This window comes from Saccopteryx bilineata, chromosome 9 (assembly GCF_036850765.1).
Source record: "Saccopteryx bilineata isolate mSacBil1 chromosome 9, mSacBil1_pri_phased_curated, whole genome shotgun sequence".
NCBI classification, from domain to species: domain Eukaryota; kingdom Metazoa; phylum Chordata; class Mammalia; order Chiroptera; family Emballonuridae; genus Saccopteryx; species Saccopteryx bilineata.
Genome location: NC_089498.1, coordinates 36806387 through 36950565, shown reverse-complemented (window position 1 = coordinate 36950565; position 144179 = coordinate 36806387). Strand labels below are relative to the sequence as shown.

Below are 144179 nucleotides of genomic sequence, written 5' to 3'. Positions count from 1 at the left end.
CAGGAGGAGCAGGCTGGGGCTGCTCGCCAGGCCCGCATGCAGCAAAAGGTGACACTCCAAACCCAGGCTCTTGTGGCAGCCCTGAGGCCAGCAGATCAACAGGGGCAAGGCTTGGGAGGTACCTGACCCAGGTCCAGGCAACAAGGAGGAACCCCACCAGAGGCTTTCTTTAGATGTGGCAGGAAGGACCACTGGTCCCGGCACTGCCCTGCCTGAAATCACCCACTGAGCCCTGCCCTGACTGCAAGCAGCCCGGTCACACACACTGGCGGAGCAATTGCCCCCTTTGGGCAATGAGCTCTTCCTCGGTGCCTCTGCATGAAGGACAACCCACCCAAATGGGAGGCCAAGCCCGCCAGGTGGGCTCATCGCTCGAACTCCTAGGCCTTATGGACAACTGACGCAGCCCGGACTCGAAGACCCCCATCACCCTCGCTGAGCCCAAGGTAAGGCTACAGGAGCGGGTAAGTCCATCTCATTTCTTGTGGACACAGGGGCTACCTTCTATGTTTTGCCACTGCGCTCTGTGCCTCTAGTTCCATCACAGGTCTCGGTTGTGGGAGTGGATGAGGCCCCTTCATTTCTCCTTCGCGCACCACTCCTGACATGCAGTTTGGGCGGAGTCTCCTTTTTCATACTCCTTCAGATTCTTTCTTTACTCATTCTAATATGCTTCTTTAGACACTGAATTCCCAATTTTGCTCTCTTGGCCAAGTCCCCCTCCTCTTGCCGCCTACCTCCCCTTTCTGTCTTTGCTCCACCATCTTCTCAGGGAACATGTGGACTGGACTCTTCCTCCCATAGGGGGTCCAGATGAAGCACACCCAGCGGTCCCCCTCCAGCCAGGAGACAGGGTTCTTCTGAGGGATCTCTAGCCTGGCTGTCTGCGGCCCAGGTGGACGGGACCACATACGGACTGCTGGCAATTGGAACCACTGGGCCCTACCCATCTCCAGCTCACTAAAAGGTTGGGCCCTGCAGATCCTCCTGTTGCTCCTACCCCTCCCACCAGAAACCTGCATCCAGAGTGAGTTAAAGCAAGAAGCACTGCTGTTCAATGAGGCTGGCCCAATGGAAGAAAGCATTGGGGTCCTCAACCGTCTACAAGAAAAACTGCACAAGGACCTCTCCTCCTACAACCTGCTTAACTCCTGGTGGCAGCTATCCATCCTCACCTGGGCTGTCCCTATCCTAGGTCCTCTTCTAATTATCAACATATTACTCATATTTACTCCTCTTTTTTAAATCCTTACAGGACCACATCTGCGAAGTTTCTCTAGTCACAAACAGATGCTCCTACACCCATATATGCAACTCCCCTCAGAGCCACCACCTTCTGACCTCCCCTCCCACGAGGACCCTAACCAGCAGGAAATAGCCAGATGAATAGCCGCGCCCCTATCTAACATAAAAGGTCAGAATGTGAGGTCGGTTGGCAATGGGGGAAGGTCCCATAAGGAACCAGGCCTGGGAACTTAGGCTGGAACCGCCCACATCCATGCATGCCAAAAGAAACTTCCCAGGAGCCCTTTGAAAAAGAACAACTGTCTGTCAGCCAATGAAATTTTGCCACGTCATATCAACCTGACCACCCTACGGACGCTATAAATTACCCCCAAACAAGGGAGGCGGCGCGACTTCTCTGGCCCCCATCTCCCTGTCCAGAGAACCTTGTCGGGGAAGCATTCTACTAAATAAAGCTTTTGCTTATCCACACTTGGTGGCTACACCCTTCTTTCTTTTTTGGCGGGGAAAATACCTTACAGTCATGTTACATTTACATGAATTTATAAAAAGAGAGAAAGTTTGGTAAACCAGAAAGTATGAAGTGGTGACAAACAGAAAAGACTGCTAAGTACCCCGCCTCCCCAGGCGGCAGGGAAGTGTAAACACACAGAACCTGCCAAGTCAGCAGGTTCTGGTTTCCCTCCGCTACCAATCGCAAATGACAATGAGATTCCTATGAAGGCCTGAATAAGTTACTAAAACGTTCAACTCTCTCTTAGCAATTTTATTCTGTTATTTCCTGTCAAAGAAACAGGTTTTCTTTCATATGCCAAGCAAATATTGATTAACCTGCAATTTACAGTGCGTTTATATAATAATCACAAACACAACATACATTTGGGTAAATGGGTATTTGCAAGCCGTATTTTTTCATGTCAAAGGGTTTTTCTAACCCAGAACGAATTAAAAAGAGCTCAGCTGTGTAACACAACACACGTGTAGATATGATGTTCCTAAAAGCTTAAAAATTATTAAAATATTGATAAGCGGTCTGTAAGGCCAGTGGCCACTGCCCGGGCCATGCAGGTTCCCATTGGATTATTTTATTAAGTGAGAAGCAGGGAGGCAGAAACAGACTCCCGCATGCGCCCCAACTGGGATCCATCCAGCAAGCCCCTACCAGGCGATACTCTGCCCAGCTGGGCCACAGCTCCGTTGCTCAGCAACCGAGCCATTTTGGCACCTGAGGCAGAGGCCATGGAGCCATTTTCAGCGCCCAGGGCCAAGTTTGCTCAAACCATTCGAGCCATGGCTTCAGGAGGAGAAGAGAGAGAGAGAGAGATGGAGGGGTAGAAGCAGATGGTCATTTCTCCTGTGTGCCCTGACTGGAAATTGAACCCAGAATTTCCACATGCTGGGCCAACGCTCTACTGCTGAGCCAATAGGCCAGGGCCCAATAATCCAATTTTTGGCTCATGAGCTTTATTTCTAGCATTTTATAGACATGGGGGAATAGTTATACAAAGACTCTGATAGTTTACCTGTTGCTGAGTGCTACTAAAGTGCTGAAGAAAGAAAATTCAGGGTCAGGTTAGCCAATTACCAACTCAAAGCATGGTGTGAAAGTCGGGCGGCATTTGTGACAGCAGGTCAAATAGCCATTTAAGCCTTCATTTGATTGGAGTTACACAGTATATATTTTTTCATCATTTTACTTTTAACCTATTTATATCTGTATATTTTAAAATGTGTTTTCTGTAAGCAGTATTTAGTTGAGTCTTACTTTTCATTTAATCTGACAATCACTACCTTTTAACTGGTATGTGTATAGCATTTACATTAAATCTGATTATTGAAAAAGAGACAATCATTTTACACTTCCCACAAAGGAGAAACCAAGATTCATTGGCTTCACTGATGAATACTTCCCAACATCTAAAGAAGAATTAATATCAATTCTTCAAAAATCTTCCAAAAATAGCTGAGAAAAAAATCCTTCCCAACTAATTCTATGGACCCAGTATTACACTTATACCAAAACTAGGCAAAGGCATCACAAGAAAATTTATATCAAATACTAACAAACAAAATCCAGCAACTTATACAACTAATTATATACCATGACCAAGTAGGATGTACATCCCATGTATGCAAAGTTGGCTTAATATCCAAAAATAAACCAGTGCAGTACACTTTTTCAGTAGAATAAAGGACAAACATGTGATCATCTTGATAAGTGTATAATACAATACCCTTTCATGATTAAACACTAGGATAGAAAGTAACTTCCTCATTCTGATAAAGGGCATCTATGAAAAACCCATAGCAAACACTATAATTAATGGTAAAAAGTTGAATGCTTTCTCCCCATAATCAAGACCAAGACAAGGATATTTGTTCATACCACTACTATTCAATATTGTACTAGAGGGTCTAGCCAGGACAATTAGACAAGAAAAAGAAATAAAAGGTAAGCACATTAGAAGAAGTAAAACTATCTCTATTTGCAGATACCATGACATCATATATAGAAAATCCTTTTAAATCTGCTAAAATGCCTGACCTGTGGTGGCACAGTAGATAAAGCTTCAACTTAGAATGCTGAGATCACCAGTTTGAAATCCTGGGCTTGCCCAGTCAAGGCACATATGAGAAACAATTATGAGCTGATGCTTCCTGCTCCTCCCACCTGCCTTTCTCTCTCTCTCTTTCTTCTTTCTCTAAAATCAATAAATAGACCTGAAACACTGAGGTTGCCAGTTCAAAACCCTGAACTTGCCTCATCAAGGCACATATGGGTGTTGATGCTTCCTCCTCCTTCCCCCTTTTCTTTCTATTTTCTATCTAAAATGAATAAATAAAGTATTTTTTTAAATGTTAAATAAATAAATAAATAAAATACTTTTAAAAAACTGCCCCAAACTACAAGAATAGATGAAGTAAGCAAGGTTGCAGGATATAAGATCAATATAGAAAATCAATTACATTTCTCTACACTATCAATCAGTAATCCAAAATTGAAATTAAGAAAACAGTTACATTCATAATTTCACCAAAAATTTTAAAATACTTAAGAATAAACTTAACAGAAAAGATTTAATTTTATTTTTGTATTTTTCTGAAGTGAGAAGTGGGGAGGCAGAGAGACAGACTCCTGCATGCACCAAACCAGATCCACCCAGCATGCCCAATAGGGAGTGATGCTCTGCCCATCTGGGGCATTCCTCCATTGCAATCAAAGCCATTCTAGCACCTGAGGTGGAAGCCATGGAGCCATTCTCAGAACCCGGGCCAACTTTGCTCCAATGGAGCCTTGGCTGCAAGAGAGGAAGAGAGAGTTAGAGAGAAAGTAGAGGGGGAAGGGTAGAGAAGCAGATGGGTGCTTCTCTTGTGTGCCCTGGCAGGGAATCCAACTCAGGACTTCCACATGCTGGGCCGATGCTCTACTGCTGAGCCAGTTGACCAGGGCCTAATTTTTTTTTTTTATTCAGTGAGAGGAGTGGAGGCAGAGAGACAGATTTACATAGCACCCCAACCACTAGGGATCCAGCTAACCCACTAGGGGGTGCTGCTCTGCCAACCTGGGGCTGCTGCTTTGTTGCTCAGCAACCAAGCTTCTCTTAGTGCCTGAGGCAGAGGCCATGGAGCCATCCTAAGAGCCCAGGGCCAACTTGCTCCAATTGAGCCATGGCTGCGGGAGGAGAAAGAAAGAGAGAGAGAGAAGAAAGAGAGGGAGGGGTGGAGAAACAGATGGGTACTTATCCTGTGTACCCTGACAGAGATTTAACCCAGGACATCCACACACCAGGCCAACGCTCTACCACTGAGCCAACCTGCCAGGGTCAAGTATAATATTCTTAATCTGCAAATATAAATACAAAAATATATACAAAACATGTTGAAAGAAATTAAAGAAGACCTAAGCAAATGGAAAGACATCCCATGTTCATGGGCCAGAAAACAACATTATTAAGATACAATACCCCAAATTGGTCTATATATTCAACTAAATCCCCATCAAAATTCCAGCTGTGATCTTTTAGCATTAATTGACCAGCTATCCTAAAGTACATATGGAAGCGGAACTACCCAGAATACCTAAACAATTTTGAAAAAGGACAAATTGGAGGACTCCCACTGCCACATTTCAGAATTTACTACAAGGCTACCCTAATCAGGACAGTGTTGCATTGGCATAAGGGCAGACATGTAGATCTATTGAGAGTCCAGAAATACAATTGAGAGTCCAGAAATAAACCTTTACTACTTATAGTGAACTGACATTTGACAAAAGTGCCAAGATGGCTAAAAAAGAGAAAGAATAGTATTTTCAACAAATAGTGCTAAATCAACTGAATACACACACACAAAAATTAATAAATGAGCCCCTTCCTTATATCATACACAAAAATTAACTCAAAATGCATCAAAACCCTAAATATAAAAGGTAGAATTATAAAACTCTCAAAAGAAAATATAAACATAGATCTTCATGATTTTGGATTAAGAAAAGCCTACTTGGCCCTGACCGGTTGGCTCAGCGGTAGAGCGTCGGCCTAGCGTGCGGAGGACCCGGGTTCGATTCCCGGCCAGGGCACACAGGAGAAGCGCACATTTGCTTCTCCACCCCCCCCTCTCCTTCCTCTCTGTCTCTCTCTTTCCCTCCCGCAGCCAAGGCTCCATTGGAGCAAAGATGGCCCGGGCGCTGGGGATGGCTCTGTGGCCTCTGCCTCAGGCGCTAGAGTGACTCTGGTCGCAACATGGTGACACCCAGGATGGGCAGAGCATCGCCCCCTGGTGGGCAGAGCGTCGCCCCATGGTGGGCGTGCCAGGTGGATCCCGGTTGGGCGCATGCGGGAGTCTGTCTGACTGTCTCTCCCTGTTTCCAGCTTCAGAAAAATGAAAAAAAAAAAAAAAGAAAGAAAAGCCTACTTAGCATAACACTAAAAGTACAAGCAACCAAGAGGAAAAAATAAATTGGATTTTATAAGTAAATTGGATTTTAAAAATTTTGTGCTTCCAAGGACACTATTAGGGAAGTAAAAAAACACAATCCACAAAATGAGGGATCATTTTGCTAATCTGACATTGGACTTGTATCCAAAATATATTTTAAAAACTTGTAGCTCAATAATAAGAAGATAACCCAATTTATAAATAGGCAAAGAACTTCAATCAATAAGCACATTTCAAGATGCTCAGCATCATTAGAAATCAGGAAAATGCAAATAAAAACCACAGTGAGACCTGACCTGTGGTGGCGCAGTGGATAAAGCATCGACCTGGAATGCTGAGGTCACCAGTTCAAAACCCTGCACTTGTCTGGTCAAGGCACATATGGGAGTTGATGCTTCCTGCTCCTCCCCTCCCTTTCTCTCTCTCTTTCTCTCTCTCTCTCTCTCTCTCTCTTTCACTCTCTCTCCTCTCTAAAATAAATTTTTAAAAAGCCACAGTGAGACACCACTTGACATCCACTAGAATGGCTATAATAAAAAAGGACACAATAGTAAGCATTTAAGAGAATGTGGGAAAAATTGGAACACCCATACACTGCTGGTGGGAATGTAAAATGATGCTGCCACCTTGAAAAACCATTTGGTAGTTTCTCAAAATGTTTAATGTAGACCATTCACCCACCACATGACCTAGCAATTCCTAAGCATATACTCAAGAGAAATAAAAATTATATTCACAAAAACTTATACATGAGTGCTTGGCATTATTCATAATAGCCAAAAAGTAGAAAGAACCCAAATTTCCATTAACTGATAAATGGATAAACAAAATGTAGTATAGTTAGACAGTGAAATATTATTTGACCATAAAAGGGATAGAGAACTGGCCTGACCAGTGGTAGCAGGGTGGATAGAGTCTCTCGGGTTTGAAACCCTGAGGTCGCCGGCTTGAGTGCAGGCTCATCTGGCTTGGGTGTGGGATAATCAACATGATCTCATGGTTGCTGGCTTGAGCCTAAAGGTTGCTGGCTTGAAGCCCAAGGTCGCTAGCTTGAGCAAGAGTTCACGGGCTTGGCTAAAGCCCACTGATCAAGGCACATATGAGAAGCAATTAATGAACAACTAAAGTGACACAACTACATGTTTATGCTTCTTATGTCTCTGTCTCTCTAAAAAAGGCATGAAGAACTGATATATACTAACTGCAACATGAATAAACCTTGAAAACATTATAATAAGTGAAAGAAGCCTGTCATAATAGACTACGTATTATATGATGCCGTTCATATAAAATGTCCAGAGCAGGAAAGTCTATCCTAATCACATGTTTGGAGGTTGGGGTATTTTTTTTTTAATTTATTGATTTGAGAGAGAGAGAAACATTGATTTGTTGTTCCACCTATTTTTGCATTCATTAGTTGATTCTTGTACGTTCCTGACTGGGGATTGAACCCACAACTGTGGTGTACTGGGACAACGCTCTAACCAAGTGAGCTACCTGGCCAGTGCATATTTGGGGTTTTTTAAGATTAAGTTCAAAGGTGATTACTAGAACAACAATACCAATCTTCTCAAATAGCAAATAAATTTAAACAAAGAAAATATCAATGATAGAAACAAATCTAGCAAATATAATACACATAAAATTATAAAATTATATTTTATAATATAATTATAATTGAGACCATTAATTAATGTTAGTGGGCTTAAGTCCATTGAGAGGACTAATCAACTTATTAAAAGAAGAAGATTCAACTGTATGCTGTACACAACTGATACACATGAACCAAGCCATTGAGAAAGGCTAAAAATAAAAGGGTGTGCAAAGGTGTAACAGGCAAATGGAAACAATAAAAAAGCAGTGGAGTAACAAGCCCTGGTCTGCACTTATAAATCTCCACACAGGTTTCTGTGTGGAGAGCAGATTGTATATGAGAAAGGGGTGGGCAAAAGTAGGCCTACAGTCATTCTTATGAAAAAAGACATGCAGGTTATGATTAATAAGTAATACAGGAACAAACAGATAGCTGTAAACTACTTTTTACTCACTCCTGTAAATGAGCCAAAGAGGGCTGTGTACAGTGGCCTTAAGGTTGTTTGTTTCATCACTGTAGACTCAAAAGTGCACTGGCACCAACCTCAAATTTTTTGCACATCCAATCGCTTAAAAATAACCCAAGCAAACAGATTTTTTAGACGTTTAGGACCTTCCTGCCTTGTGCAGTCCACAAAACTACACCCAGCTTCTGCAGGCCATCGAGAAGACAGAGCCTTGTGGTTACAAGACTTCAAGCTGCCCTGACCTAGACGCCAGCCACACTGTGCTGCTGAAGGTTACCACCTAGACATACAACGCCCCTCTCCCCTGAGAGTCCCTCTGCACCCCCTCCTCTTCTGAACAGCAATCCCCGTGTTCTGGCCTCTGAGCGGACCAGGCCTAGAGGAACTGCCCAAGCCTCTCCCAATAGGGCTTCTGCTTGCCATTGCCACGTTGTGGTCAATATCACCTTCCTTGCTCAGCTCACAAACCCCACCAGCCCTCTACAGAAGGTAGTCTTCCAGATGGCAGATGACAATGACTGGACTAGAGAGACTGGATATGAACATGGAGGAAAGATGGTCATGTGAGCACAGGAAACTAGGAAAAAATAGTATCCTTCAAAAAGCACAATGCGCCTGACCAGGCGGTGGCGCAGTGGATGGAGCGTCGGACTGGGATGTGGAGGACCCAGGTTTGAGACCCCGAGATCGCCAGCTTGAGCGCAGGCTCATCTGGCTTGAGCAAAAAGCTTGCCAGCTTAGACCCAAGGTCGCTGGCTCGAGCAAGGGGTTACTCAGTCTGCTGAAGGCCCGCGGTCAAGGCACATATGAGAAAGCAATCAATGAACAACTAAAGTGTCGCAACAAAAAACTGATGATTGATGCTTCTCATCTCTCTCCATTCCTGTCTGTCTGTCCCTATCTATCCCTCTCTCTGACTCTCTCTCTGCCCCTGTAAAACAAACAAACAAAAAAACACCACAATGCAATAGGACCTGCAGAGCACAGGTTTCCGTGGTAAAGGCGAAAGTCCGACCAGAGGGAAGGGCTTGGCACCCAGGAGAAGCTCTGTACCCTGAAGCCAGTCTGCGCCTCAAACTTCTTTCACTTCAACTCCTGGTAAGAAATCATTTATGTCATGTTCGTGTGTGTGTACACACATACAGACACATTATGTAAAGATTCATGAAGTAATACTTACCTTCACTGTGCCGCATGCTTGGACTTTCTGTTCACTTCTCTTGTTTTAATGCAGGTCACGAGCCTTAATTTTAAATTGATTTCATGGTCCACCAATGGTAACAGCCTGCTGTTCGAGACATACTGCATTCAGTGATGATTGTTTATTTTTCTGCCCCTTGACTATTTCCTCAGATTTAGGATGAAAATTGGGGGTGGGGGTTCAGAGGTTTCCCTTCTTTTAACTGTGTTACTGGTTGGCTACAGATTTTCTAGGAAGCTCACACTTGGTTTGGGGCTTCCAAAGGCAGAATTAAAGGAGTGGCTGGAATATTCTGAGCCAGCAGATACGAAAGGCCTGAGCAGGTGTTTCCTGGTAACCAGGAATGGTCACAGCACCACACTGACTCCTCAGGCCTGGGGAGGATGACTGACTTCTCAGAATACATCCACACTTTCTGGAGATTCTATTGTAAGTAAAATTTAAAAATAAAAGAAACTGCCCTGGCCGGTTGGCTCAGTGATAGAGCATCTGCCTGGCGTGCGGGGGACCCGGGTTTGATTCCCGGCCAGGGCACATAGGAGAAGCGCCCATTTGCTTCTCCACCCCCCCCCCTCCTTCCTCTCTGTCTCTCTCTTCCCCTCCCGCAGCCAAGGCTCCATTGGAGCAAAGATGGCCAGGGCGCTGGGGATGGCTCCTTGGCCTCTGCCCCAGGCGCTAGAGTGGCTCTAGTCGCAGCAGAGCGACGCCCGGGAGGGGCAGAGCATCGCCCCCTGGTGGGCAGAGCGTCGCCCATGGTGGGCGTGCCGGGTGGATCCCAGTCGGGCGCATGCGGGAGTCTGTCTGACTGTCTCTCCCCGTTTCCAACTTCAGAAAAATACAAAAAAAGTAAATAAATAAATAAAAAATAAAGAAACTGCTAAAAAAAAAAGAGAGAGAGAAGTTTAGGATAGGATACATTCATATATTCTTTTGTATGTATAAAATAGCACATAAAAGAAATATATGTAAGAACTCTCTAAAAGTTCTTTAGTTAATAAAGATGTAAATCTCAATATTAAATTAAATAATGTTACCGAGAAAAAAATAAACAAAAATCCAGATGCTTAAAATTTTTCCTTTACTTTTATTTAGGAAAAAAAACATTGCACAGAAAAAGAATATTCTATAAATAAATTCAACAAAACAAGTGACCTACAGTTTGACTCCTCTATAGCCTGGAGTATCCAGCGTCATTTTTTGAACACAATGTATTTTATGAATAAACGTCTATACTTTTAAAATTGAGTTTTCTCTTTTTGAAGTACAGCTTCAAGCAACTACAAGTTTCTATCCTGCTAACCCCAGGCGGCAGTTGCTTTTAACTTCTATCCTTTATTTAAAAAATTTAATTGGAAGTTTTTGTAGCCAGGAGGAGAACTTCAAAGGGGGGGGAGGAAATGCCAAAAATTAATACTTTATGTCAGAGGTTAGTAGGGAAAGAAACAAAAAATACAGAAATGAGGGGTTAATGGTATATAAAAAAGTGGCAGAAGAAGGGAAGAAGGCAGGAAATTGACCGAAGAAAGAATTAAAAGGGAAACTCATAACAATGAGGACAAGATGTGGGATCCATTGTCCTCCGTCTGAGCTGGGTGAGATGACACAAGGCCTAGGGCAGCATTAATAATATAATCTCTTGCACCGCCAAAGGCCCTGTGCGTGGATCCTACCCCCATTCAAGTCATTCACCTCTGTTTACAATTACACACCAAGGGACCACAGCTCTCGTAAGCTTTAATTTCTAGACATTCCGGTCACTGCAAATTCTAAATCAACTCTGACAAAACAATACTGAGATTTCAAGCATGAGTAAGTGCTTTTCCTTTCAAAGTATAAAAGGAAGGTGCCCAGACGAGGAGGTTTAAGGGAGCAGGGTCGTTCTCCCATCCCTGCCCTGAGCCAATGTGAGACTTTGGGCTAGCCCCTTCCCCTCTCTGGACCTCAGTTATGTTATGGTAAAGCAAGACAGCTGGAGGGCATTCCTGCGATTCCTTCCAGCTCCAATAACCTATCACTCTGTGATTTAAGGTTGGTGAATCTCTTGCATCACTGACCAAGGATGCTGATAAACAGGTACATGAGATGAATATACAAGAGTTGCTCCCAAAGTTTCTCAAATTTGAAGTGAATAATAAATCCTACTATTTCAAATGGGGAGATTTTTCCCACACTTGGACAGGTTCTCAAGATCAGAATAGCTATGAAATAAGACTGCAGACCTGATCCCAGACAGGCAAGATTTCCCTTCCATAAAATATCATAAGAGTCTGTTTCCCATGCTCTGCATTTTTTCTTTCAATTTCAGAACCATTTTCCAGCATAACTTAATAGACTCCATGTGCGATAAACTTTGAGACAAATGACTGGAGTGGTGGTGGAGAAGGCCTGATAATGAATTCTGAGCTGGCTTGAGAGGCAAAGGCACCAACTAGAACTCCCTAAATGTAAACTTCAAGCCTTCCTCAGAGCCTAGCTAAAGATCCTGACTTCCAAGTGGGGCTCTGCAAATGCAGTGAGGCACCATGTTGTACTGCAATGAGGCAGCAGATTCTGAACTGAGAGCTCTTTGCTACAGAAGCTAAGGCCGACAACCAAACAAGGGCCAGTTTACTAACAGCTATAGACAAAAGGGCCAAACTGGCCATTTGTCGTTCCATAGCCCTCTGAACCTGAAACTGCCCAGCACACAGACCTAGCTAGATTAGGGATGAGCACCCATCCCAAGGGCAGTTAACGCATAGGTAGGCCAGGTCTCCTAAAGTAGATCTGGAGCAAAATGATTACAGGGTCCCTTGCTAGGGAATGTGAATGGAAATTTGAAAACAAAAGCGGTTAGTAATGAAAGAGAAAGGTTAAAGGCCATGCTGGAAGGAGGCTAGAGAGGCCTTCATAGAATGTGGGGCCAGAGTAAACAGACTTCACACAGTCGGCCTCAGCAACTGCCACCACACACACACACACACACACACACACACACACACGCATACACACACATGCATACACACACGCATACACACACACACGCACACACACGCATACACACACGCACGCACACACACACACACACTAACATGTAGGACAAAAATAGGAGAGGGGAGTTTAATCTATAATTCAAGGGGGGGGGAGAAATTCCTAAAAACCAAAGACAAAAAGGAAACCAGAGTGAAGAGCATAAACTAAAGTTTAATAACCTTGAAGGCAAGAAACACAGATAAAGCAGGTCACCACACAACAATAAAGGTGTAATTTTAAACTTATACACACTTAATAATGTAGCTTACAATATATAAGCAAAAATTAAAGAATTACAAAAAGGAACTGGTGAATCCACAATTCTAGTAGGAGAGCACGCATCTCTCAGCAATTTATAATCAGGAGGACAAAAGTTAATAGATTTAGAAAGAAGAGTGAACAACAGCTTGATCCAATGAACCAATAACTAAAGAATACACACTCTTTTCATTCACATGCAACATTTATAAAAACTGATCCATTCAAAAATATAAGGCGAATCATAACAAGTATTAAACACTCCAAAGCACACCTGCCTTAATTGCATCAAAAGGTAAATAAGTTAAGGATCAATAATAAAAATAATGTTTTTAATCTGTATATTTTGAAATTTTAAAATATCAGAAATATGCATGTGTCATTGAAAAAAATCAAGGAAATTAGAAAGTGTTTAAAATGAAAAAAAAATTAATTTAAATGTTGCATGTCAAAACCTGGAGAATACTTCTACTTAGGATGTAGAAAGTTGTAAGAGAATGTTGCTCCTATCCTAACAACAAGAAAAAAGCGGTTAACCACAAAATCATAGTCTCCTCAAGTACATCACAGAGCAGAGGGTGCAATTAAACCTAACAAAATGAAATCCAAAAGCAGACACACATGGTCGCCTTCATTCTTGGCACAGCAGAGGGAGGGAGAGGAGGCCATCACAAACAGGTAAGAAAAGCATTTAACTGCTTAGAAATGGTTGGAAATTAAGGAATAAAGGAGAAGTAGAAAAGAAACTCCCATTTCTTTAAGGCATCAAGAAAAATTATTTTTTAAAAAGATAGAAAAAGCACTCAACTCTAGTGAATTTCTAGAGATTAGACAAAAGTTAGCACAATGGTTTAGATCCCTAACAGCTCCCAGACACGAAGAGCCTATACCTATGGCCAACTCTACTCCATGGCCTTTCCTGCATATGTGTGAGAAAAACTGGAGACAGGACAGGAGAATTACCAGACATCTTCTCTGAGGCACATGTGGGTAGCCTTAGACCTGTGGAACAATTCAAAAATGTCTAGCATACCAGAGACAAGGGGAATGAGAAAGATCAAAATCAGTATTTGAAGAAATAATAGTTGAAATGTTCCCAAGTTTTGGAAAAAGAAATAAATTCACATATTCAAGCAGGCCAGCAAAGCACAGTAGAATAAAAATAAAGCAAAACAAAAACATCCTTACCCATATCATGGTCAAACTGGTAAAACCAATAATAAAGAGAAAATCTTGAAAGCAGCCAAAGAAAAAGTGGAACAATAACCTGAATTACCACTCACATCACATCAGAAACTATAGAGGTCAGAAGACAGGAAGATAAAATGTTAAAAGAGGGAAAAAACCTGCCAGCCCAGAATTTAATGTCCAGAGAAAATGTCCTTAAAGAATGAAGTTGAAATAAAGATGTTTTCAGATAAAATAGGTTGATTATAGAACAAAATGTAAAAGTTATAGTTACCAACAAATCTTCTAAGAGAAATTTTGGTAACTTGAAGGCAAACTTGGGGTAGGCAAAAGTTTCTTAAAAGGACGCAGAAAACACTAAAAATAAAATAACTGATAAACTGGATATCATCAAAATTAATCATATCTGTTCCTCAAAATACATCATTAAAAGAAAGAAAAAGCAAGCCACAGACTGGGAGAAAAAATTCATAACATATATTTGACAAAGGACTTGTATCCAAAAGATTGATAAGCCAAACTCCTATGTTTCAATAATAAAAAGACAACACAACTGGGGGGTAAATAAGCAAAAGACTTAATTAGTAGGCTATTCCATATTGGTCAGTAGCAGATCTAATATTTAAACATTAATTGTCCCACATGCCCCGTGGCCCCACACATTGCCTCAGAGAGCACGTCTGGCAGGGCTTCAGTTCTGCCTCCAACTCTCCTCACACATACATAGGGAACTTCAGAGGCTCACCTTGGGCACTGAAAGACAAGCAGATCTCCACACCCATTTCGGAATCTTATAAGTTTATATAGAGGCCTTAACTGTATTCAGTCACATATCTGTCCAGATGGTCTCAACAACTCTCTCAAGGCTGTGCCCTTGAATGGGCTACGGCTGTAAGAATGGATTACAGAGCATATGTTCCAAGGACAAGAGAGGAGGTGAAGAGCCTCCAGTTATCCAGGTCCGGTTCACAGGTCAACTGCAAACCCCATCTTCCTGAGGAAACCCTCCAAAATAGACACTTTACATCCTGACCTGTGGTGGCGCGGTGGATATGCTGAAGTTGCTGGTTCAAAACCCTGGGCTTGCCTGGTCAAGGAACATATGGGAGTTGATGCTTCCTGCTCCCCCACTTTCTCTCTCCCCTCTTTAAAAATGAATAAATAGTCTTCAAGAAAAAAAGAGACATTACAAAAGAACATATGAATAGCCAATGAGCACATGAAAAGGTGCTTAACATTATTATCCATTAAGGAAATGCAACTCAAAATCACAATGAGATACCACTATTCCTGCCATTAGAACGGTAAAAAAAAAAAATTTTTTTTTGTATTTTTCTGAAGTTGGAAACGGGAAGGCAGTCAGACTCCCGCATGCGCCCGACCGGGATCCACCCGGCATGCCCACCAGGGGATGATGCTCTGCCCATCTGGGGTGTTGCTCTGTTGCAACCAGAGCCATTCTAGCACCTGAGGCAGAGGCCATGGAGCCATCCTCAGCGCCCAGGCTAACTTTTGCTCCAATGGAGCCTTGGCTGCGGGAGAGGAAGAGAGAGACAGACAGGAAGGAGAGGGGGAGGGGTGGAGAAGCAGATGGGCGCTTCTCCTGTGTACCCTGGCCAGGAATCGAACCCGGGACTCTGCACGCCAGGCCGACGCTCTACCACTGAGCCAACCGGCCAGGGCCTAGAATGGTAAAATTTTTAAATGTCAGGACATGAAACAGAACTCAAATACATTGCTAAAAAAGAGTGTAAAATGCAAATACCATTTTGAAAGACCGCTTAGCTGCTTCTTCAAAAGTTAAGCATACAGCCCGCGTAGCTGTATGAAAGGAGAGAAATAAGTCATCTCTAGAGAAGCATATAGAAAGAAGCTTTTTTTAAAGACTGAAAATGGGTAATATTCTAGCCAATATATATGCTGACAGGAGTGATCCAGACAATAGGGAAAACCTGATGACACAGAAGAGGGAAACACTGTTGGAGCGAGGGACTTGAGAAGGCAGAGGAAGACGGCATCCCCAGTAACAGGACAGAAAGGCAAAGCACACCCGGGGGACGCAGTCCCTGTGTAGATCTGCTGATGGGAAGTACACAGGCGCCCTTCGATGGTTGAAAATCAGAATGAGAAAAAAGGTATATGAAGTTTCAGGGGAAAGGAGAAGGTACTCAAGAGTCACATAGGAGAAATCCATTGCCCTCTTCCCTCAACTTCGACGCTGCTCTCAGTATACTCCCTAATAAAAGGTTTCTTAGGTGTTTATACATTTTACTTAATGTAGATACTTACTCCTTACTATAAGATAACAGAAGTGATGAACATTCCTTACATAAAGTAATTATACGTTGCTCCCCACCTGCTCTATTCTCAACTGCAGAGTTTAGGACCTCCTTACACTAAAATTATTCTTGTACACATCAAACCCATTACTTTAAGAAGCTAGTCTCTTTTAAGCAGATGATCTAATAATCTATATAAAGGGAATCATGTCACAACTTCTCTATATAGTATGTTAAGAGCAGAACTATGATTTAATGTCAACTGTGTCTTAACTGTTACATTTTAAAATGTGTCATGTTCACATAAACAACTAGATAATGGCCTGGAACTACAGGAACAGATAATGCAGCTTTCAGCATCAATCATGAAGGTTTATTGCTTCACACCAGCCCTGTGTCTGCAGCCCATTCATACATTATGTATGTGAACAGCTTCCATAAATATGAGGCTTCTGAGTAGATTTTCCTCACCCTGGATGGTATTTGGATTAGTGGACCAAGACACTAAGAATCAAGGAACTATGTGTATTCAGCTCTCCCGCCCACCACCATATACACACTCTGATAGTAAGTAAATATATCTGCAGACAGAAACTTCACTAGACCAAGAACCAAGACCCCAGAACTCTGAGGATCCTATCAGTAGCATAGCGGGGGTGGGGGGGGGGGAGGGAGGGAGTCTATCATGCCCTGGGCGCCACTCGCAGAGGAGCGCCAAATGGTCTCCAAGACAAACAAGAAAAGCGTAGTAGAAGGGGAGGGGGCGCCAATAAAGTGTCGTGCCCGGGCGCCAGTTATGTTCACTACGCCACTGGATCCTGTCCTCCACCCCACTACATACACACACTAAGATTATGTTAAATATACCTGAAGATGTTGTGGTTCAAGAGCAACTATATTGGACCAAGAGCCAGCACCCCTGAGTGCTCATCCCAGTCTTGCTATTAAGGAGCAGTGGACCTGATAAGCTACAACAAGAATCTGGTCTTGACCAGACTGTGATGTGAACTTCAGCTCTGTTTCTAACCAGCTCACTCGGTCAGTTTAATGACATCTTTGGGGGAGGGGGGGGGAGTTTTTTGTTTTTGTTTGTTTGTTTGCTTGCTTATTTGTTTGTTTTTAATTCAGTGAAAGGAAGGGAGGCAGAGACAGACTTCCTCATGTGCCTAGACTGGGATCCACCCAGAAAGCCCACTAGGTGGTGATGCTCTGCCCATCTAGGACATTACTTTATTGCTCAGCAACCAAGTTGTTCTTAGCGCCTGAAATGGAAGCCATGTAGCCATCCTCAGCCCTCAGGGCCAACTCCAATCAAGCCATGGCTGTGGGAGGGGGAAAGAGAGAGTGAGAGAGAGAAGGGAGAGGAGTAGAGAAGCAGATAGGCTTCTCTTATGTGCCCTGACTGGTAATTGAACTTGACATCCACATGCTAGGCCAACGCTATACCACTGAGCCAACTGGCCAGGGCCTCATGGCATCTTTGGACCTAAGAATATTAATTTCCACTCTGGAGAGGTGCTGGGGCACAATAGAGATTCAATTAATGCAATTATTATAATAATTTTGTCTCCCTACACCTATTTCCTCACCTTTGCAAATGCAGCAGCTCCTAATACCAGCTTCCCTTACTCTGGAGGGCTGCTGACAGGATCCCATGCAATCACGTATGTGAAGTCTGGTCATTCTACAGGGTGGTCACCAACACAACAGACTCACTGTCACTGAGACTGAAAGAAAAAGGACATGGTGGGAGCCAATTTACTTGACGCAATTAAATGTTTCTATTTTGGAGAAGTACAATTTGTCAAAAAAGAGCCTAGATTTACAAAAAATTAAAAAGAGGACTAACTAAAAGGTGGACCATTGTGAGAGGAAAGCTAGAGAAAGCTTGCCTTAGCACCTGGTGAAAAAAAGGCAGAAGTTCACAAGTACAGTTTGTTTATCCTACAGCTTCCAAAGAATAATCTATGAAGGTTATTTACAGCCAAGAGTGGTGTTTCTCAAACTATGGCCCCAAGAACCACCTTCTTTTGACACCCCGATGAGATTTTTTTTTTTTTTAAATACAGATGTCCTGAGACCCTTCCCCAGGGATTCTGATCTTTTGATCTGGATTTAAAACCAGAAATCTGCATTTTAATACTTCCCAGATGATTCTGACACCACCAAATATTGAGGGCCATCAAAACAGCCAGCCTGTCCCAATGGGCAGCCCTCCCCAGGCTCCTGCTTACTCTGCAGACTCCTAATGCTACCTCCAGCCTGGGCGGAGCCTCCCACTCACCTCCAGCACTCCACAGGCTGGTGTCTGCAGTGGCCCGTGTCTCCACTCAGTCATTGGCTCTGAAAAAGGAGAGCTGGCTTATGGGAATATAATTATTATTAAATGATTACACCTTGAGCAGGAATGTTGAATATCCTGATATAAAAAAAACACAGCTAGAAATTGTAGAAATGAAAGAATGCCACACATCTGCATTCTTGGTCAAAAAGAAGTTTACAATGTGTATAAATATTTTAAAAATGTGCAAAACTTTGAGCCAGCAATATGACTTCAAGAAAATTATCCTTATGAAATACAGAGATATGTACAATGATGTATGTACAAAGATATTCATCGCACCCTATATACATATAATAGAAAATAATTTAAACCAATCATCCAAAAATTATAAACGGGCTAGAAAAATAATAGAACCCTAAAACAAAGCACTATCTAACTACTACTTAACTACTACTAACTACTTTTAAAACATATATTCTAAAAAATACTTATTGATTTTAAAAAATGCAATGCATTGCTAAGTAAATAGCGAGTTATTGCCTGACTGATGGTGGTGCAGTGGATAGAGCATTGACCCAGGACACTGAGGTCCCCGTTCAAAACCCAGAGGTTGCCAACTTAAGCACAGGCTTATCAGCTTTAGTGCAGGGTCACCGGCTTAAGCACGATTCCCAAGGCCTCTGGCTTAAGCAAGGGGTCACTGGTTTGGCTGGAGTCCCCAGTCAAAGCACATATAAAAAACTATCAACGAATAAGTAAAGTGAATCAACTACAAGTTGATGCTTCTCATCTCTCTCCTTCCTCTCTCTCCTTTTCTACCCCCCTCTCTCTCTCTCTAATCAATTAAAAAATAGCTAGTTACGACCTGTGGTAGCACAGTGGATAAAGTGTCGACCTGGAATGCTGAGGTCGCTGGTTCAAAACCCTGGGCTTGCTTAATCAAGGCACATATGGGAGTTGATGCTTTCTGTTTCTCCCCCTTTCTCTCTCTCTCTCTCTCTCTCTCTCTCTCTCTCTCTCTCTCTCTTGTCTCCTCTCTAAAATGAATAAATAAAATCTGAAAAAAAAGAATTCAAAAAAAGACATTAAAATAACAAAACATAAAAATGGCTAGTTACAAAATAGCATTATATGTAACAAATATACCCTATTTATTATCTATAATATAACAAATTTTATAAATATATAAAATACAAATACATATTCACTAATCATGGGAGGGAGATAATCAAACTATTGAGTCCTCCCAACCCCCCATTGCACTTCTAGCAAAATCCACCAATGGATGCTAAAACCAGTTGGTAAAATTTAAAGAGAAACAACATTTGCATAGTCTCAAAGATATTTATTAATACAAAAGGAAAGGTAGCAACTTTACAGTAGAGAACCCCAGCAGAAACCACCATAACCAAGTAAGTCAAGGTTAATAGACCTAGTATTAAGACATATTGAGATCATGAACCCTTGGATATAATATACTGAGAATAGGACATTTCTGTGGTATTCATACAAACAGTATGTAAGACCGCTGAAATCATGTAGGAACAGCCAACAAACTCAAATCATTATATTCTACAAAATAACTAGTCAGTATTTATCGTAAGTGTCAAGATCATGAAAGACTGGGGAACTGTCTCAGATGGGAAGAGATTAATGAGACATGATAATTAAACACACTGTTCAATTCTAGATTAAACAAGAACAGTAAACAGGAACACTGCCCACCTGCACCTGCCCAAACTCTACTTTCTTTCTCAGGCAAACACTGCTTAGAATTCAAACAAAATTCTAAAATTAGCATTTCCTGTCAAATGAGTCACTTTATTATAAGGGCTTACCTGTCACAGAGATTCCCCTAAATATATATTTCTCAAGATAACTTGTCATTTGAAAAGTTGAAGGCATTTGAATTGTTTTTAGTAATAAGTCAAAATGTTTGAAGTTGTTATAACCAGGCCTAGAAATGTCATTTTCACTGAGCATTGGATCAATTTAGATGTTGTTATTCATTGAATAATAACAGCATCACGCTGTCTTTCTAAAACTCCAACATAGAGTAATGAGACCAATTACTGGGTAAACTCAGCCCTCGAGAGGCCAAGAGGGCAAATATTCTTGGCAGCTGCCCAACTTGGAGAGTCTGGAAAACCTGCAGATGTTGTACAGAGGCTGCTGACGAAAAAGGGCTCTGCCAGGAGGCTCAAAGTACGGGGTGGGATGAGGGTGGTAGGAAGAAGATAAGGTGTTCGCTTAAAAAAAGAAAGAAAGGAAAGTGAGGGAGGATGGATTTAAAGTATTTGCCAAATACAAAACAATTTCAAACCCTTCAATAATTCTGCAAGGCATTAACTCATAGCATTTAATAAATATTTATTGAGCATGTTTCAGAGCTGGAGATACAGTAGGATAGAGTTTGAAGCCTAGTGGGAGAAATACTCATTAAGCTAATAACCCCTCAAATAATTACAAAACCATGACAAATGTTCCAAAGGAAAAGTTCAGGGTTCCACAATAATATTAGTCTGGAGGATTAGAAAAAAGGTTGCTCTGAAGATGTGAAGTTTTTCTTTTTAATTAAATATTTTATTTTGAGATAATTGTAGATTTCATGCAGTTACAAAAAAAAAATGATAAGAGATTTCATTGCTTAACATTCAGTTAATACTAAGTGTTTTCTTGGATATGTGGTTTGCAAATATATATTTTCTCCCAGTCTGAAACTTGTCTTTTCATCCTCTTTGCATGGACTTTAGCAGAGCAAATGTTTTTCATTTTCATGAAGTCCAATTTATTATTTTTTCCTTCTATGGATCACGCTTTTGATATCAAGTCTACAAACTCTGCCTAGTTCTGGATCCTCAATAGTCTTTCCTAAATGCTTTATAGTTTTTCATTTTACATTGTGGATGATAGGTCAAGATTCATTTTCTGCTTGGTTTCCCAACTGCCCCAACTCTGTTTGTTGAAAAGCCATGCTTCCTCCATTGAACTGTTTTTGCACGCTTGTCAGAAGTAAATTGGGTATATATTTGTGTGGTTCTATTTCAAAGTTATCTTTTCGGTTTCGTTCACCTGTGTGTCCATACCTCCTCTGATATCCCACTGTCTTGAATACTGTAGATGTATAGTAGGCCCTAATATTGGGTTAGGGTAATTCTTTCATTATTTTTTTAAATTGTGTAGCAATTGTAGGTCCTGTGCCTTTCCACATAAATCTTAGAATAAGATTAACTGTATCAGCCTGACCAGGTGGTGGTGCAGTGGATTGAGTGTTGAACTGGGATGCGGAGGACCCAGGTTCGAGACCCCGAGGTCGCCAGCTTGAGCGCGGGCTCATCTGGTTTGAACAAAAGCTCATCTGGTTTGTACAAAAGCTCACCAGCTTGAGCCCAAGGTCACTGGCTTGAGCAAGGGGTTACTCAGTCTGCTGAAGGCCCACAGTCAAGGCACATATGAGAAAGCAATCAATGAACAACTAAGGTGTCGCAACGAAAAACTGATGATTGATGCTTCTCATTTCTCTCCGTTCCTGTCTGTCTGTTCCTGTCTATCCCTCTCTCTGAGTGTCTCTCTCTCTCTGTCTCTGTAAAAAATAAATAAGTAAATAAATAAAAAAGATTAACTGTATCTACAAAATACCTCGCTGGGATTGTAATAGAAATTGCATTAATCGTATGGATCGATTTAGGGAGAATTGGTATCTTTACTATGTTCCAATTTGTAAACACAGTATATCTCTTCATTTATTTAGGTCTTCTTTGTTTACTTTATCAACATTTTGCAATTTTCAGTATACAGATCCTGTACATGTTTTAAGTTTATATATAAGCATTTTATTTTCTTTGGAACAACTGTAAATATACATATAATTACTTCCCACATCATTGGTATATAGAAATGCAATTGATGTTGGGGTATTGATCTTGTGTCCTGTGACCTTTCTGAACTTATTTACTAGTTCTAGAAGGTTTATTTGTAGATTTCTTTTTTTTTTTTTTTTTTAGCAAGAGAGAGACAGAGAGAGGGAAAGATAGGGACAGACAGACAGGAAGGGAGAGAAATGAAAAGCATAAATTCTTCATTGTGGTACCTTAGTTGTTCATTGATTGCTTTCTCATGTATGCCTTGACGGGGGGGGGGGGGTCCAGCTGCACCAATGACTCTTTGTTCGAGCCAGCAACCTTGGGATTCAAGCCAGAGACCTTTGGGTTCAAGCCAGCTACCATGGAGTCATGTCTATGATCCCACGCTCAAGCCAGTGACCCTGCACTCAAGCTGGTGAGCCTGTGCTCAAGCTGGCAACTTCAGGGTTTCAAACCTGGGTCCTCTGCATCCCAGGGCAATGTTCTATCCACTGTGTCACCGCCTAGTCTGGCTACCTCTAGATTTCTTGAGATTGCCTATGTAGATTATCATCATCTTCAAATAAAGACAATCTTCCTTTTAAATCTGTATGTATTTTATTTCATTTTCTTGCTTTATTGCAGTGGTTAGAACTTTCAGGACTATGTTAATAAGAGTGTTAAAAGTTCACATCTTTACCTTGTTCTTAATCTTAAAAAAAGAAAGCATTCAGTCTTTCACCATTAAGTATTTGTTAGCTATAGGTTTCTGTACATGATTTTTATTGAGTTGAGGAAGTTCTCTAGTTTGCCAAAAGTTTTTATCATGAATGAGTTTCACTTTGTCAGATACTTTTTGTATCAACTGATATGAACATTTGTTGTGGGGGGGTTTTCTTTAGCTTGTTGACATGGTGATCACATTGACTGATTTTCGATGTAAGCCAGCCTCCTATACCTGGAACAATTCCACTTGGTCATAGGTGCAATCTTTTCACACATTGCTGGATTGAATTTCCTAGCATTTTGTAGAGGATTTTCATATCTAAGTTAATGAAAAATGTTGGTCTATAGCTTTACTTTAGGTAATATCTGGTTTTGGCTTCAGGGTAATCCTAGCCTCATAAAATGAGTTAGAAGTATTCCCTCCTATTCTATTTTCTGGAAGAGATGATACAAAACTGGTGTCAGTTCTTCTTGAAGTGTTTTGTAGAATTCTCCATTGAAACCCTCCAGGCCCAGAGACTTCTTTTGGAGGAGCTTTTTAATTACAAATTTAACTTATTTAATAGTTTTAGGATTATTCAGGTTGTCTATTTCACCTTGGTTGAGTTTGGGTAGCTTGTGGTTTTAAAGAGTTGGTCCATTTATCCTAAGTCATTGAATTTATGTTATTGTTTATAGTATTTAATTATCCTTTTAATGGCTGCATGATCTATAGTAATACTTCATTTCATTCTTAGTATTGGTGATTTATGTTGTCTCCCTTTTTTCTTTCTCAGTCTTCCTTGATATTTATTAATTTTATCATTATATTTGAAGAACCGGTTTTTTGTTTCATTGATTTTTCCCCACAATTTCCTGTTTTCAATGTTGTTGATTTCTGCTCTTTATTATTTCCTTAATTATGTTGCTCTTTTTCTAGTTTCTTGAGGTAAGAACTTAGATTATTGATTTGAAATATATTTTCTTCTCCAGTATTTAGTATTATATATACATTTCCCTCTCAGCACTGCTTTAGCTATAGTCCATATATTTTGATATGTTATGCTTTCATTTTTATTCACCTATGCATTATTTTTCATCTCTCCTGAGATGATGATGTGAAATTTAAGCTGTGACTTGGATGATGACTTAGCCAAGAGAAATGGAGGATGCAAAGCAGATTGAACTATATCTCCAGTGTTCCTCTCTATATACCTCACAAAATAAATGAAAACTCCTAAAAGCCAGAAATCATATTCTTCATCAATAAACAAACAGATATAGGCTGTTAATATAACATAATTCAGTCACCTAATACATCACAATAACTTTAAAATCAAGTGGGCCATGGGCATATAGAGCAGAATACCATTAGTCAGGGCAGCCTTCATGGGCATTCAATTCATATATGTAGTCACAAAGGGCCTATCATCCAAAGGGCTCCAAGTTCAATCTGATGCTCTGTTGTCACCATCTTGAAATTCTCAATAATTTTATCTTTGAAAGTGAAGTCAGATGGGACAATTGAACATGCACATGAACAGAAGCGATAATGCAATATGCTTGCCCCTATTTCTTTCTCTTCATTCTCAAATAGTGTTCATGACACTCCATAATGTTTGAGAATTCAGTGAGAATCAAAGCAAGTAGAAGGTAAGTATGTTACTTCTATAACCAAGTAAGCAGAAGCACCAATAATTCCAACAGGCCCAATTTCCATTCAAACCAGAACTTGCTTCAAATGCAGAAAGAAGGCAATGGTGTTCTAAGGAGCACTGATGACCAAGAAACCTTACTGTTACCTTTTTTCTCTGTGTTGGTGCCTTGTAGTAGTCAACCACTTACCCTGGAAATGATGACACAGAGAAAGAAAAAAATAAGGCAATCCAAAGTTTCTCTTCCTTTCAGTTCTTTTTTTTTTTTTTTTTTTTTTTTTAATTTATTTTTCTGAAGCTGGAAACGGGGAGAGACAGTCAGACAGACTCCAGCATGCGCCCGACCGGGATCCACCCGGCACGCCCACCAGGGGGCGACGCTCTGCCCACCAGGGGGCGATGCTCTGCCCCTCCGGTGCATCGCTCTGTTGCGACCAGAGCCACTCTAGCGCCTGGGGCAGAGGCCAAGGAGCCATCCCCAGCGCCTGGGCCATCTTTGCTCCAATGGAGCCTTGGCTGCGGGAGGGGAAGAGAGAGACAGAGAGGAAGGAGAGGGGGAGGGGTGGAGAAGCAGATGGGTGCTTCTCCTGTGTGCCCCGGCCGGGAATCAAACCCGGGACTTCTGCACACCAGGCCGACGCTCTACCACTGAGCCAACCGGCCAGGGCCTCAGTTCTTTTTTACTTGTCAGTAATCTGAAGGTTGAGAATGTTGGTAGAATGTGCACATATAAATAAATGAAACAAAAACAGTTTAGTTAGTTTTGTGCAGCTTTTCCACTGTTCTGGTAAGAACAAAATACATATACAGGCACAAGCTATGGACTATGAATTGTATAATTTTGATGTTCCACATTAAATGCTTGTATTTAAAACTAGCATTGTATAATATAAAAATCAACAGTAAAATTCATGCTAATGATATAAATTTTTTATTTTTCTTTACTTAGTATAATATTAAATAGTTAACCACAAACAAAAAAACAAAAACACCGTGATGACAAGTCAGGAGAGAGACCACTAAAACAAAAGTGTCATATTTTAGTACCTTTAACAGTACTTTTATTCTACTTCTTTTTGAACACAGATCCTCATATTTATATTTTGCACAGGGCCTTGCAAATTATGCAGCCAGTTCTGGTTGTCATAGCCTATAAGCTATTCTTAACAGTTCGAGTAGCCATGGCATTAAAAGAAAGCTCTGTCTCAAATTTTTTAATTATTAAAAATCATGACACCAAAATACTATTTTTTGCTATTTGTAAGTTTATATTGTTACTCATGTACCACTATTACCCTTATTAGTTTTGGTAAGTAATATAAACATTCTTAAAGGAAAAAGACTATATTTTGATAACTGTAGTGGTACATTTTTCCTGCTTCTTTAACTAAGGCCCCACATTTCATTTGCACTGAGCCCCACAGATTATGTAGTCGGCCTTGTTTGCAGGTCAAGCTGTCAACTGAAAAATCCCCTAATCCACAGCTCCACACCACCGTCATTTTCCAGAAAAATGGATAACATAGGAAATATCCAGCCTTCAATCTGTGGCTCCTGAAGGAAAACAGATTGCCCAGATACTGTAGAAAGACTGTGAGAAGTCACCTCTCTTGTCTCACCTCAATAATAGCTAGGTGAACCTACTCACACACTGAGCTGCCCAAACATAAGCAGGTTGAAAGTAAACTTTATGCCTGACCTGTGGTGGTGCCTGGATTGCTGAGGTCACCAGTTCGAAGCTCTAGGCTTGCCTGGTCAAGACACAGACCGGAAGTAATCAATAAACAACTAAAGTGAAGCACCTACCATCTTGCTCCATCTCACTCTCTCTACCACTCTCTGTAAAATCAATAAATAAAATCTTTTTTAAAAAATTGATAGTGTTCACAGTTGTCTGCACACCTCTATGGCCAAAGCCATGCACTTCACAGAATTCTATAGTTCAGTCTCCAAGTAGCTTTTTCTGTGTATTAGGATAGTTTTGAGCTAAAAGGTTATACTAAAGATATTAAACATATCACATAATTAAAATAATGTTCAATCAATACTAACAAGCTGCAAGTAAAAAATTAGTTGCATCGTATGTCAGTCTCTGATTAGTGTTTCAGGAAGCTTCTTCAGCTTTGTTCCACATGTCAGCAAAGACGATATCAAACATATAAAACTAGATGGCAGCACTCACCTGTCTTTTCAGGTCACAAATGGAAGTCACACTGCTATCATCTTTAAAAGCCAAAACTATTCAGGAATCAAAAGAGAAAATTCTGTGGTGTGACACGGTTCATTTTTGTTTATAAATTCCAAATAGCGCAAACATTTATAAGTAATTACATCTTGGGGAGTCAAAGGGTATATATGGTCTTTCGACTGTGTGGAGAGTCAGCAATCCTCACACCTTCGTGTTGTTCAAGGTCAACTGTACACTTTTTTTTTAACTATTCTGTTTGCCTAAATTAAGTGTAAGTTCGTGAGCTTTTAACAGCAGTACTTGTTTAGATGTGAGAGAAAGAAAAGATCCACAAGGTCAAAAGGACCCAAAAGAGTTAGCAGAAGCCACAAACTTTTTAGTCTCTCTCTAAAGAAGTTGCTGTCTACCAATATACTGTGAGAAAGCCCCTAAACAAAGAAGGTGAGAAACCTAGGACCAAAGTACCCAAGATTCGGTGTCTGTTATTGCAACACAAATATCAGTGTATTGCTCTAAAGAAACCATGTACTGTCTGACCTATGGTGGTGCAGTGGATAGAGCATCGTCCTGAAATGCTGAGGTTGCAGGTTTTAAACCCTGGGCTTGCCCAGTCAAGACACATACAGGAAGCAACTACTAGGACTTGATGTTTCCCGCTTCTCCCCCCTCTCAATAAATCAATGGAAGGAAGGAAGGAAGGACAGAAGGAAGGAAGGAAGGAAGGAAGGAAGGAAGGAAGGAAGGAAGGAAGGAAGGAAGGAAGGAAGGAAGGAAGGAAGGAGAATGTACTAAGGAAAATAAGGAAGAGGCTGCAGAATATGTTAAACTTTTAACCAAGAGAATGAAGGAGGCCAAAGAAAGTTGCCAGAGATGTAGGCTGTCCTCTCTGAAAGCTTCTACCTCTAAGTCTGAATCCAGTCAAAAATGTGATTTTTATGAGGAACAAGTAAAACAAACATAAAAAAATAAATTTTAAAAGAGCTATAGAAATATGATGTTACTCTATTTCTCAAATGACTGCTGGGATTTCATGCAGTAATGATGGCCAGAACTCCTTGGTGGGACCTTGAGGCAGAGACCTGGGCCATAGAAGCTTCTGGACCACTGACATTCTCAGGAGAGCTCTAGGCATCTGTTCCTGAGGATGCAGCTGTCTGTCAACTACCAAAATACAGGGGTCAAACTAAGGGGAGTCTCAAGGGTGGAGCAGAGTAGCCACCAATTCTTCATGTAATGTCTCTGTTCTGCTCTGGGCACTTATCGATCCATAATGGTTTAATAAAAATCCTTTTGACCTTGCAGATCTGATGATGCTTTAGCACAAATCAAGTGTCATCGTATTCTTCCCAGCCATGCCTCCCATTGAGTAAAACAAAAAACTTTTTAAAACTTTCACTAAAGATCATTCTTGATGAAACATTAAACACTATTAACATTGTTAAATCTTGCTCTTGAATATACATCTCTTTAACATTTTGATATTGATATAGTATGTGAGAAAATGGCAAGTAGAGGCAGCATTCTGTTGCACACTGAGGTACTATGGTTGTCTAGAGGAAAAGCACTCAAGGACAATTTGTGTTGTAAGCTGACCTAGCTACTCTTTTGATGGAATGTCATTTTTTAGTTTAAAAGCAATTGACAAACTGAGGTTATTCAGTCTTGCATATTTGACACAGATTTTCTCAACAATGAACTAAGTGAGCCTGTCACCTTAAGGAAAATAAATGACAGTATTTGTTGGCAATGATTAAATTCAAGCTAACAGCAAAAATTATTTTGGAAAATGTATACCCGACACAAAGAACTTGACAGTTTCCCACTACTTAAGACTCTTCTGATAGATCAGTGAAAAAGACTTTAATTTATCATTGTAGGGTTCTCTTGTTTTTGTTTGTTTTTGTTTATATATATATATATATAAATATATATATATATATAAACAAAACAGCAGAACTCAATGAGCAAAGATCTAGAATAAGTAAACCCTTAGAGTCAGAAGACAAGTGGTAGGGCAGGAAGAGAGTGACTACTGATGTTCATGGGATTCCATTTTGGAGCATTTAAAATGTTCTAACATTATTTTGTGGTAATGTAAATATTCTAAAAAAAACAGGTCTCTCTCTATATATATATGATATATATTGAGAATTGTATGGTATGGTGAATTGTATGGTATGTGAAATATATCTCAAAAAAAGTTGTAAAATAAAAATTCTACCAAATGTAATAATAATCTAACATCTGGAGTTTATTTAAAAAAAAAAACGACTGGTTGCCAAGGCACAGGCCATGGTTTGCTGACCCATTTTGTACTCTAGTAATGTATCATTATTTTTGAGTTTCTCATTCTAGAACATTTTTGGTGGCCAGTATTTCAAAGTCTACATTTAAGCTACTATTTCTTTATTCTCCCAACATGCCCTCCTTTTATCTATACATTAAAACAATTTTCATTAAAGTTAGAATTGCTTCTGTTAGTACAATGTGCTTATTATAATGTGAGGTTATAATCATCTGAACAGTTGATTAGGACTGAAGGATCTTCCAAATTCACTCATGTGATTGTTGGCATGAGGCCTCAGTTCCTCGACTCAAGAATTTCTCCATCAGCTGCCTAAGTTTTCTTGTGACATGTCAGCTGACTTCCTCCAGAGAAGCAATCTGAGAGGGAGTAAGGAAGAAGCTCAGTGCCTTTTATGATCTAGTTTCTAAAATAACAACATTACTTCCACTTCATTCTTTTGTAACAAGTAGCCAAGTCTTGCCTATACTCAAGGAAAGAGGAATTAGACCCCACCTGCTGGAGAGAGGAATGCTAAAGAATTTGTAAACATATAGCCACCACAGCCTCCTTAGTAATATACAAACTCTTATTTCCTCTGCAGAGCTGGAGTAACCGAAGACCAGGTCCAAGACTTAATGGTCAGAATAGCAAAAGATCAAAGAAAAATAAACTCCCAAACAAGGCAGGTCCAGGCCCAGAAGGGAAAAATGGGATAGAGTTATCTGGATTGATGTCCCTTGAAAATCTTGCGTCCCAGATCCCTCTGAACCCTCAGAGTCTACAGAAGTAACCCCCCTTCTCAGTAAGAGCTAACCTCTCATTCCCCCTTGCTTGGAGATACTGTAGAGGCTGTTCTCCCCCAAAACAGTTCACCCACCCACCCCCAACCCAGCAGGGGCGGATCCTCAGGATATGTCATTCCTGGTCACCAGGATTTTAATCCCAAAACTGACTCACTTAAAATTGGGATGAAGTTACAATATAACCCACCAGGACTGATAAAGGGGAAAGGAGACTATACCCTGAAAGAGCCAAAAAACTTACCCTGTATGTACCAGGAGCATACGTGTGAGATTGGATTCCAAAGTGCTTGATCAAGAGGACTGCAACATAAACTGAAGAAGGGAGCCTGACCAAGCGGTGGCACAGTGGATAGAGCATCGACCTGGGATGCAGAGGACCCAGGTTCGAAACCCTGAGGTCACTGGCTTGAGTACAGGGTCACTGGCTTGAGCGTGGGATCATAGACTTGAGCCCAAATGTTGCTGACTTGAAAGCCAAGGTCACTAGCTTGAGCCTAAGGTCACTGGCTTAAGCAAAGGGTGACTGGCTCAGCTGGAGCCCCCACTCTGGACAAGGCATATATAAGAAAACAATCAATGCACAACTAAGGTGCTGCAATGAAGAATTGATGCTCTCGTCTCTCTTTCTTTCTGTCTGTCTGTCCCTATCTGTCCCTCTCTCACACACGAAAAAAAACAAAACTAAAGAAGGGAGAGTTCATCCATTTGCAAGCATTTTTCCAGGACACAGGATTTAACTCTCACTTCATTAAGGATATGAATAAACAAGCTACAAATTGAGGGAAATATTCTTCATACATGTATGTATTTGACAAAAGACTTGTATCTAGAATATATGAAGGACTTCTACAACTCAGTAATAAACAGATAATGCAGTTTTTTAAAGGACTTGAGTAGACAGTTAACAAAAGACATATGAATGATCAGTGAGCACAGGAAAAAGGTCTCTACATCATAAATCATCAGCAAAACTTAAATTAACCACAAATGAGATACCTCTACATACCCATCAGTACAGTTAAAATGAAAAGAAATGACAGCACTAAGTGTTGGTGAAGATGAGAAACAAGCAGAACTCTCATATTATTCTGGTAGAGTATAAAATGGTACAAACACTTCAAAAAAACTATTAGGCACTTTCTTAAACCCAGCAATCCCACTTGCAGGTATTTATCCAAGAGAAATACAAACATCCACAAAAAGCCTTGCATAAGAATGTTCATAGGGCCCTGGCGTGTTGGCTCAGTGGTAGAGCGTCGGCCTGGCATGCAGGAGTCCCGGGTTCGATTCCCAGCCAGGGTACACAGGAGAAGCGCCCATCTGCTTCTCCACTCCTCCCCCTCTCCTTCCTCTCTGTCTCTCTCTTCCCTTCCCGCAGCCAAGGCTCCATTAAAGCAAAGTTGGCCCGGGTGCTGAGGATGGCTCTGTAGCCTCTGCCTCAGGCGCTAGAATGGCTCTGGTTGCAACAAAGCAGCTCCCCAGATGGGCAGAGCATCGTCCCCTGGTGGGCATGCCGGGTGGATCTCGGTCGGGTGCATGCAGGAGTCTGTCTGACTGCCTCCCTGTTTCTGGCTTCAGAAAAATAAAAAAAATAAAAAAGAATGTTTATAGATTTATTTATATTAGTGTCAAAATTGAAAACAGCCCAAGTAGTCATAGAAAAAGAGATAAACTATGGTATAGTTATATTAAGAGAAAACTACTCCTGCCTGACCAGGCAGTGGTGCAGTGGATAGAGTGTCAGACAGGGACACAGAGGACCCAGGTTTGAAACCCGAGGTCACTGGCTTGAATGCAGGCTCATCTGGCTCACCAGCTTGAGTGCGGGGGTCGCTCGCTTGAGAGTGGGATCATAGACATGACCCCATGGTCGCTGGCTTAAAGCCCAAGGTCGCTGGCTTGAAACCAAGGTTGCTGGCTTGAGCAATGGGTCACTCGCTCTGCTGTAGCCCCCCAGTCAAGGCACATATGAGAAAGCAGTCAATGAACAACTAAGGTGCCACAACAAAGAATTGATGTTTCTCATCTCTCTCTCTTCCTGTCTGCCTGTCCCTATCTGTTCCTCTCTCTGTCCCTCTTTCTGTCATACACACAAAAAAGAGAAAACTACTCCACAATAAAATAGAAGGTATTATTGATACATATAATAACATAGATTAATCTCAACAACGTAGAGTGAGAAAAGCCAGGCATGAAATAGAACATAGTGCATACTTTCATTCAGAAAGTTTACACTAGCAAAACTAATCTATGGTGACAGAAATCAGAATAATGGTTGTTTCTGGAGATGGGAATGACAGGGAAGGGGCACAAGGGAACTCTCTAAAAGTGAGGGGAATGCTCTGATAGGGCTATGAGTATGAGTATATGCATTTATCAAAATTGATTGAACAGAACACTTAAGAGCTATACATTTCATTATATAATTAAGATAAAGAATCAAACTCCACCAGGCAGTGGAGCAGTGGATAGAGCATCGGACTGGGATGCAGAGGACCCAGGTTCCAGACCCTGAGGTCGCCAGCTTGAGCACGGGCTCATCTGGTTTGAGCGCGGGTTCCTTTGGTTTGAGCAAAAAGCTCACCAGCTTGGACCCAAGGCTGCTGGCTCGAGCAAGGGGTTACTTGGTCTGCTGTAGCCCCATGGTCAAGGCACATATGAGAGGGCAATCAATGAACAACTAAAGTGTTGCAACGAAAAACTGATGATTGATGCTTCTCATCTCTCTCTGTTCCTGTCTGTCTATCCCTCTCTCTGACTCTCTCTCTGTCCCTGTAAAAAAAAAAAAAAAGAATCAAACTCCTTCTTTCCAAACCCTTTCCTCCCACTATTTTAGTTAACACATTACCATCTGTTTAGTATTCTTCAAGCCCAACTAATCCTAGATTTTTCTCTCCCTCCTCCTGCCACTTTCATCTCCACTAGCACCAAATCCTTTAGAATCCATCTTCTAAATAACTCTCAAATCTGTTCCCTCATCTCCATTGCTAATGACCCAAACTTAATTCACACCTGGAGTAATGAAATAGTTATAACTGGACTTTGCCTTTCCTAGTTAATTCTCTACAATGCCTACAGAGTGATCTTCCAAAAATTCCTAATTTATTATGTCACTCCCTCATTAAAATTCTTCAGTATGTCTGACCTGTGGTGGTACAGTGGATAGAGTGTGGACCTGGAATGTTAGAGTTGCCAGTTTGAAACCCTGGGCTTTCCCAGTCAAGGCACATAAAAGAAGGAACTACAGCAACTACAAAGCTTCCCACTCCCCCCACACACTTCTCCCTCTCTCTGTCTCCTCTCTATAAATCAATAAATAAAATATTTTAAAAAATAACACTTTATAAATTCTTCAATAGATTTATACTATCTGTAAAAGAATATCTAAACTCCTGGCAGAACAACAAACCAAGCAAAGCACTACCTGGTCTCATCTGTGAACATGCTCAAGGGGTTTTCATGTGCCAAGTCACCTAGTCCCCATTAGTCCATGGTTAGATTTTCAGCATCCTAGAGATTCCCATTTTCCCTGGGTATTACCGTAACTTGCTTTAATTGGAGTTTTATATTTCAAACTTCAAAAATATTAGTTAAGAAATGAGGACTCAGTGATCAAATCAACTGTCCATTTTTATGGTTCACTTTATCTCAAAGTTAACATCAGAGGCTAGTCTAACGCCAAAACAAAGGCTTACTTTCACTCTTTGAAAATGTTTGAGCAAATGCTGAACTGCCTTTGTTGGGGATGTTATTCATAAAAGAAACATCCAGAACATGACAGGTTAAATGGTATTACCTCTGAGATTCCTTCTAATGAAAATATTTTTCTCATATGCAATGTAGTGGATTAAAAATGGTCATAAATTAACACTCCTCCCATCACAGGTGGGGTATATGCGTCACCTCTCCTCCTGAAATTTGGGTAGATTCTATAACTGCTTTGACCAACAGAATACTACAAGAGTGATGCCACACCAGTTTCTGGGCACAGCCCTTAAGAGATAAGCAGCATCCATTTCTTGTATTTGAAATAGTCACTCTTGCCTGACCAGGTAGTAGTTCAGTGGATAGAACATTGACCAGGGACACTAAGGTCTTAGGTTCAAAACCTCAAGGTCACCAGTTTGAGTGTGGGTTCATCCAGCTTGAGCACAAGCTCACTGGCTTGAGTGCATGGTCGCCAGATTGAGTGTATGATCATAGACATGACCCCATGGTCACTGGCTTGAAGCCCAATGTCACTGGCTTTGGCCTAAGGTCGCTGGCTTGAGCAAGGGGTCACTGGCTCGGCTGGAGCCCTCCACCCCCATAAAGACACATATAAGAAAGCAATCAATGAACAACTAAAGTGCCACAACTATAAATTGATGCTTCTCATCTCTCTCCCTTTTTCTGTCTGTCTGTCTGTCTCTGTCTCTCTCTCAATTGTTAAAAAAAAAGAAAGAAAAAAAGAAAAGAAAAAGAAATAGTCACTTTTGGATTCCTCTGCCACAGCATAAGAATTCCAATGACCCTAAGGACACCATGCTGTAGGGGGGTGCTAAAACTACATGAATACTGAGAGATACCCAGTCAGCCCCCAGGTGAGGTCTCAGACATCATGGAACATAAATAAATCTTCCTCCCTGTGTTTTATCTGAATTCCTGTTCCATAAAACTGTGAGTAAAATAACAAAATGATTGCTGTTTTAACCCACTAAGTTGTGGGGGTGGTTTGTTACCCAAAAATTGATAACTGATACAATACAAACATGATAAAATTATAAGTTTTGAACAGAATTCTCATTCTACATAAGTACATTGCTAATGAAAAGAATCTGATCATATATCTTTATAAAATTATAAGGTAAATCCATTAGAAATGAAACAAAAACAAAAGTGGACAGTTTATATGTGGAATTTTTCCTTTAAATGAGAGAATTAGAGGTTAATATTGGAATACTATCATTTTTTTTTTTTGTATTTTTCTGAAGCTGGAAACGGGGAGGCAGTCAGACAGACTCCCGCATGCGCCCGACCGGGATCCACCCAGCACGCCCACCAGGGGGCGATGCTCTGCCCATCCGGGGCGTCACTCTGTCTCGACCAGAGCCACTCTAGCACCTGGGGCAGAGGCCAAGGAGCCATCCCCAGCACCTGGGCCATCTTTTGCTCCAATGGAGCCTCGGATGCGGGAGGGGAAGAGAGAGACAGAGAGGAAGGAGAGGGGGAGGGGTGGAGAAGCAGATGGGCGCCTCTCCTGTGTGCCCTGGCCGGAATCGAACCCGGGACCTCTGCACGCCAGGCCGACGCTCTACCACTGAGCCAACCAGCCAGGGCCAATACTACCATATTTTGCTCTTTAAAATACACATCTTGGAGAACATGTCTAATTCCTTTCTGGAATTCAAAGCTAAATTTACGCTTTGACACACTCTTTTCATAACAAAGTATTTCATTCATTTATTTATCCAATGAATATGTACTGGATATTTTCTATGTGTCAGGTTTCATTCTGAATGCTAGAGATACTGTGATGAGCAAAATTGACAGTTCCTATCCTCTGGGAGCTTACAATGAGTGACAAAATATAAAAAGAGAAAACCAATAAGCCACAGCTGGGCTCAAGAATGAGAAAATCATCCCAGGGGACAAGGTACAGCTATACACAGTGATGACAGGGGGGCAACACCGGGTCTTCTGGGGCCTGGGGATGGAGCCCTTTGCTGGAAGCCGGGAACTCAATTCTGACAGGACAGAGGAGTTTTGCTCTCTGTAAGACTATAGTCCCAAGCCAAACTTGAGGATTGAGAGCCTTCCTCTTAAAAAGAAGCTGAAAAAGAGAACTGCCAACTGGAGCTAGGTGCCTTAATTTCACAGGAAGCTATGGGCCTGGAGAGGTGAAGAACAGAGACTCCAAGCCAATCTGGATCCAAGATTCCCAAATACGATCACAGAACAAGAGGAGCAAAATACTGTATCCTAAAATCTGGTTCTGAGCTGCAGGGGGAGAGGAGCAGAGGACAACGTGTGATGGCAACTATAAAACTATAAAACCACCCAACAGGAGGGAAGGAGAAAACTCATCCATAAAACTGTGCCTTTGTGCCTGACAACACACAAACCATACACCACTGAAATGAAATGTAACCAGAACCTCTAAGGTCCACCTGAAATGCTTGGCCTACGTAAAAGAAAAGTTGTGTAAGGGAAGTCTGTGTTTTGGTTTGTCACCTATTGAGAGTTTTTATTTTTTGTACCTAAAGTGTTCAACAATTGCTAGAGTGGGGAACCGAAACTCAACAGCTTGCCACACATCAAGAAAAGACTGACTTGAAGGCCATGGTCCCTTATGATTCAGCTATCAGAGTCTGTTCAGTGTGCTCGCAGCCACAGTGCAGCCCTGGAGAGGAGATGGGCCGCCCAAAGAGAAGATGGAAAGTCGCTGTAACTCTAAAGAATGGACAAAAATTGCAGGTGTCAGGTATTCTCACACATACAGATTTGACTACTTTAAGACCAAAAAAAAAAAAAAAAAGGAAATGAAGAGTTTTGAATCATAAATTTTTCATACCTTGATCACAAGTAAAATACCAATTTCCTAATTAATGTCTTTTAAATTCAAGTATGAATGGAACACATCAGGTTACCCTAGGTAACTTTTTATCTATTATGGAGGTAAATTATTATCCAAGATCTGGGATTCAGATATTTTATTCTTTAAAAAAAAACAATTGAAGTAAATGTCTAGCCACAATTTGATAAGAAACTAACCTGGAGGCAATACTGAGTAGTCAAGAAAAGCATTAAGCACTGAAGCCAAAGTGTTGAGGTCTCGATCTTCGCTCTGCCACACACTACGTGTGAAATAACTGGGAGTGAAGGTTGCTTCTCTGTGCCTCAGTCTCTTCGTGCACTCACAACTATATTGGCACTGACATATCACATTTTAATGTGGTCTTCACGAAGGAAACTGAGTAGCGGAACAATACTTTGACATTTTATTTTGTTTTGCATTTCAAGAAAATAAAAACGAAAACATACCTTTATTGTGGCAACCTAATTGAGCTGCCTCTAGGAACTCGCTTTCATTTCATATGGGACTAGGGGCTTTGTTTTGATTTTTAAAGAATAGTTTACCTTTCACAAGTTCGGAAAGGAACAACTGCACTTAAACTCCCCACCCAAGAAGAAGCAAACCACCCAGGTGCTGCATTTGTTTTACAACAGTGCGCCTAAAGTCAGCGGGAGAATAGAGGAAGCACCACTCAGGTAGCTGTCCTATTCCTCAGGGCACTCGGAACTCGGGGGGGGGGGGGGGGGGGGGCTCCGTCCTAAGTGAGCGGAGGGTCTCAGGGAACATCAACCTACTCAGAACCGACCACGCCGCGCCTTCTCTTCCAACAATCCTGCCAGTGCAAATAACCCTAGGTGCCAGCGACCATCCCGCAGCACCCACCTGGCCGCAGACCCCTGCTGAGCAGCCCACAGAGGCTCCTCCTTAGGGCAGCCGGGAGTGGAAGGCGAGGTGCGGACAAGCCTTTTGGGGCGCGGCTAGGGACTGAGGCTTGCACGCCGAGCCCCAGCGGTGTCCGCTCCCGCTCACCTCGCTGCGCCTGACTCCGTGCTGGAAAGGTCGAAAGCGTGGGACTGGTTGGGAGGTGGCAGTGGCGTAATAGTTGATGGTTGACCTGTTAATAAGATGACCAATCGTCCTCCTTTAGGGGGGACAGTCCTTTTGTAAGTTCTGTCCTCCCTCGAAAAGTGTCCTCCTACACGTTCTCCTTTTTGATATTGGAAGACTCATCTGTAAATGTCCGTATTCCATGGATGCAGAGTCAATCCATTGCATGTGATGTGATGTATTTGTATCTAAATGAGTACTTTTTTCTTACAATTATTATTAAAAATTAATAGGCATGTAAGCATAATTCTAATATAAAATATTACAAGTGTTTCATTATGCATTTATCATATTATAGCATCTTATTGTTGTAATGAATAAAATGTTTCTTTTATTTACAATATTGTTTTCTTCCATTTATTTTTGTCCTCCTTTTCATTGTAAAAAAAGTTGGTCACCTTACTGTTAAGGTGTTTCTGCAGGTGTACTCTGCATTTGCTGGAGCTTGTGAATGTCCGTTTTGCCGCGCTCCTGATCAGCCCTCCCAGTATCCCAGCCTTCCCAGCCTTCATCCCTGGACACCCCTGTTGCATCCCTTGGTCTGCCTGCATCGGATTTCAGCCACCATTCTACCGTCCCTGCTCTTTCCTAGAACACCACTGATGTCTTCTCTCCTTCGATGTACCTGGCACTATGGTAGTTACATATATTGTGTCATTTAACATCCTCTATGTTAGATTCAGGGAGTACTGACATGCTGGGGCTGCCAAGAGTGTACAAGGTCCCTGTGATGCTGAGAACAAAGAGTTCAGCAACATCCTGCATTGAGTCAGAGACCCTTATCAGAAGTTTATGTTTGAAATTCTCCACTGAGTAATACCGCCCCCCCCGTAACTGCCCACGACCTCCCTAGCCAATGACTAACAGCCACATCAGCTTCTGTATGATGCTTGCTCATCCTAGATAGCCACCCTATAAAAAGGAGCCATTTTAGAAGCTCGTGGCTGCAGTGCTCCAGTCTCTTCGGAGGCGTGGGTTGCCTGCAGTCCCTGCGCAGGTTTGGGGGGCTGCAGTGTTCCCCTGTGTGGGTTACCTGCATCCCTGTGCAGGTTTGGAGGGCTGCAGTGCTCCCTTGCATGGGTTACCTGCAGTCCCTGCACAGGTCTGCAATAAAACTTATAAAATTCACTTTGGGTCTGCTGTGGCCTGTCTCCTAGGATGTAACACTCTACAGCAGAGACAGTGACACAGAGAAGTTAAGGAATTTGCTTAAAGTCACAGATCCAAAATGCACTAGAACTTGGAAGTTGATTGCAGGCTGCCTGCTTCCCTTCCACCTTGCATATCACCAGAGCTGAATGCCTAGCCAAGTGCCATATGCTTTACCTAAGTGCCAACTACTTCTTAAGCTTTGGCAGAGTGGTATTATTTCTACAGCTGAGAATCCTAAATGGCTTGTCCAAGACATTAAGTGAAGACTTATTGTACGACAACGTGAAAAAGAACAAATTACTGCTACATGCAAGCACATAGATAAATATCACAAATAAATGTTGATCAAGCCCTGGCCGGTTGGCTCAGTGGTAGAGCGTCGGCCTGGCGTGCAGAAGTCCTGAGTTCAATTCCCGGCCAGGGTACACAGGAGAAGCTCCCATCTGCTTCTCCAACCCTCCCCCTCTCCTTCCTCTCTGTCTCTCTCTTCCCCTCCCACAGCCGAAGCTCCATTGGAGCAAAGATGGCCCGGGCGCTGGGGATGGCTCCTTGGCCTCTGCCCCAGGCGCTAGAGTGGCTCTGGTCGCAACAGAGCGAAGCCCCAGAGGAGCAGAGCATCGCCCCCTGGTGGGCAGAGCGTCACCCCCTGGTGGGCGTGCCGGGTGGATCCCGGTCGGGCGCATGCGGGAGTCTGTCTGACTGTCTCTCCCCTTTTCCAGCTTCGGAAAAATACAAAAAAAAAAAAAAATGTTGATCAAAAAATGCCAGCCACAAAAGATGACATCTGTTTGATTCTATTTATATGAAGTTTGTAAGCAGGCAAAACTAACCCAAGGTTACTTTTGATGGAGGGAGTGATAATGACTAAAAGAGTATAAGCAAAGATATTGGGGTACCAGAAATGATCCATATCTTGATCTGTGTGGTGATTAACCACAATATCCATATGGAAAAATTCACTGTGCTGTACATATAATAGGTATGTGTTTTATGTGTGCAAGTTATATCAACATAAAAGAAAATTAAAGTATCTATTTCTGAACATAATTATTCAATTCTACTGAGATGTACTGCTTATTTTCTGGGCCAAATCTATATACTCTTAGTCACTATAACTTCCTGATGTCTAAAAAATAAGTACACCTCTATTTCTTTCAAAATTTCCTTGCACATCAATTTTTCAAACTCCTTAGAAGAATTCTATTGGGATATTTATTGTAATTATGCCATATTTGTAGCATATTTGAAGAGTTCTTACACCTCTACAACATGGACTCTTCCCATCCAATAAACATGGTTCGTTTATTCAGAAATTTTCAATTAAGTTTTAAGGTATTCTTTATGTAGGGCTTGAATATTTTTGGTATATGATGTATATTAAGTAATTATGGTTTCTGTTACTATTATAAAAGGAATATTTATCCCATTACATGCCCTAATCATTGCTGATACATCAAAAGGCTTTTAAAATAATATATCTGGCCATCTTCCTGAAGTCCTTATTTCATTTTAGTATTTTTTCATTTGAGTCTTTAAATTTCTAGATTGTAATAAAGTATTAAAACCTTTCCTCCTTTGTATGAGAATCTGACTTTTGGTTAATTTTCTAACTACATTTTCTTTTAACTCGATGAAAATGGTATAGGCCAACTATTACTAGGCAACATTGCTTATAATAAAAATGGCCCCTTGGCCCTGGCTGGTTGGCTCAGCGGTAGAGCGTTGGCCTGGCATGCGGGGGACCCGGGTTCAATTCCCGGCCAGGGCACATAGGAGAGGCGCCCATTTGCTTCTCCACCCCCCCCCCTTCCTTTTTGTCTCTCTCTTCCCCTCCCGCAGCCAAGGCTCCATTGGAGCAAAGATGGCCGGGGCGCTGGGGATGGCTCCTTGCCGCTGCCCCAGGCGCTGGAGTGGCTCTGGTAGCGGCAGAGCGACGCCCGGGAGGGGCAGAACATCGCCCCCTGGTGGGCAGAGCGTTGCCCCTGGTGGGCGTGCTGGGTGGATCCCGGTCGGGCGCATGCGGGAGTCTGTCTGACTGTCTCTCCCCATTTCCAGCTTCAGAAAAAATACAAAAAAAAAAATGGCCCCTTGTTTGTAACTTTTATCTGAAATGGGAGTCACCATAGCCTTGGGTTCTTTTCCTAACCTTCAAGTCTCTTTTGGGGACCCTGGAGGCCATACCTATGGATTGTTACCAGAGACATTGTTTTCTGGGTGGCATGAAATCAAGACAACTTGTACACCTATCCAGTGTAGATCATGTCTTTTTTTTTTTTTTTAAGTTCTTAGTTTATTAAACCTCGCATGAAAAATCTGCACAGTCACCACAGATAAAGTCACTGAAGAATCTTGGCTCCTTTTGCCAGCACCAGCATTGGCCTGTGCAGTGCCCGGCTTTCTTCAGTCTACTCTTCCTTTCTCTGTTTTCTTGAGGTTATCTTCTCATACAGGCCATGTCTTGCAAGTCTGTGTTTGGGTTCCTTTTTTCTTTATGTAATCCAGGGAATCCTAAATCGTGCCAAAGCCAGTTGCCTTGCCACCACCAAAACGGGTTCTAAATCCAAACACAAAGAGGACATCTGGTGTGGTCTTACACATTTTGGCTAGTTTTTAACAAATTTTTGTCTTGGGTACTGTTGCCTTCCCAGGGTGCAGGTCAATGACCATTTGTTTCCACTGAACTGGTCTGTGGGTCATCAACTTCCTGGTCCAGAGAGTTATTGTGTCATTCATATGGCTGATATTCAAAGCAGCCAGGGAAGAAAAGGATCTTGTCTTCTTGACTGAGAAATCTGCTGAGTAAATTGCTACAAAGATTTCCACCACTAGGAATATCTAACACTGCCTTGCTGGTATGTGAGCTTGTTGTCCTATGTCCTTCTAAACAGGCCAGTGTCATGTGTGGCCTCCATTAGTTTTGTAAGTCTAAATGTTTACAGTCATCTCTCGCCATATTGCAGTCCACTTTTCGTGGTCTCACTATATCGCGGATTTTTAAATTGTATATATCTAATTTTGTATTGGGGATTTTTCACTATATCGTGAGATTTTGCAGTATATAGGTATATTTTTTTTAAAGAACATTGTTTAAATAATTTTGTACCATTCATGTACAATAAGATAACCTTATTGGCCCTGGCCGGTTGGCTCAGCGGTAGAGCGTCAGCCTAGCGTGCGGAGGACTCGGGTTCGATTCCCGGCCAGGGCACACAGGAGAAGCGACCATTTGCTTCTCCACCCCTCCGCTGCACTTTCCTCTCTGTCTCTCTCTTCCCCTCCCGCAGCCGAGGCTCCATTGGAGCAAAGATGGCCCGGGCGCTGGGGATGGCTCTGTGGCCTCTGCCTCAGGCGCTAGAGTGGCTCTGGTCGCAACATGGCGACGCCCAGGAGGGGCAGAGCATCGCCCCCTGGTGGGCAGAGCGTCGCCCCTGGTGGGCGTGCAGGGTGGATCCCGGTCGGGCGCATGCGGGAGTCTGTCTGACTGTCACTCCCTGTTTCCAGCTTCAGAAAAATGGAAAAAAAAAAGATAATCTTATTGGAAGATATCCAAGAAAGTAAGTAAAATAAGAACAATGGGTAATCTCTTTTTAAAGTAACACTTTGGGCCCTGCCCAGTGGTTCAGTGGATAGAGCATCATACCAGTGTATGGACATCCCAGGTTCAATTTCTGGTCAGGGCACACAGGAGAAGCAACCATCTGCCTCTCCCTCCCTTCCCTCTCCCCTTCTCTTCCTCTTCTCCTCCCACAGCCAGTAGCTCTCTTGGTTCAAATGTGGCCCAGGGTACTAAGGATAGCTCTGTTAAAGCACGTCATCCTCAGGCACTAAAAGTAGCTCAGTACTGGAGCATTGGCCCTAGATGGGGTTGCTAGGTGGATCCCAGTTGGGGCACATGCAGGAGTCTGCCTCGCTATCTCCCCTCCTCTCACCTAAAAACAAACAAACAAACAAAAATAACACTTTGGTCTGTCACTAAGTAACTAATGGCCAAAAAAGTTAGTAGTTCAAACAAGTTCTAAAACGCTGTGGTTGGTTGGGCACAGGTTGTGCCTTTGTCCCCTATGGCCTTGACTAGTGGGCAGGGCGGGGGCTACAGCCATCTGGAGTTTTACTTTGCCTGGCACTTGGTGCTGGTGCTGTTGATTGAAGCACCTTGGTTCTTTTAATGTGGCCTTTTCATATGAGTTAGGATTCTCACAGCATGGCAGCTGGGTTTCAAGTGGCTGAAAGCAGATATTAAAAGTCACTTTTGTATTCTCTAAGTTAAAACCCTTCCAGATGCAGGCAGAGGGGAGATAAATCCACTGTTCCATTAGAAGAGTGGACAGGAGACAAGAGGTTGTGGCCATCTTTAATTCACCACCAGGACATACAAAGTTTATATATTTATAGAAAATTCTTACTATACACGAGAAATGGTTGATAGTGTTTCCCTTTATGTAGAGAAATAGAGGTTGGGGAATCTTTGCTTGTGTTCTTTCAATTTTATTCTGGGTATTACCTATTGAAAAACTAATTTTTAAGCCTCCTTTCCCTTATGCCATTGAAAAAAAAAAGCCACTGTTTAACAGTTTTTTATTTTTAAATAGACTAAAGTATAGAAATGATCTGGCTCAAGGTGTTAATTCTGTCTGTTTTGTTTTGTTTTTTAAAGAACAATATCTTGATAGCAGACTGCCCAGAGATTCTGAGACCACAGGTCTATTGAAGGCAGTGCAGTAAAATGTTCAAAACCTTCTTGGTTTGGATTTAGAACCAGCCTGCCATTGTCACTATTTAACTGCATGACCTTAGACAAGCTTCTTTTCTTTTATGTGAAACCGAAATAATAGTACTTCACCCTCAAAATTTTAATAATTATAATGCATCATCAGCCACTTAGTTATTGAGTGGTATAAAAATATTATGCCCTCAATCAATGTCTCCTCCGCTCAAAATGGCAAAAGGTCTTCATTAGTAGCTCCGATACAGACTCTAGCCTGGTATGTCGTCTTATATGATATAGCTATACCAATATAGCTGTCACTTAGACCTTCCAGAGTCTCAGCAGGCATTCTTGTTTTGTAGCCTTATTCTTTAGCATCCTTGGTGCACACCACACCCACTCCCAAGTAACCAAATGTGAACTTGGGAACCAGAGTGCTTGATGCATCTCTGCCCACAGCCAGGCCCACCATGTGGCCAAACTGCTTGTCCAGTCTTCCTCATCAGGCCAGGATCCTCAGCCTAGTGACTCTTTTTTTTTTTATTAATTTATTGAGTTTACATAGATTCTAGTGTCCCCTCGAATTCATTCTCCCCTCCCTTGTGTTCTCCAGTACATCCCACCTTAACCCCTCCCTGTAAGGCCCTCCCCCCCCTTCCCTCCAGGATTTGCTTTTCTGCTCTCATCCCATCCTATAAGCCTATTATCCCCTTTTCCTCTGTCTGCTTTCCTTCTGGATCCTTTGATCCCTCCTGTCTCTTTTCCACTCCTCGGTTCATATTGTTCATCGGATTCCTCAGATGAGTGAGGTCATATGATATTTTTCTTTCTCTGCCTGGCTTATTTCACTTAACATAATAGTTTCCAGGTCCATCCATGTTGTCGCAAAAAATAATATTTCCTTCTTTTTCATGGCCCCATAGTATTTTATTGTGTATATGTACCACTGCTTTTTAATCCACTCATTCACTGATGGACACTTGGGCTGTTTCCAGATCTTGGCTATTGTAAACAATGCTGCCTTATACATGGGGGTGCATTTCTCCTTTTGACTCGTTGATGTGGTGTTCTTGGGATATGTTCCCAAAAGTGGGATGGCTGGGTCAAAAGGCAGTTCAATTTTTAATTTTTTGAGGAATCTCCATACTGTTTTCCACAGTGGCTGCACCAGCAGTGCAGGAGGGTTCCCTTTTCTCCACATCCTCACCAGCATTTATTCTGTGTTGTTTTGTTGATGAGCGCCATTCTGACTGGTGTGAGGTGATATCTCATTGTGGTTTTAATTTGCATTTCTCTGATGATTAGTGATAAGCATTTTTTCATATGCCTATTGGCCATCTGTATGTCCTCTTTGGAGAAGTGTCTATTCATTTCTTTTGCCCATTTTTTGATTGGACTGTTTATCTTCCTGGTGTTGAGTTTTACAAGTTCTTTATAAATTTTGGTTATTAACCCCTTCTCAGACGTATTGTCGAATATGTTCTCCCATTGTGAGGTTTGCCTTTTTATTTTGTTCATATTGTCTTTAGCTGTGCAAAAGCTTTTTAGTTTGATATAGTCCCATTTGTTTATTCTGTCCTTTATTTCTCTTGCCCGTGAAGATACATCAGCAAATATATTGCCGTGAGTGATGTTGGAGAGCTTATTGCCTATGTTTTCCTCTAGGATGCTTATGGTTTCATGACTTACATTTGTCTTTTATCCATTTTGAGTTTATTTTTGTAATTGGTGTAAGTTGGTGGTCTACTTTCATTTTTTTGCAGGTAGCTGTCCAATTTTCCCAATACCATTTGTTAAAGAGGCTGTCTTTACTCCATTGTATGCTATTACCACCCTTGTCAAATATCAATTGTTCATAAAAGTGCGGGTTTATTTCTGGGTTTTCTGTTCCGTTCCATTGATCTATATGCCTGTTCTTATGCCAGTACCAAGCTGTTTTGAGTACAATGGCCTTGTAGTATAATTTGATGTCTGGAAGTGTGATACCACTCACTTTATTCTTCTTTTTCAAGATTGTTGAGGAGATTCGTGTTCCTTTTTTGGTTCCATATGAATTTTTGGAATATTTATTCTATATCTTTGAAATATGTCCTTGGGCCTGACCTGTGGTGGCGCAGTGGATAAAGCGTCGACCTGGAAATGCTGAGGTCGCCGGTTCGAAACCCTGGGCTTGCCTGGTCAAGGCACATATGGGAGTTGATGCTTCCAGCTCCTCCCCCCTTCTCTCTCTGTCTCTCTCTCCTCTGTCTCTCTCCTCTCTAAAAAATGAATAAAGTAAATAAAAAAATAAAAAAAATTGGATTGTCTTAGAAATATGTCCTTGGTATTTTAATAGGAATTGCATTGAATTTATAGATTGCTTTGGGTGATATGGACATTTTAATGATGTTTATTCTTCCTAGCCATGAGCATGGTATATGCTTCCACTTTTTTATATCTTCCTTGATTTCTTTTATCAATGTTTTATAAATTTCCGAGTACAAGTCCTTAACCTCCATGGTTAAATTTACTCCTAGGTATTTTATTTCTTTTTGTTGCAATAGTGAAGGGGATTATTTTCTTAATTTCTCTTTCAGACAGATCATTGTTGGTGTATAAAAATGCCTCTGATTTCTGAGTATTAATTTTATATCCTGCCACCTTGCTGAATTTATTTATTAGGTCCAGTAGTTTTTTGACTGCGACTTTAGGGTTTTCTATGTACCGTATCATATCATCAGCAAATAATGATAGTTTTACTTCTTCTTTTCCAATTTGGATGCCTTTTATTTCTTCTTGTCTGATTGCTGTGGCTAGGACTTCCATAACTATATTGAATAAGAGTGGTGAAAGGGGGCACCCCTGCCTTGTTCCTGATCTTAAGGAGATTGCTTTTAACTTTTGCCTATTGAGTATAATGTTGGCTGTGGGTTTATCATAGATGGCCTCTTTATCATGTTGAGATATGTTCCCTGTATTCCCACTTTGCTGAGAGTTTTGATCATAAATGGGTGCTGGATTTTATCAAATGCTTTTTCTGTGTCTATTGATATTAATCATGTGGGTTTTGTCCTTCCTTTTGTTTATGTGATGAATCACATTGATTGATTTGCAAATATTGTACCAGCTTCGCCTTCCCAAAATAAATCCCACTTGATCGTGATGTATGATTTTTTTCATGTATTGCTGAATCCGGTTTGCTAATATTTTGTTGAGAATTTTAGCATCTAAATTCATCAGGGATATTGGCCTATAGTTTTCTTTCTTTGTGTTATCTTTGCCTGGCTTTGGAATCAGAATTATGCTCACCTTATAAAAGGAGCATGGAAGTTTTCCTTCCTCTTGAATTTTTTTAAATAGCTTGAGAAGGAGAGGAGTTAGTTCTCCTTTGAATGTTTGGTAGAATTCGCCTGTGAAGCCATCTGGCCCAGGGTTTTTGTTTGTTGGGAGTTTTTTGATAACTGTTTCTATCTCATTTGTTGTAATCGGTCTATTTAGGTTTTCTGATTCTTCCAGATTGATTTTTGAAAGATTATATTTCTCAAGGAATTTGTCCATTTCACCTAGGTTGTCTAATTTTTTGTCATACAGTTCTTTATAGTATTTTCTTACAATCCTTTGTATTTCTGCTGTGCCTGTTGTTACTTCTCCACCTTCATTTCTAATTTTATTTATTTGAGTTCTTTCTCTTTTTTTCTTGGTGAGTCTGGCTAAGGATTTATCGATCTTGTTTACTTTTTCAAAGAACCAGCTCTTGCTTTGATTGATCCTCTGTATTGTTTTTTTAGTCTCTATGTCATTTATTTCCACTCTGATCTTTATTATTTCCTTCCTTCTACTTCCTCTAGGGTTTACTTGCTGTTCTTTTCCTAGTTCTTTTAGTTGCAGGATTAAGTTTTTTATTTGAGCTTTTTCTAGCTTCTTAAGATATGCCTGTAATGCTATGACCTTCCCTCTCAGGACTGCTTTTGCTGTGTCTCACAGATTTTGAGTTGTTGTATGCTCATTTTCATTTGTTTCAAGGAAATTTTTATATCTTCTTTGATCTTATTGTTGACCCATTCGTTGTTTAATAACATGCTGTTTAGTTTCCAAATGTTTGAGTGTTTTTCAGTTTTTCTATTGTAGTTGATTTCTAGTTTCATGCCATTATGGTCAGAGAAGATGCTTGATATGGTTTCAGTCTTCTTAAATTTGTTGAGACTTGTTTTATGCCCTAATATGTGGTCTATCCTAGAGAATATACCATGTGCACTTGAAAAGAATGTATATTTTGCTGCTTTAGGGTGAAAGGTTCTGAAGATGTCTATTAAATTCAGTTGATCTAGTGTGTTCCTTAATTCTGCTGTTTCTTTGTTAATTTTCTTTCTTGAGAATCTATCCATTGGTGCTAGTGGGGTATTGAAATCCCCTACTATTATAGTATTGCTGTTGATCTCTTCCTTTATGTCCATCAAAATCTGCTTTATATATTACGGTGCTTCTATATTAGGTGCATAGATATTTATAATGGTTATTCCTGTTAGATTGCTCCCTTTATCATTATGTAGTGACCTTCTTTATCCCTTCCTATAGTCTTTGTTTTAAAGTCTATTTTGTCAGATATAAGTATTGCTACCATAACTTTTTTTTTTTATTTCCATTTGCATTAAGTATTTTTTTTCCATCCTTTTACTTTCAGTCTACATGTATCTTTTGTTTTGAGATGGGCCTCCTGTAGACAGCATATGTATGGGTCCTGTTTTCTTATCCATTCAGCTACCCTACATCTTTTGATTGGAGCATTTAATCCATTTACATTTAAGGTTATTATTGATATGTAGTTGTTTATTGCCATTTTTTTCTTTAAATCTATATTCCCCTTTTACTATATATATACATTTTTTTTCTCGCTTTGTTCTGTCTACAACAGGCCTCTTAACATTTCTTGAAGCATTGATTTGGTTGTGATGAATTCCTTGAGTTGTTTTTTTGTTTGTTTTTTGTCTGGGAAGATTTTTATTTCTCCTTCAATTTTAAATGATAGTCTTGCTGGATAAAGAAGTCTTGATTGTAGGTTCTTGTTCTGCATTACTTTGAATATTTCTTGTCAATCCCTTCTGGCCTTGAGTGTTTCTGTTGAGAAGTCATATGTCATTCTTATGGATGTTCTTTTGTAAGTGATTGACTGTTTTTCTTTTACAGCTTTTAATACTCTTTATCTCTTAGCTTTGGTATTTTGATTATGATATATCTTGGTGTGGGTCTTTGAGTTCTTTTTTAATGGGGTTCTCTCTGCTTCTTGAACTTGTGTGACTCTTTTCTGCATCAACTTAGGGAAATTTTCATTTATAATTTCTTCAAAGAGCTTCTCTAGTCCTTGTTCTTTCTCTTCTCCTTCAGGAATCCCTATTATGCAGATATTGTTTCTCTTCATGTTGTCACAGAACTCTCTTAGGGTTTCCTTGGACTTTTTGATCCTCTTTGCTTTTTCTTTCTGCTTCCGTGTTTTTACTTATCTTGTCCTGTAAGTCGCTGATTCAGTCCTCTGCTTCATCCAGCCTGTTTTATTTCCTTCTAGTGTAGTCTTCATTTCTGATATTGTGTTTGTCATTTCTGTCTGGTTCTTCTTTATGATTTCTGTGTCTTTTTTTATGCTTATAATTTTTTATTGAGGTGTTTATTAAGTCCATCCATTGTAGCTTTGAGATCCTTAAGCATCCTAAGAATCATTATTTTATACTCTGCATCTGGTAATTTGATTACTTCTGATTCGTCCAGGACTTTTCTGAGGACTTATCTTGTTGAAGTATATGACTTATGTTTCTCTGCCTAACCATTATTCTCTGTATGACTTATAGGCTTCTTCCAGTTGTAATCTTCTTACCTAGTAGAGCTGCTTTGAAGTTTTCTAGATGTTTTTATATATTTATTATTTTAATTATTTTTGCAGTAAAATATGCATTTTCTAATCTAAAAATTGAAAACAATATAGGAAATATTAAAAGAATATTAAATTGAAATAAAATATGTAGCATATAGCAGATGAGTAGACAAAGATTTGCACATATGAAAACACAGCTATGGTGCTTCTGCTTGACCTAGTTTGCACACCTGATATTGTACACAGCATGCTATTGGCTGATGGATGGGAGGCAACAAACCAGAACACTGTGTTCTGTATATATCAATAACAAATAATTATAAGGTTATTACTTTGCAGATTTTCGCCTATTGCAGGGGGTTCTGGAACCTAACCCCCGTGATAGATATGGGACCACCTGTAGTTGAATCTAAGAAGACCCTTCTGTGGGCATTGCAGAGTGGTGGCAGCAGTCGGGTAAGTTTCCATGCCATCAATTCAATTTGACCAATGGATTATGAAATAAAGGAATAAGGAAAGAAATGCAAACAAGGCACTGAATGCCTGGGGTGAGGAGAAGTCCACTTCCCCATTCTCTGATGTTGAAAACTGTGCAGTATATGATGGGCTAAATCATCCCCTTGTGGAGCAGATGCAGTTGGAGTAAAACCAAATCCATACTGAGAGAAGAAACTGCTCACTGTTCATGAAAGAGATCTGGTCAGAAACCCAGTTGCAGCTGGGCTACAGGAATGAATTAATGTTTGCCTGAGAGGGTATTGGACAGAGGCTGTAAAGAGAGAGAATGAACCCAAAGATCTCATGCTTGTGATGAGTGTGCCACCTGATAAAGCAGGTGGAACTGCCAAGCAGACTCCAACTCCATTCAAACTTTAATCTACCTGGATAAATGTTTGAGAGCATACACGAGAGTAGAAGGCAAAGGCAAACAAATGGCTACCTATGGTGGCCAGCAGGTCCAAACATGGCTACAATGAAAACAGTTTAACAGGATTCTGATTCACCAATAGAAGGTTAAGGAAAATCCTTCATGTATGTTAATCCCAGGCCAAACCCAGTCTGACAAAAGCCACAGACTAAGTGCTTGAGTGAATTTAGGGTTGTACTGGAGCCTGACTGGTGTCCTCTGCTGCCGTCTAGTGAAAAATTGATGGGAGTGCAAACATTTCAAAAGTGTCAGAGATTTTTAAAGCAGTAGTTATTTTAAAAGCCTAACTGGCCTGACAGGTGGTGGTACAGTGGATAGAGTGTCGACCGGGGATGTTGAGGACTCAGGTTTGAAACCCTGAGGTTACAGGCTTGAGCGTGGGCTCACCAGCTTGAGCGAGGGGTTGCTGGCTTGAGCGTGGAATCATAGACATGACCCCATGGTCATTGGCTTGAAGCCCAAAGTCATTGGTATGAGTCCAAGGTTGCTAGATTAAGCAAGGGGTCACTCACAATGCTGGAGCCACCTGGTCAAGGCAATCAATGAGAAAGCAATCAATGAACAACTAAGGTGCCACAATGAAGAATTGATGCTTCATATCTCTCTCTCTGTCCCTGTCTGTCCCTCTTACTCTCTCTCTCTCTCTCTCTTTCCCCCAAAATAAATCAATAAAAACCTAAACTGTACTTTCAGACTGAATAAAGACCCTTGATTTATATATGGTATATAACTGGAAATGCACTTTTTCTAAAAAGGTTTAAAAAGTTTTACTGTAGTATTTGTTTTGCTAAAAACTATCATGTTATGATATTATTTGATGTAAGATGCCTAGAGTTCCCATAATAAAATGGACACCAAAAAGGCAGATGGCCAAAGACTTTCAGTTGCATACGGTATTGAGAAGACATTCTTACCCACTGGGTAAAACAAATTTTGATGACGCCAAACATGCTAACTTGTCATTTTTTATGTTAAAATGTTAACCAAAGTCATGAGGGTGGACTGTGGGTAAAGGTTTAACAAAACACTTCTGCATGAGACTCTAATCTTAGGTCAATTTCTGTGAAAGTATGTGTCAGCTATGGTTTTAGGTCACATTGCTTAGAGTAAAAATTAATCATTGATCAATTGCATCCGGACTGACAGACCTATCAGTACGTGATGGGGAAGCTGAGTGTGGAAGCCTACATGTCATTACTCTTGTAACTGGACACGTCCCTTCCAGAGACCCTGGAAGCCATGCCTGTGGAATTGTGTGACTGTCTCCTGTAAAGCATGAGGCTTTAAAATAGAGCAACTGGCCCTGGCCGGTTGGCTCAGCGATAGAGCATCGGCCTGGCCTGCAGGGGACCCGGGTTTAATTCCCGGCCAGGAGAAGCGCCCATTTGCTTCTCCACCGCCCCCTCCTTCCTCTCTGTCTCTCTCTTCCCCTCCCGCAGCCAAGGCTCCATTGGAGCGAGGATGGCCCGGGCGCTGGGGATGGCTCCTTGGCCTCTGCCCCAGGCACTAGAGTGGCTCTGGTCGTGGCAGAGCGACGCCCCGGAGAGGCAGAGCATCACCCCCTGGTGGGCAGAGCGTCGCCCCTGGTGGGTGTGCCGGGTGGATCCCGGTCGGATGCATGCGGGAGTCTGTCTGTCTCTCCCCGTTTCCAGCTTCAGAAAAATAAAAAATAAAAAAAATAGAGCAGCTATCGTAAAGAGAGCAGCCCGATATGGGTGTTACCTTTTTGCACCTGCTGAGTGAACTGTGGCAAGAACCCTAGCTGCAAAGAACACCTGAAGCTGCCCAGCTGAGCACTGCGGTTCCTGCCCTGTATCTTTCCAAATAGACTGAGTGTGGCCTGTGGTCAACTTGCAAATCTGAACAAGCTTAAAAACATAGCTAATAAGCCCTGCATAGGTAATTGCATAGCTGCCTAAAGTTACTTTTTATCTTTTCCTTTTCAAGCCTATACTCATTTTTTTTTCATTTGTTATAATTTGTTGGATTCTGGTGAACATAATGGTGGGGGATGAGCCCAGTGGGTGAAGATGAGAGGGAATGCCTTGGTCCCCCATTTTATGGTTTCACCTTTTATTATGAAATAATTTCAAACTTATAGAAAAGTTGCAAAAAAGAATATAAAAAACTAGAAACGCTTTACAGAGATTCATCAGCTGTTAGCATTTTGCCACATTTGCTTTATTTTCATTTTCTCTCTACATAAATATGTATTATTACTATTTTTATTATTTAAAAGTAAGTTGCAGCCATCATATCACTTTACCCTTAAATACTTCATTGTGTATTTTCTAAAAATAAAACATCTACATACGAGCCCTGGCTGGATAGCTCGGTTGGTTAGAGTTCCTGCCAAAGTGCAGAGGTTGCCTGGTTGATCCTCAGTCAAGGCACATACAGGAACAGCTCCATGTTCCTGTATCTCGTGCCTCTCTCTAAAAGAAAAGATTTTTTTTTAAAAAAGGCATTGACTTACACAATCAGAGTATAATTCTCAAGTTGGGAATTAACATTAATACAATGTTATTACCTAATTAACAGAGCTTTGAAAATTTTACTAGTTGTCCCAATCAATATATATATATATATATATATATATATATATATATATATATATATATATTTTTTTTTTTTAGAGAAAGAGAGGGGCGAGAGGGGGAGAGAGGAAAAGCATCAAGTCATAGATGCACTTTAGTTGTTCATTGATTGCTTCTTATGTGTCTTGGGGGGGGTGCTCAAGCCAAGCCTTTGCTCAAGCCAGCATCCTTGAACTCAAGCCAACGACCTTGGGATCATGTCAATGATCCTATGCTCAAAGTGGTGAACCCATGGTCAAGCTGACAAGTCCATGCTCTAGCCAGCAACCTCGGGGTTTCAAACTTGGAATCTTAGCTTCCCAGGTGGACGCTCTGTCCACTGTACCACAACCAGACAGGTCCAATATTGTGTTTTTTGTGGGTTTTTTTGTTTGTTTGGGGGGGGTTGATAAAGACAGGATGTCAGAGAGAGGGACAGATAGGGACAGACAGACAGACAGGAAGGGAGAGAGCTGAGATGCATCAATTCTTCATTGCGGCTCCTTTGTTGTTTGTTGATTGCTTTCTCATATGTGCTTTGACTGAGGGGCTCCAGCCGAGTCAGCAACCCCTTGCTTAAGCCAGCGACCTTGGACTCAAGCCAGTGGTGACCTTGGGTTTCAGGCCAGCGACCTTTGGGCTTGAGCCAGGGACCATGGGGTCATGTCTATGATCCCATGCTCAGGCCAGTGACCCCGTGCTCAAGCTGGCGAGTCTGCGCTCAAGCCAGCGACCTCATGGTTTCAAATCTGGGTCCTCCATGTCCCAGTCCAACTCTCTATTCACTGCGCCACTGCCTAGTCAGGCCCAATATTATTCTTTATAGCATATTTTCTCCTGTTCTCAGATGCAATCCCTGTCAGCTCATTGCTTTTAGTTGTCATGTCTCTTTAGTCTTCTTTAATTGAGAATAGTTCCTTACTCTGTTTTTGTCCTTCATGGCATGGGCATTTTGAAAAGCACAAGCCTTGTTATAATAGACTATCCTTCAATTTAGATTTGTCTGATGTTTCCCAATGGTCAGATTCAGGTTTAGGGTCCCCCACTTGGGGAACTTCACTCTGGCCCTCCTCTAGCTTCATCTCTCAAGCCTAGAAGAGGAAAGCCCACAGGAGCTTGCTACTCCCCCTTCTAGACCAGAGGTTAGCATGCTATTTCTCTCGAGTGCCAGAGAGTAACTATTTTAAGCTTTGCAAAGCCATATGATCTCTACAATGATTCAACTCTGCCATTGTAGCAGGAAAGTAGCCACAGGTAACATGGAAATAAATAAGCATAGCTATAAAAAACTGGTAGAAGGCCTAGATTTGTCCCATGAGTCGTAGTTCACTGACCCCTATGTTAATCCATGCTCGAGCTACCACGAACTCCAGAACTCCATGCCCAAATAATCTCAAGCCCGTTTCCAGGGTGAGCCTGTGTGGGCCTCTCTTCCTCATGTCGACCATCTTTTTCTTTTTTTTTTCTGAAGCTAGAAACGGGGAGAGACAGTCAGACTCCCGCATGCGCCCAACTGGGATCCACCCGGCACACCCACCAGGGGGCGACGCTCTACCCACCAGGGGGCAATGCTCTGCCCCTCCGGGGCGTCGCTCTGTGACGACCAGAGCCACTCTAGTGCCTGGGGCAGAGGCCAAGGAGCCATCCCCAGCGCCCGGGCCATCTTTGCTCCAATGGAGCCTCAGCTGCGGGAGGGGAAGAGAGAGACAGAGAGGAAGGGGGGGTGGAGAAGCAAATGGGCGCCTCTCCTATGTGCCCTGGCCGGGAATCGAACCCGGGTCCCCCGCAAGCCAGGCCGACACTCTACCGTTGAGCCAACCAGCCAGGGCCTCATGTCGACCATCTTGAGGTGTGGCACATTGCCACTAGGATGTGCATTTCCCTAGGCTTCAGTGTAAGTAAGAGGTGGTGGTAAGGACTATAAACAGACTTGAAGACAAAGTTGAGTGTGAAGACGAGACTTCACAGTGTGAGAAAGAGCCAAGAGTGAAAAAGAGAGGAGGAATTGCCCACAGCAGGGGCCGTCTCTTCCCATGTCACCACGTTCTGGTATTCAACTCCAAGGAGTCTGAGAATTCCACATCTGAACCTGGCCTTCCAAGTCAATTTGAAGATATAGTTTATCCAGAAAAAAGGGATCTAACATTTTATTTAATCTTTAATTGCTTGAATTATAATTTTTAAACATTTAGATATATGGTATGTGGTCTACATTTGTAATTTGCCCCTGCCCCAATGTAAGGGGCAGTCTGTGTAAAAGCACAATTACTTCTCAGAACAACCTCAGCTGGGCTGAACTGGTCCCCACAGGTGTTCACCTGCAAAGGGAATCTGTAAGTTGGCTCCTATCTCCACACTGTCCCTGGGAGAATCAGGAGCAATCTGTGGCAGTGTCTCCCAGCCTCCCTTGATGCAGCCATTGAGCCTGGCCACAGGTCCCAGACTCAGTGTTTAGCTTCTCAACAAGCCAGGGAAGACAAGTGGCCCGTTCCTCGTTATTTTCATCTTCTACCTCTGGAATGCCTTTTCTTTCTAGTTTATTGAACTTCTTTAAACTCTTGATGTTTGAACGACAAATTACCCTGTGACCCTGTGACAAACTTAAGACCTCTGAAAAGTTACTTTGTCTCCCTCTCTCATTAATTTAATACACTACCATCACCACCACCACCATCATGACTACTGCCACCTCTGCCATCACCACAATGCCCACTACCACACCATAGGCACATTTCCTTACCCAGAACATTCCCAAGCCAGAAGAAGTTGTAGGGAGTAGGATTTTACTGACACAACTGCACGCTTATATCCAAGACACTTTGGAATTCCAACTAAGTAACAACAATATGGTGTTCAGATCTTGTAAGTGTATCTAGAATGATGAGCCATTCCTTAAAATGTTACCCCATGAAGTACCTCTAACTTTTCATTTTTTTTAGGTAAATGATAGGTATTCATCTAAATATCATTTTCAATAATGTCACACTTTTGGTAAGACATCCAATAACATCCAAATATAAGAATTACTGCTATGGCCTGACCAGTGGTGGCACAGTGGGTAAAGTATCAACCTGGCACACTGAGGTCCCAGGTTTGAAACCCCAAGGTCACTGGCTTGAGCACAGGTTCATCGGCATGATCCCAAGGTTGCTTACTTGAACCCAAAGGTTGCTGGCTTGAAGCCTAAGGTCATTAACTTGAGCCCAAGGTCACTGGCTTGAGCAAGAGGTCACGGGCTTGGCTGGAGCTTCCCCATCAAGACACTTGTGAGAAGCAATCAGTGAAAAACTAAAGTGAAGCAACTACAAGTTGATGCTTCTCATCTCTCTCCTTCTCTCTCTCCCTTCCTGTCTTTCTCTATTCCAAACGTCAATTTTAAAAAACTACTGCTATATAACTAACATAATTACTATAACGTAGTAACATAATATACTATATTATTTTCATCATTTTGCTCAATTTTTTTACTTTTGTCCTAAAGTTATATTTTATAAATATATTTTAAAAGTTGTTCCATTGTAATGTTTCTTTTTAAAATGCTTTTAATCTCTCAAAAAAGGTAATTTTTATAAAAGTGTTTTGCAATAATATATTGATAACTTACTCTATCACTTTTATTTGGCAATAGTTATCACTATTATCATAATTTACTTACTTTTATCTCAATAACTCAGGTCAACCACCAGACCACATAATTAGTCAAGATTTGAGATAGAGCAAAAACAGAAATTTGTAAGATAGTGGCATAGGTAAATGTGGCACTCACATCCTCCCACAACCATATCAGAATTACAACTAAACTACAGAACAATCACAATTCAAAACCAACTGTAGTTTAGCTGAACAGAAGTTCTATAACTAAGAACATGAAGAAGAAGCCACCATTGAGACTTGAAGAAGGGGCGGAGACTCAGAATGGGCTTGTCCCATAACCAGCTATTGCAGTTAAAAATTGGGCAAGATATCTTGGCTGCAGAGGTCCCCTCTGAGGAGCCAGGGGTCCCAGTCCCACACCTTTCCTCACCCCAGGGTTCCAGAACCAGGAAAAGAATTCCCTGTCTCTCTTGGCTGTGAAAACCAGAGTGGATTGTGGCTGACTGAGACAGAGGGTTACTGGAGTCTCAGACATTCTTTTTAAAGGGCCCATGCACAGACTTACTCAAATTCACTAGCTCTCAGGGTCAACGCTGGGGTTGGCAGATGGAGAGGTATAGGAACACAAGGAAGGAACTGAATTGTTTGGTATCAGGTCAAAGGCTGGAGGGCCAGCTTTTAACCAGACAAAAGTACTGGCAGAGGCCATTATTTCTTTGCTGAGTCCAGCACCATATCTGAATCTTCATCAACCTAGTTAATACTGTTATCCTTGCCCTGATGATTTTCTGAGACACACCCCCACCTAACATGCAGGCCCATACAAGCCTTTTGCAGAGGCTTTGCCATACAAACAGCTTGTCTTGGTTCATGCTGTGGACTTCTCTAAAATCTCTCAAACAAGCAGCATCAGGCCTCAGCATTTCCCTTACCTTTTGCTAAACGGCCCCAGGCCTGGCACTAGCAGGTTTTGGTTCACAGCTTAGCTTTTCCCTGACACCTCTAAGCCCAGCACAAGTAACAGCCATCTATAGATCACTCTGTAGCTCATGCTGGGTGGCTGTGGGCAAAGAACAGGTAGCAGCTGACCTTGACCTGCGCCTCCCAGGAGACCTCAGGGCCAGAGCACCCAGTGGACAGCTTCAGACCATACCAAAGCACCACCCAACCACCTTAACAAGCAACACACAAGGGACAAACTCAGCAGGCAGCAGAATCCTGCTCTGTGAGGTTGACCCCTGCACGGCAGATGCTCCATGGTGGTAGTGGCTAGATTTCATAGACAGTCAGGTGGGGATAAATCCCTCTCATTGATGTGTCAATAGCAAGTAAGGCTCAGCTACAACAGAAGGTTACACACAATTCACAAGGGGCACACCTAGAATGTTCAGCTCAGGTAACCAAGGAGGCTGTGCCACTGGGCCCTACAGAACACCTACTACATAAGGCCACTCTACCAAGACCAGGAGACAATCTGACCAGGCAGTGGTGCAATGGATAGGGCATCAACCTGGGACACTCAAGATCCAGGTTCAAAACCCCAAGGTTGCCTGTTTCAGCACAGGCTCATCTGGCTTGAGCATGGAATCGTAGACATGACCCAGTGGTCACTGGCTTGAGCCCAAATGTTGCTGGCTGGAAGCCTAAGGTCACTGGCTTGAGGCCAAGGTTGTTAGCTTGAGCAAGGGGTCACTGGCTCAACTGGAGCTCCCGCTCAGTCAAGACATGTATGAAAAAGCAACCAATGAACAACTTAAGTGCTGCAATGATGAGTTGATGCTTCTCATCTTTCTACTTTCCTGCATATCTGTCCCTGTCTGTCCCTCTCTCTTGCTAAAAATAAAAATGAAAATAAATAAATAAACACCCAGTAACACAGCAGCTCTACTTAACACATAGAACCAACCACAGGGAGGCAGCCCAAATGAGGAGACAAAGAAGCATGTCTCAAATGAAAGAACAGAACAAAACTAAAAAAAAAAAAGAACTAAATAAAATGGAGACAAGTAATCTACAGATGCAGAGTTCTAAACACTGATTATAAGGATGTTCAATGAACTTAGGAGAAGAGTAGAGGAAATTAGTGAGAACATCACTATAAAGATAGAAAACATAAAAGTAGAAATAGAAAACTTTAAAAAAGAACCAGTCAGAAATAAATAATGCAATAACTGAAATGAAGAATTATTACAGGGAATCAAAAGTAGAGTAGGTGAAGCAGAGAATTAAATCAGCAATTTGGAAGAGAAGAAAGAAGAAAGCATCCAATTTGAATAGAAAAAAAAATAGAAAAAATGAGGATAGTTTAAGGAACCTCTACAACTTCAATCATACCAACATCTGCATCATGGGGGTGACAGAAGGAGAGGAGAGAGAGCAAAGAATTAAAAACCTATTTGAAAAAACAATAATGAAAACTTACCTAACCTGATGAAGAAAATAGACATAAAAATCCAGGAAGCACAGAGAGTCCTGAACAAGATGAAGCCAAAGAGGCCCACACCAAGACACACACATCATAATCTAAATGCAGATTAAAGACAAAGAGAGAATCTTAAAAGTAGTCAGAGAAAAGTCGTTAGCTGCCTGCAAGAGAGCTCCTATAAGACTGTCAGCTAATTTCTCAACAGAAACTTTGCAGGCCAGAAGAGACTGGCATGAAATATTCAAAGTGATAAAAAGCAAAGGCCTACAACCAAGATGACTCTACACAGCAAAGATATCATTTAGAATTGAAGGACAGATAGAGAGCTTCCCAAACAAGTAAAAGCTAAAGGAATTCATCACCACCAAACCCGAATTACAAGAAATGATAAAAGTGTCTTCTTTTAAAGTGGAAGAAAAACAAATCAAAAATTATAAATAATAAAATGGCAATAAATACATATCTATTAATAATTGCTTTAAATGCAAATGGAATTAAATGCTCCAATAAAAAAACATACAGTGACTAGCTTGACCGATGGTGGTGCAGTAGATAGAGCAGCGACCCGGGACACTGAGATCCTAGGTACAAAACCTCAAGGTCGCCGGCTTGAGCACAGGGTCTCCGGCTTGAGTACAGGATCACAGATATGACCCCATGGTCACTGGCTTGAGCCCAAGGTACACTGGTTTGAGCAAGAGATCACTGGCTCAACTGGAGCCCCTGGTCAAGGCACATATGAGAAAGCAATCAGTGAACAACTAAAGTGACTACAACTATAAGTTGATGCTTCTCATTTCTCTCTCTCTCTCTCTCTCTTTCTCTCTCTCTCTCTCTCACACACACACACACACACACAAAGAAAAAGAAAAAAAATACAGTGACTAAATGGATAACCAAAAAGACCCTTACATGTGCTGTCTACAAGAGACTCACTTCAGATCAAAAGACACACAGAGATTGAAAGTGAAGGGATGGAAAAAGATATTTTATGAAAATGTAAACAAATAAAAAAAGTTGGGTAATAGTACTTATACCAGCCAAACTAGACTTTAAAACAAAGGCTATCACAAGAGACCATGAAAGACCCAGCAATTTCACTTCTGGGTATTTATTCAAAGAACTTCAAAACCCTAAATCAAAAAGACATATATATCCATATGTTTATTGCAGCATTATTTACAATAGCCAAGATAGTGAAGCAACCTAAGTGTCCATCAGTAGATGAATGGATAAAGAAGTGGTGCACATATACAATGTAATATGACTCAGCCATTTAAAAAATGAAATCTTGGCCTGACCTGTGGTGGCGCAGTGGATAAAGCGTTGACCTGGAAATGCTGAGGTTGTCGGTTCAAAACCCTGGGCTTGCCTGGTCAAGGCACATATGGGAGTTGATGCTTCCTGCTCCTCCCCCTTTCTCTCTCTCTCTCTCTTCCTCTCTCTCTCTCTCCCCTCTCTCTCTAATAAAAGTAAATAAATAAAATCTAAAAAAAGTAAATAAGTAAAAAAAATTTTAAAAAGGCTTAGTTTACAATAAAGAGGAATGTTATAAAAATAATCTTAGAAATAAAAAATGAAATCTTGCCATCTGCAACATGAATGGACCTAAAGAGTATTATGCTGATTGACATAAGTCAGACACAGAAAGAGAAAGACAAATGCCAGGTGGTTTTTCATATATGCAGAATCTACAAAAACAAAATAAACAAGCAGAACAGAAACAGATTCATAGATACAGAGAACATTTTGACAGCTTCCAGATGTGAAGAGTGTTAGGGCAATGGGTAGAAAAGTTTAAGGGATTAAGAAGTACAGATTGGCAGTTACAGAATAATCATGGAGATGTGAAGTACAGCATAGGGAATATAGTCAATAATATTGTAATAATTATTTATTATGTCATTTGGGAACTAGATATATCAAAGAGATCACTTTGTAACTTATATAAATGTCTAGTCTCACTGGGTTGTATACCTGAAACTAATATAACATTCTACATCAACTGTAATAGAAAAAATTTTAAAAACAGCAATTTGCACACAAAGAAGTAAAGTTGAATTAGCTATTGAGTAGATTACTTTCTCTTCTAGCTCGGTGCTATAATAGAAAAAGCTGAGATTTAGACTGAAAAGACTTGAGTACAAGCCTTGGCTCACCTATTGACCACTTGAGGTCAAAAGCATCGCCTTCCCTGGTCCTTAGTTTTCCCACTGTAGAGAGCAGAGCATGATAATACTGGTTCTCTGCTCTACAACACAGGTCATGTGAGGATCACAAGTAATAAAATGCTTTGTTATCAGTGCATTACCCTGCTAGTTGTTATTATCTTACAGATCCAAAGTCTGCTCATTGGATCGTGGTCCTTAGTGCTATAGTCATTGCTTTCCTTTGACAGATTTTATCGGGACTTCCCTATGCAGATAGCAGTGTGCTGGAGAAGTCTTCTCTTTCTTTGTTGGAATTGTGCCTTGACAATGAGTTCTTCCTTAAATTTTGTACCCTAGCTGCCTACTTTACCTCACCCTACCTGCAGCTCTGGTACCTTGGAGAGAGATGCTTACAAACCCTGCAGATGCAGGTACAAGCCATTGTAATTGTTTCCTGGCCTATTATGCTCTGGCTACTGAAGTTTCATCATAGTAGGGTTGGACCTCTACAATCCTCTGCATTGGGCTGACAGTGGGCCTAGAAATCATTGAGTTTTAACTCCATGTCCCAGTTGAGGCTGCCCACAGAGACTAAGTAAGTCTCCTCTACACAAACTTTACATCTGCACATACACTTCAGAAAAAAAGTACAAGAGCAGCTATCAAGCCCTACTGTAGACTCCCTTTTGAATCTTGGATCTGTGAGTCGTTATATCTCACTGAATTTGAAGAATTTTTGAATACAAGTCTTTAAAATATTTTTTTTGTCCCACTTCTTTTCTTCTCCTTTTGTGACTCCAAATATACACATATTGGACCACTTGATATTGTCCCACAGGTCACTGAGAATATTCATCTTTTTCAATCATTTTCTCCCTATATTTTATTTGAATAATTTTTACTGATCTGTCTTCAAATGACTTCTGCATTCTACAGTTCCAGTTTGCTATTAAATCTACTTGTGCCTGACCTGTGGTGGCGCAGTGGATAAAGCGTCGACCTGGAAATGCTGAGGTCGCTGGTTCGAAACCCTGGGCTTGCCTGGTCAAGGCACATATGGGAGTTGATGCTTCCAGCTCCTCCCCCACTTCTCTCTCTCTGTCTCTCCTCTCTGTCTCTCCCTCTCCTCTCTAAAATGAATAAATAAAAAAATAAAAATAAAAAAATAAATCTACTTGTAAGGCATGGCCCTTTTGAATTTCTACAGAAAGCTTTAGGAGTTTACCAAGTCCCTCCTGTTTGTCAGAACTTGAACTTCAAACAACTACTGAAATGTCTGCCTAAAATTCTAACTAAAACTTTCTGTTGGATTCCCTGAGGTCTTGCCTGAGTATGTTTCCTTTAGGAATCAGCCAAGGATTTAAAGGAAGTTTATATGCCTATTCCATAGCTTCTCCCTATGACTTCCTGCTCTCTGCCATGTCCCTCCTCAATATCCAGCTGTTTTGGCAGCCCTCAAATCAAACCTCAGTCTCTTCACTAGTAAGACTGCCACTTTATATAGTTGAGCTCTATTTTACCATGTGGGATGTGTTGCTGATAACCGAAAATGCCCTCGGAGGAAAAACCCGGTAAAATTAGAGCTAGGCCAGTTCCCCTCCCTTCTTACAACCCTCATATTCTCTTCAATTCCTACCTGCTTTAGATTGCTCACCACTGTCTTCAAGAGATAGCATTTAATATTTTTGTCCAGGGTTAATCATTGTTATCAACAGGTAAGTGGGTCTAATCCAAGGTACTGTCATTCCCAGAATTAAATCCCCACCTTCCACAGCATTTTGAAGGAGTGACTTTTCCTCAGACACGTGATTATAGTCAAATGCTAATATAGTGAAGATAGAAATCTTAAATCTTCCCTTTCTTTAAAAAAAAGTTTTTATTGTGTTAAAATAAATATCACATAAAACTAACCATTTTTACTATTTTAAATAGTGTACAATTTTGTGCCATTAAGTGTAGTTACCTTATTGTACAAACATCACCACCACCCCACCTCCAGAACTTTTTTTATCATCCCAAACTAAAATTCCTTGGAACAATAAAACTTCTTATAACTCCCTACCTTTCCAGCCCCTGGTAACCACCATTCTACTACTGTCTCTATGAATTTGACTACCTTAGATACCTCATATAACTGGAATCATATATTATTTATCTTTTTATTGGAATATTCCTTTTTCAACATGAGTGAGCCCCTGGTTAAAGGTGGCTGTTTAACCCAGACTGTTTATCTCCATGTCATCCCCAGGCTAAATTAACAGTAAAGGAAGCAAAAGTGCAAACCCACAACAAGAGATGAGGATTTTGCCTGACCTGTGGTGGCACAGTGGATAAAGCGTCGACCTGGAAATGCTAAGGTCGCCGGTTCAAAACCCTGGGCTTGCCTGGTCAAGGCACATGTGGGAGTTGATGCTGCAGCTCCTCCCCGCTTCTCTCTCTCTGTCTCTCTCTCCTCTCTGTCTCTCCTCTCTAAAATGAAAAAAAAAAAAAGAGAGATGAGGATTTCAACAGAAATCAAGTGATAAGAAATTTCAACAGGCTTACTATGTTGTAAATTAGAGAGTGGACACAAAGAACAAATATTGGCCTGACCAGGCAGTGGTGCAGTAGATAAAGTGTCAGACTGGCATGCCGAGGACCCAGGCTTGAGACCCCGAGGTCGCCAGCTTGAGCACAGGCTCATCTGGTTTGAGAAAGGCTCACCAGCTCGGACCCAAGGTCGCTGGCTCAAGCAAGGAGGTTACTCGGTCTGCTGAAGGCCCACAGTCAAGGCACATATGAGAAAGCAATCAATAAACAACTAAGGTGTTGCAACAAAAAAACTAATGATTGATGCTTCTCATTTCTCTCCGTTCCTGTCTGTCTGTTCCTATCTATCCCTCTCTCTGTCTCTTAAAAATATATATATATTGTACAGTTTCACTTACATGAAGTATCTAAAGTACTCAAATTCATAGAGACCAAAAGTAGAATGATGATTTCCGGAATCTGTGGGGAGGGGAGAATGGGTATGGAGTTTCTGTTTGAGTAGATAAAAAAGTTCTGAAGGTGGATAGTGGTGATGGTTGCACAACAATATGAGTGTAGTTAATGCCACTAAACTGTTGTTGTTGTTATTGTTGTTGTTTATGTGGGTGTTGTTTTTTTAAAGAGAGAAAGGGTGAGAGAGAAAGACAGGAAGGGAGAGAGAGAGTGAGAAGCATCAACTTATATTTGCTTTCACTTTAGTTGTGCATTGATTGCTTCTCCTACGTGCCTTGACCAGACCAAGCCAAGGTCCCCTTGCTCAAGCCAGTGACCTAGGGCTTTTCATGCCAGCAACCTTTGGGCTCAAATTGGTAAGTTTTGGTACTGTGTGGACAATCCCTCGCTCATGTCAGCAACCCCATGCTGATGAGCCTGTGCTCAGAGCCAGCAACCTTGGGGCTTCTAATAAGTCTTCAAACCAGCAACCTTTGTGTTCTGGGTCAATGCTTTATCCACTGCACCACCACTGGTCAGGCCAGTATTTTTTTAAATATGTATTTAAAATTGTAAATTTTTTGCTATGTATATTTTACAAAACACACAAAAATAGGTAGTGGAGGTGACTGATGAAGCCAAGTACAGGAGGCCAAGAACTAGAATGCTCATGGTAGGGAGTGGGGAGGGAAAACAGCCATCAAGACGGAACAAATTGCCTGACCAGGCGGTGGCGCAGTAGGAAGAGTGTCGGACTGGGATCCAGAGGACCCAGGTTCAAGACCCCGAGGTTGCCAGTTTGAGCGCGGGCTCATCTGGTTTGAACAAAAGCTCACCAGCTTGAACCCAAGGTCACTGGCTCCAGCAAGGGGTTACTCGGTCTGCTGAAGGCCCGCAGTCAAGGCACATATGAGAAACCAATCAATGAACAACTAAGGTGTTGCAACGCGCAATGAAAAACAAACTGGGCTCGCCGTTTCTGTCTGTTCCTGTCTATCCCTCTCTCTGAATCACTGTCTCTGTAAAAAAAAAAAAAAAAAAAAAGAGGGAACAAATTATCCTTTGGACTCCGATTCCAGCCCACTACAGCAGAGGGTAGGAATAAGATATGGGGCTGACTCTTACTCCCCCACCACCACGCTCATGTAGCAGCTATGTGGTAGCCTGTAATGGACCCTCCTGAAAAATTGCAGAGGTTCTTTTGTAAAAAAAAATTAAGCACTCCAAAACTTCCAAAATCTGTCATCTAGATATTCACCAATTAAACATGTAGAGAGTAACTTCCCACCTGATCACCCTAAGCAAATCTCTCAATCAGCGAGAACACTAAAAACACAGGCATCATCACAGACATGATTTATGATCTCGTTCTCATATATGCTCCAATGAAAACTTCCAACATGAAGGAGTCTAAGATAAGCAAACAAAAACCATAACCAAGAAGAGGAATCCTCATATGTGGAACTGTCAGTATAGGAAAGTCCCTCCGTCTTCAGAACAGGCACCACTTGGCATAGCAGGTCCAGCTTACAATCGTACAACCTGGAACTCAGTCCTGTAAGGATAAAATAAAGGCAACTCAGGAATGGAAAAGAACTTTGAAATATCTCTAAGTACTTGCCCTTTGAAATAAACTTTCATTAATCATAGCTGAAAATAAATAGATAATACCTAAAATAGATGAATCAAAAACTGGTGATGTAAGCATATTATTTAGAGAGAAAGATACCACCAAGAGAAACAGCTGAGAGTTAAAAATTATTGTCTCCATTGGATCCCAGTTGGGGAGAGGGTGCAATGATTGCTATGCATCATAAGTCCTTCTGCATGATTTGATGATTTAACCTTATGCATGTATTAGCAGCACTTTGATTTTCTTAAAAATTTTTTCAAAGAAAATGGCCTGACCAGACGGTGGCACAGTGGATAAAGTGTTGGCTTGGGATGCTGAGGACCCAAGTTTGAAACACTGAGGTCACCAGCTTGAGCCTGGGCTCAGCAGGCTTGAGCCCAAAGGTCGCTGGCTTGAGCAAGGGGTCACTCGCTCTGTTGTAACACCCCCGCCCCCCGTCAAGGCACATATGAGAAAGCAATCAATAAACAACTAAGGTGCCGCAACAAAGAACTGATGCTTCTCATCTCTCTCCCTTCCTGTCTGTTTGTCCCTGTTTGTTTCTGTCTCTGTCTCTGTCTCTCTCTCTTGTTCGCTAAAAAAAAAAAGAAAGAAAGAAAATGACTGGAAGGTTTAGTCTTGTGTAGCATTGTTTCATTCCGGAATTTTCCAATTAACCTTTTGGCTGAACACATACATATGATAATGATAATTATTCAGGAATAGGGAGGTTTGTAAAAAACATTGCGTGCTATTAGAGTAATCAAGCTCAGCTCTAACACATCTTGGCTTCTCAGAATAATTAGACCTAAGTGGAGGCCCAGATGGGGTGTATGAGAAAGCCATGGGTGTCTTCCATAATAGTAACAAGAAAACATCACACAGAACTACTCAGCTAACAATTGAAATATGCATGTTAAGTTAGTATACAACAAGAAATGAATAAAAATGCTTGTATTGGGACAAAACATTTTATTTTAAAAACCAAACATAAAACAGATGCAGTAACAAATGTCCTATACAACGCATGTTAATCCTTCATGTATTAAAATACAATCTTTAAAGCTAGAAGTAGTTTCTTCTATATCTTCTATTTTTAAAAAGGTCACCTCCAGCCTGACCAGGCGGTGGCGCAGTGAAGAGAGTGTCAGACTGGGATGCAGAGGACCCAGGTTCGAGACCCCGTGGTCACCAGCTTGAGCATGGGCTCATCTGGTTTGAGCAAAAAGCCCACCAGCTTGAACCCAAGGTCACTGGCTCCAGCAAGGGGTTACTCAGTCTGCTGAAGGCCCATGGTCAAGGCACATATGAGAAAGCAATCAATGAACAACTTAAGGTGTTGCAACGCGCAATGAAAAACTAATGATTGATGCTTCTCATCTCTCTCCGTTCCTGTCTATCTTTCCCTGTCTATCCCTCTCTCTGACTCACTCTCTGTCTCTGTAAAAAATTTAAAAATTTTTTTAAAAAAAAGGTCACCTCCAGCTGTGAGGATCTTTGTTGTAAATTCACAAAATAAAAATCATTAATCTCTGAATTAATCGATTTATTTGCACAAGTCTACTCTATGCAAGGACCTGAGTTGGTGCAAAGAATGCAATGGTAGAAAGGCACATACAGTCCCCGCTCTCGGCACAATTTATAAACCAGCGGACAGTGTGAATAAGTAAAGACGCAATTTCACCACAATGAGATTAGCACAAGGGCAGAGTTAATACAGGTTGGATAGGATTGTGCAGAAAGAGCAACTGTCTCAGACTGCTGCTCTCAGGAGAGCAGTGAGAAGGCTTCTGTACTGGAGTGATATATAGGCTGAGAGCTACAATGGGAAGACTACAGGGGAAGAATCTTAATATAGCTTCTGGAATAGAGGACAAAGGCTGGTGGGGTCGAAAGAATGCGGGGACATAAAGGCAAGTGACAAAAGGTGATATAGGAGAGTTAAGCAGAAGTCCATTCACAAATTTATGTTTTGTCAACAGTGTCCCTAGGTAGTTCCAAGAACATAAAGCAATGATAAGCCATCGAAGGATTTTTGGTGGGGCTTGCAGGCCAGATCTGACATCATCAAGTTTCTATTTTAGAAATTTATAAATTCAGCCTGACTAGTGGTGGCACAGTGGAAAGAGCGTCAGCCTGGAACACCAAGGTCCCCAGTTTGAAACCCCAGGGTCACTAGCTTGAGTGCAGGATCATTGATATGATCCCAAGTTTGCTGGTTTGAGTCCAAAGGTCGCTGGCTTGAAGCCCAAGGTCACTAGCTTGAGCAAGAGGTCACTGGCTCGGCCATAACCCCCTGGTCAAGGCACATATGAGAAGAAATCAGTGAACAACTAAAGTGAAGCAACTGCAAGTTAATGCTTTTCACTCTCTCTCCTTCCTTTCTCTCTCTCTTCCTCTCTCTCTCTCTCTTTCTCAAATCCATAAAAATAAAAATAAATAAATAAAAAGTAAAAGACATTTATAAATTTATTAGAGATTAATTTTCATTATTTTACTTACTTTCCAATCACCCACACTTCTAAACCATTTCTATTGTTTGCTGTTAAGATTTTTGGACAGACCCTGGCCAGTTGGCTCAGCGGTAGAGCGTCGGCCTAGCGTGCGGATGACCCGGGTTCGATTCCCGGCCAGGGCACACAGGAGAGGCGCTCATTTGCTTCTCCACCCCTCCGCCGCGCTTTCCTCTCTGTCTCTCCCTTCCCCTCCTGCAGCCAGGGCTCCATTGGAGCAAAGATGGCCCGGGCGCTGGGGATGGCTCTGTGGCCTCTGCCTCAGGCGCTAGAGTGGCTCTGGTCGCAACATGGCGACGCCCAGGATGGGCAGAGCATCGCCCCCTGGTGGGCAGAGCCTCGCCCCTGGTGGGCGTGCCGGGTGGATCCCGGTCGGGCACATGCGGGAGTCTGTCTGACTGTCTCTCCCTGTTTCCAGCTTCAGAAAAATGAAAAAAAAAAAAAAAAAGATTTTTGGACAAATATTTGGGTGATGGTAAAAATAATATAGATCATTATTAGATTTACAAAGCACTTTACCAGATGTATTCTCATGGCATATACTTAGGAGGCAGATGGAATAGGCAGAGATTTTGGACCTACTTTCAGCACTCTTCCATCCTGTGTCCATAGAAGATACTGATAATTGGTCATGACACAAGGTCCTGATTGTCTCAGACACAACCTTAAAATTCTCAACACAAGCCTGACCTGAGGTGGCGCAGTGGGTAAAAGTATCGACCTGGAACACTGAGGTCACTGGTTCGAAACCCCGGGCTTCCCTGGTCAAGACACATATGGGAGTTGATGCTTTCTGCTCCTCCCTCCCTTCTCTCTCTGTCTCTCTCTGTCTCTCTCTCTCTCTCTGTCTCCTCTTTCTAAAATGAATAAATAAAATCTAAAATAAATAAATAAATAAATTTTCAACACAAATCTCCAGACAAGCAGTGTCTTTTACTTGAGTTGTCACTTGATGAAGAATTCTATTTGGATCCCAATATGCTGTGAAATTAGTTGAAATTCATGATTTCCCCACCTCAATCCTGGACCTAAATTATTTGACTTCTGGAGGCCTCAGTTTCATAATTTTGAAATTACATATACATAGAAACATATCATTCATAGGGCCACTGTTAATTAAAAGGCAGCAAAAAATGAAATTATATATAATTTGTGCATTTAACTATGTAAATTCAATGATTGTGCTCTGAAAAGGAAGAGCGAGACAGAAATCAGTAACAATTCCACTCTATATGCATGGACCCCAGAGCAAATAGGGGACTATGGGATGGGAGACATCTTCCATAGCACCATTAACTAATCTCAATTTCAGTGCATCTCTCACAAAATGAGCATCTCATTGCACTGAGAGTGGTTCTGGTGTTTGAAGGGATATATTTTCCCAAAAAAACCATAACCTTTTAATGCAAGCCAATAATGTCAGATGTTATTTAACTGAAGGACTAGCAATCCATCCCAACTCTAGAAGGAAAACTTGTTGTGAAGGCCTTTCTAAGGATATAATCAGTATAACCCTAATGGATATAAACATGGCCAAAACAATCCTGCAAATTACTCTTCCAATTAGGTTGTAAAAGGTCCCAACAGACAACCACTTTGACTGTAATAATAGGGGAAAATGGGTAAAATATTATATTTCTTTTTACAAAGATCTCAAAGTAGTATAAAGGAACTAAATTTTGGAGAAGGAAGACTTCATAAGTGAGAAAAGATTAATGGCTACTGGGAGCATTGGCCAAGTCTGGAAATGGACAGGCAGATGACAGTGCCTGCCACAGTCAGAGGGCTCTTCTTGGCTAAAAAGAAACTTTAAAAGTCTGGGTAGGTTAAAACAACAAACGAGAATATATAAGAACCCAAAACACAGAGCTAGTCTTCTTCTTTGGTTAAATGAGCGGTAGTGTAGGAAGCTGGGACCTAGACTAGAAAGACAGAGAGATACCTCTTTCAACTCCCAATGCTTGGGTCCAAGTCCCCACTAGAAGGAGGAGCCCCTAAGGCCCTCAGAATATGTGTTCTTAAGACATTTCAAGCCCAGGTGAACTGAAGCTAAGCAAAGCTGCACTCCAGCCCTAATTCAGCTCAGTTCTTGATTGGATCAGAATGATAAGCTCATTCTACCTGACTGGCAGAGGAAAAGGTTTGGCCTCTCTGGGGAAAAATCTTGCTCCAGTAACTTTGGTTCTTTTAAATACAATGTCCAAACATACAATAAAAAAAAAAATTGTGAGATGCAAAGAAGAGGAAAATATGACCCATAATCAAGAGCAAAAATCAGTACATGCATATTCCCACATGACCCAGACGCTAGAGTTAGCAGAAAAGAACTTTAAAATAATAATTATAGAGATGTTAAAGGAGAGCATAAGATGGACAGAGTGAAAAGAAGATGCAGAGTTTCAACAAAAATAATAAACTCTTTTAAAAAGATCCAAATGGAGAGTCTACTGAAAAAGACAAGTGGACGGAATAAATAGCTCATTGGAAACAGCAGAGGAAGGATCTGTGAACTCAAAAACAGGTCAATGGAAATTTCACAAAATTAAGAAAAGATGGAGGAAAAGATAATAGAACAGAATATGAGAGACATGAAGGACAAAATAAAAGGTCTAACATAGGTGTAATTATGTGTTCTGTGGGGCAGAACAAATATAACAAGAAGAGCTCATTATTGAAATTTTCCCAAACTTGATGAAACATGTCAACTCATAAATCCAATAAGCACAGCAAACCCCAAGCAAGCAAGAGAAAAGTAAAGAAGGCCACACCTAAACACATCACAAACTTCTAAAAACAGATAAAGAGAAGATCTTAATTCAGCCAGAGAAGAAAACTCATCACATTCAGGGGAATAAAAATAAGACTGACTAGTCATTAAAGGATAACTATGTGAAGAAACATTAAAGACTATTTTAAAAAGTATAGTGGCTCTTTAAAACAAAAGCAATGTCTTATAGGGGCTTATTATATCTGTAAAAGTAAAATACATGACAACTGTGGAGAACATAAGCAACTCCTTCTTAAAGCTAATCCACCCTCTTGACATGTGGGTGAACCTAGACCTTTGACCCCTCTCCTTCCCTGTGGTGAACTCTGGAATATGTACACAGAGTTCTCTGCTGATCACAGGATTCCCATTAGTTTTTTCTCCAGGGCCAGTCATTCTCAATGTTATCTGTCTCTCAATTCTCTCTGGCACCAGAGCCTCCTAGCACCTGATCCCTTTGATTATCCACTCATTCTCACTGCTTAAGAGATATAAAGTCATGGTCTGGGAGGTAGAAGGTGCAGGGATACATTTCATCTTGCTGCTGCCCTGGATTGTGTTTCCGTACATAAGATCCAAATTAAGCTCCCTATAAAACTCATTAAAGGACAAGCTGAACTTGTCTGCCTTGTTCTCCGGCTCTCAACTCTTTCTGTGTTTGGAGCTGCTTTGCAATATACAGCCCTCTTCCTAAACAACAACAATAATACACAGGAAAGATGTAAATAGAATAATATTGTTTTAAGGTTCTTACATTGTTTATAAAGTAGTAAAAACCTAATTCAGTATCGACTAGTAAATTTATAGGTGTGTTTATAATTTCTAGGGTAACCACTGATAAAACTGCAAAAAGGTAGAGCTAAAACTTCAATAGAGGAGGGAAAAATAGAATAATTAAAAAATACAAAAGAAAGCAGAAAAGAAGGAATAAAGAAATAATAAGTAGAACAGTGGAAAACAAATAGCAAGATGGTAAACTAAACCTAGCTATATCAGTAATTATATTAAATATAATTGAATAAAAACACAACATTTAATTATATGCTATTACATAGCATACATAAATAAAAAGTTACAGATAGGTGAAAGTAAAAAGATTAAAAGCTATACCGAACAAACACTAGTCACAAGAACACAATTATATTTCTATTAGTATCAGACCAAGTAGACTTCAAGACAGGGACCAAATAGAAAGACATTTCATAACATAATGATAAAAGGGTCAATTCATCAGGAGGGTGTAGCAATCCAAACCACATGCACCTGCCCTGGCAGAGTAACTCATTTGGTTAGAAGGTTGTCCCAATATGCCAAAGCTAAGGGTTTGATTCCTGATCAGGGCACATACAAGAATCAACCAATGATTCATAAATAAAGTGGAGCAACAGATTGATGTTCTTCTCTCTCTCTTACTCTATCTCCCCCTCCCTCTCCCTTCCTTCCTCTCTAAAATCAATAACCAACATTTTTAAAAAGGCAAACTACATGCACCTAATAATATGAATAAAGCAAAAATTAATAAACATGAAAAAAGAAACGTAACTGATAGAACAGACCAAAAAAATCAGAAGATTTCAAGAACACTTAATACTTATAGAACACTACCCCCAATAACTGCAGAATATGCATTCTTTCAAGTGTACATCCCACATCCATCAGGATATCAGGCTGCACAATGAGTCTGGATAAATTCAAAGGATTGCATGCCGAGCATACTCCCTCATCATGGTGGAGATAAGTAAGAAATTATTAACAAAAGACAACTAGAAAATTCTCCAAAGTTTGGAAAGTATGCAACATACTTTTAAATAACTTATAGGTCAAAGAAGAAACAACAGAAAATTAGAAAATATATCTAACTGAATAATAATGAAAACATACATATTAAATTGTGTGGGATGCAGCTAAAGTAGTGATTAGCTGAAAAGTTACAGGTTTAAAAGCTTATACTAGACAAGAAGAGTGGTTTAACATCTGTAATTTAAATGTCTACCTTAAGAAGCTGAGAAAAGAAGAGAAAAATTAAACCCAAAATAAGTAGAAGAAAGGAACTAATAAGGAAAGCAGAAGTCAATAAAAGGGGGGAAAAGCAGTAGATAAAATTAACAAAACTATATCTGGTTCAAAAAAATTAAATCTGGTTCTTTGAAAAGATTAATAAAACTGGAAAACCTCTAGTGAGACTGATAAGGGAAAGAAGAAAGAAGACCCAAATTGTAGGGGAAACATCACTACAAAAGCTAGTAACATTAAGACATTAACAAGATATTATGAACAGTTTTATGCCAATACATTTCACCACTTAATTCAAATGGACAAATTCCTTTAAAAAAAAAAACAACCTGATGAAAGTGGTATAAGAAAAAACAACTTTGCACAAGTTCTACTCTAATAATGTAAAGTTTCACAACAGAGAAACTTGTTAATCTGGGAATCAAGTGCACTAACACTTGCTAAAGTGAGATGCATCCTCAGGAAAATACTGTGTACTGACGGTACTGTTGACTCTACCTAATTTTTACTTGCTTCAAGAAAAAAATGCCAGGCTGCAAGGAATGCAGTTAGCTGACAGCTTTCAGTCCAGGCCATGTTGTTCCTAGGCAGCCCCAGCCAATGAGGGAGCACAGCAGAGGTACTAGGGCTTGACAATTTCTGCCTGATGTGGGTTCATTTTAAAGTAATTCTAAATCATCTTTGTTCCAGGACTCCCTGTTAGGTCGGTGAAGACTTTGTCAGATTTGCAGTACATTTTTTTTTTTTTTGTATTTTTCTGAAGTGAGAAGTGGGAAGGCAGAGAGATGTGCCAGACCAGGATCTACCCAGCATGCCCACCAGGGGGCAATTCTCTGCCCATCTGGGCCATTGCTCCGTTGCAACCAGAGCCATTCTAGTGCCTGAGGCAGAGGCCATGGAGCCATCCTCAGCACTCAGAACGATTTTGCTCCAATGGAGCCTTGGCTGGGGGAGGGGACAAGAGAGACAGAGAGGAAGGAGAGGGCAAAGGGTGGAGAAGCAGATGGGTGCTTCTCCTGTGCACCCTGGCCGGAAATCAAACCAGATACTTCCATGTGCCGGGCCGATGCTCTACCACTGAGCCAACCAGCCAGGGCCAGATTTGCAGTACGTTTTGGAGCTCTTTGTGTTCAATCCTTCGTTTCCTGTAGGAAAATGGCGGGGAATTAGACTGTTGTCCTGAGACAAGTTTTTGGTGTGGACTTTGGAACGCCAAGTCCTGCCGGGGGTAGAACAGTGCTCTGGCAAGCACTACTAAGATTGTTTAAAGGAAGCAACTGATCCCTATAGCCATTTTCCTACATGGCTGGGGAGCATCAGTAGGTCATCTTTCTCTGCACCTAGATCTATTGTAGACTAATTTCACCCAGGCTCTGCTAATTGGCTTGATGAGCAAAGAGACCAATAAACACTATGAGGCTGCAGAAATCTGAGCTCTCAGTCCTAGAGGCTGGGAGTCTGCTGTACCCATCTTCTCTTTTTGTGGTGTCTTGTGTGTTTTTCTTAAGTCCTGCAGCGCCTTCCTTTCATGAGCACCCATTGCTGAACTGGTCGCGGCAGTTTCCCTTTTCCCTTTCTAAGGTGACCAATCGTCCTCCTTTAGGGAGGAGAGTTCTTCTTTTGTAAGTTCTGTCCTCCCTCAAAAAGTGTCCTCCTGCACGTCCTCCTTTTTGATATTGGAAGACTAATCTGTAAATGTCCATATTCGATCGATGCAGAGTTCATCCATTGCATGTGATGTGACGTATTTGTATCTAAATGAGTACTTTTTTCTTACAATTATTATTAAAAATTAATAGGCATCTAAGCATAATTATAATATAAAATATTACTAATGTTTTTATTATGCATTTATCATATTAGTGTATTATTGTTGCAATGAGTAAATGTTTCTTTTATTTATGATATTGTTTTGTTCAATTTATTTTTGTCCTTTTCATTATAAAAAAGTTGGTCTCCTTACTTTCACTCCTGTCTCAGCATCCATTTCTGAGAAGAGCCAACTGATACACATGATGAGTTTAGAACTCAACCCTGGGTAAGATGCGGCTCTTCCAATGTACATAAAATAACAACGTAAAAATACATCGCCGCCTCCGCCGCCCTTCATCCCGACCACCCTCCCTGGGTTCCTCAGTCCAGTCCGGTTCAGCCCAGTTCCTAAGAGGATGAAGTTTGTATATAAAGAGGAGCATCCTTTCGAGAAGCGCCACTCTAAGGGCAAGAAGATCCGAAAGATATACGTGAACCGGGTCCCGGTGATAGTAGAAAAGGCTCCCAAAGCTCGGATAGGAGACCTGGACAAAAAGAAATAGCTGGTGCCTTCTGATCTCACAGTTGGTCAGTTCTATTTCTTGATCCAGAAGAGAATTCATCTGCAAGCTGAGGATGCCTTGTTTTTCTTTATCAACAAGGTCATTCCACCCACCAGTGCCACGATGGGTCAGCTATACCAGGAACATCATGAAGAAGACTTCTTGCTATACATTGCCTACAGTGATGAAAGTGTCTAGGCCTGTGAACCTGCTGCGCCTGCAGTGGGGGGCCCCATGCTACAAAGAGAGAGGTGGCCCCGCTTTCCTTGAACTCCTTCCTTCCGGACCTGTGCTTCCTAATGTTTGAGGCTCTTCTCCAGAACCCCTTAATCGGAGGGTTAATGGGGGGGATGGCTTCTGGTACCTCTCCTTTCTTCTTCCATCCCCTTTCTTTATCACCTTTCCCACTCTGCTTTAGACTTGATTATCGATCTGTCACATTCAGTGATTGTTTTGGTTTCTGTTTCCTTTCTAACTGTCCTAGGGGCTTAGAACCCCAACAAGTCTTTTCCTTTCACTATCTTTTTTGGGGGTAGTGGAAGGGACTGAAATTGTGGGGGGAAAGATAGGAGGCACATCAATAAAGAAAAAACCACAAAGCTGTCCAATAGTTTTATTCAAATGCTCTATATTAATTAAATTATATAAGCTTTTTGCCTGACCAGGCAGTGGTGCAATGGGTAGAGCATTGGTCTGGGATGCTAAGGACCCAGGTTTGAAAACCTGAGGTCGCCGTTTGAGCACAGACTCATCCGGTTTGAGTGCAGGGCTCACCAGTTTGAGAGCAGGGTCGTCAGCTTGAGCATGAGATCAGAGACATGAACCCATGGTTGCTGGCTTGAGCCCAAAGGTTGCTGGCTTGAAGTGCAAGGTCACTGATTTGAGTCCAAGGTCGCTGGCTTAGCTGGAGCCCCCCAGTTGAGGCACATATGAAGAAGCAATCAATGAAAAACTAAGGTGTCGCACTATGAGTTGATGCTTCTCATCTGTCTTCCTTGTCCCTGTCTGTCTGTCTGTCTCTCTAACTTGCCCAAAACGACCTGGCACAAAGTAGACCTTCAGTAGATGTTCTTTACCTTTCTTTTTGTGTCATTTAGGACATGCATTTGGCTTCTAGTTAAGAGATATTCAAAATAACACTGTTACAAATAAGGTAGCCAATAGTCCAAACTGGTAAAGTGTCTTCACAGTGTTATAAATGTCCCACCCTTTTAGCTGTTCCCATCAGTCATGTGAATGAGACTATCTTGGACCCTCTAGACCAGACAACAAGCCACCAAATGATTCCAGTTGATGCTACATGAAACAGAATTACTCAGTCAAGCCTTTGCTTGATTTCCTGATTCATAAAATTGTGAGATATAACAGGTCCTTGAATAACAGTATTTCATTCAACACTGATTTGTTATAACGTTGATGAGGAAAAAAAAAATCAATTCCCAGCCAAGGCCACTTTCTACATCGAGTTTGCACATCCTCCCCACGTCTACATGGGTTTTCTCTGGGTACTCTGATTTCTTCCTCCACTCCAGAAACATGCACATGAGGTAAGTCTGAGTGGCTGTGGGTGTGAGTGTGCCCTGTAATGGAAGCATGTCCTGTCTAGCGTGGGTCCCGCCTGGTACCCTGAGCTGCCAGGAGAGGCTTCAACCACCTTCAACCCTGAACTGAATAAGCAGGTTGAAATAGAATTATCTAACTAGGTTTTTATTAATATTTTAAGTGTATTGATAACTTACAATTATTTCAATGTTTAATATTACAAGTCTTTATTTAGATTTTTTTACCAGAAATTAACTCTTGTTGATTTCAATTAGCTCTATGTAGTAAAATTGGTTTTGTTATATATCATTTTGCTTAGTCACAGTTTCCAAGAACCTATAGATACATTAAGTGAGGGCTTACTGTATAATAAAATGGTAATTGTCTTAAACTGTAGAATGTTGGGGTGGTTTGTTACAAAGCAATTAATAACAAGAGCACATCTCCTAATACAGAAAGAAAAAAAGTACCATAAAATCTTATATCTAATACCTTGATACAATAGCATTTGAAAGTTATTACTTTCTGTTAGGCCACCAAAGGAGGGAGGCACAAGGTCTGATGAGTTGTATAAGAAATTTATTAACCATCTGCGAGCAGATGGGCTGAGACCTTAGTGGCTTCAGCCCCAAGTGTCTGAGGATTCAAACCTTTATAGGGTTAGTGAGCAAGGCTAGCCAGGAGGTTAGCCTTGACAGGGAGCCAGCAAGTTAGCCTTGACAGGGAACCCAGGGAACCATGGGGGGGGGGTGATGGTTAATCGCTAAGCAACAGAACGTTTGGATAAGTGATGGAGGAGAGCTATGAGAACTGCCTTGGCATCAAATCATATAGTTTTTCCTGGCTAATGGCAGTTTTGATAAGGGGCCCTGGATGTGAACCTAACACTTTTCTGATTCATTTTCATATGCTACTTGTTTTTTTTTCTTTTAAAAATCTTTTATACCCATATAATTTTGTAACTCAGCTTTTTAATTTAAATATTATAAGCATGTGCCCATGTTGCTACATAACCTTGGTTTAACAATAGGGTCATGGCCCTGGCCGGCTGGCTCAGTGGTGGAGCATCAGCCTGGCATGTGGAAGTCCTGAGTTCGATTCCCGGCCAGGGCACACAGGAGGAATGCCCATCTGCTTCTCCACCCTTCACTCTCTCCTTTCTCTCTCTCTCTCTTCCCCTCCTGTAGCCAAGGCTTCATTGGAGCAAAGTTGGCCTGGATGCTGAGGATGGCTCCATGGCCTCTGCCTTAAGTGCTAGAATGGGTCTGGTTGCAATGGAGCAATGCCTCAGATGGGCAGAGCATCCACCTGGTGGGCATGCCAGGTGGATCCTGCTTGGGTGCATGTGGGAGTCTGGCTCTCTGCCTCCTCATTTCTCACTTCAGAAAAATAAAAAAATTTTAAAGAAAACAATAGTTTCATAATATGGGGAAACTTCAAATATTTTTTAAATTGAGATGCAATACACATACCATTAAATGCATCCTTTTATTTTTCTTGAGATTTTTTTATGAGTTTGAGCCAAACTGATGATAGGAAGCAAGATCTCAAATACTCCTAAAATGCATTCTTTTGAAGTGTATAATTTAGTGGGGTTTTTTTTATCATATTCATAATGTAGTGCAACCATCACCACTATCTGTAGATATTTTCATCACCTTAGAAAGAAACGCTAAAGCCATTAGCATTCATTCCCTACTCCTACTTCCCATCCCTTCCCCTCAGCCCCTGGCAACCACTAATCTACTACTTTATTCCTTTTTAGAGAGAGAAACATCAATTCATTGTTCACTTATCTGTGCATTCATTGGTTGATCTTGTATGTGCCCTGACCAGGCCTTATCCCACAACCTTGGTATATCAGGACAGCACTCTAACCAATTGACCTACCCACCCAGGTCTCTACTAATCTATTATATGTCTCTATGAATTGCCCTATTCTGGATGTTCTATGTCAATGGAACTATGCAATATATGGCTTTTGTGTCTGATTTCTTTCACTGACTATAACCTTTCTAAGGTTCATCCATGTTATAGCATGTATCAGTACTGTATACTTCATTTCTTTTTATGGCTAAATAAGATCCCATTTATGAATATGCCATATTTTGTTTATCCATTCATCAGTTGATGGATATTTGAGTTGTTTCCACTTTGGGTATTAGAAATAATATTGCTATAAACATCTATGTACAAGATTTTGTGGGGATATATGTTTTCAATTCTCTTAAATATATATAGAATGAATAGAACAGTTGCATCATATGGTAGCTCTATGTTCAAAATTTTGAGGAACTGTCAAGCTTTTTCCAAAGTAGCTGCATTTTTTTATATTCCCACGAGCAATACATGAGGCTTTCCATTTCTCCACATCCTCACTAATACTTGTAATTGTCTATCTTTTAAATTACAGCTGTCCTAGTAGATATGAACTTATTGTAGTTTTTACTTGCATTATGCTAGTGATTAATGGTGTTAAATATCTTTTTTGTTGTTGTTTATTTAGCCATTTACATATCTTCTTTGGTGAAATGACTATACAAATCCATTACTCTTTTTTATTTTATTTTATTTTATTTTTATTAATTTTAACTTATTGTGTTAACATAGATCTGTTACCCTTTTTTAAATTGGGCAACATAATTTGTGGTTTTTATTGTTGATTGTTAGAATTCTTTATCTATTCTGTACACAAATCCCTCATCAGATTTGCAAATCATACTTGCTTTGATTTGCAAATATTTTCTCCCATTTCATGGATTGTCTTTTCTACATAGTGTCCTTTGAAGCACAAAAGTTTTAATTTTTTTTTTTGTAGGGACAGAGAGAGAGTCAGAGAGAGGGATAGATAGGGACAGATAGGAGCCAAGAGAGATGAGAAGCATCAATCATCAGTTTTTCATAGCAGCACCTTAGTTGTTCATTGATTGCTTTCTCATATGTGCCTTGACTGCGGGCCTTCAGCAGACTGAGTAACCCCTTGCTCAAGCTAGCGACCTTGGGTCCAAGCTGGTGAGCATTTTGCTCAAGCCAGATGAGCCCGCGCTCAAGCTGGCAACCTCGGGGTCACGAACCCGGGTCCTCTGCATCCCAGTCCAATGCTCTATCCACTGCGGTACCGCCTGGTCAGGCCAAAAGTTTTAAATTTTTATGAAGCCCTATTTATTTATTTTTTCTTTGGTTGCTTAAGCTTTTGGTGCGATAGCTAAGAAACCACTGGCTAACCCAGGTCCAAAGACTTACGTTTTAGCTTGAAGAGAAGGGTGACTGTGAATCTTGCCTGTCAAGTGAATATAGGATATAGTCTTTCCTATCAAACTGGAGATGAAAGAATGAGTAGAGGAGGAAGAGTGAGATGTATGTTCTAGAAAGCAATTAATTCATTGTGGCCCTAGTATGCAGAGTATATTGGAAGATAATGAATAACAGTGACCACCCCAAAAGATGGTGATGGGCAGGAGCTTTGTTTCCCCATATTCTCCACCAGCTACTGGTGGATAGCCCTGGCCTGATAGCTCAGTTGATTAGAACATTGTCCTGAAGTGCAAAGGTTGCCGGTTTGATCCCCGGTCAGGGCATGTACAGGAACAGTTCCATGTTCCTGTCTCTCTATCCTTTCTTCTCTCACTGATATCAAAATAAAAAAAATAAATAAAAAGAAACGAAGTAACCTGACTGGTGATGGCACAGTGGGCAGAGTAATGACCTGGAATGCTGAGGTCCCAGGTTGCCACTTGAGCACCCCCCCCACCCCATCAAGGCACATATGAGAAGCAATCAATGAACTAAACTGAAGGAACTACAAGTTGATGCCTCTCACTCTCTTCCTCTCTCTCTCTCTCTCTCTCTCTCTCTCTCTCTCAAAATCAATTTTTAAAAAATTTTTAAAGAAAAGAAGTATGTAGCACAGACAAATGTAAGCAAAAAAACAGTGTACTAGCTAGAAAACTAGCTTTGGACAAGCCTCTAATCTTCTCCATCTCCTCTTCCAACCAAATTGCCTCTCCTTAACCCCTCCAATGTAGAAATTCTAGAGCATTTATTGCTGAAAACATTCAATGGGAGGGAGTTGTTTTTTCTGTAAACTACCAGAAGTCATTAATGGCTCTTAAGCAGGGTAGCAACATTTGGGTTTTAGGAAGCTATAGTAGTAAAATGTGTCACAGCTCTCAAATTGTTTTTCTAGCACATAAATTGAAGAGTCACATGCATAATACATGATGGGCTACCACTCTGATCAGCTGCATGCATGTGTAGTTGCAGGAAACCATGAATTATAAAACAAAGTAGAATCAATAGGATTGGTGATTGATTGGGTGTAGGAGGATAAGGACTCTTGGTTTCAGGATTGGACATCTGGGTGAGTCCTGAAGCCAGTTACGGGGATGGTGAGCACCGATAAAGAACAGGTTTATTTTGGGGAATGAAGGGAGTAGATGTTGATAATTCGGAACATGTTGAGTTGGGACACCCAAGCAAATGCATCTAGTATACATGTAGTTCATGTGACTCTAGAAGTCAAGAGACCTGGAATGAAGATGCAACTTTAGGAACTATTCACTTATAGATGGAGCAATGAGCTCACTTGGCAAGCATGAGAAGGTAAGTTAGGTTCCAAAGCCTGAAAAGAGGAGGAAAGGATAGAAATAAAAGTTTCACTCCCTGGCAGCAACCTTGCACTTAAGCAAATTCCTCTGAAGCCACTATGTACCAGCCCCAACACAGCCTCTAGTGCAGTGGTAGTCAACCTGGTCCCTATGGCCCACTAGTGGGCATTCCAGCTTTCATGGTGGGTGGTAGCGGAGCAACCAAAGTATAAATAAATGATAGATTTAACTATAGTAAGTTGTTTTATAAAGATTTATTCTGCCAAACAGCAAAAATCCAAAATAAAGTACTTGGTAAGTTATTATTATATGCTTTAACTTGCTGTAACTCTGCTTTATAAATTTTATAAAGTAAAGTTACTTCCCTACTTTATAAATCACCATTACTGTGGAACTGGTGGGCGGTTAGAAAATTTTACTACTAAAGAGATACAAAATTGGGCGGTAGGTATAAAAAGGTTGACTAACCCTGCTAGGGCTTCCCCTTCTCTTCTGCTTCCCCTTCTCTGTGTGGCCAGCTTTGCACCATTTGATCAGTCAACTTACAGACATCCTGCCTATGCTCTGCCTTCCTCTAACTATTCATTTATGGCAGCCATTCACTGAGCAGCTGCCCTGTGCCAGGCAGTGTACTGGGTCCTAGCCATCCAGCAATGGCCGAAACAAAGTCCCTACCTCAAAACATTTAGTCTAGCCTGACCAGGTGGTGGCACAGTGGGTAGAGTGTTGGACTGGGACGCAGAGGACCCTGGTTAAAAACCCCTAGGTTCGAAACCTCAAGGTCGCCAGCTTGAGCATGGGCTCACCAGCTTGAGCGTGGAGTTGCTGGCTTGACTGTGGGATCATAGATATGACCCCATGGTCACTGGCTTGAGCCCAAAGGTCGCTGGCTTGAAGCCCAAGGTCACTGGCTTAAGTCCAAGGTCTCGGGCTTGAGCAAGGGGTCACCCACTCTGCTGCAGCTCCCAGGTCAAGGCACATATGAGAAAGTAATCAATGAACAACTAAGGTGCCACAACGAAGAATTGCTGCTTCTCATCTCTCTCCCTTCCTTTCTGTCTGTCCCTATCTGTCCCTCTATCTCTGTCTGTCTCTGTCACACAAAAAAATTACAGTCTAGTGAAGGAGACAGATACACAGAAATAATAGGACATATTGGAGATAAATGCTTCAAAGAAAAAACGAGCAGAGTGAGTGGATGTAGAATGATGCAGGTGTTCTTATTTTAAGTAGGAAAGTAAGAAAAGTCATCTCTGGGGGTGACATTTGAGATGAGATCTGAAGGAATTGTAAAAACTCTGGGTAAAAAAAGGGTGGCTGAAACAGAATGGGGAAGTAGGGTAACCAGGGGCTAAATCACATATGTCTTTATAAGATAAAGCAAGGAGTCTGGTTTTCTCCCTTTGGGACATGGGATCACTGGTGAGAGGACTACTGAGTAAAGTAGGGACATGATCTAACTTAGATTCCAACAACATCCCTCTGGCTGCTATGCTGAGAATAAACTACTCGAGGCAAGGGCAAAAGTTGAAGGACCTTTTAGACCATTGCAATAATCTTGGCCAGAATAATGGTAGCATGTTGTGAGAAGTATGGGTGGAGATGGTGCAGAATGGTTAGATCAAGTGGGTGGTTATAAACAAAAGTCCATTGGGGGAGAATGAAAGTTCACAGTGCCTATGGTTTTTCATTGGCTAGGCTGTTGAGGGACACGGAGAAAACTTTCCTTCTGTTAGGGTAGTAAAATAGCTTCTTCGTGCCCAAATTTGTCAAGTAAGCTGTGATGGGGGGTACCTTCCAGAGGGATTCCCTGCAGGGTTTTGCCACTCCACTTTGAATGAGGTTTTCCTTTATTTATTTCCATACCTCAATGGAGAACAGTGGAGAAAGGTTTGGTTTAGAGAGGAAATCTGGATTAGGGCTTTAGATACACAGTTGCCAATTAGACGTCCAACTGGAGAGGTTAAGTCTATTGTTTATATAGATCCAAGGTTCACAGAAGTGATCAAAACTTCAAATACTCAGGATTGGTCTGTGTACAATGGCTCTGAAAGCTAAGAGCCTGTATGGGACCATCTGAAAGTGTTCAAGAGTCCCATCTCCAGGAGCGAGGCTGGCGGGGGCACGGAGTTAGGCACCGACTCCTTGTTGGGGTGGACTCGTTGGGCGGTGGATGCTGTAATGGGGCCATGAGATCCCTATAACAGATACAGTTGCCTCAACCGGGAAAGGACCGAGTCTCAGAAGAGATCGTCAGGAGTTTGGAGGCGGGTGGGCAACTTTCAGGCAGAGGGATCAGCGTTTGCAAAGACAAGGGACTCAAGACAAGATACAACGAGTATGGAATTGGTGAAGGCCACAGGTTAGGTCAACAGGGCCTGGTGCACCTAGTGTCGTGGCGCCACGATGCACTTAGCTCTTCTCAAACTCCTCCCAGCGGGCCCAAGTAGGTCGCGCTACACCCGGCCAAGCAGCGTACTTAGAACTACCGAATCCACGGAGAACTGCTGAGCGTCCCGCACCCGGCCGTGTCTCGCGAGAGTGCGGCTTTGTTAGCCCAGCATGCCCCGCGCCGCCGCCGCCGCCGCTGCGGCCGCCGCCGCGCCGCGGCTTGAGGGCGGAAGGCTGGGGGAGGGTAGCGGAGCCGGCGCCGCCGCCATGTTGGGTCTGAGGCGGCTGCTGTAGGCGCCGACGGAGCGAGCGGGAGTGCGGAGCGGCTACCGTGGCGTGGGATCTGCCTCTCTACGAGCGGCCCGGAGCGGCAGCGGCGGCGGCGGCGGCGCCATCATGAGTGGGGGCACACCTTACATCGGCAGTAAGATCAGCCTTATCTCCAAGGCGGAGATCCGCTACGAGGGCATCCTGTACACCATCGATACCGAGAACTCCACCGTAGCTCTCGCCAAAGGTACGCCGGGGTGGGGTGTCGGGCTGGACGCCCGCTCAGGGCTGTGTTTCGCTCTTGGCCGGCAGCCCCTCCTTGCTCCGTCCCTGATCCCTCCGTCGTCCTCCGGGATACCGCTCCCTCCCTCTCCCTCCCTCCGGGCCCTGGCGTCGCCTGCCGGGCCGCGGCCTCCCCAGGGCTCCCTGGCTTCCATTGCCGAGGTCCGCGCCTTCCATCCGGGAACTACGCGCCCGAGAGCGGGGCGGGCGGGGCGGCCCTGAAGTCCCAGAACGGGCAGGAGAACGCGGAGTGACCTGTCTTCCAACTCAGAGATTCGGCGGTCTGTCTGCTCACTAAGAAACAAAGCCTGAACAGCCAAAGAAATGTTTCCTCCTCGCTTGAGTTTTAGTGCTGATTTCTTGATTTCTCCAGCACCATTTTCTCACGTTCCCAATTGCAATGTGTTGCGATATTCCTCAGGTGAACTATATGGGTAATGTGCTCAAACTTTGGCTTTGCTCTGCAACGCAGACCACTTCCCCCTTGTCGCCTACGTGGTCTTTACCTGTTAAACCGGATCCTTCTCAGAGCCTGTTGTGCAACCATCTCTTTAAAACTGCTTGCTGCCCTCGCGTTGATCCTGTTTTTGGAACCCCGGTGGGGAGGACGGTTCCAAGCTTGAATCGGGACGCTTGTTCCGTAGGCGGAACCGAGTGGTCCCTGGGCGCCGCCGACCCGCCGGGGAAGGCTCGCTGGGACAGGGAGTTCGGGGTGTTGAGGAAGGTGTCCGACCTCTAGGCATTTAGCATCGCCACAGTCTAGGTCGGTTTTGCTACCGTTCCACACGCGCTGGGCCTTCCTGCTGCCTGGAAACCAGGAGAAAATAAACTTTTTTAGCTCTTGATCTTAAAAGAAATCTTACAAGTTTGGCATACTTGTGAGAGAGAAGCGCGATAACGGAGGTAATTTTCTCAGCTATCCGGTAGATTTATGGAATTGAGTAGCTTGGTAGCGACAGAGACCCAGATATAGGAAGAAATTTTCTAAAAATTGAACTGATAGTAGAGTATCAAACAAGTATTTGGTGACATTTCTTGGATGCTCTGATAGATCCTTTTTAATAGCACTCTTTTGCAACAAATATTATGCCTACCTTCCTTCCCCCCCCCAGGGGGTTATTTATCTGTATAGTGTTTTGTGTTTTTTTTTTTCTTGTTTCGTGACAGATAGGGACAGACAGGAAGGGAAAGAGATGAGAAGCATCAGTTTTTTGTTGCAGCATCTTAGTTGTTCATTGATTCATTTCTCATCTGTGCCTTGACTGGGGGCTACAGCAGACCGAGTGACCTCTTGCTCAACCCAGCGACCTTGGGCTCAAGCTGGTGAGCGTTGCTCAAACCAGATGAGCCCGTGCTCAAGCCCGAAATCTGGGGTTTAGAACTGGGGCCTCTGGGTTCCAGTCCGACTGTCTGTCTAATGCGCCACCGCCTGGTCCGGCATCTGTATAGTGTTTCAGTTTTAATGACTGAAATTATGAAAAAGGCTCTCTCAAGTTCTTGGTGAGAGACACATACAGGTTGAAAACAGTATTCCTTTTTAAAGTAAATAACTTTTTTAAACCACTGTTTTACACCACTGTTTTACCTAATCTGAATTTTAAGATACTTTTTAATTGACTTGTCAGTTGGTCATACCACCTTTACTCCTCAAAGAAAAACCTATACATTTTTAAGATTTTGAATGTATTAACTGGGGTCTTTTAAAAATCTATGAAGCCTGACCTGTGGTGGTGCAAAGGACAGAGCATCAACCTGGAATGCTGAGGTAGCAGGTCCAAAAGCGCGGGCTTGCCCAGTCAAGGCACATAGAAGCAACTACTAGGAGTTGATGCTTCCCACTTATACGCCACACACACACACACACACACACACACACGCGCGCGCGCGCGCGCCCTTCTCTTTCTCCTCTCTAAAATCAATAAATAAAGTATTTTTAAATAAATAAAAAATAACCTATGAATATACTCTACTATGCAAGAATCTAAAAACCTCTATATTTTTGTTAGTGGTCCACATTTTTTAAAAATTATCTTTCATCAGCTTCTAGAATTGATAAATATATTAATCTGTAATAGCTAATTTCCTATGCCATACAAAATTTGTTCCTTGTATTATGACTTGATAAATATGAGATAGGTACAGCAATAAAAAGATTTTTTTAATCATTTATATGCATTGATAGTAATCTTATGCATAGCATGTACTTTTTTAAAAATCGGTGTGAGTTATTTAATATGTTTTGGAATTTAACTGTGTTTGCAAAAACTGGAGTTATGAAATATTGGTATTCATATTATACTTAGTAGTATCTAATCTAAAACTGCTATATAACTGTCCGGTCAACACTGGACAATTCAAATCTCAAAATTTGAAGTTGGGTGTTCGACATTAAAATTTTAGAATTTGCATGATTTCTTTAGTAATTTGGTATCAGGAATTTCACCTTTTTCAAAATTTGGATGAATAATGGCATTCTAATATTAAACCATGAAGTTTATTCAGAGTTTGGAATACAGTATGTACAGTATTTGATTTAGAGATTCCAGTTACTTTTTTTTTCTTTTTTTTAATTTTAGATTGAGTTAATCTCTGAGTTATATTCTTAAAATTCTGTTAAGGATGTTAATTTTTTTTTTATTCTCTCTGAGGAGAGTATTTTCCTTTTATATTGCAGAATATAATATAACCACACATGTTGAAAAGATGCATAGATAAAAATGAAATATTTTTTAACAAAGATCGTTGTAAAAACCACCCAGAGCAAAACAGACATTGCCACCATCCTAGAAGCCTCCCACTCCCTGCATCTTTCATCACAACTGCTACCTTTGTAAACTACCAAACTTCCCCATGTGTAAGATGCACCATTTTCCAAAAAATTTGGGATCTAAAAATTGGGTGCATCTTATACAGTGGTTGTGGCATTTCAAATGCCATAGATGGAACTGAGGATGAGGCAGTATATGAAGACAGTAATTCTTCATCAGATGCAGATGAAGACAAGCTAATGGATGGGAGTTTTGACAGTGATGAGGAATTGTATGAATTTTATGATAAATAAAACTTGAGTTTCATAACTTTATGTAATATATATTTTTTCAAATTTTGAGCCCCAAAATTAAAGTGTGTCTTATACATGGGGAATACGGTAGATAGATGCAAACGTTATTCAGGCATTTATCATTTTATCACTTACGTTTATGTTCCTAAGTAAGAGTTTAGTTTTGTCCACTTTTGAACTTTACATAAATGGAATCCTGTACGTAAAGGGGTGGGCAAAAGTAAGTTTACAGTTGTTCATATGGGAAAGTATAATACAAGAGTAAACTTTTATATACTTATGATTGTGAATCTACTTTTGCCCACCATGTATTTCAGTTTGGGTTTTGTGGAATAGTATTGTCATAAATGTAACACAGGTTTATCTACTCTGCAATTGTTTTAGATATTCTGCAATTGCTGTTTAAATTGTTTTGGCTATTATGAACAATGCCTTTATGAACATTGTGTTTAAGTGTACTGATGCACATTTATGTAATATTCTTGAGGGCATACACTTTGAATTGCAGGATCATAAGGAATGTGTGTCTTTATTAGGTAATGCCAAGAAGTTTTCCAAAGTAGTTACTTGTTTTTGTTTCCATTTTTAGTATATGAGAGTTCTAATTGTTCCACATCCCTGGTTAACAGTAATACTTAGTACCAGATTTTTTTTTTAATGAAGGGTTTTTTTTAGATATTATTTATTGATTTTTAGAGAGAAGAGAGAGAAAGTGGGAGGAGAATCGGAGGCATCTGTTTATAGTAGTGGCTTACTGTATGTGCCTTAACCTGGCAAGCCCAGGGTTTTGAACCAGTGACCTCAGCATTCCAGATCAACACTTTATCCTCTACACCACCACAGGCCCAAATATTTTAATTCTGATCAGTCTGGTGGATATGTGTTTGTACCTTGTTTTAATCTAATTTTAGTAAGATGCACACCTTTTCATTTCTTGGTTAATCGGATATCATCTTTCTGCAGTACCTTGAAATCTTTTGCCCACTTTTCTGTTGAAATGCACTTCTTTTTCTATAGTTCTGTCTTCTGAATAAATCTTTTACTGATGTATCTGTTGCAAATAACTTTTCTCATTTAATGGGTTGTTTGGTGAACAGAGAAGTTCTTTATTTTGATGTAGACACTTTTTATTTATAGCTAGTTTTTCTTTTCTTCTTATTCTTATTCTTATTCATGTTGTGAGGCATTTAAATCTAATTTACTAAGGGGTTCACTTGGTTTCTATGTTCCAGATTATAATTTAGATTATTTACTTGGATATTACTTATAATATAAATCTATCCAAAACTATAAAATGCTCTTGAAATTTTGGGCTAGTTACCTTTGATATGGTATATAATTAGGGTGGACATATGGTCTTGTTTTACCCTGGTGGGAAGTCCTTGTTTGTGCCGGTGGTCTGGCATAATTAAAACATCCTTTTCTCTCTTGAAAGTGTTGTAGTTTAGCTATACAGTCACACTATATCTAATCAAAAACCCAATCCCAAAGGTATTCCTAAATGGATAATGTCCCTTATTTTCTGCTAGAAATTTCACAGATTAGCTCCTGATTTTGTAAATTGAATTGACATAAATTTGATAGGCTTTGATACTCATAATCTTCTAAATGAATGTCAAGAAGTCCTAAATGCAACCTACAAATACTTTGATGTCAATCTAAATTGTAGTTTGTCCTTGTCACCTCTGAGTTTATTCCTAGCACTAAATATGACCTACACATAATCTTCTTTGCTTATTTATGTGTGTCTATTACGTCTTCACCTTCCCTCCCCATAGAGTGAGGGCCTGGGATGAACAAATGTTTATTTAATGACTGACTAAATGGAAATTATTTAGCATTTTAGTTTATTAATCTTGTATATCTCCAAATAATGCCTTTTGAGTTTTTTTGTTTTTGTTTTTAGGGAGAGAAACAGATAAGGAGGGAAAGAGATGAGAAGTATCAGCTTGCAGTTGCATCACTTTAGTTGTTCATTGATTGTTTCTCAGACGTGCCTTGACTGGGGCCCTCAGCCAAACTAGTGACCATTGCTCAAGCCACAACCTCAGGGTTTTGAACCTGGAACCTCAGTGTCCCAAGTCCATGTTCTATCCACTGTGCCACCACTGGTCAGGCTCCAAATAATACCTTTTGTGTTTACAGTCATATTTCTCTTTAAAGTTAAAACACCTAATGCCTTGGCCAGATAGCTCAGTTAGCACCTCGTCCTGATATGCTGAGGTCGTGGGTTCCATCCCTGGTCAGGGCACATACAAGAAGCAAACAATGAATACATAAATAAGTGGAACAACAAATCAATGTTTCACTTTCACCTCTTCCCTCTCCCCCTCCCTCTCTCTCTCTCCCCCTCCTTCTCTCTCCCCTTCTCTCCCTCTCTCCACTTCCCTCCCCCCTTCCCTCCCTTTCTCTTCTTCCCTCTCTCCCTTTCCTCCCTCCCCTCCCCCTCACTCCATCTCCCACTCCTTCCCCTTCCTCTCTCTCCCTCTCTAATATTGATTGGTTTAAATCAATCAGTAAATTGAAAAAACAAAAAAAAATAGCTAACATATTGCCCCCTCCCCCCAAAACAGTAAATGATTTGGTAGACTTGGGATATAAGAGGATAAAATCTTATGATAAAAGTGACATTGTTGTGGAGACAGTTTTATCTTATAGCTCAAGAATCAATTTAGTATATTTGAGGGAATTGTAAAGTTATGACATACATGAATAATTTGTGGAATATTTTCAATTATATATTGTATGTGAATAGGATGCCTAAGCACATACTAGATCCTGAATACCAAGAGATTTCTTACAGAGTGAAATCTCCGTGAAGTCAGTATTTTTGTTTCATTCACTGCTCTGCCCTTAGTACATAGCAGGCTCTTGCTAAGTATTTGAATAAATGAGAGGGTATCTATAGTTATTGAAGGTTTCTAATTATGGGAATTTCAAAGTTTGAGGAAATATACATTTCCTTTAAACACATGGATTTTAACACTTTACATAAAATGTGATGAGGAAATGTATATCTAATGTATTTAGTTAGCTCTACCTGGATAACTGACTACTCAAATAAAAATCAGATTGCCACTGCATTAGGAAAATAGACTTTGTGAAGAGGAATGATTATAAAGTTGGCTGCTTTTTAAATGGTCTGTCCTTAAAATCAAGGGATTGGTGCAGGAATATTAAAACAGGTAAATTGGTAATGGAGTATTTCCTTAATTATCTTCTAAGTGTTGCCCCTTGGCATAATTTACCAATTGATTGTTAATTTAGCCACTTTGTCATAAACTCCAGTGAGAGAGTGGGAGAGCGTTGTTATGATGGATGAAATACCTGTGAAGTGCTGTATTGATTTCTTGCATTCTCACAGGAGCTGGGGACCTAAATTTAGCAATTCTCAAAATCACTACTTTCAATGTCAAAGATAAAACTTCAAGCTATAATTTCTTTTGGTTGCCCTATTTAATCACGTTGCCAGAACTTGGAGCCTTGGAAACAGTTTATTGTTACTTTTGTACTCCACAGAAATACTTAGTAATTATGGTAGTCTAAAGTCAAGTACCAAAAATTAACTGCATTTTCCCGTGGAGTAAGATAAGCCATGACTTTCTGAATCAAAAGTAGAGATCTGACCTGTGGTGGCGCAGTGGATACAGACAGCATTGACCTGGGATGCTGAGGTCCCAGGTTCAAAACACCGAGGTCACCATCTTGAGCACAGTGTCATCTGGCTTGAGTGCAGGCTCACCAGCTTGAGCATGGGGTTGCTGGCTTGAACATGAGATCACTGACATGATCCCATGGGTGCTGGCTTGAGCAAGGGGTCACTGGCTCAGCTAGAGCCCTCAGTCAAGGTATATATGAGAAGCAATCAATGAATAAAGTGCCACAACTATGAGTTGATGCTTCTCTTCTCTCTCCCTTTCTCCCTCTGCTCCTCTCTTCCTCTTCTCTATCTTCTCTCTCTTTTTCTCTCACAATAATAATAATAATAATAATTAGTAGAGAAAATGGCATAAAGCCTGAAGAAAATAATAGTAGAAGGAAGGAATTAGGGAAAGTAAATAAATCTTATATTGCTGTGTGTAAGACATAATAGCAGTAAGAGCAGATGGTTTTATTTATTTACTCCATGGTAGATGTGAATTTATTACTCCATGGTAGATGTCCTCAATAGGGATAATTTACCTTTTATTTCCTCTCTGATGTTTTAAACTAGTATTTTAGTTAACCATTTTAAAAACTATTTCTTCTTTTAAGGCCTTCCTACACTTGTGCTGATGATTCAAAGACATTGTTTTAGCATTCTCTACTCTCCTATGTATTCAGTTTTTCCTTCTCTACCAGATCCTTTCTGTCTACTTACTGATAGGCTGTGTTTCACCCATCTTAAAAACAGCAACAACAAAACACTTATACTCTTAACTGCATTTCCTCTTCTCTACCTTCCATTTCTATTCTTTCTTTATACCAAAACTCCTTGAAGGAGTTTTCTGCATTTATTTCTTTTATTTTTTTGAACCTACTTTATTTAGGTTTTTATTTCCACAGATGAGAAACTGTTGCTATCAAGGTTACCAAAGACTACTTTTTTTTTTTAGGTGACAGGAAGGGAGATAGTGAGGCAAACTCTTGCATGCGCCCCAATTGGGACCCACCTGGCAACTCTGTCTTGGATTGATGCTCAAGGACCGAGCTATTTTTAGCGCCTGAGGCTGCCACTCTCAGACCAATCGAGCTATCCTCAGCGCTCGGGCCACACTCTAACCAATTGAGCCACTGGCTGCCGGAAAGGAAGAAGGAGAGAAAGGGGAGAGGGAAAGAGAAAGAAGTAGATGGTTGCTTCTCTTGTGTGCCCTGACTGGGAATCAAACCTGGGACATCTATATGCCAGGCCAATGCTCTATCCACTGAGCTACTGGCCACGGTTACCAAAGACTTCTATGTTGCTAAATCCACTGGTTGCTGCTTAGCATTAGTTTACTTAACCAATCCGCAATGTATGTACTGCACAATTGGTTTTTTCTCCTGGAAACACTTTCTTCACCTGACATCATCCTGATTTTCTCTCATACCTCAGTAATTGCATCTTAGTCTCCTTTGCTGAGTCTTCAGCTCCTAAACCTTTAAATGTTGGAGAGTTCCAGGGCTTAGTTTTCTCTCTCTTGTATTTTAAAAATTACTATTTTATCATCTGCACTCTTCTCTTGATGATTTCATCTAGTTCAAGGCTTCAGATACTATCTATACATTACTGACTACTATCCTCTACTTGGACCTCTTCTCTTAACTCCTAACTTGTACAGTAAGTCCTCACTTAAGGTTGTCAATAGGCTCTGCGACCTTAATTGAAATACCATATAATGAAACTAGTTTTCCTATCGTCTGATTGATACAGACAAGAATTAGCTTCCTATGGCATCAACATTATAATGAAAAGATGTTATTCTGGAATCTGCTAAATATCCAGCTGCCTCATTAATGTCACCTGGAGGAATGTCTACTTGGCATCTACCATTTAATGTCTCCTAAACCCGTTTCTCTATCAGGCTTCTCCATCTAATTGAATGACAGCTTATTCTTTTAATTGGTAAGACCAAAAACCTCTTGAGTCATCCTTAATTCTTTTGTTCCTCTCACATCTCATGTTTCTGATTCTATCAGTTCTACTTGCAGAGTATATCCAGAATTTGACCTCTTACCACCTCTACTGCCCTACTCTGGTCCATTATCTCTCACCAGTCTATTTATAGATACCCAGGGGTTCCTGTTTCTTGTTTACAGTATTGGCCTCTTACTTAATTCTCTTTCCCCCACCAATATTGCTTAAGTACATCTTTGTCATTGTAAAAACAAAACATGAAATGTGTGGGTGGCAAATATTTTTAGTGAAACTGTGGTTTTCTTGATTACTTGATTGGATTTATTATTTCAAATTTAGAAATTTTTTTCTGTAAACTTTGAAGTTACTGCTTTGTGTCTTCTACCATTCTAATGTTGCTCCTGCCAATGTGATTCTCAGTCGTTTTTTTCTAGAAATTTTATTATTGGAGTTCAGAAGTGTTACAGCACTGATATATTTTTTTTTCCTGAGTAGTTCTCTGTAGACCTTGTAAATCTGAAGAGTCAAGTTTCTTTAACCTAATAAATTTCTCTCTCTCTCTCTCTCTTTGTGACTTTCAGATTAGTTTCTGTTTGTTTGTCTCTCCCACCCTTGTGTTTGTTTTTAAACTCCTATTGGATGCATTTATCTTCTTATGTCATATTTTCATATCTCTGTCTCTTGGTTTTATAGTTTGAGCGATCAAATGTAAAACCAGCCACACGGAAGAATGCCCAACTGAAAACAGTTTAACAAGATTAAATTTAGACTGCAGATTGGACATGCTTTCCCTTTTCCTTCCTATTTATAAATCTTATTAAAAATACACAAGAGACTTCTTTTTAAAAGGTATAAACCCATAAAGGACAAAGTCAATTTTGAAAAGAGACAGCAGCAACGATATTTTGGAGGCTAAAAAGCAAATGGATGAGTTTAAATGATGTCTTAGCAAAATTGAGAAAGTTTCAGTCTAAGTGGGCACTGGGTAAAGCCAATGGGTAACTTGATTTGCATCCAAACTCCTAAAAGGCTCAGGAATTGGCATCACCAGGTGCTACAGAAACTAGAAGACTATGAAGTAATTAGGGGTGAAGATGGAACTAAAAACTGGAAGATTAACTCAAAATTTGCTTCAGCAATGATCAGTTTCCCAATCCTCTTTTGCATTTTATACATCTGGATAGCTTTTTCTCTCCAACTGTGGTCTTCTCTTCAGAGAACAGGATAGAGGTTCTGGAGAAACTTAGACACAATTGAGAGCAGAGGTAATCTACCACATTAAAGACAGCATAGAGCATATAGGGCAAATAGAAGGGAGGTTTGTACTTGCCTGGTGCCTATTATTTGATAATCTATTAATTCAGGAGAATTACTGAGTGCCTACTATGACTGCATGCTAGACACTATTCTAGGTGCTAGGAAACAAAAAGTAATACAGTCGTGCTTCTTCAGGACACAGCATCTAAGGTGGGGACTGACAGATAAGTCATAATTAGCCCCATGAAGAGGGTATCTAGGGAGAAGTGTTCAGTCCCAGGCCACAGTCTCTCAGGAAAGCAAATACACAGACAACCACCAAGTCCAAAACTCTTTTCCTGGCCCACGACCCCTTGCAGTTCACTTAAGGTGAAACCACACTAGCTGTCATTTAGATCTTCAGGTCAGTCAGGTTACGTCAGATCTGGGACCTTTTCACAAGATTCCCTTGAATTAAATGCTGTTTCCCTACTTTTTACATGGCTGTTGTTGAATTGAGCAATGGAACAGACTGAGATAGAAGTCACAAAGGAAAGAGAACAGCAGCTTTGGAATGCTCAAATACAATGAAAATGTGTCAAATAACAGACTTGAGGACCACATACCATCCTTCCCCTTTTACTTAGCTTCCATTGCTAAATCTGTCGTTTGAATGGCTGGCTAACAGGTCTGAGTTTTGATTGTAGGGACCCATTGAAAGTGTTTAGCCAATAAAGTGGCATTCCAGAGTCCAGCTTTAGGAAGTTTATGCTGACAACATTATACAAAAATTGCTTGGGGATGAGGATAGAAACTGACATAGGTGAGGTCAGTGGAACTCTTTTAAGAGTTTGGAAAAGAGAAAATATAGGCCTAAACTAGAGAAGAGTGAACAGATACATGAGTAATTAGGAGAATGGATTGGACTTCTAAAAATTGACTGGACAAGGAACAGGGAGGAATTAAGCAATGATCCATATAGTGGTTTCTATCAAACAAAATTGGGAATGGATCAGGAGGGAATTAGGTTTATTATCCTTTTGGATTTTGCTTGAGTATTATCATTCCTGCAAAGCATTCCCAGATTCTCCTAGCTAGGAAATGTTCGGTGCACCTGTGTCCTCATTTTATCTTCTTTTTGTGTGTGTGCTTATCAAGCTTTTCTTGTTTTCTACTAGACATCAGCATCTTTTCCTCCCTTGTGTCCCTTGAACATAGCAAATTAACTATTTGTTGATCACATGAGGGGTTATTTTCTTTGGTCAGAAAATGCATTGTTGAATGACTTAATATTTAATAGAAAAAGAAGTGTGATAAATGAAGACAGTATTATGGGGATTGTATTCTCTTGGGTTAGTAATAGTGAATATAGATTAGTTTTCTTTAGATTAGCCATCCTGTGATTTATAGAAATTTTTCAAGATCTTATCTATGTTTTCAAAGAGGTCCTGGTAAATGTTTTTTGCATTATTACTTTTATTATTTTATCACCATCTAAATTTAAAAAAAAAAATTTTTTTGTAATTTTCATATTCTAATTTTTTAACTTCTTAATCATGTTTTTTTTTTCTTTTTTTTAATCTTTTCTTTATTTTTATTTTTATTCATTTTTAGAGAGGGGAGAGAGAGGAGAGACAGAGAGAGAGAAGGGGGGAGGAGCTGGAAGCATCAACTCCCATATGTGCCTTGACCAGGCAAGCCCAGGTTTCGAACCGGCGACCTCAGTATTTCCAGGTCGATGCTTTATCCACTGCGCCACCACAGGTCATGTTTTATTTTTCAATTACAGTTGACATACAATATTATATTAGTTTCAGGAGGACAACCCAGTGATTAGACATTATATAACTTACTAAGTGATGATCCTACTAAGTTTTGTACCCATTTGACCTCATACAAAGTTATTAGAATATCATTGACTATTTTCCCTATACTGTACTTTACATCCTCATGACTACTCTGTAACAACCAATTTGGGTTGCTTTTCTTTTGTTTGTTTTGAGGGAATATTTAGTTTGTTTGTTTTTGAGAGAGAGGAAGGGAGAGAGATGAGAAGTATCAACTCGTTGCTTCATTTTAGTTTTATTTATTGCTGCTTATACATGCCTTGACCCGGGGGCTCAAGCTGAGCCAGTGACCCCTTGCTCAAGCCAGATATCTTGGGATTATGTTGACCAACCCGGTGACCTCAGGGTTTTGAACCTCAGTGTCCCAGGCCAACACTCTATACCAGCAGTTCTCAACCTGTGGGTCGCAACCCCGGCTGGGGTCGAATGACCAAAACACAGGGGTCGCCTAAAGCCTTGATGCCTGATAATCCAGTTCCTCTTAGTATGTCCCTGGTTCCTTTCAAGTCTCTGTCCCAGTGCTGGAGCTCAGAGAAATTGAGTCCAAATAAGTCCATGTGCGAGCCCTTTAAGAGGAGCTCCCTGGGATTCCTACAGCTCTCCGTCTGACTCACCTACAGTCCCTGATGGTTTTTACAGCTGGAAGTTGTGGAGACTTCTCTTCCTGGCACTCTTACCCTGGGCTGGAATACCTGATGTAGGTCTGGGACCCCTTCCTCCTCGGTGAATCTCTGCATCTGAGATATCCCTCTAGATTTTAAACTCCACACATGGGCGTGGAACCTGCCTGTTCTGTGTGTCTGCCTCTCCTACCAGTCTTGATGTGGCTTCTTTAAATCCCTAGTTATAAGTCTTCCATTCAGCTAGATTTCAGGTGATTCTAAATGATGGTTGTTCTGTAGTTTTAGTTGTAATTTTGATGTAGTTTTGAGAAAATTCAAGTACCGCATTTAACGATGCCACCATCTTGACCAGAAGTTCCTAAATTCTTATTTTCATTAGTAATTATTCCTTTACACTCAGTCTGAAATTCTCGTGGTTGAGTAAAGATATGTCTGAGTAAATCTACATATATTAGTAATCCAGGGGAAAGAATCTTGCATGGAGGAAGCAAGTGAAGTTGCAGATGAGAGGAGCTAATTAACTAAGCAAGGTCTCAAACCTTCAGTATGGGAGATAACCTTGGATGAAAAGAAATACAGTTGTGAATATGTGAAACAGAATATTCTTGTATTGTTATTTATTATTATTTTACATACAAACAACTGTAAATCTAGTGTTGTCCCACTTGGTGTAAGGGTTCCCCTGGTGGTGGCCTCCACAGGGGCAGGGTAGAGGTCGAGGCATTGGTTTGTCTCCACGGCCTCCCATTGAAACCTGATAAGCCCGGGAGGGGGTTGCCTTTTAAGCTTCTAGGAATTTTACTTTATTTTGTTTTTAAATTTTTATTTATTAATTTTAGCAAGAGAGACAGGAACATCGATCTGTTCCTCTATGTGCTTTGACCGAGGATTGAACTGGCAACCTCTGCACATCAGGACAATGTTCTAAACAACTGAGCTATCTGGCCAGGGTAGCTCCTAGGAATTTTAGATGTCAAGAATATTCCCTGTGCACAGGATTCGGTATTATATGGCTCATTAGGATCTATTGTGGCTGGCCTTGGACATTTTTTGTTAACTAGTAGAATTAGATTATCATGTGATGTTAGAGTAGAAGGATTTATCTTGGTCGCTTTAGGATGCTGGTTCCATTGTGGATATAAGAATGCAAAGCTAAGAAGTACTAAAGAAGGAATTAAAAATAAGATTTTATAAGAAAGTACCCACCTAGATCCTAAAAAAACAAGCCAATGGCAGCAGCTGCAGTTGAGCAGAATCTCCAAGCCTAGAGACCCAAATACAACTCACTGAAGTCAGTGTGAACAAAGTAGAGATCACCTTATGTAAAACATCGTATGTACCATAAGAAGGCTTTAAATCAAGTAAATCAAGTATTTGTAAATTGTAAAAAAAAAGGAAGGAAGGAAAATATATGTGTCTTTTTTTTCTCAGTACCATAAGGAAGTGTGAAGAACATGTTACTTCCACATAGGAATATCACTGGTAGAGTTATATGATGGTCTTTGTGTCAACTTGGCTAGTCCACAGTGCCCAGATATTTGGTCAAATGTCCTGGATGCTTCTGTAAAGGTGTTTTGGGGTCAGATTAATATTTAAGTCTACAGACTTTGAGTAAAGCAGATAGATTATCCTCCATGATAAGGGTGGGTCTCATCCAATCAGTTGAAGGCCTTACTAAGACAAAGACTGACTTCCTCAGAGTAATAAAGAATTCTGCCAGCAGATCATCTTTAGACTCCAACTGCAACTTTCTTAGGTCTCCAGACTGTCAGCCTACTATGAAGATTTTGGGTTGTCACAGCCAATTCCTTAAAATAAATGGGAGTGTGTGTGTATTTGTATGTGCACACGCACACATGCATGTGAGTGTATGCTCCTACACATGCATCATGTTGGTTCTGTTTGTCTGAAGAACCCGGACAGATATAAGTAGTTGGATGTGGAGAAGAGCTATGGTAGAGGACAGAAAACCTGCTCTGTGTGTTGAAAATAATGAGGTTAGTTGGAACTTAGATTGGGATAAGTGGGTTTGGACCAGGTCTTAGAACTGATACTTGACAGGAATTCTAACTTTAAAACTACATCATAGCCTGACCAGGCAGTGGTGCAGTTGATAGAGCATCGGCCTAGGATGCTGAGGACCCAGGTTTGAAACCCTGAGGTCGCTGGCTTGAGCCCAAAGGTCGCTAATTTGAGCAAGAGGTCACTGGTTCAGCTGGAGCCCCCTGGTCAAGGTATGTATGAGAAAATAATCAGTGAACAATTCAGGTGCCACAACGGAGTTTTGACGTTTCTCATCTCTTCCCATTTCTGTCTGTCTGTCCCTGTCTCTCGTGCGCACGCCAAAAAAAAAAAAAAAAAATTAAATGCTGATGCTATGTATCCAACAATTAAGTTGTTAGATTAAAAGAAGAAATTGAAGGTAGCTCTATGGTTAAGGGTCTAAGGAAGAGTTGAGTCTATTGCTGGAGACAAGGAACGAGTGCATCAAGATCAGGTAGAACTGTGCAGTGAGTTCTTCTAAGACTGAATATATAATCGAATTGAGCCAAAAGGCAATTTGATGTGAGTGAGCATCATATGCTGTTCTTCCATGCCTTGGTGTGTTTAGCTGTTACCTACAAATACAAAAGATAACAGATTAAGGAAAATTGGATGAACCAATGGGATTTTGACTGTACTGACATGATTTTATCAAGTGACTCCCTATAAAAAATGAGAGCGTTAGTTTATGTATTACCTTTTGTATTTTTCTCTTTTTCTTACTCATCTTCACCTCCTAATTTTTGTTAAGAGTATTATGTGATACAGTGATTTAGGATTCAGAAGTCTCCTGTATGTCCTAACTTGTCATACTTTGTAACTTTGTAGCCTTTTTTAGAACTATTAAATTTACGTTTTGTTCTAGGACCATAGTAAATTGTTACATACATTCATGTGCTGAAATGAATTTATTGTCCTTATGGAAATTAAAAAGCTTAATTTTAACACCACTCTTTCTGTGACTTCTTTATTTTGATATAGCAAAGGATGAGTCTCTATGTCTTATAGTGCACTACATTTTTTTCTGGAAGTACAGTGAAACCTTTTGATCAAATTTAGGTCTTCATGTCAGGAAATTTCTGTTATATCTTTCAGTATATTTTCTCTTATTCTGTTGTCTTTCTCAGAGACAGCTGTTAACTTAGATCTACAGAAAATCATCTAACCATTTGCTACTTTTTCTGTACATCTTTGTATTTCTCAACATTGTTCTCTATTAATGACTTGGTTTAACTGCTGTTGATATATTTATTAGTTCTGCTCATATTTTCTCTTTATTTTTTCCTTCTGTATGCTTTCATTTCAGTGTCATTGTGATCATAGGAGTTTTATTTTTCTAAAGAATATAAAGCAATTCTTTTTTTTTTTTTTAACCTGGCCCTTTCCCCTATTTTTATTTATTTTATCTTTTTTTTTTTTTTAATTTTGAGGGGAACAGAGGAACAGAGATTTGATCTGTATTTGCCCTGAGTAGGGATCGAACTGGCAACCTCTGCGCTTCGGGATGGCACTCTTAACCAACTGAGCTATCCAGCCAGGACTATAAAAACAAATCTTTCTGAAAATTTTTTTTTATTTCCTTTGGTTAATATTAATCCCAAATGTGTTTTTCATCTGTCTTTTGAACATGTGACGCTGTTTTGATGGTGTTGTTAGCGCTTGTAAAAGCTAATGGAACTTCTCTATGATTTTGTAGAAAGGGAGACCTTTGACTTTTCCCCTCCTCTGCTTCAGGATGAGCTAATGTAATCTATTACTATGGAGGGCTGGGACATTATGCATTGTGTGATAGGGGTGGGTGGTGGTGATAGTGCTGATGTTAGAGGGAGATTGATTTATTTGAAATATTCTTAGTCCTGCTTTTTCTAACTCTTTAGCCTTCTTTTTTGGATAAAGGACAAAATGTAGACGAGCCTTGTCACTTACTCCTACATTGATAAAGTTCTGTTTGGCTGCCAAGGGAAGGGAATTTCAACTTTTTCCACATCTTTTCCCTTATTACATGTGTGTCCCTGTCCCCATCTACCAAGTTAGTGGGTGCCAGTGAAAATTTCTGCATGCTGCATATGGTTTCTGGATGCATGCTCCAATTCAGACTAATTCATTCAGTGTCTGAATGAAAGGTTTTAACAAAATTTCATGGTATAAGTTTGAGATCATTTCCTGGCTTAGGGATATTTTTTGTTGTTTATTTTAGTTTTTTTTGTTTGTTTGTTTTTGGGTTTTTTTTTTAATGGATTTGACAGAGAGAGAGACAAGACAGACAGAAACAATGATCTGTTTCTGTCTGTGCCCTGACTGGGGGCCAACTGAAACCTTTACATACCAGGATGGTGCTCTAACCCAGGGTCCCCAAACTTTTTTGGGTCACAGACCAGTTTAATGTCAAAAATATTTTCACGGACCGGCCTTTAGGGTGGGACGGATAAATGTATCAAGTGACCGAGACAAGCGTCAAAAGTGAGTCTTAGATGGATGTAACAGAGGGAATCTGGTCATTTTTTAAAAATAAAACATCGTTCAGACTTAAATATAAATAAAATGGAAATAATGTAAGTTATTTATTCTTTCACTGCGGACCGGTACCAAATGGCCCACGGACCAGTACCGGTCCACGGCCCACGGCCCGGGGGATGGGGACCACCACTTCTCTAACCAACCAAGCTATTTTGGCCAGGGCTATTTTGCTTAGTTTTAGGGTGAGATACTCTTCTGTAAACTTACACCTATGCCACCATATTTCCTGGAAGTCTTATAAGTACTGGAAATAATTTTTAGATTAAAAATTGCATTATTTGCCCTGGCCAGATTGAGCTCAGTTGGTTAAAGCATCATCCTGAAGCACAGAGAATGCCAGTTTGATCCCCAGTAAGGGCACCTACAGGAACAGATTGATGTTCCTGTCTCTCATCCTCTCTCCCTTCCTCTCTCTCAAATCATTCAAATAAACATCTTAAGAAACTTATTTTAAAAATGCATTATTTAAACTGAAATAACATTCATCTTAATCTAGCTCTGGATTGGTTCTCTGGAAAAAATACATACTTTCAAAACTTTGTACAATGTTTAGGGGTTTACTTCCTGTAGGATGCTCTTTATATGTTGTAATATATGATCTTTCAAACTTTATTTTTTTGTGACAGATACAGAGTCAGAGAGAGGGACAAATAGGGACAGACAGACAGGAAGGGAAAGAGATGAGAAGCATCAATTCCTTGTTGCAGCACCTTAGTTGTTCTTTGCCCTCTCATATGTGCCTTGACCGGGGGGACTATAGCAGACTGGGTGAGCTTTGCTCAAACCAGATGAGCCCGCACTCAAGCTGGTGACCTCAGAGTCTCAAACCAGGGTCCTCGGCATCCCAGTCTGATGCTCCCATCCACTGCGCCACCGCCTAGTCAGGCTCAAACTTTATTTGAAACATATATGAATGAGCACATTTTCAGAAGTGAATGTGAAACTTTAATATTCATAAGAAACTCTTGGGGAATTGATTTAAAAATACAGATTTGTGGACCCTCTCCCCAGAAAGTATGATTCAGTGTATTTACATAGGGTCCCAGAAATTTTTTTACCTTACCCTGATGCAGGTGGTCCACAGTTTAACTTTGAATAATGCTATCTTAAGTATCAAAATAGTTAGATTTAATTTTTAGATAGATAATTTAGGTAACCTGGGCATTTTAGGTTGTCCCATAGAGGCTGACTAGCTGATAGCTGCATGGCTAGGCTTCTAAATTACCTACTACTACTCACCAATATAGATAGTCCATTAATTGTCTTCTCTTAATCCCAAAGTTCAATTTCCCAATCTTTGGGATTTTGTGGACTGGGTAAATCTTCACGCAGTGCTCCCCCCACACACATACGAGAAATATATATGTTTCCTGTTACACTGCTCACAAAAATTAGGGGATCAGGGACCGTTGCAGATTCTCCAGTACTTCCAGCCTTTTGTATAGTGCATTTTCACCAGTGAAGTAAAAGTTAATTTTGCATCTCATTTGCATAATTGAGCATCTTTCTTTGACTTATCATTTGCTTTTCTAATGTTTAATTAAAAAAAAGAGCAAATGCTATTTTTTATCACTTCATATTCATTTTGTAATATCCCCTAATTTATTATGCTGAATGAGGACATTAAAAATAAATCAACAGTCCCTGGCCAGTGGCTCAGTGGATAGAGCATCAGCCTGGTGTATGGATGTCCCAGGTTCAATTCTCAGTCAGGACAACACAGGAGAAGTGACCATCTGCTTCTCTTCCCTTCCCTCTCCCTCTTCTCTTCCTCTTCCCCTCCCACAACCAGTGGTTTGATTGGTTACAGTGGCCTCAGGTGCTAAAAATAGCTCATTACTTGAGCATTGGCCTAGAGGAAGGTTACCAGGTAGATCCCAGTTGGAGTGTATGAGGGAGTCTGTCTCACTATCTCCCCTCCTCTAAGAAAATAAAATAAATAAATACATAAATAAATAAATATAAATAAATCAACAGAAATGCCCTGACTAGATAGCTTGGTTGGTAGAGCATCGTCTGAAAGTGCAGAGGTTGCCAGTCTGATCCCTGGTCAGGGGACATTTAGAAACAGATCAGTGTTACTGTCTGTCTCCCTTTCTCTCACTAAAAATTAGTAAAAATAAAAATAATTAACAGTGAAAGGAAGGATGTTATAACACTTCTCTACCCCAAGTACCAAAGATTGATTAAATAAATAAATAAAAATACAGGAAAAACACAACTTTGTAATAGTCTTTTTTTTTTTTTTAAGATTTATTGATTTTAGAGAGAGGAGAGAGAGAGAGAGAGAAATAATAAGGGGGAGGGGAGGGAAGTGTCAACTTACTTTTCATATGTGCCTTGACCAGGCAAGCCCAGGATCTCGACCCTGCAACCTCAGCATTCCAGGTCAACACTTGATCTACTGTGCCACCATGGATGAGGCTGTAATACTGTCTTATAAATTAAATAAATTTAGCTCTAGGAAAAACTCACTCTATTTTCTTTCTTTTATTATTATTTTTTTTTATTTAGCTACAGCTTAATGAGTGCTTTTTCATGGGTGACACTTAAGAACTGCTGCTTAGTACTTAAAACAGTACACTTATAAGTGGCACTACCTGAATATCATGAGTAGGCACATATCTCATATCCTCTCTTTTTTTACCAGTTCGGTCCTTTGGTACAGAAGACAGACCAACAGATCGTCCAATACCACCTCGAGATGAAGTCTTTGAATACATAATATTCCGTGGAAGTGATATCAAAGACCTCACTGTTTGTGAGCCACCAAAACCACAATGTTCTTTGCCTCAGGACCCAGCTATTGTTCAGGTAACAGAGTAAATTTGTCTTGGAGTTCAAGTGAACTTGATGCGTGTGGCTAGCCTTGGCTTTTTTGTCCCTCCTAGGTTTTCATGTTTTTAAAAATCTTCTCAGTTGAATGCTTATATATATTACCATTTTCTAGTGACTTAGATACCTAAAATACCTGGATAATGTTTTCATCTGTGTTTTTTTTCTTTAGATCATAAAGTAAGGAATACTTTATTTAGTATTCTGAGGAATTTATTTTTATTATAGAATATTTTCTAATTTCAATAGCAATTAAAAGAGCTAACTGAGTTCTAATTTTATGAGAAGCACTATTCAAACCACTGCATATAAGTCAATTCTCACATCACATTCTGAGTTTAGTACTATAATTATTCTCGGTTTCTACAGTAAGATTAAGGTAGAGATGCAATTTGAACAAACCCAGGCAGTCTGACTCGAATCCAGGTTTTATGCCACAATGTTAGTTCTCATGTGGTTTGTATTACAAACCAGGGTGGTGATGGCTACTCTTAGGTAAGATTATTAGTGGGGGGGCACATTATCTATCATATAATATACATACAGTATTATATAAGATAGCCAAACATAAAAAAATTTAACATACACACATATTCAATTCCCTAAATAAGGTATTAAAAAAGAACAATTCTAAAGAGTCTCTAAAAAATTAAGAACAGAAGCACCTGTCTAAAAGTTTTTAAATTCTGAATTAAAGAGGATGTTCATTACGGTACCTATTTACATTACAATTGAAAGTATATAGATTGCTCACAAAAGCTAGTGGATATTTCATGAATATAATGCGGTAATATCGCATTTTTGTGAGTAGTATAGAATCTGTCAGCTATATAACAGCAGAAGAAGCAGGTTCACACAAGAGTATTTTTATTTGAGGGCATACCTGATTAAAAGTTTGTGGCCCCCTTGGTTTTCCTTCTGAATCCATTTTCTTCTCAACCTTTTTTCTTGTTAGAAGTCTTTGGTCATTTGCACTAAAATATGCTTACTGATTTTTCAGTGTAATACTTTTAAGTTAACTTCCCTTTTTTTGTGCTTTGAGTGATAAAATCTTAGTTTTCCACAAAACTGATTTTTAAGATATTATATCATCATATATAGAATTTGTCATCTCACTATTAAAGAAAATACCTCATTAACTCTTATAATATAAAATGAGCCTTTTACCATTTATTTACTATTCATTTTTCCTGAATATAAGGTAGCTTTTTAATAAGAAAGGGTAAATTTGATTCTTGTAACATAAACTGGAGAAATTCTTTACTCACATCATCTTTTAAGTCTTTTGAGGAGTAAGTAAGTCTGAAGGAATCCTGAGAAAATCTGCACTTCTTACATGAAGGGAGAAGACACATTCTAATAGAAATAACTGCCTACAATCTGACCTGTGGTGGTACAGTGGATAGAGCATTGACTTGGAATGCTGGGGTCACTGCTTCAGAATCCTGACTTGCCTGGTCAAGGCACATATGACAAGCAAGCAATGAACAGCTGAAGTGGAGCAGCTATGAGTTAATACTTCTCACTCCACTCCCCTCTCTCTCTTCTCTCTATAAAATCAGTAAATAAAAAAATATTTAAAAGAGGAAAGAAAAAACAACAAAAAAGAAGAAAACGACAGAAAAAAAGAAATAGCTGCCTACACTAGTGATTTTGAACCAGTGTTGCAAGAATTTTTTTTTTAGAGAAAGATGAGAAGCATCAACTCATTGTTGCATCACTTTAGTTGTTCATTGATTGCTTCTCATACATGCCTTGACCTAGGGAGGGGGCTCCAGCCAAGCCAGTGACCTTTGGACTTAAGCCAGCAACCTTGGGATCATGTTGATGACACTGCATTCAAGCCAGCAACCTCAGGGTTTTAAACCTGGGACCTTCGTGTCTCTTATCCACTGCACCACCAGTCAGGCAACGGACATGCAGTAAGAGTTTTTTAAAAATGCAATACCTAACTGGCCTGACCTCTGGTGGCTCAGTGGATAAAGTGTCAACCTGGAATGCTGAGGTTGCTGGTTCGAAACACTGGGCTTGCCTGTTCAGGGCACATATGGGAGTTGATGCTTCCTGCTCCTTCCCCCTTTTCTCTCTCTCTCTCTCTCTCTCTCTCTCTCTCTCTGTCTCTCACTCTCCTCTCTAAAATGAATAAATAATATAAAAAATAGTTTAAAAATGCAGTACATAACTATTCAGTGTATTTGCATAGGACCTTTTTTCCCTTAGATTGTCATAAAACAATGACAACAGCCAACCCAACAATAGCCATCTGATGTGAATGAATCAAAATTCTACTTTTTCTTATCAGATTGGCACAAATATATTTTTGGTGTGCCACAGAATTTTAGTATTTAGTTTATGTGTGCCATGAAATGAAAATGGTCTACACCAAAAGGTGCTGGTATCTGTCTCGTAGGTAGGTAGATAGGTAGGTAAGTAGGTAAATGTGTGTCTATAGTATATATATCTTTTGGAAATTTTCCAGGAAACCAGTTACCTAAGTAGCCAACTTTATGGAATGAGAAAAATCAAGAGCACAAATCATAATGGTATTGAATAACTTCTTTTAACCACTATAAATTTTGACTTTGGATCTTTTGATTCATTCTTTCAATAATATTGATATTTATTGAGCACCTGCCATGTGTCTGCCTGATGGTGGCAGCAGACACACAGTATCCTACTGCCAGTGAGCTTATATCCCAGTAGTTGTTGTCACACTTCATATTTATATTATGAAATATTTTCTATTAGGATAAATTAATATTTAAAGTTTGTATATATGTATTAAATTATATTTCAGGTTTAGTAAGTTAAGGTTTTTAAATTTTTTCTTTAACTTAATGATAATTATATTTAAAAATGTAAATTTTGTCTGGGATAGTTTATTTTTGCATCCCTTCCCTGTAAATTTAATAGTATACCTCACATAATTGAAAATAAAAGTAAAATCAAAAGTGAGATGTCTTATTTGTCAGCACCAGACTTAAAACTTAGTATAACAAAGTATGATTTTTCTTATATTTTTTTCTTTAAGCAAAGTTACTTTGATATTCAAGTAACTTTTCTTTAGTCCTTTCTCAAATCTGCCATAAAACTCTTTACTCAAAGAAGTTTATTGTAGAAAAACTATTTATAAATTATATTGAGTATAACTGGCACATGCAGTTGACCCTTGAACAATGCAGAACTCATGGACCAACTCTGCACCGAGTCAAAGATCCACATGTAACTTACTCCCCAAAAAGTTAACTACAGTTGTCCCTCAGATTGCATGGGGATTGGTTCCAGGACCTCCTGTGGATATTAAAATCCATGGATGCTCAAGTTCTTTGTATAAAATGCATTAGAACGAAGCATACAGTCAGTCCTTGGCATTTGTAGATTCAACCAACCAAGGATATAGAAGGCCAACTATACTTACTGAAAAAAATTTGCATATAAGTAGCCTCTCACAGTTCAAACCCATGTTGTTCAAGGGTCAACTATGTATACAAATAGTGAAATTAGAAGGTTATTCTACTGTTGTAACATTAAATGCATCTTGTAAGTTATAACTGCTTTTGTGTCTAGTAGTTATAATTTAATAGTTTCCTTAAAAGTGTAAATATCGAAATCTTTTTTTCATTATATGCATGTTGTTTAGAGCCTGGAAAAATAACCCATGGTTTTTCTTCAGTCTTCACTAGGCTCATCTACTTCTTCATTCCAGTCAGTGGGTTCCTATGGACCTTTTGGCAGAATGTCCACATACAGTCAGTTCAGTCCCAGTTCATTAGTCGGGCAGCAGTTTGGTGCTGTTAGTGTTGGTACGTTTTGCTTTTTTCTTTCTTTTTTTTTCTTAACACAAATTTTCAGACATCTTTTTGGTGTTCTTTTTGTAACTTTTTATTTTAAAGCCTTTATTTAAACATGCATACAGACAGAATTTATTTAATGTCCTTATTGACTAGTGGTTCTAAAATGGTCAACTCTCAGAATAGTCACTTTTTAAAAAAAATACCTAGATATATCCAATTACCAAATTTTGTTGAATGTTATTTTAAGTTTACATAAGATACATTTAAAGTAAACATTTTTCCAACAGGATGGGTTTTTAAAAAGGGAATTGAAGATAATGCCATTGTCGCCATTGTCTTTAGGGAGTAATTATGCCATTAAGGAGTATTTATGTTATATTGAATGTGGATGATTATTCCTTTTAACACCACCTTGGTGCTTTGTCAATAGTAACAACGTTTGGAAATATAACAATATAAGGAGAATGTGTAGGAGGGCTGGGCTAACAGTCTTACTTGTGATTGGAAGACAGTGGCTATCTATTATGTACAAAAGCTACATAAAATAAGAGCGACTCAGTGTTGTTTTGTTTTCTATAGCTCTGCATTTTCACTCTTAAATGCACCTATATTGAATGAAATTCCCACAGTAGACTCTTTAAATCTCAAACTTTAGACTTTAAACATTTTTTAGTTCCATTGAAATAACCATTTATCAATTTACTTTGTTTCACTGGATCACAAATTCAGTTTCAAGTGTATCTTAGTATGCTAGCAAGTTTTGTTAAAATTAATTCCTTTTTTATATAATTGTAACTTTTCAAGTATATAAATGTTTGGCTGATTCATAAAATAAAAATAGGGAAAAAAGTGAATCCCAAAATTAAATGAATATAAACTAAAACAACTGGTACTAAGTGTATATCAAATTGATACCATACCCACACAGAAAAAAAAATTAATTCAAATAACTTTAATGCTCTTAGTAGAATTTATTGTAAGAATAAATAGAACTTTAAAAAAAACTTTACTTGAGGCCCTGGCCAGTGGCTCAGTGGATAGAGTATCAGCCTGGCAAATGGATGTCACAGGTTTGATTCCCAGTAAGGGCACACAGGAAAAGCGACCATCTGTTTATCCCCCTTTCTCTCCCTTTATCTCTCCTGGAGCCAGTGGCTTGATTGGTTTGAGTGTTGCCCTGGACGCTGAGGATAGCTCAATTGGTCCAAGCACGTCAACCTCAGGTGCTAAAAATAGCTCAGTACTCAAGCATTGTCGCCAGATAGAGTTGCTGGGTGGATCCCAGTCGAGAGACATGCTGGGAGTTTGCCTCACTATCTCCCCTCTTCTCACCATAAAAAAAGAAAGAAGACAACTTTACTTTGAGTTTGTAATTGGTAGTGGTTTGGGTGTTAATTTTGAAACTTTTGTGTGTATAATGGAATAGGGTAAATTAGTATACTGCTCACAGAAATTAGGGAATATTTCAAAATTAACATGAAGCAATAAAAAAAGCATTTGACTTTTTTTTTTTTATTAAACAAGAACTTCAGAAAAGCAAACGACAGCCTGACCAGGCAGTGGCGCAGTTGATAGAGCGTCAGACTGGGATGCAGAGGACCCAGTTTTGAAACCCCAAGGTCGCCAGCTTGAGTGTGGGCTCATCTGGTTTGAGCACAGCTTACCAGCTGGAACCCAAGGTTGCTGGCTTGAGCAAGGGGTCATTTGGTCTGCTGTAACCCCCTGGTTAAGACACATATGAGAAAGCAATCAATGAACAACTAAGGTGCTACAACGAAGAATTGATGCTTCTCATCTCTCTCCCTTTCTGTCTGTCTGTCCCTATCTGTCCCTCTCTCTATCTCTCTCTGTCTGTCACAAGAAAATAAATAAATAAAAAATAGCACTTGACATGCTGATTCTACTATATATAGGAGATACAAAATACAGAATACAAAACAGTCTTGAAGAAGAAAGGTTGAGGTTTTTTCCTAATTTTAAGATTTACTATAAAGTTACAGTAACCAGAACAGAGAATTATTGACACATACATCATGGGGTAAGGAATAGTACAGATAGAGACCCACTTAAATATAGAGATGCCAGTGCAGTACAATAGAGAAGGGGATATATTTTTAACAAGTGATGTTGCAGCAGCTGGTATCTGTTTGGGGGGAAAAATTACCTTGATCCCTTCCTCACACCATACATAAAAAATAATTTGAGATAAAAGCAGAATTGGAGGAAGGGGAGGTAGGTGTGGTATGACCAGGAACTCAGAGAAGAGATGGAGGATATAGAAGAGTTTGCTAACCAGGAGGCAAGCAATGGGAGGTTGAATCAAGTGAGGAAACTCAACAGCATGGAGATATGCATGCATATCAGAGTAGCATATGTCCTGGTCCAGAAATACTAGGAATAATAGGATGGATTCAGCTTCCCACAGAATGATTGAGAGTGCTGTCCGAACATTTCTGGGGATGTTGTGGGAGATTATGTTAGATCTCTCCTGAGCTGTCTGGGGCAGAGCCTGACTGGATTGCACCTCCAAGAGAGTCCTATTAATTCTCATCTAAGATACTTTGCTAGGTGCTCTATTTTAGAACAGATCTGAACTAGAATTCATTAAATCAGGAGACAGGTTGAGGGTGGTAAATACCATGTGAAGATGAATAATAGTTTAAGGAACTAGAGTTGCTTAGCTAAGAAATGAGAAGATTGTGACAGGCATTATCATAGTCTTCAAATATTTTAAGAGTACATAGATAAACTTATGTGGAGTAGACTGGTGAAAATAAGGAAAGTGGAGAGAGGAGATAGGCAGATAAGGGGAGGGCCATATAAACTGAGGTAAGTAGGTAGTTCGAACTTTTATCTGGAGAGCAGTAGAAAGCCAAGCCGTCAGCATTGTAGTAATGTGATTATATTTGTATTTTATAAAAGATTATTCTGACTGCCTGCTTTAGGTTGGATTTAGGGGTGGGACAAGGGCTATAGAAATATTTTCTCCTAGAGAAAACCTACACAGATTAAAGGTAAGAAGAAAGCATAACATGTGAAAAGTGAATGATTCATAACTACTATAAAAGCTTTAAAAAGATTGGTGTAACCTAGTATAGCAAAGAATTGGGCTGGTTCTAAGGATTTGTTACTTGCATTACCAAAACTTTTGTGATTGCTCATAGCAAATGCAGCCCCACAATGCCATTCTGAGTAGAAGCATTAAAATGGACTGAAGTCTATTGTTGACTTGGAAATGCTGGGAAAGCACTTCATAGACCTGTCTGCTGATTTGGCTATTTGTGCAGATTCTTGGTATTAAAATAATTGAACTTGAATGTTGGTATAGGATGTACCATTTCTGCTACTTTTCATCTGATGTGGGTCTCTGCTGCCCCATCTGCATCTGCATAACTGTTCAAGACAGTATTGCATATGCTAGAAAAATTTTTATGTCTAGGATGCTGGAGTATATATCGGTTTGCTTTTTTCTAATATAGTGTTGTCAGAGACTTCTCAAACTAATTTTTGATGTACTTTCATTAATTTCCAGGGTTATTAATTTGTGTAAGTGATATGGGAGGATGGTGAAAATTATTAAAATGATATATTACTTTATATGATTGAAAAGTTTAAATTTTAAAAAAGATTTTTTGTCATTAAAAAAATTTCTTAAAGCTGGAAGCTCCTTGACATCCTTTGGAACGGAAACATCAAACAGCGGTACCCTCTCCCAAAGTAGTGCAGTTGGTTCTGCCTTTACACAGGATACAAGATCTGTAAAAACACAGTTATCTCAAGGTAAGCTGTTTTTTCCTTCAAGTATTTCCATTCTAAACTTGTATAGTGACTTTTTTCCTTTCTCTGAATGTAAGAACTGTTCCAGCTTGTAAATCACGTATATAATTTCTGCATGGTTCTTTTAAAATTTTTCTAGATAGCTCAGTCATTTTGGAGCATCGTCCCTATATACCAAGTTATGGGTTCAGTCCCCAGTCAGGGCACAAGAAACAACCAATGAATGTATAAATAAGTGGGACAACAAATTGATGTTTCTCGCTCGCTCTCCTTTTCTCCCATTCTCTCTCTCTCTCACAAAACAATAAATGAAAAAAAAAGGATTTTCTCCTAATTGCTGTTGCAATAATGATATTATTGAATGACTTCTACTCTTTAGGCTTTTACAATTCCTAGATCATAAAACTGAAGCTGTAAACATTCTGTAAGTTGGACTTTTTTTTTCAAAGCAAGTACATAAATTGTATGTAATACTTAAGTATATCAAATTAATCCCAGAGTCATTATGATCTTGCATCTTTCCTAGCATCCTCGCAGGATCTAAAGCAGCGATTTTCATCTGATGTACTGCAAAAAAATTTAAGACATGCAGTGCTTGACTGTTTAATCAAGGGTACTGACCTCTTTCGCTTAGATTATCAAATAAAATGACAGCAGTCAACACAATAACTGTCTGGTGTGAATGAATCAAAATTATGCCTATTGTTTTTGTCAGATTGGGAAAAATATATTTTTTTGGTGTTCTACAGAATTTTAGTAGTTTATATGTGCCACGGCATGAAAAAGGTTGAAAAGTGCTGTTCTAGAGCAAGGCTATTCAGTGTGGGCCAGCACAACCAAATCATCTTGAGTGCTTAAAAAGTAGATCTTATTAAGTGAGAGGCAGGAAGGCAGAGACAGATTCCCACATGCTCCCTGACCAGGATCCACCCTGCAAGCCCCTACCATGTGATACTCTGCCCAGCTGCGGGAGGGGAATTGAGAGAGAGAGCTAGAGGGAAGGAGAGGGGAGAAGTAGATGGGTCACCTCTCCTGTGTGCCCTCACCGGAAATTGAACCTGGGACTTCCACATGCTGACACTACTGCTCAGCCAGCCAGCCAGCCAGGGCCAGGGTCTGAAATAATAATAATAAACTTCTAAAACTATCCTGTTTCTTTCTTTCTCTTTTCTTTTTTCATTATATTTTCTCCAGCCCTCGGTGGTCCCAAGATTCCATATCCGTTTTTATCTGCTGCCAAAGTGGATGTTATTGGCTCGTAGCTTTATATGGATGTTTACTTTTACATAAAACAATGTGAAGTCATTTCAGAAAATTGCTCTAATACCAGGACAATATTTTTTAAAACTATGAGGATAAAATCAAGCTAATGCTAAACATAATCCCTGTATCACATAAGATATTTTGAAATAACTGTAGTTACTTTTATTCATATTGATTTAAAATAACTTAATTTTTAAATATTCTAAAGCTTTGTTGTAGATCTGGGGCGTTGCTCCGTTTTGGCAGGAGCCATTCTAGCGCCTGATCTGGAGGCCATGGAGCAGTCCTCAGTGCCCGGGCCAACTTTGCTCCAGTGAAGCCTTGGCTATGGGAAGAGAAGAGAGAGATAAAGAGGAAGGAGGAGGGGAAAGGATGGAGCAGATGGGTTCTTCTCCTGTGTGCCCTGGCTAGGAGTCAAACCCAGGACTTTCACATGTCAGGCCAATGCTCTACCACTGAGCCACCTGGCCAGGGCCAAAATATTGAATCTTTTAAGCATTAGTTTCCTAAACTATAAAATGAACTTTCTGGTAACTAGCAAACTTATTAATGTATGCAGTACCCTCAGCATAGTAACACATACAATATGATCAGTAGATGTTAGCTATCTTAATCAATAGAAATGAGGTATAGATATTAGAATTAGTATTATTAGTCAATGCTATGACTTTCTAGTTGGAATTACGAATTCACTGATAAACCTAGAACTAATAAGGGACTTAATTAGAGGGAAAATATAAAGTGAATGTAAAAAAATCAATAGTTCTAAAACCTAACCTACTAATTATGTAATGGGAATAAAATATGATGTTCATAATAATGAGAAATAGAAATTATTATAAAGTACACAATTAGAAATAAGACCAACTTCTTTGATGAAAAATACAAAATGTAATAGAGGAACCTAATAAGGTAATTAGAAAAACATTCCTAGATACAGAGATAAAATATTAGGAAGACTTTACTTGTTATATTAATTAAATTTACTATACTGTTTTTTTTTAAAGATTTTACTTATTTATTTCAGAGAAGGGAGAAGAAGAGAGAGAAGGGGGGGAGGAGCAAGAAGCATCAACTCTCAAATGTATCTTGACCGGGCAAGCCCAGGGTTTCAAACCGCGACCTCAGCATTTGAGGTTGACACTTTATCCACTGAGCCACCACATGTCAGGTCTAAATTTACTATACTTTAAAAAAATCTAAATGGATTGATATGAGAACTTAATAAAACAGATACACATACTATCTTAAAAGTAGGCATGGCCATGGCAAGGTAGCTCATTTGTTTAGAGTGTTGTCCCAGTACACCAAGGTTGTGGGTTCAATCCCTGATCAAGGTATATACAAGAAACAACCAATGAATACATAAATAAGTGGAACAGCAAATCTTTCTCTGTCTCTCTTTTTCTACCTCCCTTCCTCTCACCCTTTCCTCTCTCTCACTCTCAAACCAATAAATTTTAAAAATAAATAAGTAAACATGGAAGTATTGCTAGTCATTAAAAAAAATGTAATGAGGTAGGGCTTACCTACTCAGTAAAGTATGTATAAAATAAAGCAGTGCAGAATAATTAAGAGATGAATGAAACAAAAGTCAGATTCAGGTATAATTAAGTATCTAATGTATGACATTTTTATATTGGAGAAAGACTAGCTGTTCAGTAAATGATTTTGGACATATTGCCTGATCTTTTGAGAAAAAAAAAACTAGACTTCTCTCATACTTAGGACTTAACTACATTTTAAATTAAAATTTAAAAAAATTTAAGTACGTATTTATTAGAAGAAAGAGTTCTATTTATATAAAGAATGGCAGAGAATAGAATGCTTAGGAATCTGTATTTTCACTTTACCAACTATAATTTCTGAATTTTACAAAATTTAAACACAAAAATTTTTTTTAACTGTGATAAGAATATAAAGTTAGCTCAAGTGGTGTGTTCTTACTATGCTAAAATAGCTTTTGTGTTTTACCTAATAATACATCTAATATTGCCTATATTTCCCCTTTTATAACAAAATTGCCATCGTGACTAGTAGACTTGATTACAAAGGTTGTTCAAGTACACAACAAATGAGTTCTTTGCTGTTGATTGCCCTGTTGCTAGAGTGGTTCTGTAATACTTGTCATAGATTCTTCTCTCAGGAACAAAAAAAAGGCCTGATGAAGTTAAGTTGTATAAACTTAGAAGATTATTTAATGTAGTACTGTAAAATTAACTAAACAATAGGATTTTCAAAGAACTTAGCCCTTGTTATGTAAATTAAAATCCTTTATAAGATAATAAATTATTACAAAATGCCTTCTTATAGGCCAAAACTTATATAACACACCATGATTTCCCTTATAACCAATGAGAAAATTACAGTGTTTCTATTAATGGCAGAGGAAACTTGGGCATTAATGGCTGGAAGTAGTGATGCACATTTGCAATTGCATACTTTAGACCAGTGGTCCCCAACCTTTTTTGGGCCATGGAGCAGTTTAGTGTCAGAAAATATTTTCACGGGCTGGCCTTAAGGGTGGGACAGATAAATGTATCATGTGACCAAGACAAGTGTCAAGAGTGAGTCTTAGACGGCTGTAACAGAGGGAATCTGGTCATTTAAAAAAATAAAATAAAACATCGGCCCTGGCAGGTTGGCTCAGCGGTAGAGCGTCGGCCTGGCGTGCGGGGGACCCGGGTTCGATTCCCGGCCAGGGCACATAGGAGAAGCGCCCATTTGCTTCCCCACCCCCACCCCCTCCTTCCTCTCTGTCTCTCTCTTCCCCTCCCGCAACCAAGGCTCCATTGGAGCAAAGATGGCCTGGGCACTGGGGATGGCTCCTTGGCCTCTGCCCCAGGTGCTGGAGTGGCTCTGGTCGCGGCAGAGCGACACCCCAGAGGGGCAGAGCATCGCCCCCTGGTGGGCAGAGCGTCGCCCCTGGTGGGCGTGCCGGGTGGATCCCGGTCGGGCGCATGCGGGAGTCTGTCTGACTGTCTCTCCCCGTTTCCAGCTTCAGAAAAATACAAAAAATAAATAAATAAATAAATAAAAATAAAACATTATTTAGACTTAATATAAATAAAACGGAAATAATGTAAGTTATTTATTTTTTCACTGTGGACCAGTACCAAATGGCCCACGACCAGTACCGGTCCACGGTCCCGGGGTTGGGGACCACTGCTTTAGACAACCACAAACTTAGGGAATATTACTAATAAATGGTCCCTGAAACATACAGTGCATAACAGCCAATGCTTTGTCAGCACTCACCAGTTCACCAGTTTGGAGCCTGTGCATATCTGCACATTTGCAACGTATTTAGGGGTTTTTTTTGTTTTGTTTTGTTTTTTGTTTTGAGGAACAGAGAGAGAGATAGGGACAGATATATAAAAAGGGAGAGAGATGAGAAGCATCATTTGTGGCATCTTTGTTGTTCATTGATTGCTTTCTCTTATGTTCATTGATTGCTTTCTCATAGGGGCTCCAGCCAAGCCAGTGACCCCTTGCTCAAGCCAGTGAACATGGGGTCATGTCAATGACCCCGCACTCAAGTGGGCTGAGCCCTCGCTTAAGTCACGACCTTGCGGTTTCAAACTTTGGTCCTCAGTGTCCCAGGCCGACGTTGTATTCACTTCACCACTGCCTGGTCAGGCTGGGATTTTTTTTTAATAAAATGAGCATAATTTTTTTAAGCAGATCATTTTGGTGTGGTATCATGGGATATGAGAACACCTTGAACAGAGTTTACTTTTAAACATTATAGGAGGGCCGAGTGTTACCTTCTGTTTATACTGTGACCAGGCTCTGAGCTCATAAAATGAAAAATGGAATTTGTAAGTACAAAACCTATATTAAGCAAAAACTTGACAAGATCTTTTAAATGGCAAGGAATGAGTATCACTCCTGTGTAATTATCTGAAGGGTTTATTCATTGCTGGCCTTTTAGTACGTATTGATGTTTAATTACCCAAGCCCCTAAGGTATTAAAGAACTCCACCTTTCTAGTTTTTACTTCTTTATTAACAATAATTTATTAAAGATAATACCTATAGATATAAAGGTACCACTTTAAACATATTTTCAGAAAGTACTAAAAATGTGATAGCCTCTAGAAATAATGACTAAAGTATTAATAGAATCTTATGATTATGGTTATTGGGGGAACTTGCATCTGACCTACAACATGATCTTTGATAATATTCTTGGGGAATCTTGTGCTAGGCAGAAATTTTTGAAAACTTACTTAAACCTTATTTCAGTGGGTAGCAATACAGATAAAATTCTAGAGTTTTCTTTGTTGGGGGCCTTTGTTTTTACTCTTTTTTTTTTAACTAATCTAGTGACCAACCCACTAAAAATAATCAATTTTAAACTCTGGTCTATTAAGTATATGATTTAAATTTATACTAAGGATTTGAATTGGTAGAAATAAAACTAGACCTTTTTTTTTTTTTTAGGATCTAGGTTATTTTGAAATCCCCAAAGGATAGGGTAGTTGCTTATCTTTTGGTTACGTTTTAGGTCGTTCAAGCCCTCAGTTAGATCCTTTGAGAAAAAGCCCTACCATGGAACAAGCAGTACAGACCGCCTCGGCCCACTTACCTGCTCCAGCACCTGTTGGGAGAAGGAGCCCTGTATCAACCAGGCCTTTACCATCTACCAGCCAAAAAGCAATAGAAAATCAAGAGCACAGGCGAGGTAGAACTTTAGCTGTTTACTAATTCCTTAATTGACTCATCGACATTTTCCATTCACCTTATTTCATTAAAAAGATATGCTTTATATGAATGATCCTAGAAAGTTTAAACTGAACTTGATAGAATGTTCATTCTTTCAATTTGGCTCAAAGTAGTGATGGTGGTGGGGATATAGATTTTGGGGGGTTTGCTTTGGGATTTTTTTTCCTCATTTCTAACTTTATAGAAGTTATTGTGTCCTGAATTAATTTTCTACTTTGTATGTCTTTTATAGCTGAAGTACACAAAGTTTCAAGACCAGAAAATGAGCAACTCAGAAATGATAGCAAGAGACAAATAGGTAAGTTACTTGGATCTGAAAACTATATTTTGTTTCGTAGTAGAAAGAACATTTGGAATTTGTGATGAATAATTACTATACAAAATGAATGGCAGGGGTTGGTGGCTATAAAGGGCACAGGTGTGTTTCATTGTGGTAACTAGTTTTTTTCTCGTTTTCTTGGTGGTAGTTGTGTGGATCTGTATGTGTGGCAAAATGTCATAGAACTATACATAAAGACTACCAAAAACTGAGTACATGCAAAAGCTGTTGACATCTGAATGAGATCTGTAATGTAATTAATTAAATTGTGCCACTTTCAATTTCCTGCTTTTGCTAATACGCAATAGTTTATTAAAATGAGAATGAGAATGACACGTAGGACCACTCAGTACTATTTTTTTGTTTGTTTGTTTGTTTAAATATTATAAAATAAAAGTATTTAAAACACCATTACATTTCTGGAATAAACCCCATCACATGCTAGGCAATTGTCTTTTTTTTTTTTTTGTATTTTTTCTGAAGTTGGAAACAGGGAGGCAGTCAGACAGACTCCCACATGCGCCCGACCGGGATTCACCCGGCATGCCCACAAGGGGGCGATGCTCTACCCATCTGGGGCGTTTCTCTGTTGTGACCAAAGCCATTCTAAGGCAGAGGCCATGGAGCCATCCTCAGCGCCCAGGCCAACTTTGCTCCAGTGGAGCCTCAGCTGCGGGAGGGGAAGAGAGAAACAGAGAGGAAGGAGAGGGGGAGGGGTGGAGAAGCAGATGGGCGCTTCTCCTGTGTGTCCTGGCTGGGAATTGAACCCGGGACTCCTGCTCGCCAGGCCAACGCTCTACCACTGAGCCAACCAGCCAGGACCTAGGCAATTGTCTTAATATGTCTTGAATGTTATCTGCTGGTAGGATTTATACACTTATATTTACATTGTTGCCTAGCTTCCTCTTTTGTACTATCTTTTGTATTCTTTTTTTCATGTTTTTGTGTCAGTTGCATGTTAGAATTATAAAATTGTTTTTATTGTTTTCTATGTTTTATTGGGTTTTTTTGTTTGTTTTGGGGGATTTTTTTTGTATTTTTCCAAAGCTGGAAACGGGGAGAGACAGTCAGACAGACTCCCGCATGCGCCCAACCGGGATCCACCCAGCACGCCCACCAGGGGGCGATGCTCTGCCCCTCCGGGGCGTCACTCTGTCGCGACCAGAGCCACTCTAGCACCTGGGGCAGAGGCCAAGGAGCCATCCCCAGCGTCCGGGCCATCTTTGCTCCAATGGAGCCTCGGCTGCGGGAGGGGAAGAGAGAGACAGAGAGGAAGGAGAGGGGGAGGGGTGGAGAAGCAGATGGGCGCCTCTCCTGTGTGTCCTGGCTGGGAATTGAACCCGGGACTCCTGCTCGCCAGGCCAACGCTCTACCACTGAGCCAACCAGCCAGGACCTAGGCAATTGTCTTAATATGTCTTGAATGTTATCTGCTGGTAGGATTTATACACTTATATTTACATTGTTGCCTAGCTTCCTCTTTTGTGTACTATCTTTTGTATTCTTTTTTTCATGTTTTTGTATCAGTTGCATGTTAGAATTATAAAATTGTTTTTATTGTTTTCTATGTTTTATTGGGTTTTTTTGTTTGTTTTGGGGGATTTTTTTTGTATTTTTCCAAAGCTGGAAACGGGGAGAGACAGTCAGACAGACTCCCGCATGCGCCCAACCGGGATCCACCCAGCACGCCCACCAGGGGGCGATGCTCTGCCCCTCCGGGGCGTCAGTCTGTCGCGACCAGAGCCACTCTAGCACCTGGGGCAGAGGCCAAGGAGCCATCCCCAGCGCCCGGGCTATCTTTGCTCCAATGGAGCCTCGGCTGCGGGAGGGGAAGAGAGAGACAGAGAGGAAGGAGAGGGGGAGGGGTGGAGAAGCAGATGGGCGCCTCTCCTGTGTGCCCTGGCCGGGAATCGAACCCGGGACCTCTGCACGCCAGGCCAACGCTCTACCACTGAGCCAACCAGCCAGGGCCTATATTTTATTGTTTTAAGAATCAAATTATCTGTACTTTAAAAGGTTGACATTTTCTAATTAATATTTATTAAGCCCTGAGCCATTTTTTGAAGTAATTTCTTTCATGGTTATTGATTTAATAAGATTGTATACTTCATCTGTTTTGTAATCTGTTTTATCCCAAATTAATCCATTTTATTAATATTTCCTAAATTATTAGTAGAGAATAAATTATAATTTAAAACTCTTCCAAATTAAAAAATTAAGGCAATATGTTATCTCCTTACTTAGATAAGACTTGGAAATTGACCTTTCCTTTAATTTTATAAAGTTAAATATATTTAAAATATATAAATACTTTATTTTTCCTATACATTTTTATATGCATTTTTGTATGTGCTCTATGCCGTAAAATGAGAGTTTCTGGTTTGGTTTAGTGTATTTTACTTTCTTATTTAATTTGAAAAAGAAAAATCTCTCCCTCAGAATAAAATAATTACTATACTTTCATCATTTAGAAACTATATAAAATAACAAAAGTATCTTTCACTTCTCTTCAAAATTCATCCCCAGAGGCTCATTAACAGAACAGTGGATATTCTTTTAGGTTTTTTTTCTTATAATTTTACGGGTATATACTTAAACTTTTTTTTTTTAATTGATTTCATCAAGAGAGGAAGGGCGGGGGTGGAGGGTAGAGACAGGAACATTGAGCTGTCTCTGTATGTGCCCTGAGTGGGTATTGAACCGGCAACTTCTATGCTTCGGGATGATGCCAACTGAAATATCAGGCCAAGGCAAAAACTTTTGTTTTTAAAGACAGAAGGATCATACTGTGCTTCCTGGCTTGTGGCCAAGACATTTTTATTTTATTTATTTTTAGCAAGAGAGAGGCAGAGGGGGACAGACAGGAAGGGAGAGAGATTAGAAGCATCAGTGTTTCGTTGAGGCACCTTAGTTGTTCATTGATTACTTTTTCATGTGTGCCTTGGCCGAGGGGAAGGGGGAGTTACAGCTGAGCTAGTGACCCCTTGCTCAGCCAGCAACTGTGTGCTCAAGCTGGTGAGCCCATGCTCAAACCAGCAACCTTAGGGTTTCGAACCTGGGTCCTCTGAGTTCCAGTTTGATACTCTATTCCAGGGGTCCCCAAACTACGGCCCCCTGAGGCCATTTATCCGGCCCCCACCGCACTTCCGGAAGGGGGGCACCTCTTTCATTGGTGGTCAGTGAGAGGAGCATAGTTCCCATTGAAATACTGGTCAGTTTGTTGATTTAATTTTACTTGTTCTTTATTTTAAATGTTATATTTGTTCCCGTTTTGTTTTTTTACTTTAAATTAAGATATGTGCAGTGTGCATAGGGATTTGTTCTTAGTTTTTTTTTATAGTCCAGCCCTCCAATGGTCTGAGGGACAGTGAACTGGCCCCCTGTGTAAAAAGTTTGGGGACCCCTGCTCTATTTATTTTGCCACCGCCTGGTCAGGCCAGCCAAGATATTTTTAATAGTAAAATTTAATATTTTAAATATACTATTATCTGGATTTAATTGTTTGCATATGCTGCTGGATGTTTTATAGTTGGTTTTCTCACACTTGGGCACTTTGCCAAACTTCAGTGAACACGAACCTATTATTCTGTGGTCAATTCTGATCTTTGTCAGTATATATTAAACATTACACGTTATTCTAATTGTTGAATTCATATTGCTTTGTGTACTGTGTGCTTCTGTTATATCAAGTACTATTCCATATTTCTGTTTGTTTTTTAACTATTACTCTTGTGTTGGATATTTGGGTTCTCAAGTTTTCACTATAATTTATGCTGCTGTGGTATTGCTTCATCATACCTTATAAATACTGTTATCATACTACATTGTAGAGAAAGACTAGATACCAGAAGACTTGAATAACAGCCACTTAGAGGGAAACAGTAAAGATGGAATAGGAAGTGGGTGAAGTGGTTTCCCTGGTCCTTCTTATCTTTTGTGTTATCTGTGATGTGGAAATGACATCTACCTTGCAGGTGGCTCTGATTCATGTTCATTTATTTTTGTTACTATAAGTCTTGGTCCCTGTGATCCTTTCTATAAAAGGCTTCCTAAATTTTAAGAACCTACACAGTGTTTGGTACTCTGTAGGTTAGGAATATAAGTAAAACATAGCCTCTGGCTTCAAGGAGTACACAGTAATTTATTACCAAAGTTGTACACTTTATCAGTTACATATATAAGTGTGGACCCCACAAATAAAAATTTCATGTGTGCTGTTTATAAATTTCATGTGTGCTATATATTAAATGTTAGTGAAACTTCATTTCTTTTTTATGTAAAATACTATACAAGTATAATGTATACAGATTAATAAGTATTGTAGACCATTTAATATAAAACCACTGTCATGGCTTCTGTCTTAAACTAGCTTATTTCTTTTCTTTATTAACATAGTTCCAGGTGCTCCTTCAGCTCCAAGGAGAGGGCGTGGGGGTCATCGAGGTGGCAGGGGAAGATTTGGTATTCGAAGAGATGGTCCTATGAAATTTGAGAAAGACTTTGACTTTGAAAGTGCAAATGCACAATTTAACAAGGAGGAAATTGACAGAGAGTTTCATAATAAACTTAAATTGAAAGGTAAATTTTTATTTTTACTTACTTTACTTCTTTGACTTATGTATCATTGATGTTTAGTACAAGTCTTGACTTTTATGGTATGTTCTTGTTTTTCAGTAGAAGATAAACTTGAGAAACAGGAGAAGCCTGTAAATGGTGAAGACAAAGGAGACTCAGGAGTTGATACTCAAAACAGTGAAGGAAATGCAGATGAAGAAGACCCACTTGGACCTAATTGCTATTATGACAAAACTAAATCCTTCTTTGATAACATTTCTTGTGATGATAATAGGTACAGTCTTTTAAGCTGCTCTTAAGCTTTGGGGACATTAAAGTGTGAAAATGATCTTTTATAAATTCACAAAGTTTAATGAATACTTAAACTATCTAATAACGATACTTTTTTGTGTGTGTGTGTATTTTTCTGAAGCAGGAAACAGGGATAGACAGTCAGACTCCCGCATGCGCCCGACCGGGATCAACCCGGCACGCCCACCAAGGGGCGACGCTCTGCCCCTCCAGGGCGTAGCTCTGTTGCGACCAGAGCCACTCTAGCGCCTGGGACAGAGGCCAAGGAGCCATCCACAGCGCCCGGGCCATCTTTACTCCAATGGAGCCTCGCTGCAGGAGGGGAAGAGAGAGACAGAGAGGAAGGAGAGGGGGAGGGGTGGAGAAGCAGATGGGCACTTCTCCTGTGTGCCCTGGCCGGGAATCAAACCCGGGACTTCTGCCAGGCTGACGCTCTACCGCTGAGCCAACCAGCCAGGGCCTAACTATACTTTTTTAATGTTTTATTTTGCTTAAAAAAATTGTATTAAAATTAAAATTAGTAGTTAGAACAGAAGCATTCATTTAACATCTAAGTATGGCCTTTTACTTTACCCCTCAAAGCCAGGGCCAAAGTACTAATGTTATTTGAACTTTGATAATACAATAAAACTGCCACATTTCAGTAAAAATTGATCCAGAAAATTGTCAAATTAATTAAAGGAGCTAGTATAACAAACAAGAGTTCCAGGGTTGCCGCTGCCCAATCCACATTGTCCTTCTCCTGGCTTCAGATTAGTGCCACCTGGTGGCAGTTTTCTGCTTCAGTTAAACATGAATGGGGATGATTGATTCTGAGCCTTGTGATTGGGCTCTAGGATAGCAGCAGCAGCAGCAGTAGTTCAGACATTTGCTTCAGGTATCAGATTCACAGATTTTCCAGAATCATACTGGGAATTCAGGAACCTGCCATTCTGCTGCTCTTAGATTCCTGAGACAGAGTTTCCTGTCCTGGCTTTGCCTTCTCTCCCTCTGGGGCTGAGAGGGGGGGTGGAGTTAATTGCCAATCCCATTATATCTGAATTGCCATTATATTGGTGCTGTTATTGTTTTATCAACTGTATGCTAGAATCTAATACCAGTCATATTTCTACATGAAATTTAATAGAATATTATAAGAACATATTGCTATGGATGGCTTGTGATTGACTTAGATAAGGTACTTATTCTTATTTGATCTTTAGGAATTACTTTGCCTTAATTTGGAAATTAGTACTACATAGTTTTGCTTGAAAATGTTCTTTAAAACCTGATATACACTAAAGATTTATCCTTACAATAGAGAACGGAGACCAACCTGGGCTGAAGAAAGAAGATTAAATGCTGAAACATTTGGAATCCCACTTCGTCCAAACCGTGGCCGTGGGGGGTACAGAGGCAGAGGAGGTCTTGGTTTTCGTGGTGGTCGAGGACGTGGTGGTGGCAGAGGTGGTACCTTCACTACCCCTCGCGGATTTCGTGGTGGATTCAGAGGAGGTCGTGGGGGCAGGGAGTTTGCAGATTTTGAATATAGAGTAAGTATTATATGCTGCTCTAAAACTGCATACCAAATAGCATGCATGTTAATGAAACTCAAAATGTTTTTTACTTTTATCTATTTTGGGTGAATATTTTTAGGGCATTTGTATAACTTTCATTTTCACCTGATTAGCATATTTTATCATTTTAAGGAGCAGTAATTTCTTTTGCAATGTCTGTTTTGTCTTTTTATTATAGAACTTTGATTTTAGACTTTACAGATTAGTAAAAATTTCCCCCATCAAAGCTACTAGAGACTGACTTAAGATTATTACTTTTTATTTTTATTCTTTTAAATTTTTTTGTTATTGAAAGCACAGGGGGAATCACTGAAAACATTATCCAAAGAAGGGTTATATCGTACCATCTTTATGTCAGATTACAAAATGTGCTTTAATACCAAGAGTCTAGGAAAGACATACTTCACAATGGAAGACAACCTATATGTTTAATAGCATTTATATAGTATTTTGCATGAACTAGGCATTGTTCTAAACGTTTTTCTCATATTAACTCACTTAAACCTCACAGTAACTCTGTGATGTATGTTCTCTTTTTAATCCCCAGTTTACAAGTGAGAAAATGGGTATAGAGATGTTAAATACCTTCTCCAAGGTCAGCTAGTAAGTGATGATCCTGGGTCTTGAACCTAGTCAGTTTGTTCCTGAGCCAGTGCTCTTTAGTTTTGTGGAAAACTCAACTACATTTTCATTGGTTTTCTTATTTTGCCCATGGTCTTGAAAATCTCATGATAAATTGACATTTGGGAACTGCTGCTAGAAATTGTGTAACTCTGTGTAGAATGTTCATATGTGTTATTTATTTAAAGGTTCTGTAAATTAAACCAGTGTCGCTATCCTAGTTTATTGGTTTTGAGGGATAGTGGAAAGGAAGGTATTTAATCACAGAAAGGATCAAAATCCCCTCGGAAAGAGGTCTACTAGGAATTAGAAAGGGCAGCTGGGAACAAAAGACCTGCTGACAGGAATTTCATTGTCCAGTATTTAAAACTGACCATTGTTGAGATCCTTTTTAAAGTTTCAGTGTTAGTGGCTTTTAGGTCTGGTCTGTTAATTTTGATGCCTTTGATATTGTCTCTCACAAATTAGCTTCATCATTAAGTCAGTCTTTCCAGCCCTGGTGGCCTAATGGAGCTGCAGCACTTCTAACTTGAAAAATTGCCATTCCAGCTGGGAGACTGTATCTGTAGGAACTAGAAAATGTCTTTTTTGCTTGTCACTGTTGCTGCTCTTGCCAGTGACATTTTGCTTACAGAATTGAGTAGCCTTTTCACAAATGTTTTTCCTTAACGTCTCTGCAGTATTTGACACTGATGATCACCCACCCAACTTGAAATCTTTCTCTAGTTTTTGTTTGCTCGTTTGTTTGTTTTTAAATGACACTTGTTTCTCAACACAGCCTATAAGGTGCTTCATGACCTTCCTGCTTCTCCAGGTTAGCCGTCTAGTGCTGTCTCTAGTCCTTGCCAGTGGGACTCCCCTTTTCTTCATTCACTCTGCCACAGATATATGAGCCTTCTTGCTCTTGTTAAGGGACAAGCTTATTCCTATCAGGACCTTTTTATTTATTTCTTCTGCTGAAACATTAGTTTTCCCTTTGCAAGCATTTATGTTCATGTTTGCACTCTTGCATATGCTCAGACATGCCTGAGTACGTTCGCTCTCCCTCTCTTCTCTCCTCTCCCTCTCACTTTCCCTTCCCACTTCCCTTTGTGAGCTTGTCATGGATAGCTTCTAGTTAGGACTGTGTATGCTTCCACCTGCATTGCTCTGTCTTCACCTGCTTTGTGTCTGTGGTCAGCTTAAACTTAACCTTTCTCAGAATGACCTCATCATCATCTTGCCTTTCCATCTTCTCAGCTTTGCCTCTTCCTGATGCTTGATTGGCTAGTGATACACCATTCTTTTTGTCTTAAGAAGAACTTAAGACAACTCCTTGTTGAAAGCTAAATTATTGAATCAGCTTGGTTTGAGAATTTTAAAAATTGTCGCCAGTGACTCAGTTAAGTCATTAAACCTTTCAGGCCCTCAATTTTGACATTTGTGGAAGGAGAGTTGCAGTCTTATCTCAGGTATATATACCTTATAAAGATCATTGAAGTCTCAGTTGGAAAGCCTGTGGGAGGTCTGACCTCCTGGCCAAACTGTATACCTCCTCTGTAGTATCCCTGCAGGACCCAGGACCTTAGTCTTCCTGAGAGCATCATTCCACTCCAGGGATGCTCTAATTATTTGGATTTCACATACATATGGTTTCATTAACAATCTTTTCCTATACCCTCAAGCTATTAGTTTAACTCTGCCCTTGTAAACACACAGAATAAACATACTCTTCATCATTTTTAGATATTTGAAAAAATAGCTGTCCTTTTGTATAAGACTGGACTGTTACTTCACTTTTCTCTAAACTTCGAGTAACCACTCTGTGCATGATATATGTGTTTATTAACGCAAACATTTTTTTGAAGCTGTGTCTTACTGTTCAGTCATTTTGAGCCTTTAGTTAAAACCCCTGTCACATTTAAGGTGGGGCAAATGTAGATTTACAGATGTTTATATGGAAAATAATACAATAATTGCCTGACCTGTGATGGTGCAATGGATAAAGGGTTGACCTGGAATGCTGAGGTCACCAATTAAAACCCTGGGCTTGCCTGGTTAAGGCACGTATGAGAAGCAATTATTACGAGTTTATGCTTCCCGCTCCTCCACCCTCTTTCTCCTCTCTCTAAAATCCATAAATAAAATATTTGGGAAAAAAATACAATAATTAATAAACAATATAAGAATAAACTGTTTCATGTACTCACAACTCTAAACCTATTTTTGCCCCTCCCTAATATTGCAGAATGAGAATGTATTGTAGAGGTTGTCTGTGTGAGTCTATCTGTACTAGTGTATCCCTGACAATATCTGTTAGAGTGTTTCAAGGGGTGACAGATTCACTGGACCCTGTAGTATTGCCCTCTTGGTGGTTAAAAGGTTCTAATGTGACATTGCTCTGCCTCTTCTTCTTTGTATTTTAACGAAGCTGGAAACGGGGAGACAGACAGACTCCCGCATGCGCCCGACTGGGATCCACCCGGCATGCCCACCAGGGAGCGATGCTCTGCCCACCAGGGGGCGATGCTGTGCCCCTCTGGGGCGTAGCTCTGTTGCGACCAGAGCCACTCTAGCGCCTGGGGCAGAGGCCAAGGAGCCATTCCTAGCGCCCGGGCCATCTTTGCTCCAATGGAGCCTCGCTGTGGGAGGGGAAGAGAGAGACAGAGAGGAAGGAGAGGGGGAGGGGTGGAGAAGCAGATGGGCGCTTCTCCTGTGTGCCCTGGCCGGGAATCGAACCCGGGACTTCTGCACGCCAGGCCGACGCTCTACCACTGAGCCAACCGGCCAGGGCTGCCTCTTCTTATTGTGAGGGTCCCACTTGACATACCAGCCCCATTTTTGATTCCCTTTAACTTATCTGATTCAAGCAAGTTTACTCATGGTCATCTCTTATACACACTGTGCTTGATTCCAACTCTGACCTCATTCATTGACCAGATATACTGGCTTCCTCATATATGCCAAGCACTGTGCTAGACATTGGTGGTAAGCAAAACAGACTCATTCTTGGCCTTCTTGGTGTTTTTAGTGCAGTGGGAAATCAGAGACAGCTAAAAGTCAGGGGGTCCCTTTGATTTACCCTTCACAGTCTTGCCCAAGATAGAAGTTTCTATCTTTGGAAACTTCTCTTCCTTCCTCCACTGATTTCTACCTTTTATCACCTCCTGTAGTATCTGCTTTCATCAGCATACATTTTAAATACATTCATGTTCCCTATGTTATATTGTTTTGTTCTGTTTCAGCAGCTTAGATGGGAGCCTCTTGGCATTAGTAAATATGTATTCTTTTTCCACCAAAACACCTTGCTCAGCATGGAGCCATAATGGGCTTGAAATAAATGCTTATTAGCATATGTTAATTTAGGAGTACACTACTTTAGCTTCAGGTATGCCAAAGGTCCATCAGTGTGGCTAGCCCATGATTGTCCATTCCAAAGTGAAATGACCCTTCTGTCTGCCATGTGAACCCTGGCCTTCTCAGCATCCTGTGCCTTCTAAATCATATCATCTAGCACCTTTAAAGATAGAAATAGTGAGTGATCACTATTAAATAAAGGAGATTTACCTGCAGGGATTAAACTCATTTCTCAAACACATAATACTTCTCAGAGGTGTATGTCAGTGCATTTGCAGCAGCCTTCATGTACTGGTTAGTTTTGTTCTTTGTACTGTATTGGCATGAGTCATTACATTTTTAGGGTAAGCATAAGCAAGTCTGATTGTTGAATAAGAACATAGCTTTGCTAGGATTATCGATTTTTAGGACTCTAGAAATACTAGCCACATTAGAACCTCTCTCCCACTCCATCCCAATACATAGTTAGGAAACCAAGGACTCAGAGATGTTAACTCTTAATAAAAATGCAAGCTAATATATAACCCAAAATACACTTCCTTTGACTTTCAGGCCAATTTTCCTTAAGTATGTTAGAAACATAAACTTGTAGTGGGTTTGGTCCTTCGGTACTTTCTTTTTCTTTCTTTTGTTGTGGGAGGCGGGGAGAAATCGGGCCAGGGATAATAAGAGGGCAGCCAGCTTCTATTTTATATACTGCTGCTAAGAGGTTAAACCACCAAGATGGATGAGACAGAGTGCTTCCCATTTGAGTATGTGTTTATTCAGAGAGTGACCAGAGACAATGAGGTGTCCCAAAGGACTCAGTATGATTTTTCTCCCTTTACCCTTTCTCCTCTCCATTCCTCTACCTCTGTCTCTCCCTCTTTCCCTCTCTCCTTTTTCTTGCTTTTGTATTGTTTTGTTTTCTTCTAGAAAACCACAGTTTTTGAACTCTAATAGGTCTAGATTAATCAAATAACTTTCTGAAAAGTTAAAAAAGCAATTGTAGCATGTGGAGGTTGGCTTTAGTGGGGGGTGGCAGGATCATCTTCAGCTTAATTCTATCTACACCAGCTTACACCATGCCATATGTATTCCATTTTAGTAACATTGTACAAATGGTTTGGTGCAGTCTGCACAGATAAAATTAAGTCTTTAACATAGGAAATGTGTATCTCTAACAGCCAGGATGAGAATCAGCAATAAAAACCAGGTATGTGCCTGACCTGGCAGTGGCACAGTAGATAGACCATCAAACTGGGATGCGGAAGGACCCAGGTTCGAGACCCCGAGGTCGCCAGCTTGAGTGCGGGCTCATCTGGTTTGAGTGAGGCTCACCAGCTTGGACCCTAGGTCGCTGGCTCCAGCAAGGGGTTGCTCGGTCTCCTGAAGGCCCGCAGTCAAGGCACATATGAGAAAGCAATCAATGAACAACTAAGGTGTTGCAACGCGCAATGAAAAACTAATGATTGATACTTCTCATCTCTCTCCGTTCCTGTCTGTCTGTCCCTATCTATCCCTCTCTCTGACTCACTCTCTGTCTCTGTAAAAAAAAAAATAAATAAATAAATAAAATTTATTTTTTTAAAAATTATTACAAAAAAAAAAGCCAGGTATGTGGTGGCAGCTTGTCCTGAAGAAAGTAGAAGCCCCTGGCTCTGATACTGTGTGTGTACGTGCCTTCAGTTAAGAATTTGTCTCCCTGGAAAGCTAAAGGTTCTTTGAGATTTTCACTGCTTTTTCCCTAGTGACTTTTTAAAATTTCCCATTGAAGTTTCTGATTTTCAGAACTTATTTCAAATTTAAAAGTTATCCTTTAAAATGAATTTCTAAATGCAGTTAACAAAGAATGCGCTCCTGCTGGGTGTGGAGGTTATAAAAAGTGTTTCCTGGAAATCAGTGGTGTAGATTTGTAGGATATATTTAAAGTTAATGGAAAATATACTTAAGCAAATTGGAAATTATCAATAATTTGAAACGGGCTAATTTTCTTTTCCTTTTTTAGAAAGACAACAAAGTTGCTGCGTAGTCTACAAACAAGTCTTTGAAAATAGGTGAATTTTAGCTCTTCGTGGTCCTGAGAATTGGTTTCAGTCTTTACCAAGAATGAAGAAATGAATTTGCTGTATATTTGTCACCAGCACTGGGTTTTTGTTTGTTTGTTTGTTTGTTTGATTTTCTGCTTAATTTCGAAGATACAATGCAGTTTTATTGGGTGGGGGGAGGGCGGCTCATCTTTAAAAATGAGCATTAAATATATTTGAAATAGCAGAAGGTTAAGTACTTTCTTATGTATAGTTAAACTAAAACAATACTTCAGTGGGACTTATAAGTATTTTTTCATCACTGAAAGGATTTTTCTTATCACTAAATTGTATTTGGCAATCATTTCAGGTTGCCTGCAGATAGGGCCGTGATACTGTGTTTCGAGCCACAGAAGGTTGTGTGTGTGTGTGTGCGCGCGTGCACGCGCGCGTATGTGTGTATGTGTGTGTGTATCTTTCGCCCTTTCTTTTATGGAAATTCTGTAATATCCCTTTTGGAGTAGCTTATTTTGTCAATTAGGGTGCTGGATGGTAGAAAATTTTGTCAGTCAACTATGTACACATAGTAACTATGTACACACTGTTTCTTAGGCAGAGGTAACTTTTTTATATAGTTGTAAAATTCCATTATATCCCATTGCCAAAGAAACATTAAGAACTTTGTATAGCTGTATAAAAAGCAACTAATTTTTTAAAGAATAAACATTTTAAAGTCAGCAAACATACTGTGTCCTTGCAGAAGTTGATGTGCTGAGAAGCAGAGCTATGGGTGGATCTTCTTTTCATAGCTTTCCAGGCTTAAATTTTATTTTGAATTTCTGCTTTTTTAATGTTTGAAACAAATGAAGATTTGATACATTCTTTCATTGTCTAAAAAGGATAAATTACTCATGCTCATGTAAGAACTTCACTTTATAATAAATGGTGTATCACAGGATTTGTCCAAATAATAGATATTTTTAGTATATGAAGGTAAATAATCATAAATAAAAATGTACCTAGCTGTATTTTTAAATAAGTAAATCCCCCTCCCCTCTTTTTTTTAAACAATAAAACTAGGCATCAATTAACGTGTTCTTCCTGATAATGCCTGGGATTCTGTAATAAGAGGTTGACTCATTCCATTATATTTCAAGAGGATTCAGAGTGTTAGAAATTATTTTGGCAACCTGTGAGATATCATAACACAGTCCTTGGGCCTGTGATCCACAAGTGACTCAGTATAGAGTTTATTGCTAACTATAAATTACTAGCAAATCTTTTTGATATTTTAAGCTTTAGTGGGGTGGGAATCTGGCCAATTTTATGTTCTTATGAAGATCATGAAATAAAGGGATCCAAAGATTTAAATATTTTTATCTCTTGATTTTATTAACTTTCTCCTTAAAGTATTCAGTAATGATAAAGATGTGGAAAACTGTACCATAGGAGAATCGGGATATTTAAAGATGGTTAAAATTTTTAATTTTAGATATTTGGTATAGCTCTACAAGAAAATGTTTTGTAATTGGTTTCATTAGTAAGTTTCAGCACTTGGCAGCCATAATTTTTAGATAATATTGCTTAATGCTATTTGTTTACATGTTGACAGCAATTTAGAGGGCCCACAAATCATGCTGTTGAACACATTTCTGAGGCATTCTGATCATCAAAGCAAGTGCTATGGCAATACCTGTAGACTGTTTGAGATGTTGTGGGCTGATTTCAAGACAAAAAACTGTAAATACCAGTTCTACATGCTCTAAAGTATGAATTCATGCATTTTCCAAGCCCTCTGGGTCACTGACTAGAGCATTTGGTGCCCCAATAATAACTGGCAGCATGGCATACCTGCAGTGCACCTTACAGAATTAAAGCAAGGTTTTTATTCTGCGACAGAATAAAACTCTTCAATAAAAAATGTTTGTCAAAGTTCTTTCTCTTGAAACAGTAATATTCACTTATCATATATAATGAAAGGCATATTAATGTCAGAGGGGCATTATGGTCATGTTTATATTCCCTAATATAACTAAAATAATTTCTCTTTTTCTGTGATTTATTTATTGTTGTAGGCATTTAGGTAACGGTAGGAGCCCCTGGCTCCCACTCTAGAATGGAGAACACACCTGTGACATGCAGAGACAGGCAAGTGGGGAACAGGCTAGAATGCGCCTCTGTGGGCAGGCAGGTGCAAAGGAGAAGAGAGGGAAGGGCTGACTCTAAATTCACCTATTGGATAAACTTCCACTATCCAAAAACAGAGCTTAATGTGAGGGTTAAGGAGAAAGGTTAGGAATGTAAATCCAGCTCAATGGCTCCTAATTAGGGCTGAACTGACATCCTGGGAGCTTTTAGGAATGTGCATGGATGTGTTTTTGCTAAATGGGATTTGCTCAGAGCAGGCTATTAGCTCTCCCAAGATTCAGACACAGGGACAGCTTCTTGAGAGAGGTATCCCCCTGCCTGACCTGTGGTGGCGCAGTGGATAGAGCATCAACCTGGAATGATGAGGTCATGGGTTTGAAACCTTGGGCTTGCCTGGTCAAGGCACATACGAGAAGCAACCAATGAACAACTAAAGTGAAGCAAATATTCTTGCCTCCCCCATAGAATCAATCAATAAAATTCATTTATATTTTAAGTAAGAGGAGGGGAGATAGTGAGACAGACTCCTGCATGCACCCCCACATGGGGCTGATGCTTGAATCAACCAAGCTATCTTCAGCGCCTGCAGCTGATGCTTGGACCAATCAAGCCACTGACTGCAAGAGGGAAAGAGAGAAAAGGGGGAGAGGGAGGGGAAGACAAGCAAATGGTCATGTCTCCTGTGTGCTCTAATGGAATTGAACCAGGGACGTCCACACACCGGGCCAACACTCTATCCACTGAGCTAACCGGCCAGGGCCAGTAAATAAAACCTAGAAAAAAGAAAGCTCCGGCTGGATAGCTCAGTTGGTTAGAGCATCATCCTGAAGCACAGAGATTGCCGGTTCGATCCTCGGTCAGGGCACATTACAGGAACAGACCGATGTTCCTGTCTCTCTCTTTCTTTTCCTCCATAATCAATAAATAAAATTTTAAAGATTAAAAGTATATATCTTATTTATAAAAAAAAAAGTATATGTCTTGCCCTGGCCAGTTGGCTCAGTGGTAGAGCATCGGCCTGGCATGCAGAAGTCCCAGGTTCAATTCCCGACCAGGACACACAGGAGAAGCGCCCATCTGCTTCTCCACCTCTCCCCCTCTCCTTCTTCTCTGTCTCTCTCTTCCCCTCCATCTCTCTCTTCCCCTCCCACAGCCAAGGCTCCATTGGAGCAAAGTTGGCCCGGGTGCTGAGGATGGCTCCGTGGCCTCTGCCTCAGGCGCTAGAATGGCTCTGGTTGCAGCAGAGCATCACCCCCTGGTGGGCGTGCTGGGTGGATCCCGGTCAGGCGCATGCGGGAGTTTGTCTGACTGCCTCCCCGTTTCCAACTTCAGAAAAATACAAAAAATAAAAAAAGTATATGTCTTTAAAAAGAAAGAAGGAAAGTATGTATCTCCTGAGTAGGAGTTGATCAAGTAAGAGTAGTGTGGGAGGGTATAGCTTTGAGCAGCAGAGCCTTGCAGAGGCCATCAGCTGCCAATCAGCCAGTGTATACTAGGAAGCTAAAGAAGCAGATCCCAGTTGCTGCTCTTGTAATCCTAGCCTTCTGAGGAGGAGCGCTACAAAGGTTCATATCCTGTTTTTCAGAGCCACTGTTAGTAAAAGCAAGTTTGTGGGTTTGAGACATTTATAAATCTGGCTTCAAACACATGTGGTAAGACTGTGAGTCTAATGTGGTTTCTGTTCTCGGTGATGGCGCAGAGCTGCGAGCCAGTGGTATGGGTGTCCTTTAAATTCCAGCAGTCTTCATATTTAATGAAGTTGGCTGACTGATAAAAATGTTCTCAGGTTTAGCTCATAAACATATCAAAATAGACCTGAATCTGATTCCAGCTCATAACGAATGTTGGTTTTAAGGGAATGCTTTAAAGTGCACTGATGTCCAATGTTGTGGTTTATAAAGAAACAAAGCACCTCTGTGAGGCCAAAGCATATTTCAGTTCAATAATGAGACTTTCTTGAGTGACTCATACTTTAGGTGCACAGAAACGACAGAACAGCCAGCAAAGAGCTCATGGCCCAGAAAGTCTTGCCTTTACTCCAGACTTGAAGAGCAGTCTGGGAGTGGAAGGGGGAGAGAGCAAAGAATGCCAGTATTGGGGTGTGAGAAGCCAGGGCTCAGGCAAGATTGTAATGATTATAAATGGTTTGCAGTCATTCCAGTACAGAGGACAGAACCGTGTTTACTAGGTGTCTGGAGTGTGCTTCTGTAACCGTAGTACTCACGTAATCCTGATAATCCTTGGGTGTTAGCCTCATACAGGATTGTTGATGAGAATGCAAATCCCAACATTGCAATTCAGGGTTTTGCTTGTCCTGAAATTGTTCTGTAAACTTTTTTATGGATTGGTTGGGTGATGGTCATCTCTTGCTCCTTTATCCCAATGTTTAATAGCATTTTTTTTGTCCTAAATGGGACAAAGTGGGTGTGGAGTCTTAGAGGTTGCAGTTTGCAAAATGCAATTAGGTATAGTTTTGTTTTTGTAAAAGTAATACATTGTAAAAAGAATATGGGAAGTGTTGAAGATGGTTTTTAAAAATAAGTAAAAGGAAAGAAAGAAATCATCTACAATTCTACCACACAGAACTAAATAGCCGTTGTTAGTGCTATTTGAGTGTATTTTCTGCCTAGCATTGTTCTGTACAGACATGTGCTTTTCAACAAAAATGAATTCATGATAAATATACTGTTGTGAAATATGTACTCTTTTTTTTACATATATTCAGTGTAACTTTTTAATTATATGCACACAGGAAAGCACACATATTGTAATTACCTATATAACAAGCACCTAAATTAGGAATCAGAATATTAACAGTGCCCACACACATAGAGTCCCCCTCCAGTAGCTCCCTACATCTGTAACACAGGAGGACCAGACCCAGAAAATCAGTGTGGTGTTGTTGCAGGATCCCAAAGAAACCATAAGGAGGACCATATGGAGTGGACATCGCCTTTATTATTTACGTATGAGGCATCACCAGTGGTGACAAATCAGTGAAAGCTCTGCTCCCCATTGAGGTGGGCTGCAGTTTTTATAGATAAGCCCTGGGCAATTGCTTAAGCAAAACTGTCTACAGGCAGGCAAGCAGGGATGGGGGACCATACTGCCATCCTGTGCTGTTTCTCCTTGATAAAATCTGGTGACTCAGTTTCTTTGCCCTTAGTAAAACCTCAGTTGCAGTTTTGTTAACTCTCTTCCATAGCTCACAGCTAGGATCCATGACCACAGTGCCAGGGACTGGGGAGGGGGAAGGGCCATGGCCAGTATCAACCATATAGCATCCTCAAGGATAACTACTATCCTGACTTCTAACAGCAGAGAAAAAGCATTTGCTTGTTTTTTTGTTCTTTATATAAATGTAACTACATAGTACATACTTTTGGGGGACTTAGCTTTTTTGCTCAACATTTGTGTTTATGGGAATCAACCATATCGTTGCATTTGATTGTAGACTGTTCATTTATATTACAGTGTAATATTCCATTGTGTTAATAGACCACAATTAAGCCATTCTGATGATGCCACATTTGGGTAATTTCTATCTTTTGGCTTTTAAAATAATGCTGGCAGTGTGGTCTCCTCAGCAAGAGAAGCCAAAGGTAGAGTAGATTAGAGGAATGTTGGTTTACACTTGCAGAATGTGGTGACATGTAGACGTGCCCAGCTGTAGTGCCACTCCACACCAGTATGCTCAGCAGCAATTTGTTGTCATAAAGTACCAGGAAACCCTGATGAACTATCAATGTGGACATAAATATATGTGTATAATAAAGCAAATTCAGGATTAATCCTCTATGTGCCTAACCTTTGACCCCTAAGGACACTGCTCCCATTATCACCTTTACCAGTGGTGGCACTGGAGTATTTCTTTCCCTACAAACCTAAGTTCAGGATGTGGGCTTGGTGTCCTTGCTCCCTTCCCTCTCCAGGTAAAACCTCAGTTACTCTTTTGAAGCTCATGTGATCCTCTCTCCTGATTTGATCATCTAATGACCTTATTTTACCACCCATCATCTTGAAAAACCTGATACCTGCCTTCCTCTTCCTTTATACTTCTTTCCTTCCAGATGACTTCAGCTTCTGTAGTTTACCCATCTGTGTTTTGAGTTCCCAAGATAACCATACTCATGGCTATGAATTTTTTAGTTCATTTATTGATTTTAGAGAGAGAAGTAGGGAGAGATAGAGACAGAAACATCAATCTGTTCCTGTATGTTCCCTGACCAGGGATTGAACCCACAACCTGTGCATCTTGGGACAGTTCTCTAACCAACTGAGCTATCCAGCCAGGGCCAGGGCTATGACTTAGCAAAAAGGTACAAAGCAAAGTAAGCAAAGGAAAAAGATGAGTGGGTCAAGTCCGGGAGAAACCAGACTTAAACTTTCAGAGGGTACTTTAAAAGAAGTTACACAGGAAATACAGTTTAGGCACAGTGAGCCACTCTTACCAGTTCTGGAAATGGTAGAAACCCTCCAGAAATACAAATTTCCAGATGTCAGCCAGGGGCCAAACTTGTAAGCAGGCCTTATAAAGGACAGCAGTCAGGTCTGCTATGTTAACTCTTCTGGTCCCATCCTGGTTCTTATTCCTTGTCCTGCTACCTTTTCACCTCCTCCCACCAGCTGGATACACCTGGACCTTGTCCATCAACTTCAACTGCATCACCTCTGATTGATGGATTTAGGTACCCCACACGTTGATCTTCCAACTGGCTTGCTCAAGAAATAACTTGTAGCCTGACCAGATGGTGGTGCTGTTACTAGAGTGTCAACCTAGGATGCTAAGGATCCAGGTTTAAAACCCCAAGGTCGCCGGCTTGAGCACAGGCTCACCACCTTGAGCGCAGGGTCGCTGGCTTGACTGTGGGATCATCAACATGACCCCATGGTCACTGGCTTGAGCCCAAGGTCGCTGGCTCAGCTGGAGCACCCCGGTCAAAGCATGGATGAGAAGTGATCAATGAGCAACTAAAGTATTACACAACTACGACTTGATGCTTCTCATCTCCTTTCCTATCTCTGTTTAAAAAGGAAGGGAGGGAGGGAGGGAGGGGAAAGAAAGAGAGAGAGAGAGAGAGAGAGAGAAAGAAAGAAAGAAAGAAAGAAAGAGAAAGAAAGAAAGAAAGAAAAGAAAAAAGAAAAGAAAAGAAAAAAGAAAAGAAAAGAAAAAAGAAAAGAAAAGAAAAGAAAGAGCCTGACCTGTGGTGGCGCAGTGGATAAAGCAAGCGTCGACCTGGAAATGCTGAGGTCGCTGGTTTGAAACCCTGGGCTTGCCTGGTCAAGGCACATATGGGAGTTGATGCTTCCAGCTCCTCCCTTCTCTCTCTCTCCTCTCTAAAATGAATAAATAAATTTAAAAAAAATTTTAAAAAAAAAGAAAGAAAAGAAAGACAAAGGAAGGGAGAGAGAGAGAGAAAAGAGGAAGGAAGGAAGGAAGGAAGGAAGGAAGGAAGGAAGGAAGGAAGGAAGGAAGGAAGGAAGGAAAAGGAAGGAAAAGGAAAGGAAAGGAAAGGAAAAAAAAAGAAAGTACTTTTTTAAAATGTAACTTTCTCCTTTGGATTCATTAGCTCTCTTTCTTTTGCTTCATCACCACCATCTCCAACCAACCTAGACTTCTATCTTGCAAGTACCTTCAGCTCCCTTGCACTCTTGAGCTTCTTGTGCTCCTGCCTAGAGGAACTTCAACCCTGAAAGCATCCACCCATCTACATTGTCAGTATTCACCCCAAGGGCTGAGTCCAAAGGAAGAGAATCACCAATAAGTAAATTAGTACTGCTGTAGGTCTGCTAACTGCTCTCTACTAGGCCTTGGCATTGCTATTCCCAATGAAACTTAATACTTTTCTGTAATCACTTCTCTGCAGTCGGCAAATGACCTTGACATCTATTTCAAAGAGAACTAGAGGACATTGAGTGGAAATTGCCTCAAGCACTTAACATACTCAAACCAACTTCATCTGCAACCCAGCCCTTTCCTGGTGGCCCAATAAAAATAGAGGAAAAAAATATCAAAAACTTGTGCCCCACAATACAATATGCCGATAAAGTATAGGATTGTACACCTGAAACCTATATAGTTTTATTAACCAACGTCACCCCAATTTAAAAAGAAAACAAAACATGCACAACTAAAAAAAAACTGCTTATGCTCTGGCTCCCTAACTCCCAGACTTAAAATACTGATTTACTGCTCTCTCTGCCTATGTCTTTAACTTCTTTCTTGATAATGGATCCTCTCTATTCATATTTAATTCTTAAGATGGCATACTATATAGCATACTACTATGTTAATATTTGTATAATAATTTATAATTATGTATCATGTTAAGTAATTATGTTATGAACTTCTATTTTAAGGAAATAATGCTTGAATCCTGCATCCTACCAGCTCCTACTTTGCTCGTTGACTGGATGCCTGATCTCCCTTTCACTTTTTTTTTTTTTTTTTTTTTTACAGAGAGAGAGAGAGGGATAGATAGGGACAGACAAACAGGTACGGAGAGAGATGAGAAGCATCAATCATCAGTTTTTTGTTGCAACACCTTAGTTGTTCATTGACTGCTTTCTCATATGTGCCTTGATGGGGGGTGGGGGGACTACAGCCAACCGAGTAACCCCTTACTCAAGCCAGCGACCTTGGTTCCAAGCAGGTGAACTTTGCTCAAACCGATGAGCCCGCGCTCAAGCTGGTGACCTCGGGGTCTCAAACCTGGGTCCTCCTCATCCCATTGTGACGCTCTATCCACTGTACCACCGCCTGGTCAGGCCCTTTCACTTAATGCACTTGACCTTTTGGTACGGTCACCAGGGATCTCCAGTGAGCCTTTCCTGATTTCCTCTCTTGTTTGCTATACAAAAGCATTCGTACAGTTGCCCTCCTCCTTCTTAAAATACTCTTATCGTCCTGGCTGCTATATTCATCTGGTTTTCCTCCTCCCCTCCCTAGCTGCTGTTCCTTAGTCTGTTTACCTGATTCTTCCACCACCCCATCTTGAAATAACTGTATTCCTTAGAATTCTACTTTAGCTTGTTTTTCTCCTTTTTTTTCAGCTGCATACTGTGTCTGGCATCAACCCCTATGGCCTTAACTATATGGAATTGTTTATAGTCTCTCAGATTTAATGTTCCCCAACTGAAATAATCTCCCCTCTACTTTTCTTCCAGTGTTGTTTTGGTTTTATTTTTAGATTTTATTTATTGATTCTAGTGGGGGAGAAGAGAGAGAGAGAAAGAGAGGGAAATTGAGAAAGGGGGGAGTAGCGGGAAGCATCTATTCATAGTAGTTGTTTTTGTATGTGGCTTTGCAGGGATTCGAACCGATGACCTCAGCATTCCAGGTCAACGCTTTATCCACTGCACCACCACCGGTCAGGCTCTTCCAGTGTTCTTGAGCCCAGTATGACAGCACGCCGTCTACTAACCCGAGTATGCCAGGAATTTGGAGATCATTTTTGACAGTTTCCTTCAATTCTGCACCAGCATCACACCTGTTACCAAGTTTTGTCAGTTCTTCCTAAACATACCAAATTTTTTTATTTTAAATTTTTTTAACTAAAATTTTCAATTATTTTAGTAGGATTATGTGTATGTGTTTTAATTTAAATCCCTCCAAAAGGTTTATAATGAAAAGCAGCAGTCATGCTAATAATTTTATTTCTTCCTAGCTCTGGTATTCTGTTTTTAGTTTTTTCTGGTTTACTGTGGAAAGGGGAAACAGTTTGTTCAACAAATATTTGAGCCTTGTCTGAGAAAGAGGTGTAGTTCCAACTGCAGGGTAAGCAGCAGTGAAAGAAAAACCCAGCCCTTATTAGAGCTCGTATTTGAGACAAAATAAGTGAGGAAAATATGTAGTACAGTATGTTAAAATGAAGGTGCATCAAGTGCTTGGAGAAGAAGCCTGGAAGAGGGGTGGGAACAAGAGTGTATGGACTGCTGCTTCCCATTTAAAATAGGTGAAGGAAGCAGACATTTGAAAAATAATTCAAAAAAGTGATTGGAGCCTGACCAGGCGGTGGCGCAGTGGATAGAGCATCGGACTGGGATGCTGAGGACCCAGGTTTGAGACCCCAAGGTCACCAGCTTGAGCGCGGGCTCATCTGGTTTGAGCCAAAAGCTCACCAGCTTGGACCCAAGGTCTCTGGCTCAAGCGATGGGTTACTTGGTCTGCTGAAGGCCTGTGGTCAAGGCACATATGAGAAAGCAATCAATGAACAACTAAGATGTCGCAATACGCAACGAAAAACTAATGATTGATGCTTCTCATCTCTCCATTCCTGTCTGTCTGTCCCTGTCTATCCCTCACTCTGACTCTCTTTCTGTCTCTATAAAAAAAAAAAAAAAGTGATTGGATATTGTATGGCCAGAGGCCGCCGCCGTCACGGCCAGGCACATGCAGGTTCCTATTAGATTCCGGCAGACAGTAGAGAAACAGCAGAGCCAAAAACCTTTATTCTATCCTTGCAACTGGCTGGCGAGTAAACACAAACACACCAGTCACCAAAACCCACTCACATGTTCTCCAGTTCCACAACCAGGAGAATCTGTCTGGTTTTTCCTAGAATCAAAGGCCCCACTAGCCTCAGTCACCTCTTTTTCCCCATCTGCAGGCCTTCTCCCTTCTCATTTCTGTACAAACTGGCTTCTCCTTCAGCACCCAGCCATTTTGGCTGCTTCTCTCCAAAAACATGGTCTCCTACCTCTTAAAACTTTTCAGTGCAAAAACCCCTCCTCCAGCACACATTAGCATAACAAAGCCCCTTCCCAAGCAGGAAGGTGATTAGCAGTTTCACCTGACAGCATCATCATGTGGGCAGCGCCATTTTTAACAATAAAAGTGAGCAAAGTCAAATAACACAAATTTTACAAACTTATTTGCCCAACAGATATTCAAGGAAAAGAAACTGTAGCTGCAAGGATCCTGAAGCAGGAGTGGAATGAGGGAGGAGAGGGTGGTAGAGTGTGAAGTTACAGAGCAGTGGGGGTGGGGCAGCTGTACTGATTGTCATTTTGAGGTGGAAGCAATTTGTAGGGTTTTGAACAGAGAAGTGACAATCTTGACCATTTAAAAGACTGGCTGCTGTATTGAGAACAAACTACATAGTAGGGAAAGAAGCAGGGAGCCCATGTAGGAGGCCAGTGCACTAATCCAGTGTGATTCTCCCTGCTCCTTGGCGGTTGGAGCACGGGGCTTAGACTTCCAATACTGCTTTGTCTTTTGTTTTGTTTTGTTAAGATTTTATTTATTGCTCTGGCCAGATAGCTCGGTTGCTTAGAGCATCATTCCATAGCTCAGAGATTGACAGTTCAATCCCTGGTCAGAGCACATGCAGGAACAAGTCAATATTCCTGTCTATCTATCTCCCTTACTCTCTCTGAAAAATCAGTAAATGTTTAAAAATTTGATTCATTGATTTTACAGAGAGAGGAGAGGGAATAGCTGGAGCAAGAAGTATAATTGCTTCAGTTTAGTTGTTCATTGCTTGTATGAACCTTGACCGAGCACAACAAGGGTTTTGAACCGGCGACCACCGCGTTCCAGGTTGATGCTGTATCCACTGTGCCACCACAGGCCAGGTTAGACTTCCAATACTGAATCTGTTGCAGAGACGTTTGTGGAGGAGTCCTGTGGTATGAGGGCCAGTGTGATATCCTAAACAGATTGTTCCTTTGACCAAGGCTTTAATGCAGGGGTCCCCAAACTACGGCCCGCAGGCCGCATGCGGCCCCCTGAGGCCATTTATCCGACCTCCACCGCACTTCCAGAAGGGGCACCTCTTTCATTGGGGGTCAGTGAGAGGAGCATAGTTCCTATTGAAATACTAGTCAGTTTGTTGACTTAAATTTACTTGTTCTTTATTTTAAAATTGTATTTGTTCCGTTTTGTTTTTTTACTTTAAAATAAGATATGTGCAGTGTGCATAGGGATTTGTTCATAGTTATTTTTATAATCCGGACCTCCAACGGTCTGAGAAACAGTGAACTGGCCCCCTGTGTAAAAAGTTTGGGGACCCCTACTTTAATGTATACATTCGCACAGTAACAAATAAATAATAAGATACAGTCAAAAGTCTTCCTCTTACTGTCCCTCAGACTTACCCTCTCCGTGTGAAGTGAGATTTCCAATTTTTGCTAATAAAAACAGTGCTGTAATGACGAAACTTCATGAATTATTTAAAAAATAAGCTAATTTACCTATATAATAAATCCAGTAACTGGAAATTCTGGACAACAGGAGATATATCTTTGTAATTCTAATAAATATTCCTGTCTCCCCCTCAATAGCATATAGTCATTAATACTTCAACCAAGTTTTGAGGGTGCCTGTTATCCCATATTCATCAGTACGACGCTATCAAACTTTTGAAAACTTTTGCCAGTCTGATAAATGAAAAATGTTATCTCAGTAACCCACGCATTTCACTTTTGTATGAGGTTAAACATTTTTTCATAAGTTTAACTTTCCTGTGAACTGCCTATAAGTAGTGTTTGACTATTTTTCTCCTCAGATATGTCTTTTCTTTTTTCTTTTTTTAAAGAGAGGATAGAGAGAGAGAGAAAGAGAGGGAAGAAGCAGGAAGCATCAACTCGAAGTAGTTGCTTCCTGTATGTGCTTTGACCAGGCAAGTCCAGGGCTTTGAACCGGAGACCTCAGCATTCCAGGTCAACGTTTTATCTAGTGCACCATCAGAGGTCACGCTATTCCATTCTTCTTGAGCTCACCAATTTTCTAATCTAGTCTAGACAATTTTTTCTTAGACCATTATTTTCTCCACAGTTGTTTGTTTGTTTTTCTCAAAATTTCTGAATGCTCTTCTTTTTTGCTTGTATTTATTACCTTTATCATATAATAAAGATTCCCATCACCCTCAACTGTACTATTTATTTAGTCTATGAAGTCCCCTTTTTTCCTAGAGACGGCTGTCCTGTAACCTTCTGCCATCCTGATAAAATCCAAACATGTTGCTTTCAAGATCTTCAGCAAAGTTAGTACCCTGGGATTTCTCTTCATTGCTCTTTTAAGTTAGAATCACAGTCTCCTGGATGCCATATTTTCTATTCTCTTGTTTCTAGAATTCTTCCTAAGGGAACTTTCTAAGGAAAAAGAAAATTTTATATATATATATATATATAGAGAGAGAGAGAGAGAGAGAGAGAGAGAGAGAGAGCGCGCGCGCGCGCCAGGTAGTAAGGTTTCTGTCACAGCTTCATCTTTTTATTTACAACCCTTTATAAAAAATAAAAACCATTGTTAGCTCGCCCTGGCCGGTTGGCTCAGCGGTGGAGCATCGGCCTGGCGTGCAGGGGTCCTGGGTTCGATTCCTGGCCGGGGCACACAGGAGGGGCGCCCGTCTGCTTCTCCGCCCCTCTCCCCTCCTTCCTCTCTGTCTCTCTCTTCCCCTCCCGCAGCAAGGCTCCATTGGAGCAGGGTTGGCCCGGGCGCTGGGGATGGCTCCTTGGCTTCTACGTGGGGCACTGGGGTGGCTCTGGATGCGGCAGAGCTACGCCCCAGGGGGGCTGAGCGTCGTCCCCTGGTGGGCGTGCCGGGTGGCGGTCGGGCGCATGCAGGAGTCTGTCTGGCTGCCTCCCCCGTTTTCAGCTTCGGGGGGAAAAAAAAAACCATTGTTAGCTCAATTGCTGATCCTTCATCTAACGTACAATCTAAATCCAATGCCAACCTGATTTCCTTTCTTTAAAGATGATGTGGGGTTTTTTTTCCCACTCTGGAAACTTAGCACTATGTTTTGTGTTAAGAA

General features: G+C 40.4%; 1 protein-coding gene and 1 pseudogene across 4 annotated transcripts; both read left to right on the top strand.

Annotated features, from left to right (window-relative positions):
* The first annotated feature begins 75014 nt into the window (after nt 1-75014).
* On the top strand, nt 75015-75657 carry LOC136312905 (gamma-aminobutyric acid receptor-associated protein pseudogene; annotated as a pseudogene).
* An 8225-nt stretch (nt 75658-83882) lies between these two features.
* Nucleotides 83883-131646, top strand: LSM14A (LSM14A mRNA processing body assembly factor). 4 transcript variants are annotated; one of them, XM_066242055.1, is made up of 10 exons: nt 83883-84218; nt 103827-103990; nt 107685-107814; nt 111463-111585; nt 117355-117531; nt 117805-117870; nt 122286-122468; nt 122568-122739; nt 124057-124288; nt 130257-131646. In XM_066242055.1, the coding sequence occupies exons 1-10, from the start codon at nt 84098-84100 to the stop codon at nt 130278-130280; spliced, it is 1392 nt and encodes a 463-aa protein (XP_066098152.1). In that variant the 5' UTR covers nt 83883-84097; the 3' UTR covers nt 130281-131646. The 4 variants fall into 4 exon arrangements, with proteins under 4 accessions (XP_066098152.1, XP_066098155.1, XP_066098151.1 ...); XM_066242054.1 differs by having other exon boundaries at nt 83886-84218; nt 122565-122739; nt 130257-131343; XM_066242058.1 differs by lacking the exon at nt 117355-117531 and having other exon boundaries at nt 83884-84218.
* The last annotated feature ends 12533 nt before the right edge of the window (nt 131647-144179 follow it).

Excerpts from the sequence above, each read along its gene's own strand:
- LSM14A (XM_066242054.1), top strand. The coding sequence starts at position 84,098 with ATGAGTGGGGGCACACCTTACATCGGCAGTAAGATCAGCCTTATCTCC. Across the intron at positions 103,991-107,684 it reads AGGACCCAGCTATTGTTCAG|TCTTCACTAGGCTCATCTAC; the intron begins GTAACAGAGTAA and ends GTTTTTCTTCAG. Across the intron at positions 122,469-122,564 it reads TAATAAACTTAAATTGAAAG|TAGAAGATAAACTTGAGAAA; the intron begins GTAAATTTTTAT and ends CTTGTTTTTCAG.